Source organism: Tiliqua scincoides, chromosome 2, assembly GCF_035046505.1.
Source record: "Tiliqua scincoides isolate rTilSci1 chromosome 2, rTilSci1.hap2, whole genome shotgun sequence".
NCBI classification, from domain to species: Eukaryota; Metazoa; Chordata; class Lepidosauria; order Squamata; family Scincidae; genus Tiliqua; species Tiliqua scincoides.
In genome coordinates this window covers 8,730,082-8,874,260 of record NC_089822.1, presented here as the reverse complement: position 1 = coordinate 8,874,260, position 144,179 = coordinate 8,730,082, and positions in this window count along the sequence as shown.

The following is a 144,179-nucleotide window of genomic DNA, read 5'->3' as shown; positions in this document are numbered from 1 at the left end:
CTTTCGGCGAGGCCTGAAGACCCTTCTGTTTAAACAAGCCTTCTGAGTTCTCGGCCTTTTAACATCTTTTTAACATCTTTTAATATTTTTACAGGCCTGATTCTTTTATGACTTGCTGCTGCTCTATGCTCTTTTTACCTAGTCATTATTCTGACTGCTGTTTTTTATGATGTGTTAATATGTTTTTATTTGTTTTTAAATTATGTTTTTAATATGTTGTAAGCCACCTTGAGTCCCTTCAGGGAGAAAGGCGGGGTAAAAATAAAGTTATTATTATTATTATTATTATTATTATTATTATTATTATTATTATTATTATTATTATTACATGTGGCTTCATTTTGGGCTCAGACTTGCAGCTGGGAGGGGGGGCTTCTCCAGTGTTTTGGGGGGCTGCATTCATTGGATCAGGACCATTGTGGTGTCGTTGGATTCCTCTCAGCCTGCCCTTTCCGACGGACTAAGGAAGTACACCTACTCACGAGTAAACGTGCGATACGGCTCACTTTCACTTTCCATAAGGCTCCATGCATTTTTTCCTTCCAGTTGTTTGGCCATAACTTTTGAAGGAAAGGAGTGGATTCAATTCTGTTTTTTGCACTCCACTCCACTGGCCATTCCGCATCCGATGGTTTATGACATGACATGATAGCTCCTAACCCCGCGATGTTAGCACATCCTCCCCCAGGGTGCGCCACCCCCAGTGCGTCACCTGGTGCGGCCTGCACCCCCCGCACCCTCCTAGCGACGCCAGTGAGTGGATGGGAGCTCAGTGGCACAGCTGTGGGGCTGCAGCTGCTGCAGAAGTACTGCCTACTCCATTGCCCCCCACGGTCTGTTTCACCCCTCCCTTTCTGCGAAGGGGTCCCAAAGAAACTTTGTACCCCCTGATAGTATTCCTCTTGGAGGCCCTGCTGCAATGCCCCATCCTGCTGCTTTTGTTTTCAATCGCAAACTTCTTTGCTCTTTTGTCCTGATATTTATTGACTAATCTGAGCAGTGACTTGTAAAACTGCTGGTAGGCAGAACCCCCCATAGCCAATTATTTCTGCCCTTTTCATGCTAAAGGTCTCCGAAGAAAACATGCAAAAGAGCAAACCGGAAAGCTTGGTTGAATTACCCTCTTTTCAAATCCTCTGTTTGCCAGGAGTCGCACCCGTATAGATTGATTCACACATTGTGTTTATTTTTTCTTTTAATCACGTCAGAGGGAGTTAAAACAGGTTGAAATAAAAATGCAAGCTTGCATCACTATTCATTGAATAAAAGGGAGGTAAATTTTCAAAAGACTGAGTAACATTTATTATGTCTCTTTTTTCTGAACCATAATACTGCTCATCAAGAAGTGTTGCATTAATATTATAATGTATTTGAGGCTTTCTATTTTGTTCCTCATTATCTCAGTGTTCCTTTTTTCTTACTCTCCATACATCGGAGATTTTCAGTGTTTTTCTTCTCAGGGCACATTGACCTCTATGGTCTTCTCTGTAGTTGTCACCTCTTCTGATGTCACTTCCAGCTTCCAGGAGACTCTTCCAGAGTTCTGTGGCTCTGTTTCTAGGGCAGTAGTTATGAATTATCTGTCCCTCTTCCTCCACTTGCTCCCATTAGTACAGACAACCTGCAATCCTAAACACTCTTACTAGGAAGTAAGCCCCATGTAATGACTGGAACTTACTTCTGAGTAGATGTGCATAGGATTGTGCTGACAGTTACCTTAAAAGCAGAGCCACAGAACCCAAACTCCTGCAGCACACCTGCGGACCATTCACAGCACACCAACGTGCCTTGACACATCAAATGAAAATGGCTGTTCTAGATCAGTTGATTCATTACTGGTCTCCTTTGTTCTTCTCAATAGCAACTTCATTATGTCCCATGGTCCCAAACTATGGGTAATCAGATTGGGGAGCCACAGTGGGGGCTTGGCTGTTTAAACTCAGCCCAACCATGGTCCTGAACTCCAGGCCCCCCAATACAGCTGCTATTTGCCTTAGGAAAAAAAAATCTCATTGTCACCAACAGGCCAATGGAAAATAGCAGGATCAGGACCATGTGAAATGAGATGGTGATCAGGGCAAGGTTAAAGGCCCCTATCTCTCTGGTGCCATCCTAATCCTCAAGGGGCCACAAACCCACTGTTTTTGACTATTGTCCTTAATACAGTAGTTATTAGGCCTTGTGACCACCAGGTGGCAACAAATGTGAAATAGTCAGGACCATTTCCTTGTGCAAACCACACTTCACTTGTATGAGGAATGCATGTGCACCAATTCTGTATGCAGCAAAGCAGGCACAAGCGTCCACCACATGTGAAAAACTGTTGGTGACATTTGTGCAGGGCTTGTTAAACAACAAGAGCACTGGATTGACTCCTGGGTTGAAAAATCATTTTCTTTGCTTGTTCTTTGCTGAGAAATTCAGTAAACTTCAGTATGAGAGCTTCTTGTCCTTGGTCAGTGAGAGCACCAGGTGTCTGGTATTAAAGAAGCGTTGATGGTCTAATGGAGAGCAAGGACTGCAAGGGTCAGCTATGACAGGAGGGACAGGAGCATTACAGAGAATCCCTTCACAAGCGGCATAGCTTGAATTTGTCAACAAATTCTCTCTGGCTGTGTTGTGTCTGTCTTCCTTTCAGGCTTACTTCTGGGAAAGAGTTTCAAAAAGAGTTAGCAAAAGCAGCCCTTGCACACTGCAATATTCCCAACCAGTGCCTAACAATGGAGGGGTGATTATGGTCAAGGAAACACGATTGATATTTATATTTTTAAGTAGTGGCTGCCAAAGACCTACTTGAAACAGCTGTATTTCCTCTGAATAATGTGCTTCATGGCCCCCTCTCTGTCTGTGAGTGCCATTTTATTCAGAAGGTTCACTTGGAGGTTCAGTATCAGGAGGCTATTCACTTGATCTCAGCTGCCTTACCCTGCAGCCCCATCAAAGCAACTCTCTCAAACTCACCGAAATGATTCAGTACCCTTGGTCCTAGGTACGGCAAAGAGCCGCTAACACCCCTCTATCTGCTTTTGCAGCTGGGCCAGAAAGGCTATATACAGTGGGGAGGGGCTGGAGGCAAATGTAAGCCTCTTACTCCGCAATGAGTCTCCTTGGACCTGCACCAGCAATTTTCCCTCTGCAGCAAAGTTCTTCCATTGTGGTCTGAACCTCAGGCACCCTTTCTTCCCTACTACTCATCCTAATTTTCCTTCCTGTGTCTCCTTCCCTACACCCCAAAACCTTCACTTAGTTAGCCCCAGGTCCTTCTAGGAAACCCACTTAATCTTCTCCCCCCCCCATCCTTTTCTCCTTTCATCCTGCCTTCTTTGCCCTTTCCCTATGCCTTGCCCTTCTTTTCTCCTTCCATCCCAGCACCATTCCATGCCTGCTTCTGCCTTTAAAGAATTTCCTTTCTCCTCCCGTCTTCTCCTCTCTATTTTCTCTGCTCTCTAGCAACTACTTACATTTAGGACCTACCTGTGACTGAATGACTAACAGCTCAGTCTTATTAAAAAAAAAAAAAAAGCACCAACAATTCAGCCTTGTCAATGGAGTGCACACTGCATCTTAGAATGTGGCACAGTCATGGAGGTCTCCCTTCTGTTCCCTTACCCTGGGCAAAGATTCTACTTCCCCAATGGGTCTCCTCAGTTCTGTGCCAGCCATTTTGCTGGCAGAGAACCAAAGTTACTGAGAGGGGAGGGAAGGGGGGAGGGAAGGAGCATAGGATCCTGGCGCATGTGAGTGCCACTGGAGTGGCACTGTGCCACTGTGAGTGCCCTCCCACTCCCATTTTGCCTCACCTTCTTCCACCAACTCACTGCATCCAGCAGAGAGTGGCCTCTTCACTGGCCACAGGGGTGTCACTAGGATGTGCGTCACCCGGTGCGGGAGGCCTGCACGTCACCCCATGCAGTGGGCGGGGCAACACCCCAGGTGGTGGGCATGATGATGTACCATCGCCCCGCCCACCACTGGTTTTGGGGCTGTACCTTTTGTTAGAACACAGATATTTCAATGTGGTTCCTTTCATAGCATTCTGCATGATTGATATATACTCGCAACATGATGGTATTATTCCTCCAAGTTCCGATTTTAGTGATTTTGAAAACTTGTAGCGTCTCACACACACACACACACACACACACACACCCTGTGTCAACTTACTAACAACTTATTGCGGCAGTTCTCAAATTTTTAGCACCGGGACCCACTTTTTAGAATGACAATCTGTCCAGGACCCATTGGAAGTGATGTCATGGCCAGAAGTGATATCATCAAGCAAATTAAAATAAATAATTATAAAGCAGCAACTGTTACCCTGCACATGCCCGATCTCGGAAGCTAAGCAGGGTCAGGCCTGGTTAGTACTTGGATGGGAGACCACCTGGGAATACTGGGTGCTGTAGGCTTATACCATAGTCTTTCGAGACTGAAGGTTGCCAACCAAATAATTAAATTAAAAGAAAAGAAATAATTAAATAAGGGGGAGCCAGTCCTGATCCACCATGTGAATCTACTCTGAAGTCCTATTGTGGTCAATGGGGCTTACTCTCAGGAAAGTGTGGGTAGGATTGCAGCCTGTGAGCCCAATCCTATGCATGTCTACTCTGGAGTAAGTCCCACAGTGATCAATGGGGCTTACTCTGTAGTCTGCCTGCAGTAAATCCCCCCCCCCCCCAAAAAAAAGAATCAGTGAGATTTCCAGCCCTCCCAGTGCCCAGTTTAAAGTTCTTCTATTTCAGGCATATCAATACAAAGACCCTCCTGGCTTTACAAGTGCAAAATAGAAAAACATTTCCCTTACCAGTTCAAACCAGTTTTTGTGTCCTTTTTAGTGGGGGGGGGGGAGGAGGCTGCCTTCTGGAGCTGCCTTCTGGAGCAGCTCCATCGGATGGGACCGTTCTGGTGTCCTCACATTCCCCTTTGCCTGGCCTGACCACCAGCCAAGGTTTGTCTGCCTACTCGCGAGTAAACACGACCATGTGGCTGCTTTGCTTTCCGTAAGGCTCAATAGGGTAGCTGGGAGGCAGGGACCTCCTTCTCATGTGTTTTTGGGGGCTGCATTCATTGGATTAGAACCATTCTGATGTCCTTTGAGTCCTATCAGCCTGCCCTTTCCGACGGACTAAGGCAGGTTCGCCTACTCGCGAGTAAACATGGCCACTTGGCTTTATTTCCTGCTCAATAGACGCAGCTGGGAGGGAGGCAGGGACCTCCTTCTCCCTTTTGTGTTTTTGGGGGCTGCATTCATTGGATTGGGACCATTCTGGTGTTGGATTCCTCTCAGCCTGCCCTTTCTGACAGACTATGGCAAGTACGCCTACTCGTGAGTAAATGCGCGATACGGCTCACTTTCACTTTCCATAGGGCTCCATGCATTTTTTCCTTCTGGTTTTTTGGACTTAACTTTTGAAGGAAAGGAATGGTTTCAATTCTGCTTTTTGCACTGCACTCCCCTGGACATTCCGCATCTGACAGTTTATGGCAAGACATGGCAGCTCCTAACCCCGCGATGTTAGCGCGTCCTCCCCCCAGGGCGCGTCACCCCCCCAGCGCGTCACCTGGTGCGACCCACACCCCCCGGACTCCCCTAGCGATGCCACTGACTGACCATGCACACTTCCTGCAAATCCACCTGCAGCCTCTTAGTTCTGCTGGCAAATAGGGTAGAATTGGGCCATTAGGGCCATTTAATAGTTTTATTTTGATTTCCCTTCTGTATCTTTGGCAAAAATTATACTCACAATAAAAATGTGTTCACCTTTCATCCTCACCTCCCTCTTCATTCCTCACGGAACCACCAAGCTGCACCATTGGCCACTATGCAGGATCACAGTACACATAGTTAGACACCATGCAACCTTAGATTTTCATACTCAGCTGTTCAGAGTCACAAGGCAGTCAATGATGGGGTGGATCACCCCTGGATGGGCCTTTTGGGGATCATCTACCCAGTACATGCCTGGGTAGATCTGCCCTCTGACACCATCCCTGATTTTGACCCTTAATTTCCTGCCACTGAAATACGATGGGTGTTTTCTACTCACTTTCTCCACACTGTTGTAATTTAATACAACTTAATGCAAGAGTTCATTGCCTTGATGGAGGAGACCAAGGAGAGCCGAGACCAGCTAGTTCTGTATTTTGGACATTCCACCAAGCTCTCCGTTCCCCCCTTGCAACAAGGCAACTATATCCACAGATCGCCCCCACCCATGCAGTTTCTTGTCACTGTTGCCTGGTGCTCCCCCCACTTCACTTCTCCCCTTGCAGCTTTTTTGAGATCATTTACATCAGAAGAAAGCACCCTTATATGTCTGTTGAAAACCATTTCAGCAATAGCAGAACGTTGATACTGCAGGTGAACATTTTGGTAATGGGGCAAATGAAAACAAATGGGCTGTAAATAGACAGACATTTTTTTCTAAGTGAGCCATCGGCAGTCTTCTCAGTCATGCAGAAATGCTGTTTCCCTTTAGCCTAATGGAAAAGACTGTTCTCCTTTAAATTAGGATATCCCTTAATTTTAGAGAAAGGAGCTGAAGCAGGGACTCCCATGCCATTGTCTCCTGCAAATTGATGGGGAGTGGGGCTGAACAGAATATTTGGCTCCCTGCAATTATTCTCAGCCTGTGCATGGGGCTTATTTAAAATAGATTTTATAAAGCAAACCGCAGACACCTCATTTATCATTGGGCCCCTTTTGGTTTTTTCAATGGCAGTGACAGCTTCACCCTGGGCTACACTGCCCCTGAGGTTGCAGGTGAAGACCAGCTGGGGACCAAGAGGCACTGTTTTCATATTAGCCCAAGACGATGAAACATAAGCCTGAAACGCCATGTCTCCAGGCAAGGACCACTTGGGATTCAACAGCAAGAGCTATATCGCTTGCCAAGCACAAACGTCGCAACAAACAAGACCAACTGGCAATCCGACCGCCGTGCCATTAAACTAGGTCAAAGCTGAAGCTAGTTATGAAATAAGATCTTCAAGGATGCAACCTAAGACAATTTAAGAGCCCTTCAGGGCGGAAAACAAATCATATATCCACATACATGGAAAAAAAACATATAGGATTTTTGCTTATCTTAGGTGTTCTACATACGCACACCTCTGGAGGGTTGTACAGATGCACGCCAGCTGACCGCGCATCCCTGGATTAATAGCTACAGCAACAAATCCCACAGGCAATATGGTAAATTACTGGAAATGCTTGTTTTCTAGATGTAAATCGTGGAGGGGGGCCGGGGAATCAATCTCGAGTGTCAAACATGGTTGCAACAATTGAAAGTTGTAGACTCCTAAATCCATTGCGTGTTCTTACCCTACCTTAAAAAAAAATTGAAGCTTAGGGATGATTCATACAGTAGGTTAGGAACCCTTGTGCAGACGGTTCTGGAATTATCTTTCCCTACCCAGAGGTTGAAGAAAGGGACAAGTGTGAGCACTTGAAAGATACATACAAAGTTGCCTTGCACCACGTCAGACCAGAGAGACTGGCATCAGCTCTCTGGGTTCCAAGGCAGAGGGTTTTTTTAATTTCTTTTTTTTTTTTTTTTTTCATTTCATGACCCTTCAGCTGGAGATGCCAGGGATTGAACCAAGGCCATAAGAACATAAGAAGAGCCCCGCTGGATCAGGCCAAAGGCCCATCTAGTCCAACTTCCTGTATCTCACAGCGGCCCACCAAATGCCCCAGGGAGCACACCAGATAACAAGAGACCTGCAAGGCCTCCTGGGAATTGTAGTTAAGAACATAAGAACAGCCCCACTGGATCAGGCCACAGGCCCATCTAGTCCAGCTTCCTGTATCTCACAGCGGCCCACCAAATGCCCCAGGGAGCACACCAGATAACAAGAGACCTGCAAGGCCTCCTGGGAATTGTAGTTTAAGAACATAAGAACTGCCCTGCTGGATCAGGCCATAGGCCCATTAGTCCAGCTTCCTGGAACTCACAGCGGCCCACCAAATGCCCCAGGGAGCACACCAGATAACAAGAGACCTGCAAGGCATTCTGGGAATTGTAGTTAAGAACATAAGAACAGTCCCACTGGATCAGGCCAAAGGCCCATCTAGTCCAACTTCCTGTATCTCACAGTGGCCCACCAAATGCTTCAGGGAACACACTAGACAACAGACACAACGTGCATACTGGTTCCCTCTCCGGCATCTGGCAATCAGAGGCAGCCTGTCTCTACCTTGCACATACCTACCATGACTTGGAACCCGTGATGAATTTTTCCTCCAGAAATTAGTCCAATCCCCTCTTAAAGGCATCTAGGCAAGATGCCATCGCTACTTTCTGTAGCAAGGAGTTCCACAGGCCCTTTACTCTTCAGCTGGCACAGCCTTTAGCCCCTTTGCGGTGCCCCTTCCCTTAGCCACTCCCCTTCCCTGGAGGAGCCACCAGCAGGCACTGGATGCAGTGGCAGCTATTTCAGCACTGCTGTTCCTCTGGGCGCCAGGCAGCTCAGGATTGGGCTGTGAGTGAAGAAACCATCTTCCAGCTCATTATCCTACAACGGTTAAGTGCAACCTGAGCCAGTCAGCAGTATTCCTACCAGGAGCATAAAATTAGAGCTTGGAGTACCCCAGAATTTGCCTGTCACTGGTCTTAAGTGCAACACCATGTACACAGTAAACATCTCATTTGGTTTGACTCCTAGTGGCCAGGATATGGGACCACTGTGATTAATCCAGTATGCTATTTTATATTTCATGGAAGTGGCTGGTTTTAATTTTTTAAGAATACGTGGTTACCTGCTCCAAGCCATTTGGACAGGGCATGCTGGAAATATGACTACGGGCGGAATCCTGAGAATGAGTTGGACCAGCGCAAGTCCCTTATGCCAGCCCAGGAGCTTTGCAAACATACCGTAAAGCACATTTGCGCCTCCTTGGGAGTAAGCTGTGTCGGCGCACAGGGGTGCACCGACACACGGAGGCTGAATCCAGTCTCTGTGGCGACTTACTCCATGAGCCTTGCATCAGCCTAGCTGGGCTGACACAAGCCTCTGGGGTGGGCAGGAGGGAGGCGTTCCTGGGTGGGGGGAAGGCAGGCAGTGGGCGGCCCCAGGGGCGGACAGGTGGGGAGTGGATCCTGACCCAACCCCTGTTCCCGGGGAGATAGGAGCAACTTCAAGTTGCTCCAGTCTCCTCAGACTTGTGCGACTTCAGGAGGTGGAGCAAGTTCGAGGAGACCCATTGGGGCAAGGGCGCCTTACCCAGAGGTAAAGGGAAAAGTTTCCCTCTGCCTCTGGCTGAGCTGTCTTGGGCCCTATTCTGCACTGGATACAGCACAAGCCTCTTGGCTTGCCTGTTCCAGCACAGGGTAGGATTGCAGGCTAAATCTAATTAAACAGCGCAGAAAGAAACAAGAGAAGAGGCAGCTAGCAACTTATTTCCATCATCACTTCTTAGCACCCCTAAGGCATTGTTTTTAAAAGTCTTAACATTGCACTGCCTTCCCATTCACTCACTTCTGACTGGTTTTCATGATGCTTGAAAGGCATTTTTTTCTGTTCTCTCCATTTCTTAAGCTTGTTTTGAAAAAGGTTTCCTCCAAGCTATTCACTGTTAACCATTTAAAAAATAATAATAATAATAATAATTACTGGACAATTGATTTGTGTTGAAAACAGGAATGTTATTTTCTCTGAAGTGCACACAGGCATCTGTGCATGCGCACAGAGAGAGAGAGAGAGAGAGAGAGAGAGAGAGAGAGAGAGTGGCAGCACAGCATAAAGCAACGTAATGAATTGATAGCATGACCAGAGGCAAAATTGCAATGATTAGAATTAACCATTTGTGCTTAAAGAAACAAAGGCAAATAATGAATTAAGTTCATAGCGGAAAACAAGCACAACACAAACATACATACGCACAAAGCCCCAATTTATTTCGACCCAGAAAAATATCTCATTTATATCACTCGATAAGAAATGTGCTTGGGGTAGATCAGGCACTCAGCACAAGAGCCCAAGAGGAAGTCACAATCATAGCCAATGAAGCTGAAATGGGACTTTCCATTGTTAGGAGATTTGGGACTCGTAGCAGAGCAAGGGCTTGATTGGGACGGCCAATTTTGAGACTGATGAGCAAAGCGAGCTAGTCCCAGCCGCAATTGCTGCTGTTTTGGTATTGGAGTTGCAGAGCATTTATCCTCAGAAGCTTCCTTTAAAAAGAAAAATGCCAATAAAACAAACTCAGGCCCGAACAAGACAACATGGCTGACACCAAAAGCAGCATCCCTCCAGAGTCGGCTCTTCTCGTTCCCATCTATAGGTGGCCTCTCTCATTTGACAGGGGCAGTGGTGAAAAGTGAAAATGGTTGAAAAGCAAAACCCAATCATTTTTTAGTTTACAAATGTTGCTTCCAATGCTTTTTTGGCTAGCAAATTCTTCTTTTTTTCATAATCTTGCAAATCCCTGCTGTCACTCAAAGATTTCTGTAAATGGACTCTCATTAACGCATTCAGGAATGGGAAGGACCGCAGTTAAAGTCGGTGTGCAATCTCTCTCTCTCTCTCTCTCTCTCTCTCTCTCTCACACACACACACACACACCAAAACAACATCTACGTGACAGAGGGCAATTTTAGCCTTTAGACCAGCAGAAAGAGGTTGAAAGAGCGAAGCGTTCATTGAATGAATGACTTCCGGGTATAACTGAAATGCGTTGAAGGAGCGGAAAGTTGAAAAAAATGAACTGTCAGAAAGCAAAAGGCGTCTGTAATCTGCGGAATTGAAGTGGTTAACATTTTAGTTTTCAGGAGGTGAATTCAGGAGGTGGATCTACTTTCCAAGACCTTTAACTTCTGGAGTTGAGGCCTAATCTACACATGCAATAGAAGGAGGTAGTAGAACCCTGAGCTAGTAGACTAGACTCTATCACTTCAGAGCACAAAGTGAGCAATGGATGCCATTTCTTTTCTTTTTTTAAACTCCCAAACTGTACCAAGTTTTGTGTAAGTAGAAAGCTAGCATATCATGTGCTACAGTTCTAACACAGATCATGCCCTACTACTGTACTAGTTTTCTGACATCAGAACTCTTGGGAAACATTCAAAAATGTGATCTCATTTGCAGTGGCATAGCTAATGATGGTGTAGCCCGGTGCCAAGTTCAAAATGTTGCCCCGGAAGTGATGTCACAACCGGAAGTGACATCGCGCCTGGGCTTTTTAAAAAGTGAAAATTGGGAGGAAACCACCTCCTTGCCCACAGTAGCTCACCACCCACTTGCTCTGCTGCCTCCCCCCAGTCAGTGGCATAGCTAAGGCATATATCTGCTACCTGGGGTCAAAGAAGTTTTTGTAGCCCCCCCCCTACATGACAAAATCAAATTTAATTAAGTAAATAAATAAAATGTTATTGGTTCCATGCTGTACCATAATAACTTCTCATTGGCACTCAGAACAATCAGTCTGATAGGACAGTTTGGAGTTAAGCAAATCCACCTGTTGTTCCACAAGGCAGTTGTGTTTTCATTTTCTGGTTATTTGGTCATAACGTTTGGTAGAATACAGATATTTCAGTGCAGTTTGTTTCATTGCGCTCTGCATTAAATTACCTTTCCAGTGATATATAACATGATGGTATTATTCATATTTATCCAAAATTTTCACAATTTTGGTCACTAGTGTCAAGCTCAGTTTGTTGCCCCCCTAAAGCCTGATGCCCGGTGTGACTGCTACCTCCTGCACCCCCTTAGCTACGCCACTGCTCATTCGCACCTACAGTCTGAAGTCATATATCCATTCTACTGCCTCGGACCCTCTTACCTCATTACCTCCTTTTCTGCTGCATGTGTAGATGGGATCTGATAAATACCAGAAATTGCCTTTCCCTATTTGAGCCCAGCCACCACCATAATTTAACTGGGATGTCCCTGCAACATGTGAACACAATGCACGCAGTGCAGGCATTGGTGGTAAGGAGCAGACCAGTAACTAAAATTGCTCAGACTCCAAAGGGAATACTTAGGTGAAATTCAACTTTGGTGAAACTCAACTCTCTTGCAGCTTTTGGGGAGAGGATGCAAAACTCTAAGAACATAGGCCCATCTAGTCCAGCTTCCTGTATCTCACAGTGGCCCACCAAATGCCCCAGGGAGCACACCAGATAGCAAGAGACCTGCAAGGCTTCCTGGGAATTGTACTTAAGAACATAAGAACAGCCCCACTGGATCAGGCCATAGGCCCATCTAGTCCAGCTTCCTGTATCTCACAGCGGCCCACCCAATGCCCCAGGGAGCACACCAGATAACAAGAGACCTGCAAGGCCTCCTGGGAATTGTAGTTAAGAACATAAGAACAGCCCCACTGGATCAGGCCATAGGCCCATCTAGTCCAGCTTCCTGTATCTCACAGCGGCCCACCCAATGCCCCAGGGAGCACACCAGATAACAAGAGACCTGCATCCTGGTGCCCTCCCTTGCATCTGGCATTCTGGCATAGTCCTTTTCTGAAATCAGGAGGTTGCGCATACACATCATGGCTTGTAACCTGTGATGGACTTTTCTTCCAGGAATTTGTCCAATCCCCTTTTAAAGGCATCTAGGCCAGATGCCATCACCACATCCTGTGGTAAGGAGTTCCACAAACTACACGCTGAGTAAATAACCCTGCCCTTTCAAGAAGTACAATGTCTACTGTCTGGGCATTGTAGCCCATGATGGAGTAACCTATCTATCACCACTTCATGCTGCAGACATTAAGACGCCACAAACATGTAGGTCGGAATCAGGCCTTTGAATGTCCGTGTTGCATGATAGGCTGGTCTAAATAATATTAGCACGCCAACATCATCCAGTCTTCAGGGAAGCTGATGGTATCACATGGAGAAAAGGATTTGGTGGCAAACACAAGTGGGGAATGATCTCTGCATCAATTTAATGTCCAGTTCCTTCCCACCCATGCAATTTACAACCCCACTGGCGGAACGATCATTCTGTGAGCGCATGCTGCTGTAAAGCAGCTGTAAAGCACACCTAGGCAGACCTAGGCACATGCTGCCAGACTGCTGGTGGGAAGGCTGGAGTTTTCCTGTGCCCATCTCCAGATCACTGGCCACCAGCCAGAGCAGATAAGCCAGCGTGGGAGGCAGGAGAAAGTGGGGATGGGCAGAACAAGGGTGGGGAGGGCTAAACTGGTCAGAAAAGGGAAGGAATAGGGCGGGGAGGCTGTAGGAGAGGGTGGATCCAGCGGCAATGCCACATGCCTGATCTTATCCCTTCAGACTTGTGCCAGCTAAAGAGCTCACACAGGCCCCATTGCAAGGTGGGAGGCTTATGGAGGGGAAAGGGATTTAAATCTCCCTTCCGAAGCCTCCTGGTACACCCCCACTGGATACAGCACACACCTTTTCAGTGCAGCTGCACCAGTGAGGAATAGGATGGGCTATTAGTTTGCCTGCTTCTGTACTGTGATAATACGAGCTCTTAGGGCCCACTCCTATCCAACTTTCTAGCACCAGCGCAGCTGCAATGGAGCCCCAAGGTAAGGGAACAAATGTTCTCATGCCCTGATGCGGCCACTGTGACTGCCCCTCCACCGTGGGATACAGCTTACTCCCCATTGGCATGGCGACACTGGCACAGGAAAAATTAGATAGGATTTGGCCCTTAGTCCTTTGAACCAAGAAATCCTTGGTTCCAATTTCACTTTAACCTCGAACTCAGTAAGGCTGTAATCTCCACAGTTCCCTGAGAGTAAGTTCCAACGAACACAGTGGGGACTTGCGTCTGGGCAGACGTACATGGAATTGATCGGCACGTACCGTTAGGAAAGCTCTCAGTTTAATCCCTCTCCCCACCTGCAAAATGGGAATAATAATCCTGACCTGGTTTATAGGGTTGTCATATAAAGGTTACAAGGAGAACACGAAACATGTACCATTATAAAAACATTGATTCTGAAAGCTGCTTCTCTGGTCATGGCAACATCTAACACTGTTGATGTATATAACTGTTTTATGTGCCCTCCGTCCTCTCTGGCTTCTCTCCCTCCTTATGAAACGTGCATTTGCCCTTTGACATATGGCCTTTTGTTTGAAAGCTGTCACCTCCTCATAAACGCTTTCTCGGAAAGTCACTGTTAATTACATGTCAGGGAGTCGCAGGGCACCCAAGTACCAAATGGTGCCGTAGCATCCATTAAAACGCCAGTGCCAAATCATTGCTTTTAGAGGCTCTTTAACCTGTATTGTACTGGGATTTCCCAGGAGCCTGCCCTCTGCCTCAAGCAGGTGCCCCAGAGCAACTTCCTTTGTTACAGTTTTCATTTCCTGCATGGCAGTGCTCATTGAGCAAAATTCCTAACGCTTGCAAATCAGACCTTGCAACTGCTGGAGATTCTTGATGCTGAGAACTGGGTATATTTTCATCTTCATCTCAAAGACGCGTAGGCCCTGCTCATATTGGGTTGGTTCTAGGATTGCCATGTCTCTAAGGCTGCAATCCTAACCACACTTTCCTGAGAGTAAGCCCCACTGAACAAAATAGGACTTACTTCTGAGTAGACCCAGTTAGGCTTGTGCCCTAAGTCACAGACCCACAGAGAGTGGTGCCTGGTGATGTAGGGGTAGGCCTTAGTTGCATATGGCAGGGGGGTCTCATCTGGTGGCCCAGGAGACAGGCTCTGGCTGTACCTGGGACTCAGGTGCCTGTAGTGCTTGATACCTGATACCTGAAATGGGATGGTAGCCTAAATAGCTTTAAAAGGGGATTAGACAAATTCACTGAGGACAAATCAACCAAGCGCTATAAGAACATAAGAACAGCCCCACTGGATCAGGCCATAGGCCCATCTAGTCCAGCTTCCTGTATCTCACAGCGGCCCACCAAATGTCCCAGGGAGCACACCAGATAACAAGACACCTCATCCTGGTGCCCTCCCTTGCATCTGGCATTCTGACATAATCCATTCCTAAAATCAGGAGGTTGCGCATACACATCATGGCTTGTAACTCGTAATGGATATTTCCTCCAGAAACTTGTCCAATCCCCTTTTAAAGGCGTCTAAGCTAGACGCCAGCACCACATCATGTGGCAAGGAGTTCCACAGACCGACCACACACTGAGTAAATAAATATTTCCTTTTGTCTGTCCTAACCCGCCCAACACTCAATTTTAGTGGATGTCCCCTGGTTCTGGTATTATGTGAGAGTGTAAAGAGCATCTCCCTATCCACTCTGTGCATCCCCTGCATAATTTTGTATGTCTCAATCATGTCCCCCCCTCCGGCGTCTCTTTTCTAGGCTATATGAAAAGTCTAGTCTTGATGGCTAAATGCTATATCCATAGCCAGTATGTATTGTATTGGCAACCTTCAGTCTCGAAAGACTATGGTATCACGCTCTGAAAGGTGGTTCTGGCACAGCGTCTAGTGTGGCTGAAAAGGCCAATCCGGGAGTGACAATCCCTTCCACACCGGGAGCAAGTGCAGTCTGTCCCTGGTCTGTCTCCCTGGCTATGGGCCTTCCTTCTTTGCCTCTTAGCCTCAGACTGTTGACAAAGTGTCTCTTCAAACTGGGAAAGGCCATGCTAGTATACCAGTATACCAGCTGCTGAAAAGTAACACTGAAGAGGGCTGTTTGCCTGCATCTCCTGTCAGAAATCAAGTAGTCTTGGCCAAAGCTAGGAAAGAGTCCAGGACGCCATCTACAAATCCACCATCTACAGCGCACCATCTTTCAAATCCTCACCTCCCATAGATGCCAGGAGGAGCCCTGAATGTCCTGCCACCCCCTCTCAAGATGGCAGCACCCAAAACCCTTCTCCCACCTGTCTCAAAGGCTTTCAGTGGTTGAAAGGTTGAAAGGGCTCAGGCCCTTCTTCCTCCCCAAAGAGACAAACCAAAAGGGAATCATCTCTTTGGTGTCACGCCCTTTTGGTGCAACCTGCCCCATGGGCCAGGCCAAGACCAAATAACCCATCCCCAAAAAGATTACAATCCCAGGGGGCCAGGGCTGGTGTTTCTTCTGCTGCCCCTGCTGTTGCTGTTATCCCTCTCTTCCCCCCCTCCCCCCAACTAAAGGCAAGACCCTCTGCTTCTGTTCAGGAGCTAGAAGAGTTAGGTTAGTCTAAAGGAGCAGTTTACCTGTCATAGAGGTAGTTAAACCTTCAGGTTCCTGAACCTGTCTCTTCTCCTTCTCCCCTTCCCCCCCTCTGATGTTCTCTCTGGGGCTCTGGAACTAGCCTCCCCATGGAATGGTCTCTAGGTTCTCCAGACAATCTGTAATTTGTTAAAATGAGGAGTGTCAACCAATTAAACAGTTTCCAGCTTATTATTCATCTGGCCTTTAACCTTGTCAATTGGTTTATTGATCAAATTTAAATATAATTTCATAGTACCAACATCTCAATACGGCTATATTTTGGAAGAATTGAAGATGGTGGCAGAAAACTTACATTTTCATGAACGCAAGCAACCAGTAACGAAAGACAATTTTTAATATTCCCCTTTTCAGCATTTCCTCTTCTATTTTAGAAACACACATAACCACAAGGAAACAGAAATGCCCTTTCACCAATTAAAACTCACCAATTAAAATTGGACCACACTAATTAATCAACTAACGGTTTCATTGATTAATTCTATTTAAATTAAATCTTGCAGCCCTAATTAAAATAAGACTTGTGGGACTTGGGCTGTTAGAGCAAATCCAAGTACCTTACAAGTTCTCAGCTCCTTCGCATATTAAATGAGAAAAAGCTTGCTAAACCTGAGGTGCTAGACAGTGCATATCTAAAGTAAATAAACACAGGCTTTTGAAGACCTCAGTTGTCTAAGGGCGCAATCCAGAGTCGCCCTTGGGCCGACGCAAGTCCCTTGTGCCAGCCCAGGAGTGTGTCTAGGATTGCAGCCTGCTTAAATTGGTGCAGTGTCAAGACACACTCTAATCTCTTAGCTTTCTTTTCATCATGGGTTATTGAAGGTCCAGAGGAGCCTAATTCCACCTCAAAGGGTTTCAAGAGCTGGCTGGTGTATAACACTGAGCATAGCACTTTTTGACTGTTCAAAATGCTTCATATGTATTATTTGGTTGCAACCCTTACGACAACCATCTATGGGTGAGTATTTTTATTCCCATACTGCAGATGGGGAAAACTGAGGCCAAAAGGGAGCAGCTTGCCTAAGACCACCCAGTGAGTTCATAATAGGGGTGATATTGAAACTGGGGAAGTCCTGGTTCCTTGCTCAGACAATTAGCCTCGACACTCGACCAGCTCTCTGATTATATTTGAGTGTTATAAGTGACTATCCCCAACTTGAAATGGAGGTTTTAAAGTTTAGCCATATTGTGCTAACATGGCGACTGTACGGCTTTTCAGATTGCGGTGCCAGTTTGGGGCTTGAGAGGAATCAGGCGCATCATTTGGAAAAATCAATGCTTTTGTATTTTTGAAAATTGCTGACAACCTCAACGGTGCCACAGATCGTTGGGTCCACGCGGGAAACCTAACACAGGCAAGGTGCCTGCGAGGTTCTTCTCCAAAACACCGCTCCTTGTCACAACGAACTAAAGGCAGGATGAGAAACAGTCAACGCAGAGAGCGCATGGCGCAGCTTTTATGATTTAAATGAAGGACAGTGCAAACAACCCTCCGAGAGCCTCACGCTGGGCTGTTGTTTCGCTGGAGTCAGGCTTGATTAGGAGTGCATGTTCCCTCTTTCATGAACACCTGTGTCGAGAGCCGGCAAATAATTAACTTAGCCGTACCATTTCCCTCCAATAATGGTGTAATTTGCCACGCCTCTTCAGACCCAGGACAGCTGGCGCTATTGAAAATCACCTCCGGATTAGGCCTTAACTCCTAGGTCTAACTCTTTGGGGGATTCTTGAGTGTCCATGGCAACAGCCAATAGGCTGTGCATTAGCCCCTCCACTAATGATCAGTAAAGTCTATCTGATTTTATTCCAGTTCTATTCGTAATAAAAGACAGCATGCATAAAATTATATATATATATATTTAATATAATATAACACAAACGCCACCGTTAAAATGAACACCATTGTTATAGTATAACCCTAACACAAACCCTATTCCACCTACTTTTGGTTCACCCTGCATATATATATATGTGTGTATATGTGTGTATATACACACACACACACACACACACACATATATATACACACACACACACACACACACACTATATACAGGGTGAACCAAAAGTAGGTGGAATAGGGTTTGTGTTAAGGTTATACTATAACAATGGTGTTCATTTTAACTGTGGAGTTTGTGTTATATATTAAATTATGTTTAATTGTATTAGTAAATATAACTAAATATAACTGTATATGTAATCTCAAAATAAATGTTATCATTTACTGTCCACCTACTTTTGGTTCACCCTGTATATGTGTGTGTGTGTGTAAAATATACATGCGCTATATGTGTGTGTGTGTGTATATGTATGTGTGTGTGTGTGTATATATATATATATATATACACACACACACACACACACACACGCATATATATATGCATACACACACGCATATATATATGCATACACACACACACACACACACACACACACACACACACACATATATAAAATTTCATGCATGCTATCTTTTATTACAAATATTACAAATGTCTTTTGTTGCGCATACATAAAGCATTGTGCAAAAAGGAATAAGCCTGAAACAAGAGGAAGCCTTTATTGTACATTAAAATCAGACCAGTTCAGAGTTCTTAACTGTTTGCTTTTGGTTTGCGGGGCTTTGTGGAGGAGATTTTTTTGCCTGAATGTATGGAAGAAATTACATTAACAACAAGGATCATCACTACCAATTAATGTGCTTGGTTATAGCTGTATAGTAATTTTAAAGTTAATGATTTTTTTACAGGGAACTCTTGAGTTCCAGAAAGCTGAGAATCTGCCCCTTTCATCCCCATGTCTGTGACTCTACTCCCTTCTTAGATTTCTTCTGAAGAATTAAGGGCTGACTTGGGAACCTAAACTTGACAAGGTGGAAAATCTAACTGAGGGCTTTCCTTTCGTTCATTTTTTTTTTAATTTGAGCCAGCTGGAGAGCAGAAATATATTCTGCAGTGGTCAGTGGGCTACTGGGAGCCCTCCATCAACCAAGAAATCCATGAAAATAGGATGCAAATTTTTTTTTTTAAATCACAAAAGGCCAGCATTTCCCTCCTTGCCAATGTAATTATTTTTTTTCCCCCTGTGGAGCATTAGCTTTATAAAAACAGGCTTTCAGAATGCAAAACTTGTGTGAATGCTGCAGGAGACAGGAGTCAGCAGGAGAGGACAACAGCTCAGACGCTTGGAAAGTTGTACATTAATTTTTAATCATGCGTGTGTCCTAATTGAATCCCGCTCATCTTTTTGAAATCTTACACGATTCCAGTGGCCTCCCATCCATGGGCTGCTTGGGTCCAAAATTCTGCAGCCTAAGATAGGTCCAGGTGATTCAAAGGGCACGTGTTGCATGGCTCAAGCAGTGCTGGGAATCCAGCCAGGTGAGGAAGGTAGTTGCAGTTCTTGGCATATTTTTCACGCACACAACTCACACACACCAAGAAATGACTGCTGGGAAGTGGCTAATATACCTCATGGGGGTGTCTAAGACCTGAAGGTAATTTCTTAACAAGCAATAATTTCAAAGTCTGTAGTTATGATCTCTGCACCTGCTCAGAGGTGATAGTTTATTAAAATGGCAGGGGGGTTCTAGCATTGGATCTAGCAAATCACATACCACTCACTTCATGCAACCATTTGTATCCATAAATGTTATAAGAACAGCCAGGAGACCACCAAGAGATGGACAGCAATGTGAATTTGGAGGGTCTGAACGTCAATCTCCTTTTAGTATCACTATTGGGATTTACGTTGAACACCACTTTGAGATTTCCACCATTTCCTCTCTAATGACATTTAACCCCAGTCTTCTAAACTTTAATCCAGTGACTGTTTCAACATTTTCAGAATTCTCCAAGGCCAACAAAAGAACATTCTCCCTGACCCCAACCCAGGTGATTAGATTTCCCCAGTTTCTTTTCATTATTTTTCCTCGACCTGGGTCTGCCTTGTCTTCTAAATGCACTTGGAGAATTTCTGCTGTTAATTTCTGAATTAATGTGCATGGCGTTTGCCACCATTTCTTCCCATTGATTTTCTTACCTCTGCATTTAATCTACGCACACAAGAGAACATATGCATTGAAGCAACACAAGCTTTACATTCTTTTTTAACATGCAATGGTGCACATGATCACACTGATAAATAAAAATATGGTCCTGTATGGGAAACGGATGTGTATTTCCACGAAAAGCTCACCCACAAGAGCATAGTATTGCAGAGGGGAAGCTTTCCCTACTGCTGCTAATTGCAGGTTTGGAAAGGAATCTGGCTTGGGGTGGTGATGCAAGGTGAAAAGCCTGGTCACCCTCCCCAGTTGGCATGACCCATGCACCCCCAACCTAAATTCCCCATGGCTGTTTTTTGAAATGCATCAGGAGTGTCAGATACAGAATCCCACCATCACATCGAAGTCAATCCTAATACAACAAAGTTGTCTCTGGCCCACTGCAACAAGACAATTCCATACATGTCTACTCTGAAGTAAGTCCCATTGTGTTCCCAGGAAAAAGTATATAAGGGCACAATCCTATCCAACTTTCCAGCACTGACATAGCTGTGCAAATGTGGCACTGGCCCCTTGGCTTGTACCTGTTTATATGGGTGGAATGAGTGAACCCAAACATGGGTACAGAAGCTCCTAGCACCTTTAGCCCCTTTGCTTAGGTCCCATTGCTGCTGATGTCATGTCAACCCTATGGGGCATGGACAGCTGTGGTATCCTTGTATCAGGGTGAGTGTATGTTTTGTCCTTAAGGCATCTCCTCCATGGCTGTGTTATTCAATCATCGTGACTGGTGGGGGGTGTCCAGCATTGGCCACTCATTAGCCCTGTCCCTCCCCCACCCTCTGCTCATTTCACTCTGGTGTCACTTATCTGGCTGCCAGTGTGGAGGCTGATTGGATGAAGTGATTGCTTGGATATTACACCAATGCACATGGATGACGTGCCCATTTCCCAGTGCCGATGCGCTACCAACAAGCTGGACTGATGATTCTGTGGATGCTGGGGGTATTCCTGGGCAGGGCTGTGCCAGCATTGCTTTGCCAGGACTGGTTTGGCACTTGGTCCTTGTTGTGCCATTGTCAGTGCACCATCAATTTGCCATTGCCAGGATGGGCTTAGCATATAATAATGATAATAATAATACAGGTATTTATATACCGCCTTTCTTGCTCTTTATTCAAGACTTTATTCAAGGCGGTTTATATAGGCAGGCTTATTAAATCCCCGTAGGGATTTTTACAATTTAAGAACATAAGAACATAAGAACAGCCCCACTGGATCAGGCCATAGGCCCATCTAGTCCAGCTTCCTGTATCTCACAGCGGCCCACCAAATGCCCCAGGGAGCACACCAGATAACAAGAGACCTCATCCTGGTGCCCTCCCTTAAAGAGTTGAAAGAATGTTCTATCTTACAAGAACCACAACATTCAGGTGTTACTTTCTTGATCTGGTTTCACATTCTGGCCTCTATTCTCCCACGCTCAGAGCAGATGGAATAACTCGGCTCAGCTTCTCAGCTGCTTCAAGGTCGCACAGTGCCGGTGGCCTCGAACTGGCGACCTTCGGATGTTATCTTCAGGCAAATGGAGGCTCTACCCTCTAGACCGGACCTCCTGCCCACACAATATGACGGTCATTGTGTGATGCTCAAATAGGACTGGGCTGAAAGGCAATAGTTGCAAAAAGCAGATGGCACAAAAGCTCAGGGCACCTTTCACAGCCGTAAGCAACATTTAGAAGACAATCCACAGAGTCAAGACCTCAAGTTCACACTGACCAGTACTGACAGCAAATAATTTATGCAAAAGGAGAGAGAGAGAGAGAGAGAGAGAGAGAGAGAGAGAGAGAGAGAGAGAGAGAGAGAGATAGACCTTGGCAGCTTTACAAGAATAATACTTTTTTCTCAAAGAATGCAATATTCAGAGGTCATGTCTGTAGTTTTATTTAGCTGAAATAGGTGAATGTCGCATAGGTGACTTCTTCATTTTGTCTTCCTGTCAGCTTGCTTAAACTGCCTGGTAGAAAGCATTCTCTATCAAAACAATGTCAAGAACATCTCATGGTCAAGGTGCTACTCTGAATTATGGCCAAAGTAACTCCAAGAAAGAAAAGAGGCTTTAATGCCAACGTTTCTCACCAAGAGTGAACTCCTTGAGGCTGGAGAACGTGCCATCGTACAGCGTACGTGCAATTAAACTACATTAAAGTGAGCCAAACGACACAGTCACCTTGGGCATCAGCCTAGGGAAGCAGAATTGAGCTGTGGGCAGTGCCATAGCAAGCAGGGGGCTAATACCATGTCTGAAGGGATGCCATATAAAGCCCAGACAAGATGGTGGTTGTGGGATGGGCAGAAATGGCACCAGTTTGGTCACTTCTGTGCTTGCTTCTTCAGGTTCAGCAGCTTCACAATCTGGCTGGTGTGCCCCCCTCCTCCCCCTGGAGGCTATCAAGCCTTCTAGGAGAGGAGGAAGGGGCACAGTGGTTGAGTCAAGAAGCTGCTGCTGCTATCTCCTCCTCTTCATGCTCAGTGCAGTAGCCTCTTGGCCTGGCTGCCTCCCCCTTCCTCTCCCTCAAAGGCTCCAGAGCCTCCAAAGGGAGGAGGGTGTGGTGGCCATACCAAGAGGCTCTTTGTGTTCAGTGCATCAGCTCCTCGGTCCACCCTTCGATGAACACAAAGGAGGAGGCCACCTTATCCAAGAGAACCCAGAAGTAAGTGTCATAAGAAATGATGATCCAAGGGTTAAGAAGAAAGGGTTAAGCTGTACCTCAGAAATGGACTCTAACATGTTGGATCTCATCTGATCTCAGAAGCTAAGCAGGGTCAGGCCTGGTTAGTACTTGGATGGGAGACCGCTTGAGAATACCAGGTGCTGTAGGCTTATACCATAGTCTTTCGAGACTGAAGGTTGCCAACCAACCATTAAGAAGAAAGAGCAGCCCTTCCCTTTAAGGCAGCTTAGTTTGTTAGGGGGACAAGGGGCAGCTGGGTTACATTTCTTTGCCTTATAAGAACATAAGAACAGCCCCACTGGATCAGGCCATAGGCCCATCTAGTCCAGCTTCCTGTATCTCATAGCGGCCCACCAAATGCCCCAGGGAGCACACCAGATAACAAGAGACCTCATCCTGGTGCCCTCCCTTGCATCTGGCCTTCTGACATAGCCCATTTCTAAAATCAGGAGGTTGCACATGCACATCATGGCTTGTACCCCATAATGGATTTTTCCTCCAGAAACTTGTCCAATCCCCTTTTAAGGGCGTCTAGGCTAGACGCCAGCACCACATCCTGTGGCAAGGAGTTCCACAGACCGACCACACGCTGAGTAAAGAAATATTTTCTTTTGTCTGTCCTAACCCGCCCAACACTCAATTTTAGTGGATGTCCCCTGGTTCTGGTATTATGTGAGAGTGTAAAGAGCATCTCCCTATCCACTCTGTCCATTCCCTGCATAATTTTGTATGTCTCAATCATGTCCCCCCTCAGGCGTCTCTTTTCTAGGCTGAAGAGGCCCAAATGCCGTAGCCTTTCCTCATAAGGAAGGTGCCCCAGCCCCGTAATCATCTTAGTTGCTCTCTTTTGCACCTTTTCCATTTCCACTATGTCTTTTTTGAGATGTGGCGACCAGAACTGGACACAATACTCCAGGTGTGGCCTTACCATCGATTTGTACAACGGCATTATAATACTAGCCGTTTTGTTCTCGATACCCTTCCTAATGATCCCAAGCATAGAATTGGCCTTCTTCACTGCCACCGCACATTGGGTCGACACTTTCATCGACCTGTCCACCACCACCCCAAGATCTCTTTTCGCCTTGCGTTTGATACAAGAATGGGTTTTGTGAGTTAGTTGAGTGCCCTCTGCTTGCTATGGTTAACTATCCGCATTGGTGTCACTAGGGTTTGTGCCACCTGGTGAGGGAGGCCAGGTTGTCACCCCCATGAAGGACCCCCTCCCGTGTAGTGGGCAAGGTAATGCCCTGGTTGATGGGCGTGGTGATGTACCATTGCCTCGTCCCCCTGGTTTTTTGGCTATACCTTTTGATAGAACACAGATATTTCAACGCAGTTTGTTTCACTGCATTCTGCATGAAATTACACATTGATTGATATATAACATGATGGTATTATTCCTTCAAACCATTATTTTAGCCCGCCCCCGTCCCCGGCTGTCACCTTACTAATACCTTATTAGTCCCATGCTATGTCATCTCATTGATCTTTGAACAATCAGTCTCATTGGTCCATTCTGAATTAAGGAAAAGTGCTTTTACTTATGTGCAGTTGTATTTTTTTCTGGTGTTTCGGCCATAGGTTTTAACAGAATGGATACCTTACTCCAGATTTTTTTAGTTGCATCCTGCTGTAAATTACACATCGAATGGTATATAACATGATGGTATTATTCCTACAAACCACAATTTTGGTCACTAGCGGTGTCACTCCCCCTGTGCACATCACCCCATGCGGTCCACAACCCCCACACCTCCTAGCAAACCCACAGACTATCTGTCCTTTGGAAAGTAGTTTGGTCTAGAGGAAGACAGTTCAAGATTAAATGTTATAAGTTACAAGTGGAATTTTTCCCTGTCAAAATTCATCTCATTTGAGCAAAACTTTCCGTTGTTGTTGTTGTATGAGCTTTAACTATTTAATAAAATTTGCCTTGTTCATAAAAATTCCTGATCTAGTCTCTGGATTGGGAAGAGTGCTCTGGGGACACCTGGGTTGCTGGTTTCTTAGTTGGTCTCTTGGTTTATTTTACTGTGACCAGAGGGAGAGGTGTTTGGGGCCAGTCTCTTTCAGTCTTGGCCCAACTTTGTGATGCTGTGTGATGTCACTGTGCCACCACCCTGAGGTACCAAAGTGATACCTAAGTGAGGAAACCAATCAGGGTTTCCCTGTAATTTATGTTGTAAGATGCTCCTTGTTTAATTTACCTTCCCTGGTCAAACATTTGTTTGAATTCTAGTCCAATAAATAGCTTCTGCTGGAAAGAGCTGCAACCTAGCCTTTTCTCTGTGATCATATCCCATGCACAGACTAAACCCTTTTGATTGGAGCTGCCCCCTGGAAGGAAGAAGAAGAAGAGCCATTTATGTGTAACTATCTGGGTTGTTATTATCGGATCACATGTAATTCCCAGATGTGCCCCTGATTTGGATCTTCAGTTCTTCAACTTGTTTATGGGCAGCCCGATCCCCACCAGACTATACAATGCAGTAGCACCAACAGGAGAGGAAACTGAATGCTTTTCACATGCGCTGCCTCTGATGCATCCTCGGCATCACCTGGCAGGACAAAGTTCCAAACAACACAGTCCTGGAACGAGCTGGAATCCCTAGCATGTATGCACTGCTGAAACAGAGACGCCTGCGTTGGCTCAGTCATGTTGTGAGAATGGATGATGGCCGGATCCCAAAGGATCTCCTCTATGGAGAACTCGTGCAAGGAAAGCACCCTACAGGTAGACCACAGCTGCGATACAAGGACATCTGCAAGAGGGATCTGAAGGCCTTAGGGATGGACCTCAGCAAGTGGGAAACCCTGGCCTCTGAGCGGCCCGCTTGGAGGCAGGCTGTGCAGCATGGCCTTTCCCAGTTTGAAGAGACAATTGGCCTGACTGAGGCAAAGAGGCAAAGAAGGAAGGCCCATAGCCAGGGAGACAGACCAGGGACAGACTGCACTTGCTCCCGGTGTGGAAGGGATTGTCACTCCCAAACTGGCCTTTTCAGCCACACTAGACGCTGTTCCAGAACCACCATTCAGAGCGCGATACCATAGTCTTCCGAGACTGAAGGTTGCCAACAACAGCACCAACAAAGCACACATCACATCTTATGGTGGGGGGGACGACAAACCAGGTGTCCCAGGAAATACTGTAAGAAAGTATTTTTTGTTTACTTCCCCATAAGCTGCTGAGCCACCAATGGATCTTTCAAACCTATGCCAGCTATTTAGGAGAGTGAAGGGGCATAGAAAAAGGGGGATAGGATATTGACATGTGTTGACTGCTGTTGAGATCTACCCCTCCCACCCTTGAACTGCCCCTTCCTGCCCCACTGATTCCTATGGACCACACCCAGGTCACCTTACCTGCACCAGTGGCTTAGTTGAGCCACTGGTGCACATGCAGGCTCTCTGGCCACTGGCCCTGGCAGTCCCACAGCACACGACAGCTGTGTGCCTTTTGTGGTGCCGCATTGAGCCCTGAAGAGGATTGGGGCATTAGATGTTCAAGGGGTAAACGAGAGATTTGGAATGAGTTAAAAGAGGCTAACATATCTGACAGGATCAGGAGCTTTTGAGTAATCTCTTTTCACTTCTGGGAGGAAGTTACTGTGTAAAGTGGCTGGACTTCTTACCTCTATAATGGGCCGAGATGTGGCTGAAATTCTCAGAAATTCCATATTTGTGTAAACTGTGAGCCCAATCCTATGCATGTCTATGCAGAAGTAAGTCCCATTACAGTCAATAAGGCTTACTCCCAGGAAAGTGTGGATAGGATTTTAGCCTGTGGCTGCCATCCTAGAACATTTACTATGTTCTACTGAACTGAAAGGGACTGAATGAAAAAACATGCATTTCTTGATGTGAATAAACTCTAACAGCCCAATCCTACCTAAATCCCCCTGCAGAGATATAGGGGTACCAATGCAGCTTCTGCTGAGTCCTGTGGGGGATTTTTTGCTGCTAGAGGCCTCCTTAAGATAAGGGAACATTTCTCTCCTTGCCCCGGAGTATGGCCCAGCAACTGCTATGGGGCAACTTGGACCTGCACCAGCTCAATCACTGGCACAAGTCCACATTGCTCCATATTGGTGGATCAGGCCCAGGAAGGGGCACTAGTCAGGGACAGGATTGGGCCATAAGTCTTGGAAGTCAAATGAAACAAGCCCTTCAACCTCAGAACCCATCTGCATCTATCTATCCCTGTGTCTATCCATTTTTACTCTCTAGGAGAGGCAGATTTGTTAAATCTGGATTTGGGGGATCTGGATTTCTGGAAGAATTGTAGGGTCATTGTTTCAGACTCCATACCGTAATGTCTACCAAACAAATGCAACAGGGAAACGTGCTGGAACAAATCCATTCTTGCATGAGAAGGCACGGTTGTCACTTTGCTGCAAGCCACGATTGCTCCAAAATTTCATAGAGACTACAGGAAGAAAATGCACACTCTTCAGCTGTAGAAATCAGTAATGTGCTAAGGGATTTTGCAACTCTGAAGAAACCTCTGGCAGTGAGTGGTTCAGCTGTGTTGGGGTTGAGCAATCAGAAGGATCCTTTATCTGGTGTGCTCCCTGGGGCATTTGGTGGGCTGCTGTGAGATACAAGAAGCTGGACTAGATGGGCCTATGGCCTGATCCAGTGGGGCTGTTCTTATGTTCTTATGTTAAGGGCCAAAGAGGGAGTGCACCTTACTAGGGCTTGAAGGTCCAGGGGATCCAGCCTAAACTGTAACCTTATTGCCAGGTGGGGAAAAAATGGAGGTTGAATTAGACCATGCTTGGGGATGTCTATGGAAACCTGTTGCCCTGTGTCTATCTATCTCTTGTCCAGATCTTGTGAGATTTGCTGGAGCCAAGTAGAAGCCATGTTAGAGAAAAACAAGCAACATTTTGAAGAGTGAGTGGGTGGCGCAGACTCTTCACGGAAACAAGGAGAATGTGCTTTTGCAGCAGTTAAATTAGGACAGGCAGTTAAACGCCCCCTGCCCTCTGCATCCCCACCCATGACATGCCCCCACTGCAAACTCACCTAGAGTGGCAAAGCCTCTGGAAGCTGTTGCCGCATATGCTGTACCTCTTGTCTGGAAGCACATGACAGTGGTCTGGCTTTTGCGCCGCTATAAAGGGCGCAATGAGAAAAGAGCGCAAAGCCAGTTCTAGCATTTCAAGGTTCCGATAGGATTGGGCTGTAAGACAGTGAGTTCCTTCTCACTTGTGCTGCTGTCAATCAGGACTTCCCCATGCCGTACTTCTGCCTCTGATTTTTTTTTCCTACCTATGTGTATATTTTTTTTTTCATTGAGCTTCATCTTCTTGTCATGGGCCCCAAGGAGTGATCTTGTCAAGATCATTTTGAATCCTGATCTGGTCTTCCAGAGTGTTAGTGGTCTCCCTCCAAATTTGATAAACATGCCCTCTGCCCCCTCACCCAGGTCCCTTATAAAAATGTTGAACAGCACAAGGCCCAAGACAGAGACTTGTGGCACCCCAGTCTACACTGATTGGTTAACCTAGAGCAGTGGTTCTCACACATTTAGCACTGGGACCCACTTTTTAGAATGAGAATCTGTCAGGACCCACCAGAAGTGAAGTGACATCACCAAGCAGGAAAAATTTTTAACAATCCTAGGCTGCAATCCTACCCACACTTACCCAGGAGCAAGCTTCATTAACTATCATTGATAAAAGCATATACATTACTATATATGTAGTATATAGTAAAAGTACAGGTACAAATAAAAGCTTGTTAAAAAGTACAGGTCTGTAACATTTCCCCAAATGCAGTCACATACCATGGTAGCACCAAATCAAATATATTAAAAATAAAATATTGAAATGAATAGGAACCCACCTGAAATTGGCTCGCGACCCACAGTTTGAGAAACACTGACCTAGAGAGATTTATTAGCACTCGTGGAGAATTTTTGTTTGATCAGCTTTGAATTCATGAAACAGTAGTACCATTGAGTCACAATTTTGCCATTTTATCCACAAGGATATCATGGGAAACCTTGTCAGTTCTTTGCTAAAATCTAGGTACACTGTGTTCACAGCATTGCCTCATCTATTAGACGAGCCATGCCGTCAAGAAAGGAGATGAGATTAGTCTGACATGACTTGTTCTTGACAAACTCACGCTGGCTCCTGGAAATCACCCCATTATTACCTAAGTGCTCACAGACATTCCGTTTAATAATCTGTTCAAGGATCTTCCCAAGTATTGACATCAAGGTGACCAGTATGTACTTTCCCGAATCCTCCTTTTTCTTATTTTTTTGTAAGATAGAAATGACAATTGTGCATTTCCAGTCCTCCAGCCTCACTCACTCCCCCCCCCCACCCGGGAGTTCTCAAAGATAACAAATAGCAGCTCTGAGATCACATCAGTATCCTGGGGTGGAGTTCGTCTGGCGCTGAAAACGTTTTTTTTCTCTTTAAAGTAGCTAGGTATTCCTTTACCATGTCTTTATCTATCTTGATACATGATGCCTTCTACTCCTCCCCCCCCCCCAGTTAGTGCAACCAAAATGAGCATAAGATTCTTTAGGATTCTTTCCATGTAATCAAAGATCTTGAAAAAACAACTGTTTGCACAGAGGGCCCTATATACTCATAGTTCAGGGATATGTGTCAGAGGAGGGAGACTCTCACCTATCCTATTCCAAACCCCAGTCTCCTCTGATTGTGTGCACTCCACCCACTTAAGAACATAAGAAGAGCCCCGCAGGATCAGGCCAAAGGCCCATCTAGTCCAGCTTCCTGTATCTCACAGCAGCCCACCAAATGCCCCAAGGAGCACACCAGATAACAAGAGACCTGCAAGGCTTCCTGGGAATTGTAGTTAAGAACATAAGAACAGCCCCACTGGATCAGGCCATAGGCCCATCTAGTCCAGCTTCCTGTATCTCACAGTGGCCCACCAAATGCCCCAGGGAGCACGCAAGACAACAGGCACAACCTGCGTGGTGCCCTCCCCTGCATCTGGCAATCAGAGGCAGCCTGCCTCTAAAACCAAGAGCTTGCACATACCTACTATGACTTGTAACCCATAATTAACTTCCTTAACTCCTCCAGAACCACTTTCTGAAGGTTTGCACAATCACGGGGAGGCTGAGCTTCCTCTCGACTAGCACTGAGGCAGACGAGAGCTGAGCCTCCCCAGCGATCACACAACTGCTCAGAAACTAGGTGGAGTGCATGTGTAACCACAGGTAATCACATTGCACATGCACTCTACCCAGTTTCTGAGTGGTTGTGCGATCACTGGGGAGGCTCAGTTCTGGTCCGCCTCAGTGCTAGTCTCTCCATATATTGAGATTTAGCTCAGCAGCAAAAGTGCAGCCTCCACTGGGACTGAGCATTCTGAAGCTCAGTGACCCAGAAGTTTGGTGGTGATGTCATACTTCTGGGTCACTGAGCTCCATGCACATTGCCTTCCCGGCTTTGACATGAATTGCCCCTGTCATCTACTCCCCAGCTCTGTGTTCAGTAGGCATTGCACACCTTTACTGAACATGTGGAAGAGGGTCTGTTCTCAGGACAGAGGGCAGATGCAATAAATTGAACGGTCTGTGGTCAACAACATTCACCACTTGTCTGACTGTGCCTTGGTAAGATACACTGCTTATCTTCCATGAGCCTTTTCCTACACTCTGATGGTTCTTGGTCTCCTCGGATGAACAAGGCAATTTCAGGGCAAAATTCAGCTCAGGCTGCATTCCGTGGCGGAGTGATGCTTCTAGGACAAGGCAGGGGCGGCAGCTGACAGCAGGATACCTTGTTGAGCTGCTAAAATATGGATATGGGTTGGTGTTCACCTTACGGCAGTGAACTGTTGAAGACTCTGCAGTTCTGATTATGCCAGGAAAAGAAAGGCGTTGCTAGTGACAAGGAGGATGGTGGATGTGGTGGACACCGTAAGTGTATTGATTTAGTGCAGCTTTTACCTAATGGGCCAGTGGCATAGCTAGGTGGGGTGCAAAGCACTAAGTATTGCAGGGAGCCTTGCTTGGTATGCAAGTTGCCCCTCCCTCTCCCCTTCAGAGCCATTGGGGGAGGAGCAAAACAGAGACATTATATATAGAAAGTGTGAGGCTGAGGGTGAGTCCTGGTTGACTGAGGGAGCTGTGCTCACACAAGTCCTAAAGCATAGGACTTTAGGCTCAACATCTACCTGTTTCAAGACCTTTCCAATCTCCTGAACTCCTGGCTGGCTCTACCTATTTACCAAATTCTTAGGTGAGAGGGAATGAAGGGGTAGGAGAGAGGGGTTGGTGGATGTCTGGAGCATGGTAAGAGTGCTAATTGCTGCAAGCACTGAAACAAGGATGTGGCAATAGTGAGGTTCAGGTTGGCAGAGGCACCAACATGTGGTTAGGGGTCCTTTGTTTGTCCAAGCAGACCTATTTAAGTTGGATGGCAAGATGTTCTAGAATCCATGCCATGCCCATGGGGTACAGAAAAGGCAGCACCTACAGCCGCCTTTGGAAAATGCCATCCTTCGTGTGACTTTTCATGTGGAGGAGGGGGAAGGAAGGAGAAAAAGGAAAAAAATGCTTTTTAATCTTGTCTGGGCTTCATGCTCCAAAAGAGAATCCAAATCCTGGAGAAAAGAGACATGTCTGGTACACCAGCATCAAAAAGGGAGTTCTGCAATAATGCTACACAGTAGACTTCAGGTTATGTGGTGGCCAAAATGCTAGACTTGGTTTAGAAGGAGATTCAAATTCCCACTTAGCCATAGAAGTCACTGTGTAATCTTAAGCCAGTGACTACCTCTCAGGACAGCCTACCTCACAGGGTTGTTGCAAGGATAACATAAGAGGCCTGGACAGGATTACAGAATGTCCTGGAGCTCTACACTTAACCCTGCATGCAAGCACTGAAACTGGGGAGGTGTATGGCCACAGAGTATGCCAGTGCAGAGAGATGTGGCTAACCAGCACCCTTCACCCCCTCTGCCCAGGTGCACTCTATCTGTTTGCATAATGCTTGCACAGAGCTACAGCTTCAAGGAATCAAGGAGAGGGTTATCATGTTCCCACATTGGGCACTTGGTCTTGTTCATGCTGATCATGCACCCACAGAATCTCATGTATTGTTATTACAGGATACTATGCGTGCAATAAAACAGCATAAACATAAGCAATCACATTTAAATCTCAAAGCCATTAGTATCTAAAATGTCCACTTAGAGATACTGGTCTGGCTAGTTGCCAAAAGACTAGCAGCATCTAGGAGCATTCAAGCATCTTGGTGCTACCACAGAAAAAGACCTGCAGAATTATGCCCAGCCTTAATTCAGATGACAGAGGAGAGCACCGAATCAGGTTTACCCATCTGATAAAGTCAGTTCTTGCCTTCTGAATGCTCAGGCCACAATGAGCTTATTAGCCTTTCAGATACTATAGTGTTTTGTTTTTTTCTCCATTTTTGTTCCACAGGAAAAAGTATCTGCAATGCTATTAAAACTCTTAATGTAATAACCTTTGAGCCTGAGTATCCTGTCTAGTAGTGTGGAGTGGACTGTTAATATTTCCTTGGCGCACTTCACTAGAAAATGCTAAGAAAAAGGTGATTTGTGGTTAATTATCTGTCTGGGAGAAATGTAAGTATGTGTATACTCGAGGAATAATGAGCGGAGAATACATCAAGCAGAGCAAAACTAAGCAAGGCGTTTTTAGTTTCTGCAAAACAATCCTGTTTTGGAACTCTTCCCATGCCTCCTGCTATTGGTATATATCCCTCTTGAAAACATCAGGTCGATTGAATATTTTATTTATTTGCTTGACATCCTCGCCTCAGCTCATTTTCCCAGTGAATTGTGGGGAGATGTCATGAGGCTAGCTACAAGAAGCTTCTCCGCCAACCACCATGTTTATTTCAGTCCATTCCTCTATCATCATTTGGCATTTTCAAGGTGCGTTGATTCCACTTTGGCCATCCAAACAAGCTCTCTTCAGACCCTTCCATCTTCAAACCCTTTTCACTGGCCATTGGGAGAGGCAGGAGTGTGCAAGCTAGCCATGCTCTCTCTACTGACATGCTCCCTGGCTACACCCCTGAACATTTACATGTTCAGGGCTTGTCTATGTTTCTCCCTGTGATTGGAATGTCTGGTTGGCCTTTGCAGATAAGGGCTGAATAGATAGAGCAGCCATTTTCAACCAATATGCCGTGGCACACTGGTGTGCCACAAATGGTCCCCAGGTCTGCCGCGGGAATTTGGGAGAGGGTCATTTATCAATAGGACCATTGGGGGATGTGAACCCCCATTGACAGCACAGTGCGCCTTGTCAATTGTCAAAAAGCTTATGGTGTGCCTTGACCATTTTAGTGCCTTGCCAGCGTGCCACAAGATGAAAAAGGTTGAAAATCACTGAGATAGAGGCTCCTGGAAGTACAGCCAAGGTTCACATAGGTGGAGAGGGTCAGCCTATTTATGACCCCACACACCATGGTCTTGTTTTATGAGAGCAGCTGCTACTTAGTGAATAAAGCACAAGCACATGGGCCTACAAGTTATGCTTTTTGACCAGTGGTATAAATATCACTGGTGGTACTTGGCATGGCATGTGGTACTTGGCTCTGTTGATTATTGTACATGTTGTGAAGTGATGTGACTTGCCACAGGGACCACGTGACACTGCCCTACCTGGCGCAGCTCTGTTTCAAGCTGGGTGACAGCAGGAGCAGCAGTGTGCTGGTGGAAGGGTGCTCTTGTGGCAGCCCAGATCCTGGTGTACAAAAGATGCACCATTTTGTCAAGAGAGGTAGGAGAGCTCCAAATGGAGGGAACACCAGATGCTAGCACCACCTGAAGAAGCTTCTCCCTTGGGCGAGGAATGACTGTGAGCTGACCTGCCCCAGTGGTGTAGCTAGAGGGGGTGCAAAGCACTAAGTTTTGCAGGAAGTCTCACTGTGGTGTGCAAGTGCCCCCCCCCTTCAGAGCCATTCCAGGTGGGGGGAGCAAACAGGAGGCCTATGCCCAAAGTGACTCTTTTTTATTTATTTATTTATTTGTTTGTTTGTTTATTTATTTATTTATTTATAATTAACACCCACAGACATACAAACATATAACATACATTTAGGAGTGCTAAATACCATATACTATTACTCATTAATCATACTATATCTCCTAATCTGCTACTCATCTACTTCCGCCTCTTATTAGTTTATCCATTTATTTATATAATATGTGCTTATGCACCGACTCTGTCGTCTCCAGCAGAAGCCAAAGACAAATTCTATGATGACCTGGCCACCACTGTCAAGAAAATCCCTGTAAAAGAGCCATTGTTCATCCTCGGCGATTTCAATGCTAGAGTTGGTGCTGATAACAGTTCATGGCCCACTTGCTTAGGTCAGTTTGGCACTGGGAGGATGAACGAAAATGGCCAACGCCTGCTAGAGTTTTGCTGTCATCACGGTCTCTGTGTCAGCAACATGTTCTTCAACACAAAGCCCCAACATAGAGTCTCTTGGAGACATCCAAGATCAAAGCACTGGCACCAGCTCGACCTGATCCTCACCAGATGCTCCAGCCTTCCCAGCATCAAGATCACACGCAGTTATCATGGTGCTGCCTGCGACACTGACCACTCCCTGGTGTGCAGCAGAGTGAAACTGCAAACAAAGCGACTGTATCACACGAAAAAGGAAGGAAGACCTCGCATTGATACCAGCAAGACCCGGGATCAGAGAAGAGTGGAGGAATTTGCACAAGCGCTTGAGGAATCTCTTCCAGGCCCGGCCGACGCAAACGCATCCAACAGATGGGAACATTTCAAGAATACCGTTTACAACACCGCCTTGTCCATATTCGGCAAGAAGACCAACAAGGCGGCAGGCTGGTTTGAAGCCCACTCTGAGGAGTTGACACCAGTCATTGAGGAAAAGAGGAGAGCTCAAGCAGCATACAAGGCCTGTCCCAGTGAGCGCAACCTGCAGGTCCTCCGAACTGCTCGCAGCAAAGTCCAACAGACTGCCAGGAGATGTGCTAACGACTACTGGCTCCAGCTCTGTTCCGAGATACAGATAGCAGCTGACACGGGCAACATCAAGGGGATGTATGATGGTATCAAGCAGGCCCTAGGTCCAACACAGAGGAAAATTGCCCCTCTGAAGTCTGCCACAGGCGAGGTCATCCAGGATCGGGCGCAGCAGATGGAACGCTGGGTGCAGCACTACTCTGAGCTATATTCCAGAGAAAATGTAGTCACCGAAGAAGCACTGAACAACATTGAGTGCCTGCCTGTGCTGGAAGAGCTTGACAGTGAACCAACCCTAGAAGAACTTCACGTGGCCCTGGACTCCCTTGCCTTTGGCAAGGCACCTGGAAAAGACAGCATCCCTGCTGAAGTCCTAAAATGCTGCAAAGAGATCATCGTCACTGAGCTGCATGAAATCCTCTGTCTCTGCTGGAGAGAAGGTGGAGTACCTCAAGACATGAGGGATGCAAACATCATCACGCTGTACAAGAACAAAGGTGACAGGGGTGACTGCAACAACTACCGCGGCATCTCTCTCCTTAGCGTTGTAGGAAAGCTGTTTGCCCGAGTTGTACTAAAGAGGCTCCAGGTACTTGCAGAGAGCATCTATCCAGAATCGCAGTGTGGATTCCGAGCCAACAGGTCCACCACTGATATGGTATTCTCCCTTAGACAACTGCAGGAGAAATGCAGGGAACAACGACAGCCACTTTTTATAGCCTTCATAGATCTCACAAAGGCTTTCGACCTGGTCAGCAGAGACGGCCTCTTCCAGATTCTCCCCAAGATTGGATGTCCACCCAGGCTCCTCAGCATCATCAAGGACATCCACAAGGACATGAAGGGCACTGTTGTCTTCGATGGCTCCACATCAGACCCTTTTGACATCCGAAGCGGAGTGAAGCAGGGCTGTGTTCTTGCACCAACCTTGTTTGGGATTTTCTTCGCTGTCCTGCTGAAGCAGGCCTTTGGAACTGCAACAGAAGGCATCTATCTCCGGACCAGATCAGACGGAAAGCTCTTCAACCTCTCCAGACTGAGAGCAAAATCCAAAGTCCAGCTGAAATGTCTGCGTGACTTCCTCTTTGCCGACGATGCAGCTGTCACTACCCACTCTGCCAAAGATCTCCAGCAGCTCATGGATCGTTTTAGCAAGGCCTGCCAAGATTTTGGACTGACAATCAGCCTGAAGAAAACACAGGTCATGGTTCAGGATGTGGACTCACCTCCCTGCATTACAATCTCTGAGCATGAACTGGAGGTTGTCCATGACTTTGTGTACCTTGGCTCAACGATCTCCGACACTCATTCTCTCGATACCGAGCTAAACAAGCGCATCGGTAAAGCAGCTACCACGTTTTCCAGACTCACAAAGAGAGTCTGGTCCAACAAGAAGCTGACGGAACATACCAAGATCCAGGTCTACAGAGCTTGCGTCCTGAGTACACTTCTGTACTGCAGCGAGTCATGGACTCTTCGCTCACAACAGGAGAGGAAACTGAGCGCTTTCCACATGCGCTGCCTCCGACGCATCCTCGGCATCACCTGGCAGGACAAAGTTCCAAACAACACAGTCCTGGAACGTGCTGGAATCCCTAGCATGTATTCACTGCTGAAACAGAGACGCCTGCGTTGGCTTGGTCATGTCGTGAGAATGGATGATGGCCGGATCCCAAAGGATCTCCTCTATGGAGAACTCGTGCAAGGAAAGCGCCCTACAGGTAGACCACAGCTGCGATACAAGGACATCTGCAAGAGGGATCTGAAGGCCTTAGGGATGGACCTCAACAAGTGGGAAACCCTGGCCTCTGAGCGGCCCGCTTGGAGGCAGGCTGTGCAGCATGGCCTTTCCCAGTTTGAAGAGACACTTTGCCAACAGTCTGAGGCTAAGAGGCAAAGAAGGAAGGCCCATAGCCAGGGAGACAGACCAGGGACAGACTGCACTTGCTCCCGGTGTGGAAGGGATTGTCACTCCCGGATTGGCCTTTTCAGCCACACTAGACGCTGTGCCAGAACCACCTTTCAGAGCGCGATACCATAGTCTTTCGAGACTGAAGGTTGCCAATACAATATATAATATATACTAAATTTTCCTTACTGCCCTGTACTATATTTTCTAAATTTTCACTTTCTATCAAACATAAACTGACTTCAAATACTCATTAATATTAAAACAAAATAATCTAATTACCAAAGTATAACAATGTATAAAACAATTCTTCCATCTACCTCTAACTCTTCTACTCATTTATATTTTTCTTATATCAAATCTAATAGATTTTTCCTAATTCCCTATAGTATCTTTTCTAAATATTCCCTTTTTATCTTCTCAACTAGTTCAATTACTCATTAATATCAAATAATAATAATCTAATTTCCAAATTATAATAAAACCAACAATCTCTTATAATATGTTCTTTACCATTCTCCAATCTGATTACAGTTTTTTTCTTTAACATAATAACCACCTATAAAACAATTCATCCACACGCTAACATTTCCAGCTATTTTTTTCTTGGTTGGCAACCTTCAGTCTCGAAAGACTAATTCATTCTAATTCATATATATCAATTTCATATACATTTATTTTTTAAGTAAATTTAAACCAGTTATTAACTAAATAAAATCTTCCTATTTTCTTTAACCCTCAGGTTAAGTTTCTTTTTCTTTCTTTCTTTCCATTTTTTCTCCTCTCTCATTTTCTCCATTTTTTCGTCACCCAGAGTGGCTCTGAAGGGGTGGGAAAAGGCTGCTTGCATGCTGTGGTGAGGCTGCCTGCCAAACTTGGTGCTGTGCACCCCATCTAGCTACACCACTGAGCTGCCCATTGCCACATACAGCAGGTGTTGCGAGAGGCTGTGGCGCACCCAAAAACTAGCAGTTACAAATGTGGTGCTCAGTTTAAAAAAAAAAAAAGTTAGTTGGTTTATTTAAAAGATTTATATCCTGCCTCTCCCCTTGCAAGCCAAAGGTTGACAGTGCCTGTCTTAAAATAGCATCTTATTTCACCCTGAGTCTTCAAGAGGGAACGTTTTATGAAGGCTGTAGGCCCAGCAAACTCCATCCTGCATCTCAATTCAATCCCCATTCTCTCCGTCTCAGATACGGCGTGCTTTTATCCAGCAGGCCCCTAGACTAGATTTTTCAAAGGCCTGACGAGTAGGATGGGAGTCTGGAGGATAAAGAGAAAAGGATTTGTGCTGCAGATTATTTTTTATTCCTGTTAAATGACAATTCACTGAAGCTTGATAATCTTTCTCTTCTCAACTAATAACATTTTTATCTTTCTTGCATCAAGTATATGCTAAACCCTTTCCTCCTCCTCTTCCTCCTCCTCCTCCCAAGCTACCTCTTTACCTTGCCTTGTGCCACAAAGGAGTGCAAAGTCTGCCATTGTGTCCAGCGATTCTAATCAGCCCTTCGAAAGGATGCCGCAGCAGGAGAGTTGGAGGACAAATGAAAATTGAGGCTCCGTCTTAGCGGGAAATAATTCATCCTGTTCCCAAAAAGAAATCTGCAGCAAAGGCAGGAAGAGGACATTTGCTGGAAGGAGAGGAGAGAGACTCACAGGACAGCAACACTTCCGTTTCAAAGACTTCAAAAAGGGACAGTGCAAACCCCGCTCTCTTTTCCCTACTCTCTCTTTTCCTACACTCAGTGAATACAAAACCTGGTCAGATCAGTTTCAACTCTGTGCATTTGGAAGAAGTTACTCATTTTGGGTCAAAGTGGTAATACAGTACTTATCTCTCGATACAGTCTGCTGCATGGAGGACAGCACAAGTGCACCTACCCTCTCCATCAGAGCGAACTGTCCTCACATCAACTCTCTGATGGGGACAGAATGTGTGAACACAGCCCGTGTGTGTCAAATTCAGCTGGCATGGGACAAAGTAATGCAGTTGATGCCCTTCGCCAAATCTGAAAATGAACCACACAACCGCAGCCCAGTGCATTTTACGCACATAGATGGCAATTTAGCATGTTCTGTCTCCATGTGGACATGGGGGCACAGTGTTCATAGTGCTGGTGGTATGCCAGGGGGGTGGAGCGAGCAGGTGAACCCATGGCCCTTTCCACATGGTGGGTCTGAATGGGATTTAAATATCATCCAATCGAGCAGTTTATTGAGTCATGGCCAAAACCTGCAGGTGGAATTCCACCATGAATCCCCTTTTCCTCAACCCAACATCCATCTTACTCTTTCAATTTCACCTCCATACAGGATTGTCATGGATGGCATCAACTTTTGTTACTAGATTCCAGGTCCCAGAGAAAGGTTCTCATAGCTGCATGTGTTGCCAGTTACACTTGAATAAAGGTTTCGGAGTCATAAGGCAGTGAAAGGTCCTACTTGCACATGTGTGTTTCCATTTCTGACAGGAGCGACGTTCTAGACCAGGGGTGTCCAAACCTTTTGGCAGGAGGGCCACATCATCTCTCTGACACTGGGTTGAGGGCTAGGGGGAAAAAAAGAATTAATTTACATTTCAATTTTACATAAATTTACACAAATGAATATATTAGAGATGGAACTTATATGAATGAATGAAGGACTTGCAATAGCTCAAGGCCTATAAAAAGCCTTGCAAAAAGCAAGGCTGGCCTTTCCTTCGCTGCCGCTGCTGCATCACAAATGTGAAACAGCAAGCAGTGGAGGGAGCCCTCGGCCCACAGCTCACATGACAGACAAACAGTTGCCCTCACGCTGAGAGCAGTTGCATCGGGCCAGCACAAGATTCAGCAAGTTTCCAGAGGGCCAGAGTCTTATTCGAAGCTCCCGGCAGGCCGGTTTGGGAGTCCTCGAGGGCCGCAAGTGGCCCCGTGGCCAGGGTTTGGGCACTCGTGTTCCAGACGATGAAATTAAAATGCCACCTTCAAGCCCATGAATACAGATGGCTTGGCGAATGGTCCTAAGACATGAGCACAAAGGGCAGAATGAGGGAGGTGAGAGTTGTGATTAGGAAAGGGAAAGGAAAGCAGAGATGAAGGGGGAGCCTCCGGGAGGGATTGTGCCTGTAATTATGGAGGCAGGGAGGAGAGAGGGAGCCGAGAGTGGAAAGACAAATAAGAGCTGCAAATACCCTGTGCTGTTCTTTGGATGCTTCTCTCCTTCCTTGGTCCAGAGAATGAACATTTTCTCATTTGTTTCCTGACTTGCAATCTTATTTCCTGAGCCCCCAAGTCTCTTGTCATTCCTCACACTTCCTCCATGCCACTGATTTCAATTTCCATCCCTTATAATAAAACAATATGCAGTACGCGGGGAGCTCATGGGCCATTAAACTTCCGCTAATCTGGCCCTCATGACTTACTTACCTGCGAGTCCCTTATTAAGACTAGATTTGTTATCTGGAAGAAGGTTTCAAATCAGACAGGAGATTGCTGGTGCCTGCAGACATAAGAAACACCAGCAGTGAATGAATCTATTTTCTTTTCACCCATTAGCTTCCTTCTCCTCTTAATGCCCCCCCCATATAACTTACTGCACTGCTGTTTCTCTAAAGAGAAAACATAAGAACATAAGAACAGCCCCACTGGATCAGGCCAAAGGCCCATCTAGTCCAGCTACCTGTATCTCACAGCGGCCCACCAAATGCCCCAGGGAGCACACCAGATAACAAGAGGCCTGCAAGGCTTCCTGGGAATTGAAGTTAAGAACATAAGAACAGCCCCACTGGATCAGGCCAGAGGCCCATCTAGTCCAGCTTCCTGTATCTCACAGTGGCCCACCAAATGCCCCAGGGAGCACACCAGATAACAAGAGACCTCATCCTGGTGCCCTCCCTTGCATCTGACATAGCCCATTTCTAAAATCAGGAGGTTGCACATACACATCATGGCTTGTAACCCGTAATGGATTTTTCCTCCAGAAACTTGTCCAATCCCCTTTTCAAGGCCAGATGCCGTCACCACATCCTGCAGCAAGGAGTTCCACAGACCGACTACACGCTGAGTAAAGAAATATTTTCTTTTGTCTGTTCTAACTCTCCCAACACTCAGTTGTAGTGAATGTCCCCTGGTTCTGGTGTTATGTGAGAGTGTAAAGAGCATCTCTCTATCCACTTTATCCTTCCCCTGCATAATTTTGTATGTCTCAATCATGTCCCCCCTCAGGCGTCTCTTTTCTAGTCTGAAGAGGCCCAAACGCCGTAACCTTTCCTCATATGGAAGGTGCCCCAGCCCAGCAATCATCTTAGTCGCTCTCTTTTGCACCTTTTCCACTATGTCCTTTTTGAGATGTGGTGACCAAAACTGGACACAATACTCCAGGTGTGGCCTTACCATCGAATTGTACAACGGCATTATAATATGGCTCATTGCTGAGAAAAGACAACTGAAATCCTTATCTGCACTGTGTTTCATTTGGGCTATGCAAAGAAGGTTGGCACCAACATCAGCATGATAGGCAGAAATTCAACTGGTAAATCTCTCCCTCGCTATACCTCCAGCCATTTAATTATTTTGTCTGCAAACTCCTTTGTGAACGTTTTGTCGAAAAGTGAGCTTTTTGTCAAATATAATATTCTTAATAATAATATTCTAGGAAGAGCTGAACAACCTGAACGTATCACATAGCTGTTGGAAGAGGAAGCAGAATCCAGACTGGGGAAGTTGGGAATTTGTTGTATCATCTGATGGTACAAATACAGTATGATACACTGTGGTTTCCTTTTTTTTTTTTTTTTTCCTTTTTGTTTCTGTTCTGTATGATGCATGGGGAACATCTGCTTTTGATCAGCTGGCTGTTTTAAATGGATACATGAAATATCCCTCATGTATATAATCTCCCTCTATAATCTCTCTCCCTATGATGATATTATATAATATCCCTCATGAAATATAGATCAGTACTGCTGACCTACAGCAGTATTACATGCTCTGGAACTTTCTGCATAAAGACTATACATATATAAATTTGAAGCACAAAAGCCCTGCCTCAACCACTGATGCTGTACCTCCTGCTTAGTCCAGGTAGGATGGATACCTGTTCATGGGTGTTACAAACATCTGTCAATAAGAACCTAGGAACTGCCTTACTAAATCAGATCAAGGTCTATATAACTCAAAGTTCTCTGACCAACAAAGCCCAACCAAACACAAGCTACAAGCAGAACGTGATGCAATGCTTGAATTATAGGGGCCAAATCCCCTTTTGTGCCAGCTCCTTTACTTACTCTTTTTAGAAGATGGGGCTGATTTGGCTAAAATTCAAGATAGTCTAGGAGCGGAGCTAGGCACCTTCCTACTTTTTCCTCCATCATTCGACCACCAGCATGAAGGTGGTAGTTCAATATGCCACCCCCTTGTGGTCAGTCTCCATTGTCTGGAATTTTGGACATACTGCCCCTGAACATGGAGTTTCATGTCGGCAATCAATGACAGACCAACCCTGCATGAATTTGTTTCATCCTTCCAGGCCAGTGACCTCACATCTTTGGACAGATAGGTCCATAAGCTCCATCTGTGTCGTTTGAAGCAATACACTCCAAATCATGTCCCACAGGCCTGGCATTTTGAAAAAGGTGTGTTAATATAGTGGGTCCATACAAATAAAGGAAGGCACAGAGAAAACAGCTCAACACATATTTTTTTTTTTTCATCTTCAGAGCAGAACCTGGCAATGAAACACAAGACAACACCCCTGGCTTTATACCCCTTAGCTCTGCCCAGATTCCTCATGATTGGTGCTGCTGATACACTAAACTAGAGGGCCAATCAGATGGTAGGATTTCGATCCTCCACCCAATTGGCTCAGCCACAGAGTTGTTGGCAACCTTCAGTCTCGAAAGACTATGGTATCGCGCTCTGAATGGTGGTTCTGGAACAGCGTCTAAGTGTGGCTGAAAAGGCCGATTCGGGAGTGACAATCCCTTCAAGACTTTTGATTTTGATAATTTGCATACATAACAGGTGTCCCTGTGTGGCATGGTGCTTTCAATTCTGAAAGCAGCGTCTGAAACTCTGGAGGATTCGAACCAGCTGGCATAGACAGCAGTGAGATAAACAGACCAATGGCCTGACTCCATACACAGCAGCTTTGCATAGGTACACCTTTAATTGTTGTCAATAGCCCTATCCCCACATCAATTTGTCTGTAAGAATTGAGGGATCTTTGAGGATGTATGTTCAATGCCAGGCACTACAGAAGGGACCTGAAATCCTATGGGGAAAGCAGTGAATGGGTACATAATTGAAGTAGCCTTCCTTTAGAGCAGGGGTGCTCAATAGGTGGATCGTGATCTACCAGTAGATCGCGAGGCAAAATGAGTAGATCGCGGAGTGCCGACCCCCCCCCTTCAGGTGCCTCTGGGAGGAAACGCCGGGAGTAAGGCCCATTGTACTCAATGGGGCTTACTCCCAGGTAAGTGTGGCTAGGATTGCAGCCTCACAGCCTAATCCTAGGCATGTCTACTCAGGAGTAAGTCCTGTTATACTCAGTGGGGCTCAAGGTACACCAACATATATTGTACACATAAATGTTATATGTTATGATGGCGCGAACATTGTAAAAAAAAAACTCTGGTAGATCTCCGGGCCTTGCTGGGTTTCAAAGTAGCTCTCGAGCCAAAAAAGTGTGAGCACCCCTGCTTTAGAGCCTGAGTCAAAGCATAAATGGGAAAACATCCATTTTCAAGAAGACTAGTGGGGTGCTCCGAGGTCCTTTGTACGCTTGTTACAGATGTAATTTTTAATTATATGGGAAGACCAACAAAGAACCATGCAGAAAAAAATGTGCTGATGGAACAATATTATTTGATGAGTCACCTTTATTCAAGAGCCTTGAATTCAATGGTTTGGAGGGGGAGATGGAACAAAAGAGGTGAACAAGCAGAATGATGAACTTTTGCTGTTGACAAATGGAAAGCCACACATGCTGAAAGGAGCAGTTTGAGCTGCTATTGTTGGCTTCTAAATTAACCACCCAGGCACTCAGCAAGGTGGACTTCCACAGGACTTGTCAGCAGCTCAGTGGGAATTTCTGCTCAAGGTGCCATGGCATTTTGCAACAGAATGGGTCCATGGCTGAGTTGCATTTAAACAAGGAAGAGACAATCATATCGGGAAGGAAGGTTTGTACTACTGCCATGCAAAGTGTACTATAGCCACCATGATCAGCTAACGTCAGCTGATTTAAAGAGAACACAGTGTTAAATTCAAAAGGGGAGAGAAACAGATTTCCACATAAGGGAAGTGAGTTTCAGCCGGGCACCACAACGAACATTCTTTTCCTAGAGCACAAGTAACCTCCGGAACTCACTGACACCAAAGTCATTGCACAGTAAACTTTCAGGGGATCTTACGAAGAAGTCAGCATAATTATGCCAGGCATTTCAGCTGCCTGATGGAAAGTGGCAGTGTATAACTATAACTCTCTCAGGCTGCAATTCTATGAGACTTTCCTGAGAGTAAGCCCCATTGAATGCAGTGGAACTTAATTCTGAGCAGACAAGCATAGGACTGTGCTGTTAGTCTTTCTGTCTTCCCTGAAGTCTTTCAATTAATCTCTTAGTTCTCATCCTCAGCTGAAGTTCACCCTAAGACTACATACTGCAGTTGCTTATTACTGATCCCTTGTTAGCCTTTACACTCTCTCTCTCTCTCTCTCTCTCTCTCTCTCTCTCTCTCTCTCTGTTCCTCACGTCTTTTCCTCCTCCCCTGTTACCCTCCTCTACCACCTAAATTTAGGTCACAAAATACTAAGGATAGGGTTCTCTACACAAGAACAAAGACTGGGAGCCCAATCCTAAACGTGTCTACTTAGGAGTAAGTCTCATTATAGTCTATGGGGCTTACTCCCAGGTAAGTACCGGTAGGACTGCAGACTGGGACACATAATTTCTAATGAAATCCTATGCTTTGAAAACAACAAAGCCCAGACTCATTTGCTAACAGAACCCTGCTATCATTTAGGGGAGATAAAAGGCGACTTAGGGGACTTAGGAGACTTAGGACTTAGTCTTAGGACTTAGGAGACTATCATTTAGGGGAGATAAAAGGGGAGATAAAAGGAGACTTAAAGATGGCAGAGAAATTAAATGAGTTCTTTGCATCTGTCTTCACGGCAGAAGACCTCGGGCAGATACCGCTGCCCAAACGGCCCCTCCTGACCGAGGAGTTAAGTCAGATAGAGGTTAAAAGACAAGATGTTTCAGACCTCATTGATAAATTAAAGAACAATAAGTCACCGGGCCCTGATGGCATCCACCCAAGAGTTATTAAGGAATTGAAGAATGAAGTTGCTGATCTCTTGACTAAGATATGCAACTTGTCCCTCAAAACGGCCACGGTGCCAGAAGATTGGAGGATAGCAAATGTCACGCCTATCTTTAAAAAGGGAAAGAGGGGGGACCCGGGAAACTATAGGCCGGTCAGCCTAACATCTATACCAGGTAAAATGGTGGAATGCCTCATCAAAGATAGGATCTCAAAACACATAGATGAACAGGCCTTGCTGAGGGAGAATCAGCATGGCTTCTGTAAGGGTAAGTCTTGCCTCACGAACTTTATAGAATTCTTTGAAAAGGTCAACAGGCATGTGGATGCGGGAGAACCCGTGGACATTATATATCTGGACTTTCAGAAGGCGTTTGACACGGTCCCTCACCAAAGGCTACTGAAAAAAACTCCACAGTCAAGGACAGGTCCTCTCATGGATTGAGAACTGGTTGAAGGCCAGGAAACAGAGAGTGGGTGTTAATGGGCAATTTTCACAATGAAGAGAAGTGAAAAGTGGTGTGCCCCAAGGATCTGTCCTGGGACCGGTGCTTTTCAACCTCTTCATAAATGACCTGGAGACAGGGTTGAGCAGTGAGGTTGCAAAGTTTGCGGATGACACCAAACTTTTCCAAGTGGTGAAGACCAGAAGTGATTGTGAGGGCTCCAGAAGGATCTCTCCAGACTGGCAGAATGGGCAACAAAATGGCAGATGCGCTTCAATGTCAGTAAGTGTAAAGTCATGCACATTGGAGCAAAAAAATCAAAACTTTAGATATAGGCTGATGGGTTCTGAGCTGTCTGTGACAGATCAGGAGAGAGATCTTGGGGTGGTGGTGGACAGGCTGATGAAAGTGTCGACCCAATGTGCGGCGGCAGTGAAGAAGGCCAATTCTATGCTTGGGATCATTAGGAAAGGTATTGAGAACAAAACGGCTAATATTATAATGCCATTGTACAAATCTATGGTAAGGCCACACCTGGAGTATTGTGTCCAGTTCTGGTCGCCACATCTCAAAAAAGACATAGTGGAAATGGAAAAGGTGCAAAAGAGAGCGACTAAGATGATTACGGGGCTGGGGCACCTTCCTTATGAGGAAAGGCTATGGCGTTTGGGCCTCTTCAGCCTAGAAAAGAGATGCCTGAGGGGGGACATGATTGAGACATACAAAATTATGCAGGGGATGGACAGAGTGGATAGGGAGATGCTCTTCACATAACACCAGAACCAGGGGACATTGACTACAATTGAGTGTTGGGAGAGTTAGAACAGACAAAAGAAAATATTTCTTTACTCAGAGTGTGGTTGGTCTGTGGAACTCTTTGCCACAGGATGTGGTGATGGCGACTGGCCTAGACGCCTTTAAAAGGGGATTGGACAAGTTTCTGGAGGAAAAGTCCATTATGGGGTACAAGCCATGATGTGTATGCACAACCTCCTGATTTTAGAAATGGGTTATGTCAGAATGCCAGATGCAAGGGAGGGCACCAGGATGCAGGTCTCTTGTTATCCGGTGTGCTCCTTGGGGCATTTGGTGGGCTGCTGTGAGATACAGGAAGCTGGACTAGATGGGCCTATGGCCTGATCCAGTGGGGCTGTTCTTATGTTCTTAGGGGTAGACTATACTGAGATTATCCCAAGTGTATTTTCCAACAGCCTAGCTAATTTCTCCAACATTTTAGAAGTTTCTACAAGTTTCCATCCTCCAAGGTCACCTGCCCATCTACTCTTCCCATATCAGCATAGACATGACTGAATACCACCTTCTGGCTGCAAAGGGGAACAAATACTTCCCACCCAAGCTGATTGGGGCCAGATCCCACCCAAGGAACGATGTCGCTGTTGCTCATCCACTCTGGCTAAGAAAGGCGGGTAGAACAAAATGAGAGGTGTCCCAGAAGCCTTTGGGCCACCCTCTCATTTGCTCATTGGTGCAGCTGCACAAAAGGGGCAATTGGTGAGTAAATCAATACAACATGGAGAGGTTCAGGTAGAGACTTCAAGCAATGTGAAATCTGGGAATGGGGAATACTAGGGCAATGATTCTTGGCATGAAAATTGGGATGTGATATGCATGTCCAGGGTGACCAGATCCAATGGAGGACAGAGTGCCTACACCTTCGTATAGAATTAGCCACTGTGTAGAAGAGGGAATTTTGGCAGGTGCAGCTCAACATGGAAGAATTTAAAAAGCTACACCTGTCAAAATTCCCTTTTCTATGCAATGGTTAAAGGTATGGGCAACCTGTTGTCCATTAGATCTGGACACCCTGCATGCTGCATGTCCCCATTTTCATCTGTGAAAAGTTGGAAAAAGTTGAATGTGTGAGGACAACAGTAGAGGTCATCAAATAACTTTTCTGTAAGGTTATGGTTGTAAGTGGATGGTGAACAAGTCACTAGAAAAGCTTAGGGCAGAAAAACTCAAGGGCAGAAAAAAGACTGTCTCTGGTTTCTAGTCTGTTTCAAGAACTGTTCAGACTCCAGAGCGTATTATACAGGCCCAACCATTCACACAAACGTCTGCAGCAAAACTGATACTATTCTCCATTTCTCTCACAGGGCCACCTTGATCTGAGGCCTTCTACTGTTGCCTCTTAAAGATAACTGGAGTCCATCTCTTGGCCTAGATGGGCCAGACCATAATGTAAATCAAGCAGAGAGCTGACACAAGACAAAGAGGTACTTACAGAACAACAAAACTTGAAAATGGTTGTCTTAAGTGCCCGATTATGGCAGTGTGCAGAAAAGTTACAGTGAGTCTCACTTGCAGCAAATGTATAAAACAGTTTTCTAATTGCTGCTGTCCTTAATTTGAAATAAATGATCTGGAATCAAGGGCGGGAAGCTCCTTGGTTATGGAGGAAGCAGCAGCGGTGTTTATAACTGATATCAAATTCCAAAATTTAACACACATCAAGAGCCCAGTGGAGGTTGCCAAGTTACATCATCCTTTCTGAACCTTGTGCACTCGAAAGCAATGAAATTATAAACAGCAGTGATTAAGGACTTTATGACACTGACTTTGCTGGTATAACAAACAAACAAACAAACCAACCCATTACTCTTATCAAGCATAATTAAACACATGTTTTTGTGACTGCATCCTTAACTCTGACCCAGGGATTATACTAATTAATTTTATCTTGATTTCCATCTCTGTAGGTTTTCTTTAAGGAATGATGTCAAATGAGAAATGCCCAGTTAGCTGTTGGTAGCTGCAGTCGTCTTGCTCATTAGATAAATGGTTGTTATTCAACAGGCAATTACCCATGACATTTCACAAGTGGGACATGAGGACATTTGGAGGACTCTCTGCTTCAATTCCTGTACTCTTGGTCAACTCTGTCCCTCACTTCTCCATACTATCATCACCTTGTGCTCTAAGATTTCCTCAATGCTCCAATGCATTGTCTGGGAGAGAGGAAAGGTTCCCCCCTACTTGGTTGATGGACAGCCTATTGAGTCACAGCTTCCTTCCATTTCTGGTGGTGCACTAAGCCAAGCAAGGTCATCTACCCAGGAGGCTTCTGTCCAACCTGAGAACGAGCTTCAGTAAAGGAACACTGTCTGCAGTGGTGTCACTAGGGCTTGAGTCACCTGCTGCAGGAGGCGGGTTGGTCCAACATCACCCCCATGTTGAACCAACTCCCAAGCAGTGGGTGGGGCAATGCCCCAAGTGGTGGGTGTGGTGTTGCCCCATTGCCCCTCCCACCCCTGCTGGTTTTTTGGCTATAACTTTAGATAGCATAAAGATATTTAAACATGGTTTGTTTCATTGCAATCTGCATGAAATTATGCATTGAATGAACATGATGGTATTATTTGAAAACAACAAATTTTAAAAATTTTGGCCAGGACCCTATGTGCATCACCCGGTGCAGCCCACACCCCCAGTGATGTCACTACTGCCTTATCACGGACTGTGCATTTGTGAAAAGGCATTGAGAACCCTTCAACTTACAAGCTATATAGTGGTGGTTGGTCAGGCATGTAGGATCTTGAATTCAAACCTGTAGTTCTTCCACATGGCCAGGAATTCTAATACCGTTTCCAGCAAAGCGACGGACTTAAGTCACCCCTTGTTAACTCCTCTCTGACCCAGAAAAAGCTGCCATGCGGAGCTGGTAGTGTACAAATAGTGGGCAAAGGAAGATAAATACCCATTAGTGGCAAGCATGTCACATTCATTTGTTTCCCTCTAAAATTAGTCTAAATGATCAATCAAGGTTATGCATAATGAGCAGAAGCAACAGCAAAATTAGAAAACATGGCAGTGAGAGTGAGAGTAACAAAGGTGCAATGCAAGGCAGGTTTTGCTAAGCGAATGTGTATTAGTTCTGGGCATTAATTTGCCAACCTCCTTTACCAATACTCAGGAGAATCCTAAGGCAACACCTGTGTTTAAAGGTGACAGCGTTGCTGCATTGAGATTGCCAGCTTAGCGTCACCGTGAAGTGTGATCAAACTTTCCGCCATCTTCCTTCAGATATCCCCATCTGCAGGAGACTAACCTGTCCTTCCCAGCCTGATTTTACAGGAGGAAGCCATCCATCCCCCTCTGGGGGATAAGCAATTAGTTTCTGGGCCTGGTTTCAGGTGTTGCTTGTGACCTTTGAAAGCTTTCAATGATTTGGTTCATGGTTTCCTTAGAAACTGACTCCACGCCGTACACTGGCAGTTGCAAACTTCTGCAGAGGTGATGAACGGTGTTAACTTGCAAGATTATCATGGGAGGGAGCAACCCTAGATGAGAGATCTGTTTGTTTTTATTTGGATTTCAAGGCATGCCACCCAAAGGCACTCACTAGTGGTGGAGGCAGCTAGTTAACAACAATCAAAACATGCCTATGCACAAGTCAAAGAGGTATTGCTACTTGATGCCCATTTCCCTGAGTGAGGATGGTCAGAGAAAAAGAAGGGCAGTACCTCTAAATGCCCTGATGTAGAAGGGGCAAGTTCAGCAAATGCAACTTCTCTCACCCCTGCTTGACAAGCTCCACCAAAATTCCCCCCTCTACACCACTTTTGAAAGGCTTAAGAATCCAGTTTTCCTTTGCACCTGGCCGTACTCCACCTGTCCTACCGGATCCTATTGGGGTGCAATCCTATTGAGGCCTTGCATGCCGGAACAAGCATCCTGGCCAGCAGCACCAGGTGTTTAATGGCAGCGTGAAAGCCGCACCGCTGTCTCTTGGACAGATGGGCTGTGGGGGGAATCAGTGGGGAGGGGAAGAGTTTACGTCTGTATTTAAAAACACTTCTATCCTGGTTTTCTAATTTGAAAGCATCTACAGTGACTTACAGAAAAACAAAAATTCACCAGGGCAGCCTAACAGAGGGATCTGGGGGGGGGGGGCAAATCACAACACAAGACAGAATCAGGCTGTCCAAGTTTAAACATCCTTAGAGCAGATAGCTGTTTATTCCCTTTTCTCCTCCACTCTGGACTTCATCTGTAGTTCACCAAGCCCCGGCTGATGATAAGCTTGGAACTCACATAAACCACTGACATAAGCGAAAGGGAACCAGATCCATTAGATAAATCTGCCGGGGGCAGACCGCTTCTGTCTTCTCTTTCCAATTAGAGTTAATGGGACTTATACACATGCATCAAATGACATTATGTGCCACAGGTCCATAAGGAGGAAACAATTTAATACTTTTTTCTCCTTCCCACTTGCCTTTTATTTTTTTCCCCCCTAACACAAGCTCATGATGTGTCACCCCCTTTTCCCCTCTGAGTCAGAAACTCTCCAAATTTCCAAAATTCGGGGCTCATTACAGTCACTCTACTATTTATTTAACTTACTTTGTTTTTAAAATTCATACCTTACCTTTCAGCTGTACAAAAGCTCCAAGGGCAGCCTATGTAAAAATTGATCCAATTATAAGGGACAACCAGGACTGGCTGAACACTCTCACCAGTGAACTTTCAGCTTTTTGGGGGGGATGCGACCATTGAGCCTCTTCTCCTATTCACTACAGCTAAAGTTTTGTGGGGGCTACAGCAAGAGTCCTCCCCCCAGACAGTGCCCATGAGAGTGGGGTGCAGGAGGTAAATTATACCTGGCCCCAGGGTCAAAAATGGGCCCAGGAGCCAAAGGAGGAGGCCCGAGAATTTTCTGGGATCTTACATTTTCCAAACCCACCAGGGCCCATGGGGGGAGGGGTGTAGGGGGTACATCGTGCCTGGACACAGGGTCAAAAAGGGTACCTAGGAGCAAAAGGAGAGGAGCCAGAAATTTCCTGGGATCTCAGAAAATGTTTGCATGTATTGTGTGAATATGATCATTCACATTTTGTATATGCCTACATATTTTATGTTGTTGTTGTTTGAAATTATTATTCAATGAAGTAGGGAAGGGACCCAAAAGAAACCATGTAGTATCATTCTCAGAGGCAGATCCTTTAATTCACGAGCCAGGACACCACCAGATGTCATCCTGGGTCTACCACTTCTGCGCTACAAATCACAAAACCCCCGCCTTACTCTTTGTGTGCTGCCCTGAAACCCAGAAGCCTAGGACTTCTGGTTTCATGGCAGTGTGCAAGGAGCACAGTGCTTGAGTGAGCACGAAGCATATTATCGTGGCTGGCATTGGTGGCAGGTTGGAAGAAGACAAAGGTGGCAGACTCAAAGGTACCTGGAGTTTTCTGCCCTCCTCAGATCCCTTGCACTCTGTCACTGGTATATCTCACATCAGGTGGCCCCGTGGATAGCCGGACAGTGCTTTAACTGAAGGTGCCAGTGGCTGAATCTAGTCTATACACACGTGTTCTACCTCGGAGCTATGAGTTCTCATAATTTTCTTATGGAAAGCCCTTAACCTTCATATGATAACATGATGCTGCCTCCGTGGCATAATTAGAGGGAGTGCAGAACACTAAAGTTTGCAGGGACCCTCCCCACAGCATGCAAGCAGTCCCTCCCCTTTGGAGCCATTCCAGAAGACGAAGCAAAACGGAGGTGAATGCTCCCACAGCCTGGAGTGGCTTCAAAGGGGAGGGGATTCTTGCATGCTGCGGTGAGGTTCCCTGCAAAACTTGGTGCTTTGCACCCCCTCTAACTATGCCACTGTGACAAGGACATCTGCAAGAGGGATCTGAAGGCCATAGGAATTGACCTCAACAGGTGGGAAACCCTGGCCTCTGAGTGGCCCGCTTGGAGGCAGGCTGTGCAGCCTGGCCTTTCCCAGTTTGAAGAGACACTTGGCCAACAGTCTGAGGCTAAGAGGCAAAGAAGGAAGGCCCATAGCCAGGGAGACAGACCAGGGACAGACTGCACTTGCTCCCAGTGTGGAAGGGATTGTCACTCCCGAATCGGCCTTTTCAGCCACACTAGACGCTGTTCCAGAACCACCATTCAGAGCGCGATACCATAATCTTCCGAGACTGAAGGTTGCCAACAATGATGATGCCTTATACAAGCTGGTTTCTTTAGCCCAGTCTACCCTTGCCATGTTTTCCTTCTGCTGTGTGGCTGAAGATGTACCACTACCTTATATTCCCTGGACAATGGTCCATCTTGTCTAGAATTTTCTATTCTGACTGGCAGTAGCTCTGCATGGTTGTAGGAAGAGGTTATTTCCAGCCCTCTGCCTGAGTTTTTTTAAGTGAAGAAATAGAGGGCTGAATCTGGGATCTTCTTCATGCAAACACTTATTCTGCCAGCTAGCTACATGCCCTGCCTATAGCTCCTCATGGTTAGAAGTGTGCCCTTCTGAGCCCTGCTATCGTATCTCTTGCTGATACCAGAGTGCAACATCTCTGCAACACCAGAGTGGCCAGATATAATGGAGGACAGAGCTCCTATACCTTTAACTATTGCAAAGAAGAGGGAATTTTGGCAGGTGCAGCTTTTTAAACCCTTCCAAGTTGAGCTGCACCTGCCAAAATTCCTTCTTCTATACAAGGGTTAAAGGTATAGGCACGCTGTCCTCCATTGTATAGTCACCCTGTGCAACACCAACATTTGCAACACTGCACTGGTGATCCCGCCTACTTTGGGCCTTGAAGAGTAGCCTGCAGGATCCAGATGGGCATCTTAAAATCACACACACAAATACAGTTTGGTCATGACTGTTGCTGCTGCCTGAGGGTGTTGAGAGCTGGTACAAAGTTGATGTGGACAATGCTAAGCCCAGACCTGCAACCACAAAACACTGGTATTAATCCATCCCCTATGGCAACTGCTTGCAGAGGCTTTCAACCATACGGGGCAACAGGGGTAGGCCAGGTTGGGCACTGGCTGAAGACCCACAGCTGACCCCTGATGCCCCAAAGTCAGAACAGTCCTGTTTTAGCGCTTGACCTTTGCAACTCTCTAAGAACATAAGAACAGCCCCACTGGATCAGGCCATAGGCCCATCTAGTCCAGCTTCCTGTATCTCACAGCGGCCCACCAAATGCCCCAGGGAGCACACCAGATAACAAGAGACCTCATCCTGGTGCCCTCCCTTGCATCTTGCATTCTGACATAACCCATTTCTACAATCAGGAGGTTGCGCATACACATCATGGCTTGTAACCCGTAATGGATTTTTCCTCCAGAAACTTGTCCAATCCCTTTTTAAAGGCGTCCAGGCCAGATGCCGTCACCACATCCTGTGGCAAGGAGTTTCACAGACCAACCACACACTGTGTGCTGTGTAAAGAAATATTTTCTCTTGTCTGTTCTAACTCTCTAGATGAATTGGAGATGGAGTTGCAAAAATCTAAACTGCAACTTTAAATTTTGTTTGACTTCTGGGGGAGGGAGGGGGGAAAGTTCCAGCTTGGGCACTTCCTCTGGCCAGAAGCCATTGCAGTCTACTGCGAAGAACAGCTGCCAGCCAACCAGGCTGCCAGATTACCACTGCTTTGCTTTTGCCCCAGACCATGTAAATTGGGGGGGGGGGAGAGAGAGAGATGGCAGCAACAATCTGGTGGGAGGCAAGCAAGCAAATTGGCCAATTGGCCCTCTCTACCACTGCCCTACTGTCACTTCAGACCAGATGAGCAGGAGGGAAGCAAATGTTGGGGGGGATGGGTGAGTGGCAGCCTCATACTTTGCAAGCACATAGGGGACCCCAAAATGGCCATTGATGAATGGCCCAGAACAGGCTAGCACCACTTCTGCTTTTAATCAAAATAGACCATCATAAGAAGATGACTCCAAACAGATTACCAATTAGCTTTCCTGCTTACAGTAACTGCCATTTGCAGACAACAGTGGGACTGAACAGTCACTAAACAGACACAGTTCCCTTAATGTAATAGTGTAATTTAAGTTCCGATCAAATCAAATCTAACACATAAATGCAGCATCTTGCACTCTGACCGGTCAAGAAGGTGTGGTTTTTGTGAGCCAAAAATGCAAAGCAACCAGTCAAATGGATTACACAAAACTGCATTTAGTAAGTGACAACCAGCCATTACTGCCAAGCTAATCATTCATCCATCCATCTTGCTTTGCCTTGACTTGGTCGCTTTCGGAGGCTGCATATTGAGCCAGCCTAGATTTATTTCCTGGTTTTAATGACTGCACCAGTCATCTTTCATGGACCTCTCCAAAAGACCAAAAGCCAGCATAGGTAGAATGAATCAACCTAATTCGGTGTGTTTCCAGATGACTTTAGAAGCAGAGAGAGAGCGCATGAATACAGGCATTAGCATCTGTGTGTAAGCAGGTACCCAGCTTTGGCCAAGCAACAAGACAGAGCACAGCTGGGGGTCCAGTTCTGACAGAGCAAAGAGGCCAGAGGTAGAAGAGTCTTACTCTCAAATGCAGCCTTAGCCTATATATCACTTGAGGATGAAGACTAAAGAATTAGACTATATAAGAAAAACAGTGGCTTTTATGGAGAGATGCTTTGGAGCAGGGGTAGCCCACTCATGAGGCCAGATGAAGCAGCCACTTTACGTGGCAGGTTAGACGGGGTGGCAGATTGGCAGAGGTGCCCTTTGAGCATCTCTACGCCTGCCCACCAGAGCCACTGGTCACCATCTCCTCCCAGATGCTCACTCATTCTCTTGGCTGGCCAGCTGACAGAGGGGACAAGCAACCAGCCACCGGAGAAAGAGCCAGGTGGAAAGACCTCTCTCTTGGCCCAGTTCTCCCCTTCCGGCACGGCTACCAACCCATGCCAACTCACATGCTCAGTCATCCGGCTGAAAGCCTTAGTGAGCGACAAAGCAGCCAAGAAAGAGCTCTCTCAGCCCAGCTCTCTCCCTCAGGCCACCACCCTGCCAATTTCTTCTTCAGTCCCAGTCACTCAGCCAAGAGAGAGCAAATCGTAGAATCATACAGTTGGAAGGGACCCACAAGGTCATCTAGTCCAACCCCTGCCTGTAATCCTCCTAGGGCATCTCTAGCAAGTGACCCTCTACTTGAAGATCTCCAGTCAGGGAGTATCCACCACACCCCTTCAGCCATCAACCGCCCTGACCATCAGGAATTTCAGCACCAGCTCTGGCAAGGCTGCTGAATAGGAGACTTTCAAGCAGTCAAAGGTGGCAGGGTAGGTAATGCCCTGCTCCCTTTCACTTAAACAGGCCTGCTTGAAATCCTCTCCAATGAAGGTTTCAAAAAGAGTGACGTCTTCAGAGCCAGTCACCTTGAACCAGGAAATGATACACCTATGACTCCTTAGAGCATCAGTTCTGTGCCAAAGCATTGTAACTAACGAATGCACAGGGAAGCATTTGGAATCTGAGAATGAGAGGTATGGCTGCAATGGGAGGCTGCTGTTTCAGGCTGACCTTGAGCTCACTGAGATGATACAGGCTAGGAAGCAAGGACCTTTCTCCAATCCAGCACATCCTTACCTAAGAACATAAGAACAGCCCCACTGGAACAGGCCATAGGCCCATCTAGTCCAACTTCCTGCATCTCACAGCGGCCCACCAAATGCCCCAGGGAGCACCCCAGATAACAAGAGACCTCATCCTGGTGCCCTCCCTTGCATCTGGCATTCTGACATAACCCATTTCTAAAATCAGGAGGTTGCGCATACACATCATGGCTTGTACCCCATAATGGATTTTTCCTCCAGAAACTTGTCCAATCCCCTTTTAAAGGCGTCTAGGCTAGACGCCAGCACCACATCCTGTGGCAAGGAGTTCCACAGACCGGCCACACGCTGAGTAAAGTAATATTTTCTTTTGTCTGTCCTAACCCGCCCAACACTCAATTTTAGTGGATGTCCCCTGGTTCTGGTATTATGTGAGAGTGTACCTTGACCAGCTGCCTTAGGTGGAGCTTGCAGTGTCTGGCTGGGGAAAGAACAACCTTGATGGGCTTGAGGATCAGAGGAAATTCTGCAGCAATATCATACAGAAGTAAAAGGAAAGGAGGATTAAAACAGTGAAGAAAACAGGGTCTCAAAATAAACAGCTTCTGTTTTTTGTTCATAACTTTCCCTGACAAATATGGGTTTCATGGGGATTTTGGACAGGAAGATGGCATCAAAGCAGGCATCATACAGGCACATAAAAGTACGATTTGAAAAGAAATAATTTAAATAAATAAAGCATGATGCTGTAGGTGTGGCAGGAGTGTTGGCACCTCTACTGTTTCCCCACCATGTTTAATGTTGGGGAGCTTCTAGTGCGCGTGTGAACAGAGCAACAAGTTAACAGATCTTGGGTTAAGATAGGCCCTTTGGAGAACAGTCTTGAAAAGAATCCACCCAGATCTCAGACATTTGTATCACAGGCTGGAGCTCAGCTTGGAAGGTTGAGCACTGGAGCTTCTAACTCTGGCAGCTCCAAGTTGACCACTCCTTGGACCTCTGGAGAGCTGCTGCCAGCACTGAGCTGGATGGACCAAAGGTCTGACTCAGCTTTCTATGTTCATAGTGGGAGTCCAACAACCTTCTGAAACCACCAAGAGGCAGCCTGGCCTTGGCGACACTCGGTCAGTCCTTGACTGGCTTGGCCCAAGCCAATAAGTTCTTTATGGCAAACGTCCGATGCGAGTGCTTCCTCATCATTTCTCATTGCCATGTAATGTCCTCCATTGTTCCCCAAATAGCTCTTCAGTTGAGAATGTGAAACAGGGGGGAAAAGAAATCCCATTTGCTTTCAGATTTTCTTTAAAAATAACTAATTCGTTATCATTTGCATTACTCACGCCATTCCAAAAACCACTTTTCTCTCGTCTTCTATTTCTCATGCATGAAATCTGAATTAGTGCGACACCCCTGGCATATTTGCTGCCTCTGCCAGTAATTTACATTAACTGGAAGGACACTGGTGCACATGACATTGAGCTGATTCTCATGGGTCCGCTGTCAGCATGTGGTGTCCCTGAGCAGCTGCCAGGGTCAGGACCTGACAAGACCCCGTTGGCTTCTCCTCTTTTTTCATGCCCATGGGGATTGCTTCTCCTTTACCTGTCCCAAAGGGATGGAGTTTGGGGGGTTCACTGAAACAAAAGTGGCATATGCAGCAATCAAACGTGCTACAATCAAATCAATAATGCAATAATCAATGCATTACAAATGCAAGATCAATCCGCAGATCATCCAGCTGTAGGCAAAAATGCAAGATTCATTGGAAAACTGCATCAAATCGATAAGACAACAAGGGCTTTGACTTTGAGGTCCAATGACCCTGAATCCTTAATGTCCATAATGGGGATGACCATTTAAAGAGAACCTTGAGAACCCAGGTTCTCAAGACACGCTCAATCAGTTGTTTTCAGGAACAGGGCCACCAAAGTCCTTCGAGCACCAAAGCGTTCCAGAGGTGAATGTTTGCTGCCGTGGGGTAGCACTAGTTCAGATATGAAGTAGGCAGGGATGGGAAAACCCTGCATGGCTTGACTTGAGTTGAGTCTAGAGTCACCACCCCCCGCGACTTGACTCGAAAACGAGTCATAACAGAGAACTTTATGAGTCACTGAGTCAGCCTTTCACAACTCTAAAGGACTCGAGTTGTCCCGCCCCCCCTTTAAAAAGCCCACCTTGGGAAAAACAGGGCTGCTGTGGGGTGTGTGTGTGTGCCAGAGTTCTCTTTACTCACTCCCCTGCTATCCCTGCCCATATGTAAACAGGATGGGAGGGGATGGGAGAGACTTCAAAAGAGCAGGGATGGAAGCAGCAAGAGGGAGGAGGGTTACAAGCAGCTGCTGCAAGGTTTACCAGGACAACTCGATCCTTGCAGCTCTCCTCAGAAGTAGTCCCACTGTAGCCGGTCATTCAATGAGGCTTGTACCCTCAAGTAACAACAGAGCCATGAGGACAAAATTGTGATCGCTATGAACTGCCTCCCCCCTTCCCTGCCTCCTCCCCCTCCCTGGGCTTCGGCAGCCAATCATAAGGAAAGAACCTCATCCTATGCCCAATGATCACCTTTTCCTTCCTTCCTTCCCACCTCCCCCTCTTGCTCACATTAACCCTTTCCTGCCTCCTGGGTGGAACCTCCCTGCTGCTCGCCTGGACTGAATGCTGGCCCCATGAGGTTTTTCACACCACAAAAAAAGTAAGCACCCACGCACAGGCAGACTCAAATCAGCATGCGTGGGGACAAGCACCTAGTCAGGGGACGTCACCCGATGAGGGAGGACAGCGTGTCACCCCCATGATGGACCTCCTCCCAGGGCAGCACCTGGTGAGGTGGGCGTGGTGATCGACCATTGCCTCACCCCACTGGTTTTTTGGCTATAAACTTTTGATAGAATAGAGATATTTCAACACAGCATGTTTCGTTGCATTCTGCACGAAAGTATGCATCAAATGATTTATAACAGGGTGGTATTATTCAAAAATGCCAAGATTATAAAAATTTTGACCAATTGTGGTGTCAGCCCCCGTGCACATCAACCTATGTGCTCCCCCGTGGTGGCGCCACTGTCTCTACTGGTTTGGTTTGTTACATATCTTGTGCACGAGCTAATAAAGTTACTTCAGGACTTGCTGGCCTTGATCTGGTTTACCCAGCGGTTGGACAATGAGCTCAAGGCAGCCCCCTTGAAGACTGTACAGGGTGAGGGCTCAAGTAACACTGTTTAGGGGACAAATTCATTCCTTCTTTACCACTGATCAGCTGAAGCAAAAAAAAGACATTTGCTGATGCTGTGGCTGGAACAATCGACATATTTTTTTTCAGTGGAGGCTTCTTAAAAACTCATTTGGCTCTGGCCTTTGGCCAGCATCCACTTCCTCAGCCAGCTGTAATGGCATTTTTCAGTATTCAGCCACTGGAACACTCTCATTGGTTTTGCTGCCTCAATTTTGAGTTTCCACTGGCAATTTCAGGTCGACTCTAGATAATCTTTCCAAGCCCGGGACACCAGCTTCATCACCGATAGTCAGTGGGGAATTACAGGCGCTTCTTCTGTGTGGAGATTATGCCTAGACAAACGACACTGAGCACAGAGAAGCCATAATCTCAGAGGAGCATCTCTCCTTGGATGTTTCGAGATTAGAAACTCTTGTGCAAAATATTCCATGTCCTATAGTGAACACCTTCACTTTTTTTTTTCAAGCTGAGTGCCTGCATGCATGAAAGCTTTTAAGGAATAGCAGGCTAGTTTTTGTGGTCTGCATTACACAAGGAAGACACAGCGTATGGCCAGGGATGGCCACTGTATTCTCCAAATAATGGCTGGTGACAGAAGTGTCTTCTGCCACTCAGCGCCATCCCTAGCATACCAGGATAACTTCTCTGGAGACCACACAAGTTAAAGGGGCAGCCCCTTGCGCCCGCTGGAGCCAGATGGAATGGCCTGAGAGAAGCCTCCTCTGGTAGAAGAGAAGCCAAAGGGCAGTTGGTCACACTTCAGCCAATGATGGGGACATGGCGTTCTTGATTCTCCCACATGGAGTGGCTGCTGGAGACACTTCTGGAATGGGCCTTTGCAGTGTTGTTCCTGACTTCTTATCCAACCCCAGGTCTCCTGTCCCTTATTCTTCTTATGCAGGGGATGGATAGAATGAATAGAGGGATGTTCTTTTCCCTCTTGCACAACACCAGAGCCAAGGGACATCCACGAAAATTGAATGTTGGGAGAGTTAGGACAGACAAAAGAAAATATTTCTTTACTCAGCGTGTGGTTGGTCTGTGGAACTCCTTGCCACAGGATGTGGTGATGGCATCTGGCCTAGATGCCTTTAAAAGGGGATTGGACCAATTTCTGGTGGAAAAGTCCATAATAGGTTATGAACCATGAGAGGGTTCCTCTACAAGTTCCTTTTGTGAAAAAGAGTTGAATTCAGCTGGTGCACTTTCTTGGCAACCTACACCTGCCAAAATGTCCCCTTCTGTACACCGTTAAGAGCTGCTTATGCCTCCATTTTGCTCCCACTGCCTGGAATGACTCAGGGGGGAGGGGCCACTTGCACGCTGCACTGAGGCTCCCTGCAAAGCTTAGTGCTCTGCACCCTCTCTAGCTACACCACTGCAATGCATTACCCGGGCAGATCTGATAATATGGATTTTTTTTTTCCTTGAGAATGATTGTGTCTTGCACCAAGGGGATCCTGTTCCAAGAGAGACGGCTGGGCTACACGGACTTCAGGTCTGTCCCATGCCCACAGTGTTCAGTGTGGTTTAGCCAATACCCAGTGGCTCTTAATTGATATTGGGCATTGTATGAGCCTCTTTAACCACTTGTTATCATTAGCCAATGTGTCACACCCTTGCCAGCCAGGACTCTAGGGGAAGAACACTGTCTGTCCATTATTCCCTTGTTATCGCATTCCCGAGTAATGTAGAGAAGTTCAGTAATATGCCCAGACCACACTGTTACGGGCGCAAATTGTTTTATGTAAAAGCTAGTTCGAAATCAGAGCATGTATTATTCATGTATACAACAAAGTCATTTTTTGTGTAATGACCTTTGGTGAAACAAACGAACTTTTCCTGGTGATGAATAAAACTATTAGCTGCTTTTCCACTAAAACAAGTTCTTCAAGTGACTTGCAGCATTTTTTTAAAAAAAAATTATGAAAACCTTATGAAATATAAACCAGCATCTCAGCAGTGGAGAAAACATTTCATAGCAGAAAAAAAACACTCTTTGTTTTATTTTTGCTTGGCCACAGGACTAGAACATTTTTTAAGGAGGGGCTGCAATTCAGCAGTAGAGAATTTGCTTGATATGTGGAATCTCCAGCATCTTCAGAAAGGGTAGGGAAAAATTCCTGTCTGAACCTCTGGGCAGCTGCCATCCAATCAATGTCAATAGTACTGATCTGGATGGACCAAGGATCTGATTCAGTATGAGGCAGCTTCCTAAAATAAGAAAGTGGCTTAACTCATCTAGCTAGGCAGGAAATTCCAGAGTGTTGGTGCCACTATGGAAAAGGCCCTGATCCATGTCCAGTGGCATAGCAAGAGGGGGTGCAAAGCACTAAATTTTGCAGGGAGCCTCACTGCAGCATGCAAGCAGCTCCTACCGCTCCTCTTCAGAGCCATTCCAGGTGGTGGGTGCAAAGTGGAGGTATTCTCCTCTGTTCTGCTCCCCCCCCAAGGGGATGGGGAGGGGCCACTTGCACACTGCGGTGAGGCTCCCTGCAAAACTTAATGCTTTGCACCCCCTCTAGCTACACCACTGGACATGTCAATCTCACATCCAAGGATGTGATGTAATGGATTGGGTAGACAGGACCCACTCACATATGTAATGTAGACATATGTAGACATTTTCCACCACCCACTAGTGTTGCTGCTCCCATTTGTGCACAAGATGCACATGCTCAGTATGGCTGGATGCCATGGTGCCACTAGGGTGTCAATAAGTTAAAATGTTGATGGAGAGAGAGATGGCTGGAGCTGAGAAGGGGGAAAACCCATTCCACCCCATTTCTAGAATTGGACCATACATGAACCTTGCAATTAACCATCTCACTCATTGCCTACCATGATGAAAGCCTATTTTATTTTTGGTTACTTAGAACTTCCCAGAGGTCCTGTGCAGGTTCGGTACTGGCCTACGAAGGTGCCTTTGATTGTTTGAAACATCATTTTCCTCGATCTATGTGTAGATGTGTTTTTGCCCTGTCTGCAGAAGCTATTCTGCCTCAAGGTCATCTGCCTTTACCATTGGGCAGCAAAGTTAGGTAAAGGGGTGAAATGGAGAAGCTAGGTGGGTCCCGTCCTCCATCAGGCAATGTAATGACATAATCAAGGCAAGGCTTTTTAATCCCAAGCACATAACAAGTTGGGTGCATCCTACCTAGTTCGGCCACAACCTAATCTCCAGTAAGTGTATACAGCAAGGATTCCTTGGACAAAATTAGTCACTAGTGCTAGTAGGGACCCTTTCTGGCTATAGGTGATCCAGGAATTAATTTCACTTTTATTGCTATTTCCACTCCAAGCCAGCTTGCAAACTTCTCTGAATTTAATGTCAGAAAGCATTGTGTGTGAGAGGTGGGGGGGGTGGCATTACTCCTTTGTTTTTGAGTAGTATCTCAGCTCCATCTGCTGGACATTAATGGTTACTGCATCCATTTGATCAAACCTCTTCTTTGTGCTTTCCAGCCAAGCTCAAGCATTTTCCAAAATCCTGCTTGTACTTTTACTACCCACCTTTCTTTCCCCCATTTTGTTTAAATCCTTTTCTTTTGGACTTTGAGTAGACTAGTTACATTTTGATCTTTTGTCTGCCTAGCCCATGTTCATGGTAATTCAGGGGACTATCATATTTCTTCACCCTGAAGATGCTACTGCGGGTTTGATTTCTAATAAGAACCCCTCAGTTTCAGCATTCTCCTGGAAGAGAGGGGTTTCACAGACAGGCCCCCCCTCTGCTGGTTGCTGTAGCTGGGATGGTGGGCAGCAGATAAAAACTACGAAGATTTTTGCTGTTAGCTGCTGGTCCATTAGAGGGAACGCAGGGAGTAGGAAGGAGTGTGTGGACTAACCACTAGGTGCTGCTCCCCTTGGATAGCTTGCCTTCTTCCTGGGTCCTCTCCCCTGGCAGCTGTATTCTCAGAGCATTTGGACCCATTAGCTCAATAATCCTTGCAACAACCCTATAAGACAGGCTAGCATCATGTTCTCCATCTCACCCCCCCCCCCCATGTGTATGTGTATGTTCATTTCTGAAAGTCTTCTGATCTCATTATTCTCTGTGCTCTTACTGGATTTTGTTGTTGTTTTAAATGCCCCTAAATTCTGCTACAGAGCCTAGCCACAGTTGCAGGCTTTTCTTATCAAAGGCAGCTCTGAATCTTGCTGACATGCTCTCCCACGATTCCTCACCTCAATCTATGAGGAAGCTTTTTCTCTTGTTAGTGAATTTCTTTGTCGCAGTAAAGAGTCAGAGGTGCTCAGGGGTTATGACACTCTCCCAGTACTTGCGCCTTGCCCTTTATCCACAGTGGTACAGAAAAGTGCTTCATTCCTATCATTCTCTCCTGAAAGCACATCAGGGATCACATTACAGATGTAATAGGACTCCAGAATAACGTTCACAGGTAAGACCTGGAAAATATTGAAGATGGCCACAGGCTCCGCTCGAGCTACAAATTAAAAGCAAAAGGGCAGAAAGTCCAATGGAGTAGATATCTTTAAGTCACAATGAGGAAGTAAAGCATCTAAACACATGGAACTTCCTTATGCTGTCAGAGAATTGGTCTACCTTGCTTCATACCATCATCTTAAGAACATAGGAAAAGTCATGAGAACATAAGAACATGCCCCGCTGGATCAGGCCATAGGCCCATCTAGTCCAGCTTCCTGTATCTCACAGTGGCCCACCAAATGCCCCAGGAAGCACACCAGATAACAAGAGACCTGCATCCTGGTGCCTTCCCTTGCATCTGACATAACCCATTTCTAAAATCAGGAGGTTGCACCCTCCTGATTTTAGAGCCCCGCTGGATCAGAACAAAGGCCAATCTAGTCCAGCTTCCTGTATCTCACAGTGGACCACCAAATGCCTCAAGGAGCACACAAGATTGCAAGAGACCTGCATCCACGTGCCCACTCTTGCATCTGGCATTCTAGGGTAGCCTACTTCTAAAATCAGGAAGTTGCACATAGACCCAGAATGGCTTGTAACCTGCGATGGACCTTTCCTACAGAAATTTGTCCAATCCCCTTTTAGTCCAGATGCCATCACCACATTCTGCAGCAAGGAGTTCCACAGACACTCAGCTGCACTTGCAGAGTGAAGAGTTAGATCAGAGTTTTTTCAGGATGGTCTTCTCTTAGAGAAGCCTAACTTGTATCCATAGCTTCCTGAGATGACCTTCTCTGAGTCCAAAATCATCAAAAATGGCATATGTGTAGACTGGGGAAATGGCCTCTTCTGTTATGGCACCCAGCTTTTGAATTCCCTCCACATAAAGATTTGTCTGGTGCCGAGTTCAATATATTTCCATTGCAAATTAAAAACCATTTTTTTCCCCAGGCCTGTTGGTTTTGTTGATTTTAGTTCTACCTCATGGTGACACTGAATTTTGTCTCACCTAAGTAAGAAGCAGAAAGCAAAATTTAAATGCCAAAAATGGGTTCTCCACCCACAGCTGTGTCAGAGACTTTTGTACTTTCTCTCCCTCTTCTCGTTCTGCTTTTCCTGCTTTTTCCTTTCTCCTTCCCACTTTCCACCTCCTCTGTGGGCAAACTTATGGGGAACAAACAGGGGAGGGAATACAGCTATAAAGAGAACAATGGTGAGTTTTGCAGAGTTTAAATTTGTTGTTCTTGTCTTATTGATCTTATTGTCATGGTGTTTTGCTCTCCTTGCAAGCTCTGCGAGAATGCTCTGGACTGAAGAGCAAGGAAATAACTGCTGGAATAAATAAATAAAATGGTAGGTCACAAGCCACAATGCCTATTGGAAATTTGCCAACAATTTTCAAGCCCCCGACTGTCAAGCGCCCTTTCCCGACAATGATCAGAGACAGTCAGGTGTTATCGTTTTCAAGGCAACATCACTGCATATGTTGCCCCCTCAACAGTTCCCTACTGCCTCAGGCCACCGCGTAAGTTCATGGCTGAGGAAGCCAGGCTCATGGATCAGAGACTTAGGGCCAAACCTATCCAACTTTCCAGCACCAGTGCAGTCAGAGTGCAGCCCCAAGGTAAGGGAACAAATGTTCCCATACCTTGATGCCTTTGTGACTGCCTCCTCACCACAGCATGCAGTGCGCACCCCATTGGCACAACTGCACCGGCACTGGAAAATTGGATAGGACTGGGCCCTTAAACGCCATCGCTGATGTCAAAAATGAACCATCCAACAGTGTCAAATACTAAATATCAGGGCGTGTAAACTCTCAAATAATGGGAATGTCAAATTCGGAACTATTCAATATCATCGGGTGCCAAGCAATCAGAGGCTGTTTAGCAAACAGGCAGACCTTCAGAGAATATACCTGACTGAAGATTGTGGGGCAGAATTCACAGAGAGGGATTTTTCTGAGACCAAATTACTTCCAGCCCTTGTTGCGTTAATGATTTCCAACGGCTCCTGCGCTCCCTTTGAAAAATGAATCACCTGCTTGCCCAGTTAGATTCGACGTATCTTGGAATCTCTTTGTAAAACTTCACAAGACATAAAACTCTTCCTTTCATGGAGCTTTGATAGACTGATCCTTGGGAAGGATAATGGACCAGATGGCTAAGGTGTCAATGACATGTAGCAGACAAAAGAGGGGGGGATGAGCGGACGTGTCGCGAGGATTAAATCTGCCAAGCACTTTAGCAGCAAGCTGCGAGCTAGAGCAGCACACATTATTATTTCTCTTTCTTTTCTCTTCTCGTCTCTTCTCTTTCTTTCTTTTTTCCAATGCACCATTTTTTTCAGGTGGAAAGGTCTTTCTCAGCTTGGATCCTGGAGGAGTTCTTCCCTGACACTGCCAACCATTTGGGCGCATGTTAATATGTATAGTTTTATATATTAAAAAGGACATCATATTTGCATATGGGTTGCAATATGCAATACCTGAGAGTTCTCGGGTTTGTTTGGGGAGCTTAATTTCTCCATCTATAGCATCACAAGTGGATTCTTCCAGCAAGTTAAGTCCTACGGGGATTCATTATATTATAGGGCAATGAAGGGATCCACTTGCCTGTTTAGAATACACAGAAATGCATTAAAGAAAGCTTCTTAAAATGTACTTCAATACAAAAGGACAACCATCAATAAATATACTGTAATAGAAAGTTATAGCATTGGATGTATGGGTCAGAAAGCCTGAAATGTCAAGATCCACCCTGATCCTTTAATAATGTATAGATGTGTTTGTTTGTTTTTTTGTATTCCTTCCTGAAATTGTTTCCTAATTTGTAGGGCTATAACAGCAAACGTCTCCTTTCAAAAATACAGCATGGGTAATGTATCACTTGTCAGACCCCAGACACCTTTGGGTTCAGCCATTTCTTTCTTATTTCAGTAAATAAAGGACAATCTTCGAGGGTTTCAGTTTGATTTAGTCACTGTGGACAATTTTCATTTCACGAGCTATTTTAGGGCAACATGACACATGACATTAAATGAAACAAATCAATGCATGCGACTCGTTTCGATTTGCCTTTGGAAACGGTTGATGGATCAGGCCCCCTGCAGACCAAAACCACAGTAGAGATGTAAATCAACCCTACCTCCCCAAAAAACAGCCCTGCTATTATTGATGCCAGCTTCTTCTTTTTTTCCTAGACAAATAGCAGCTGCAGGGGGCCTCAGTCGAAAAGCAGGATTCAGCATTCCCTCTACTGCTGGCAGGGGAAGAAGGAAGATGAAAGGACCAGAGAAGAAATGGGTGGGGCTCCAGTGGCTTCATTTGCATTGACGCAGTTCAAGGAATAAGTTGTGTTTTTGCCTGTAACTTGGCTGCCCCAATTCCACCTGAGACCAGGATCTTACCACAATGATGTCATAGGATTTGTGTCACCCAGTACGGGAAGCAAGCATGAAACCCCCATGATGGACTTCTTCCTATGCAGTAGGTGGGGCAACATCCTGGGCATGGTGATGCACCCATCACATGCCCTCGCTTGCCATTGCTAGCCAAAGTTGTGCTGTGTCTCCCCTGTGTGATACAGACCACACAAACTAGTTGCCTGCTTCATCGGTCTTCTATAAAACATGATGATATTATTCGAAAATACCAATATTTAAAAAATTTTGGCCAGTGGTGGTGTCACCTCCCCACGAACAACACCCAGTGCAGCCCACACTCACTGCACCCTCCTAGTGACGCCACTGTCTTACCAGAATACAGAAAGTCTTCTCAGCTCTTGGAGATTTGGCTGCCCTTTCGCAGGAGACTCAAGGTGCAGAATCCTCTGCAACAGCTTTGGGGCCTGCACACCACAGGCATTGACTTCTCCCTGGTGCCATCGTGGAGCTGACCTGGGGAACAAGGACAGGAAGGCCCCAAGATGAGCTCTGCAGGGCAAATCCTGCACAAAGACTCCAGGAGCTTCACATGTCCAGTATATTCAAGAATGGGCAACATCGTTGGAGCCAGAGGGAGACACCTGTTGCAACTGAAAGAAATTCTGCAAGACCTTGAGATTTTGAAAATTGGGAAAATGTGCAGAATCATCTCTCTTGCCTTTTTTCTCCACAGCGGTGGCGTAGCTGGAGGGGGGCAGAGCACTCAGTCCAGTGGGGAGGCTCAGCGAGGTGGGCAAGCAGACCCTCCTTCGGAGCCATTCCCGGCGGGGGGAGCAAAACGTCTCTCTGTTGCTCCTGACGGTTCTTCAGAGTGCTACGAAGCTTGTATAGCTCATAGATGCTATACAAGCTAAACCTACCAGTTGAGTGAATTCTTCCCAGACCACAAGCGCCTTCTTACTCTGGCTGCCGCAATGCCAAAGCAGTCCACCTTCATGCTCAGTCTATAGTGGGTCTATGACTGCCTGTTTACCATCTAGGCTCCCTAGGTACATGGTATATAAAGGTGATGTGAATCCATCCCTTGCATCCTCCTTTAGCCTGTCCCAGACACACTCAGAAGGAGTTAACATCTCCAATAAAGTGTTCTGTTGAAGCTCATGTACCAGATGGTCATGTCAAACAGGAGGCATAATTGCATCTCCCACAAACAGAAATAAAAAAATAAATCACACAGTTTTTCAATCCTTTTTTCAGGCTCTCGGTGACTTGGCAACATTCAGCTGTCTTTGAACACTGCTTGCAGCAGAAAAGAAATAAAAGGATTATATGTGACAAAGTTATCATCTGAGTTTCTTTTCAGCCTTGGGAAGTGAGGTGTCCCGAGGCAAAGTTGCACATTCTCTTGACATGAGAACATCTGCGGGGTTCTCTCTGTGTGTATATGGGGGAACGCAACCATCAGAAGCTACCAGCTCCTTGTGTCAAAGGTGTTACAAAAGTGGGGCCTGACCTGGTGATGACATTGCTTGATGCTTCTGTCATCAAGAGATGAGCAAGCTGGCATGCACCAGCCTTCAAACACTAGCCTAGGGCAGGTTTAGTGGTATCCGTACTCGGAGAAGAAATGCAAGCGTGGTAGAAATTGTATCGAGAATAACACATACCTTTTTCTACTGCCCATTACATGATGCTTCAAGCATGAAATATCTGAGCCCATTGTTAGCTAGGATGCAGGGGTGGGAGGATTCAATCATGCTCCAGTTTCTCCTTTCCATAATAGCCAGGCAGAACTCTGGGACTCTGGGCAGTATGTGAGGATACTGTGGGTCCAAGCTAGTGATGTTTATGTTTGTGATGTCGATGTATATTTGTGTCTTGTTTTGTTTCTTTCTCTGTATTTTATGCCAATAAAGGTCTTAGTAAACTGAACTACTGAACACTTGTCTTCCAATGGCACCTGTTCCCACAATCAATTGCAAACGGTCAAGCATCTGGTTATCAAGGTGTGGTTTGACGGCTGCAATATCAAGTGATCTCCACCACAGTTCTAACATCGAGGATAGAACTTTTGATCACCTCAAACACAGTGATCCTCAGTGAGACCAGTTCACACATTCAATGGTCAATTATCAAGTGTAGAGAAACCAAAAGTTGCAAATGCATTTGGTGAATCAACCAAACATAAAAAAATAAACTCTAACACAAATTAGCTAGAAGCTTCATCTGTCATTTATGAGGTAACAGAAACACTGCCTTATTCACCAGAAGCTAGGGGAAATGTTTTATTTCACATTTTTTTTCCAAGCCATGCAGTGAAAGAGAGACTTCAGTAGCTTTTCCTCCAGATATCTTTTGACTGCGATCTATAAATAGTCTTGGGAGAGCTCTGTTGTGGAATCAGTTCCTTGTGATCTCAATAAATATGTATTAGGGAATTCTAACACAGGTAAGCTCTTTCTTTTATCAAGGCTCCAGCATGATTCATACTATTCTATATTGGTTTCGTTTTCTTAATTTGCTCTTTTCTGCACATCCAGCCAGCGTTGGCACAGGATACAATTGTCTGCCCCAGTTTCTGTCCTGACATCAAAAGGGAAACCAAGAAAAGCTATTGAGAGCAAGGGGCAGGGAGCGGGCTGGAGGGCTGAATCTCGGTGGCAAAAGCGCTTGCTGGATCTATACCAAATTTTTCAACCTGTTCCACTCCCTTTGTCTCCTTAAACATACACCAGAAAAATAGCTAGTGTGGGTCCAAGTAGACCCATAGGCGATCAGGCCTCTGCATGTGACCTTCTGGGAAGTAAGTAAAAAAATTCTTTACTTATATCTGATCCCCCCCATAGCATGCAGCATCCATTTGATCAATGGAGACTGTCATGTCACGTATTTTAAAAGTCAATTTCTCCACCTCCCCCATATCCTAAGTGGGGTGAATTGCTACTTTAGGTGTGGCAATGCACCCACTGGCTACAGTGGGGTGCAAGACTGCTATTTTCAGTATATTCATCCTCCATAATGCTGAGCTGTGACCTAAGATTCAGAGCTAGTTCACACATGCATGTACAATGCATCCTTTGAGCTCTCATGATTTGATTATTGAGCCCTTGATGACTTATAGCTGAATATGTGAACTATCTCCATGGAGAAGCAGAATTTGAAAAGTAGTATGTCAGTGTTCCTGGAATACTTGACCTGTGGAGTACACACACACACACACACACACACACACACACACACACACACAAACCATTTCTTGATGCTGCAGCCAGTGTGATCAAATCCATACTCAGCTATGAAGCTCACCTTAGACCAGTCACTCTCAGCCACACCTACTTTTCAGGGTCATTGTGAAGATCAAAGAGGATAATACATGCATGCTGTTCCTGAGCTCCTAATAGTAACAATGAGGTAGAAATATAATATAAGTGAATGTGTGAACTTGTTCTCAATGATGGGCACTGAGTTGATTCCTACCAGATTTTGCTATGCACCACTTACAATCCACAAGGTTCCCATCTGACTCCATCTCAGGTCCACATTTGGTATAGAACCTGTAAGAAACTGGAAGGTCATCCTAGCTCGGGCCAAGTCATATCAGATGTTCCAGGCTCCATCATGGCCAACAATGTTTTGCTTTGGCTCCACCACTGACCCATCAGTCTCTCACCAGCCTGTAGTTCTATCTGTATTTTGTCTGTAGCCAATTGGAGATTGTCACCTATTAGGAGAATGGTGAAATAAACTGATGTCCAGAGACCTTGATGGCGAGAGAATGATTAATCTATGAAGTTTAAAAAACACATTTGCCCTTTCGTGATTGAGCCCTCACGGACATGGTGCATTCTTTGCCCTTTGCATTTCTGAAGTCACCAGCAGTTGTCTCTTTCAAAGATAAGGCTCAGGGTAGAACGAAAAAAACAACACTCAATATGTCTCCTGTCTACCCGCAGCGAAGAACTGTGGAACTTGTAAGATAAAGGTCAGATCTTATGACACACAAATGCGTGTGAAATAACTATCAGCCTATTTCATTTCAGCGCACATATCATCATCAACAAGCTTCCAGTCTGACCTAGAATGTTAAAATGTCAATGGCAGGAACTCAGGAGTATTCTTAAAACTGAGGACTCATCTGTGAGCAGTCTGCAGCCTGTCCATGAAGTGTCTGGCTATTTAATGCTGAAGTAGAGCTATGTGCCCTCTAGTGGAGTCTGGAAAGAACAATCTCTATGAACCCTACTATGGCGGCTGCTTATAGTGGCCGGAACCTTCTAGCTTGGCAAGTGACAGTCTGCAGTTTGGAGGACAGACTGAGCGAGGGCCATACTGCAACTCATGGCAGTTGCATGGTTTGGCCAGGGCTAAAGGGCGCAATCCAAACACACCCTTGGGCTGATGCAAGTCCCTTGCGCCAGCCCAGGAGGGTCGCAAACATGCTGTAAAGCACGTTTGCGCCTCCTCGAGAGGAAGCCAGCCCGGTGCTCTGAGAAGCACCGGCCTGCAGAGGTTGACATAAGCCTCTGTGCCAGCTTACTCTTGGACACTTGCGTCGGCCCAGCAAAGGTAGGTGGGGGATAGCGGGAAGGATGCGGGAGGGAGGCTTTCCTGGGCATGGGGTGGGTAGCTGGTGAGTGGCCCCAGGGGCGGGTGGGGAGTGGGCAGCGGGGCTGTGATCCGGCAGTTATGCCGGATCCCAACCCCTGTTCCCAGGGAGAATGGAGCAGCTTCAAGCCACTCCACTCTCCTCAGACTTGCGCCACATCAGGAGGTGGCGCAAGTCTGAGGAGACCCATAGGGGTCAGTGGCCCTTACCCAGGGGTAAGGAGAAAAGTTTCCCTTGCCTCTGGCTGAGCCGCTTATGGTCACAATCCTGTACTGGATACAGCGCAAGCCTCTTGGTTTTCCTGTTCCAGCGCAGGATAGGATTGTGCCCAAAGTTGTATATTTTAAGAGCAAGCAGGAATGCTTACAACACTGGTTAGAACTGCAGTGGGGGTAGAGCAGTGGCATCTCTAGGGGGATGTGGGCCACACTGGGTGACGCACACAGGGTTGACACCCTACTTGCCAAAATTTTTAAAATCTGAATATATTTGAATAATACCTTCATGTTATATATCAATTGATACGTAATTTCATGCAGTATGCAATGGAACAAACTGAGTTGAAATAGCTCTGCTATACTAAAAGTTATAGCCAAAAAAACAGTGGGGATGGAGCATTGGTACAGCACCACGCCACTGCCTGGGGTGTTGCCCTGCCCTCTGCATAGGAGGCGATCAGTCATGGAGTGACACATTGGTCTCCCTCACTGGGTGATGCAAACCCTAGTGACGCCCCTGAGGTAGAGGGATTTCCTGACTGTCCTTCACAGCAAAGTGGCTGCAATTATGACTGTGTGATTGCAGCAGAGACAAAGCAGTATCTCTCCACCCCCCCCCCCCATTGCAGCTTCATAAACCCCCTCTCCAACCCCACATGCATTTAAAAAGTTTAAGGCCTAAACACACAGCCCTTGTAACATGTAGTTTGATTCCAAGGGACAGAGCAAACAGCTGGAAGCTGAATCCACCTTTCGATGCAGTGCCTCTGCCCAGGATCTGATCTGGGGAGTGGATCTGCTACCCTTTACAGAAGTGCAAACTCCTTACCTCTCACTTGATGCTCTAATGGTGTATTTGTACATAGACCAGATTACACAAAAGTGACATAAGGAAAACAGTATACCAGCAATTTGCGACAGGTATACCGCAGCACATTGGCTTGTCATGAATATTTTCAATATTTTTTTTGAAAGGGAATGTTTATGCCTATGGAACTCGGTCCAACAAGGTATGATGGTGGCTACTCACTTAGGTGGCCTTTAGAAAGGATTAGACAAACTCACAGAGGTTGAATCCGTCCATGATGGCTCAGTGGACCTTCCGTGGAAAGATGCAGTATTTGCACCAGATGCTGGAGGCAAACAAGAGGGGGTCCTTGTTACTTTCACATCCTACTTGTAAACTTCCTGGAAGCATCTACGAGATGACTTTTGCAGGACATAGGCTGCTGGATGAGATTAACTTTGCCATGATCCAGCACGGATCCTTCTTAAATATAGTGGAGTGTCCTATCTTAGATCACTGCCCCACAAAATCCTGTGCATACTTTTAAAAAGAAAAAAAAGTCTCGCCTTTTCTGAATAATGGAGGACCTGTACTAGGCAACTTAGGAAATGAAATCCTGACAATGTGCTTTCTGAGAAATGTGCAACGGTTCCCATTTGTCACAAAGGATCTACACACCATGTGTCGAAAGGGGGGAACTCTGTCAAACTCCAGATGAAGTTTATATTTGAATTTTTTATTGTTTTTATCCAGCACAAGTGAATTAGGAACATCAGGAAAGAGACTGCCTTTTTTGTGTGCACTTAACAAATTTAATCTATTATTTAAGTTTACTCCACTTTTAAAACATTTTAAAGGGCTTTTTGAACTGGTTTAAAGTTGGGAATCAAAGTTACTTCAATGTGAAGTTGTTCAGGTCTAATGCATTTGGGGGGGCTTTGTGAGTAATTCCTGGAGATCCTTTTATTTATCTAAAGATTTTAGTGCTTCTCTTTCCCTCAACAGGTGGTCCAAAGCAGCTTACAACATCAAACGAAAACCATCATGATAAAAACCACAAAACAGTGAAAACAAACAAACCAGAAAGATCGTGGGGGGGGGGGGGGACACAGAGACCTAAAACAGTCATTTATGGCCCAATCCTTCTGGGCCTCTGAGCTGCCAGAACATGTGTCCTGGTCAGTAGCATAGCTTGAGGGGGTGCAAAGCACTATGTTTTGCAGGGTGCTCAACCACACCGTGCAAGTGGCCCCTCCCCTTTGGAGCCATTCCAGGCCGCTAGAGCAAAACAGAGGCATAGTGTTTTGCATCCCCTCTAGCTATGCTACTGGTCCCAGTGGCACAGTGCACCTTAAGGCCATCACAAATGGCAAAGTGTGACTGAGCACAGTCTGACCACTACCACAAGTTGAGAGCAGCAACACTGATGTGATGGCAGCCAGTGCAGAAGCTCTAGTGGAGGTAAGTTGACATGGAGGGGTGAGCGATGGGCAGGAGGTAGGTAGAACAGGGAAGGGAGGAACAGGGAGGGATACCAGGGCAGGGAATGGGTGTGTTGAGGCCAGGAAGGGGTTGCCACTGGTGGAAGCATCACCACTAATATCCTCTCCTTCCCGGTCTCAAATCTAAACTGGGTCCACTCATCATTGTAGCTGGCTCTGGTCTGAGCAGACCCATTGAGGCAGCAGAGTCTTGTTCCAAAGCAAGGGAGCAAATGTTACCTTGCCTTGACGAGGCCTCTGGAACCCAAAAACTCCCCTAAGAGGTGAAACACGTGCCCCAGTGGCATAGCTGCATTGGCGGGGACGGAGAATTGCATTGGATCAGGCTGTTCGTCAGAGAATGCCTGTTGAAACAACCATGTCCTTAACCTCTTCCAAAACACAACGAAAGGCGGAGTCAACCTTGTCTATCATGGCAAGGGGGTTCAACATGGTAAGTGGCACCGTATCATGACCAACCAAATCTTGAAAGGCAATGAGCCAGAGCATCCCCAGGAGCTCTTGAGGGTGGGCAGAATCATTCAGAGAAAGACAGCCCTTTCAGTGCCTTGATCCTACAGAGGAACATGTGCCTTGAACCATGCTCAGAAATGAACTGAAGGTGATTGTACCTTTATTTTTTGAAGTGTACATTCTGCCTTTCCTAGCGGCTGCAGTTTGCACCAGCTGAAGTTCCTAAACGTGCTTTAAGATCCGGTTTACGTAAAGCACATTGTGATAATCCAGTCACAAGGGAACCAGTGTATGAGCAGCTGTGGCCCAATCCATCTGAGTGGGTGCAGTTGGTTCACCAGCCAGAGAAGGGTGAAAGCTCTCCATGCCACAGCTGTCACCTGAGCAAGACCATGTCTAGGAGCACACCCAATTTGTGAACCTGATTCTTCAAAGGGAGGGTAGCCCCACCCAGAACAGATTGACACACCACCCCAAGATCAGCAAATCTCCTGACCTATTCATTTCTCAAGACTCTGTATGTAGGAGCCAGAACTCCATCCATAAACTAGTTAAGTAGTTGATTAAAATCTTTTTTACCAACTTAGGGCCCAATCCTATCCAATTTTCCAGTGCTGATGCAGCAATGCCATTGGGGTGTGCACTGCATCTTTTGGTGGGGAGGCAGTCACAGAGTCCTCCTCAAGGTATGGGAACATTTGTTCTCTTATCTTGGGGCTGCATTGCGACTGCACCGGTGCTGGAAAGTTGGATAGGATTGGGCCCTTAGGCTGCAATCCTATACACATTTTCCTGGGCGTAAGTCACATTGAACACAATAGGACTTACTTCTGAGCAAACATGCATAGGCTTGTGCTGTCAATCAACTAAAAATCCCCCTCTCCCATCAATCAGGCAATTAATTAAGCCATTCCATTTCTTCCCAACATTGCATATACGCAACAGGGATCAAATGTGTACACTTGTGGGCTGGGCAAAAAAGGGTTACAAAGATGTTGATTGTTGTAATTTAAGTACTTTGAAGAACAGCAGATGGTGGTCACAGTCCTGGAAGAGGCATTCCCCATTCGCTCTCACCCAGGAGGGGCTGCCTATTCTAAGAAGGTGCCTGCTTTAGTATACTAATGCGCCATCTGAACATGAAAAAAGGCTTTTACTTCAGAACCATCATTTCAGTTGTGTAGAAATGTACGCAAATTTAATTGATGTGTTCATCTCTCAAGCCTCATTTGATTAATGGACTACGACTTATTTAATGAATCAGGTAATATCTCTAATAAAAGCCAGTTCCCAGCATTCCATCTCACTCTCCTGTGATCAAGGAACAGAAACGAGGCAAATTCATACAAACTCTGGCAAGTAGCAAGCCCTGCTGAAGTCATCCATCTACCACAGATCACATGTGTGGGGGCTGTTCTTAAGAGTACCCATGTAGATTCCATTCACTCTACATGCAATGCAGCAATGCACATAATCCTGAAACCTCCAACATACATGGAACGCATATAGAAATGTATGTGAAACAGATCTTACATGAAAAGCCTTATTGATTCCAGAAATACTGGCAGTTTTACAATATGTTCCCTTTTGCCCCATGAGATCTTCATTCTCTTTACAGCATTTTAACCCTTTGCAGTATTACTGACAGTATAGATACACATAAACAACCGGTTTTATTGTGCTTTGAATTAAACAAACTGTGAATGATCCGCCGTACAATGAGAACTGGATGATCTGTACACTGGGAATGGGATCGAGGCTGGTGGACCATGAGGCCACCTGATGTGGCTTGCATCGGGGTGGGTGAGCAGGGCATTCAGGGTGCCCTTCACCCCAAATCTACTACAACCTTGGTGGACAAGTTTCTGGAGGAAAAATCCATTACGGGGTACAAGCCATGATGTGTATGCGCAACCTCCTGATTTTAGAAATGGGTTATGTCAGAATGCCGGATGCAAGGGGGGGCACCAGGATGCAGGTCTCTTGTTATCTGGTGTGCTCCCTGGGGCATTTGGTGGGCCGCTGTGAGATACAGGAAGCTGGACTAGATGGGCCTATGGCCTGATCCAGTGGGGCTGTTCTTAGGTTCTTAACTACAATTCCCAGGAAGCCTTGCAGGTCTCTTGTTATCTGGTGTGCTCCCTGGGGCATTTGGTGGGCCGCTGTGAGATACAGGAAGCTGGACTAGATGGGCCTATGGCCTGATCCAGTGGGGCTGTTCTTATGTTCTTAACCTCTCTCCAGCCCACCGCAGACATGAGCCACATTGAAAGCAATGCCTTGAGATCATCTGCTTTGCTCGCACCTCCCCTTGTTCCTTCTTAACAAGTTCGGACCTCAAAGGAAGAGCCCACCGCTGCCCGCACGAAGAAAATGCATGGTTAGTGATGAGCTATTTCATTGCCCCTTCTGCTCATTCATTCCTTGCATGGTCTGTCTAAACTTAAGGGACAACCCAAGGAAGAAGTGGGGGGAAGCAGTCACTTATTCAGCTCCTTCCTTTTCTCCTTTAAGTAAAACCAAAAGTGCCAGGCACTAAAAGTGCAAGTGCAAGTTGCACTGCCCTTTTATCACAAGGCCCATGCAGAAAGGAACCGAAGTACTTGCTGCTTTTGGTCCCCTCGGTTGGGGGGGGGGAGAAAACATCAGACACTGGCTTTGCTTTACCAGTTATAATGTTCCACAGAAACCAAGGAACACAACTGAAAAACAAAATTATTATAAGGTCAGATTTGGCTTGCCAAATTAGCCCAAGGATCAAGCTGGTCCAGCATTCAGCCTCCAGACAAGGTCAGCCAGCTAGAAGCACACAGGTTCACAGCAGACTGTAGCAACCATGCCCTGATCTTGACCCCCACCCTGCATCCAGAAGGAGTGAGACACTGCTTCTGATCAGAGTGGCGGTTTTGCACATTGCTGGTGCAATACCACTTCTTCTCAGAAGGGAGGGAAGAGCTTAGGCCTGAGCACCATCTAGCTGTGGCCACAGGTGCTATCTAGGGGGCCCAAAGTTCATGCCCCTGCACCTCCTCTTAAAAGGTTCCCAGGCTTGGAAAAGAAAAACCTTGGAGGGAATCTCTAGAAAGTTGCTACCAGTCACAGTGGACAACACTCAGCTAAACAGACCATTGGACTCTTCCATTATATGACCACTGTTTACTTCTTACCCCAGTGATGGCCAACCTAGCTTAATTCAAATGTGTCAACTGCATGTGTGACCTGCCCTTCCGCAAAGAGGTTCAGATTGGCACTCCAGTGCTGGTAAGAGATGGCAATAGGAGTGTAAGCTTGACTCTACTCCACTGCCATGTCCCATGGGTACACCTGCTTATGGCACAATCCCAGGTGTCCCATTGCAGAAGTGCCATCCATGTGCTAGCCAAAGATAGGTCTCTGATTCCAACCATATGCTGTCTTTCCTGGTGGTGTTGAAAACCTTCCAGCCTGCACATTAGAAAGGGCATGGGCTGTCACTGACTATGATGGCCCCCATGTCACATCCCACCTCCCTCTGCATAATCTTTGACACAAATATTCCATTTTTATATCTTACTGCTTCTCCAAGGAGCTCAAGACGGGCTTCCCCCATTTTTATCCTCACGACAGTCCTGCAAGGTAGATGAAGCTCAAAGACAGTAACTGGCCCAAATCTATGATCTAGTGAGCTTCATGGTGGGGTGGCGAATTGAGTCCAAGTCACCCAGGTCCTAGTCTGGGGTAATAGTCAACACAGTCGCATAGCCAGAGGAAGGTAGTGTGGTAAGTACAGCAGGAACCACAATGCGTTGTGTAAGTGGCACCTTCCACTCGCTGTTGGTGCCATTCAGGGCATTGTCTCCACATTGCCGTCTATGCCTAGAATGGCTCTGATGGCAAGTGGAGGGGCTGCTTACCCAACGCATTGTGGTACCTGCTGTATTTACCATGCTGCTCCCCTCTGGCTATGCTACTGCACTGACTATTATCCCAAACTGACTCTGCCTAATATAATGTATCCCATGACATCATTACATTGTAACAGTGGTTCTCACTCCTTTAGCACCGGGACCCACTTTTTAGAATGAGAATCTGTCAGGACCCACTGGAAGTGATGTCATGACCAGAAGTGACATCATCAAGCAGGAAATTTTTTTTAACAATCCTAGGCTGCAATCCTACCCACACTTACCCAGGAGTTACTATCATTGTTAAAAAAAACATCTTCATAGTAGCCTGTTAAAAGTACAGATCTGTGATATTTCCCCAAATGCAGTCGCATACCTTGGTAGCATTAAAAATAAAATATTAAAATGAATGACGACCCACCAGAAGTTGGCTCACAACCCACCTAGTAGATCCCAACCCACAGTTTGAGAAACACTGCACTGTATCCATTACACTGTTTCCATACCTGTCTCTATAAGAGGCAGCCAAGCATATGGGACAAGGATAGTGAATACACAGCCTAAGGACATCAGATTGAGTTCAACTATATTTTACAGAAGGAGGAGAAACCCAAGCGTAGCTCTGCTGCTTTCTATGGTAGTCCTGTGCCCATTGTAACTTGTTGCTCCGTGCTTGGAGAAATTAGATATAGCCTTATTCCCTGAGCCAAGTGCCATCTTCAGATGCATGCTCTTTTCCCCCTTATATAATTGCAGTGGAAAAAAATATGTGAATGATGGATTTCAAGTCACAAGAGAACTCAAAGACGGGACCTTTTGAAATGTAAATAATGTAGGATGAACTCTGTGCTGTAATCCCTGCTAGTGCAATCGCTAAGTCTGCTGGACTCATGTTTCATTAGCTATTGGATTCTGAATGATGGTAAGCTGGTATAAAAAATTCATTTCTAACGATGGAATGCATTACATTTTTTAAATGGCAGTCACTGGAACAATAAAAAAAAAAGAAAGAAATGCAATTTACATAAAACTTACACTGCGGCAACTATTCGCATTTCATCTTTGAATGCCTGCATTTTAGAGAATATGAACATCATCAAATGTAAGCATGGAGAAGCATTTCAAATCTCTCTAGACACAAGTACCACCTATCTTGGTGCCTGAGTAGCCAGGCAGGAAAAATATTCCCCACTTGTGTTTATGTCTCTTGTATTTAATTATCCCTTCATAACTGGGCAAAGAGGCACCTTCCAAAGTGGTGTCCTCTTCTATTTAGCGGGGTGGGGGGGAAAAGCAACTGTCCCTCTTCATCCCAGCATGTTACTGTTACTTTTTCTTTTTCCTTTTTTTTTTTTTTAGGATTGTGAGCCTACATAAACTGCTTTGTGAACTACTCCTGCTAAAAAGGTATATAAATGTTCTTAAATATGATGATGATGATGATGCAATAATCGTGCCCAAGAAGATCACACAGACTGACTACAAAGGAAGGCATGACAAAGTTGTGACAATAATTCATGAGAACATGTGTAAAATATATAAACGGACTGCAAGTAACAACTGGTGGAACCACAAAATTGAAAAAGTAGTAGAGAACGAAGGAGTCAAAGTGCTCTGGGATTTTAGAATACAAACCGACAAACATCTGCCACACAACACACCAGACATAACTATCATTGACAAGGAGGATAAGAAAGTCGGGATAGTAGACATTGTAATGCCTGACAGAAGAATAGAAGATAAAGAACCAGAGAAAATCACCAAGTATAAAGACCTGCAAATAGAAATTGAATGACTGTGGCACAAGAAAGCAAGAGTCATCCCAATTGTCACGGGGCCTTGGGTGCTATCCCAAAACAGCTGGAAAAGCACTTGAACACCATCGGGATGAGCACAAACACCATCAGTCAAAAGGCCGCCTTACAAGGAACAGCATACGTACTGCTAGGATATTTGTAACGCAACAATACAAAAACAAAAAATAGCTGCCTATGCTAGGTCCTTGGAAGGACTCGATAGGTGGATACAAACAAAATCCAGTCAAAAACAACTGTGTGAAATTAGATATGATGATAAGAATAAGAATAATACAGGTATTTATATACCGCCTTTCTTGGTCGTCAGATTTCTCCTCAGACTTTATTCAAGGCGGTTTACATGGGAAGGCTGTTCTAAATCCCCGTAGGAATTTTTGCAATTGAAGAAAGGTTCTATCTTTCAAGAACCACAACATTTCAGATGGAACTTTCTAATCTGGTATTACATTCTGGCCTCCAGTTTCCTCCCACACAAGCTTGACAAGCAGCTCCTTCATGAAGGGCAGCCAAGACGCTTCTTCACTCACACCCAAGGGCAGGTGGAATAATTCGGCTCGGCTTGTCAGCTGCTTCAAGGTCTCACCATTCACGGTGCCGGTGGCCTCGAACTGGCGACCTGCGGATGTTGTCTTCAGGCAAACGGAGGCTCTACCCTCTAGACCAGACCTCCTGCCCTATGATGGCCAGACCTATGATGATGATATATACACCTTTGGTACATCTCATCTAGTGCAGGTTTTATTTTAGTCAACATGTAGACACTGAAGGGACTGTCTATCACACTAGAGTGACGAAGAGATGGAGCTCTGAGTAGGGCTATACATAAGAAGCCTGTGTGGTTAGGAGCAAGACTAAGAGCCCAGTCCTGAGCTCCTGTGCCAGCACGCACCATTGCAAATGTGCAGTAAAGCACATTTGCTAGGATTAGCACCGGCCATGCACTGGAGCTGCCCCAGCACTGGGCCCAGTGGCAGTGGAGAGGTGAGTGGGAGTGTGGGGCGAAGCAGGAAGGAGGTGTTCCAAGGTGGAAGGAGGTGGGGGAGGGTGGAGGGAAGACGTGGCAGGAGGAGGGAGGAGTGCGGAACAGGTGGAGCTCAGCTCCACCAGATCTCGTGCCCCATGTCAGGCCATTCAGCATGATGGGGCTCTCTGACTCTGTGCCAGATCCTGAGCCATTGTGGAGCTACTTATGCTACCCGGGAGAAGGGGACAAAAGTCCACTTCCCCCAAGGAGCCACTGCAGACTGCCCAGTTGGAATCAGGATGCCGCAGTAGCCATATTGGCGCTGTGGCAGCCCCGCACTCTGGGCAGCTCAGGATTGGGCTGTTAGGCAGTCAGTCCACATCACTCTTTCAAGTTTGTCACTGAAACAGGAGGAAAGAACCCAGGAGTGTGATCCAAAAGCTTTCTTTCTCTGTTCAAAGTGCCAGCAGTTCCCTGCATTTCCATCTATATTACACATTTAAGAAGGAAATAAGCAGCCAAACCAGCTCTCCAGGGAGGGCAAAAGAAACTGAAAAACGTTTGACTGTCAGAAGGCTGGCAGGTGTGGGGAGGCGCCAGCTGCTGAAAATGTGCCCGATGGTTGCACTTTCTGCTCATCTGCCGAGATCCCTCTGCGGCGCATCTTGAAAAGCAGAGAGATGAGATGAGGAATGGAGACACCTGATGCATAGGTGGATTTTTAATTTGCATGGCCATGAGAAATTGCCTTTGTTCTCAGGGATGCCTCTAACACAAACAAGCGCGGGTAGGTTTCAGCTCACAGCTTTTGGAGAACCAGACCCTGGGCTTCCTTCATTTCCCTCACATGTGGCCGTTCCTTCAGGAAGTTCAGAGAGGCTTTAGGATGGCTCCCGGGTAGTTTTCCAACCAGGCTGCTTAGAAAGCCAGATCTGCTTAGCTTCCGTAGCAAGGCCATGGGCCAAACAGCAAATTATGTGGGAGATCCACAATAGGGGCACAATCCCATCCTGCGCTGGAACAGGCAAGCCAGGAGACTTGCGCTGTATCGAGCGCAGGACAGAGGCCATAAGCGGCTTAGCCAGACGCAAGGGGAAACTTTTCCCCTCACCCCTGGTAAGGGCTGCTGGTCCCAATGGTTCTCCTCAGACCACGTTGAAATATCTCTGTTCTATCAAAAGTTATAGCCAGAAAATCAGTAGGGGTGGGGCAATGGTGCATCACCATTGCTCAGGGCATTGCTACACCCACTGCATGAAGGGAAGTCCATCAGCGGGTCCTCCTGAACCAGGTGACGCAAACCCTAGTGACACCGCTGCTTCCACATTCCACAAACCAGCCCCAGAGGCAATAACAGGAACCACTGTGACTACAGCCAGAAGCCTTTAGCTGTGTGTGAGTGTGAGCAACCAGGGCTGCAGGTTGGAACATCTTGCTGGCCTTACATCCTCTGGCTTTGACCTGCTTAAGCTAGCCATTGGTCCCCTCCAGGCAGGAACAACTATAGGAGACTTCTGGTTGAGCCCTACCACCACTGCCACTACCATGGTCCTCATTCTGCTAGGATCTTGGGGGGTCCCTCTCTTCTGGAAGAGAGAAACCACGCCAGAACTTTGAAGTTCAATCCCAAAACATGTCCCCCCATGGCAGGGAAGGTGTAAAAAAACAAAATTGGCAGGGGAGCAGATTAAGGTTGGTGGGAATTCAAGAACGGTCATGTTAGGGTGCAATGACTTTTCCTTCTATATTTGTTGGCATCCTTCAGTCTCGGAAGACTATGGTGTCACACTCTGAATGGTGGTTCTGGAACAGAGTGTCCTCTCCAGTGCGCAAAGCCTGGGCAAAGTAGGTATGGAGGATAGGCTATTACCCATGCAGCAAATCCCCCCTCTCCACGTCACTGAAATGGTCCAATGGAAAGGCAGAAGCCAATACGGTTGGTTCCAGCAGCCTCGCAGGAGTTGCCAGAACGTGACTGTGTTCAGCCATGAACTGCCTCAGGGACTCCAGCTCCGGATTTTGCCTCGAGGTTGACTCCTGAAGCCTTTTCCTTAACTGGATGTAGCCACAAGGCAGTGGAGGTTTGGGATCAGAGTTTTTCTTCTCTCAGATGAGCTGCCTTCCCAGGCTGACGAGTCCCATCTACCTTCTATATACTACAGAAATATTTATTAGTGTGCTCTCCTTAGCTAAAGTACCATGACTTTAATTTCTCTTTTTGCTTCATTACATGACAATACCTGTGTAGCTGCTATCAAGCCTGCCTCCCCTTAGCCGTTCTACATAACATTTTTAGTTCTGTTTTACCTGATTTTGACATGACTCAGCATCACTTCACTCAAATGACATTGCAGTTAACTGATCAGCATGGAAGTACCCTGAAGTGCATCACATTTTTATTCCTTTATTTACTGTTGGCGTTCCTGCTTTACCTGCATCTGCTGTTATAAAATGCTCAGGTTAGAGAAACTGCAGAGAAAAAACAATTTCTTCCAATTTTTTTTCCCACATTTGCTTATGAATGAAATCAATCCTGTTGGAGCAAAAAGCACAGCTAGATGATCCATACATTTGCCCAAGTATTGCCTGACAGATACATGTGAAATCCTGAAATTTGGGATAAAGTAGGGTTGTGTTAGTTGGTTACGACTTTCAATCAATCAGTAAATGCAGCTGGTCTTGTCTAGGACACTCCAGGCACCCTACCCAGGAGGAGTCAGTTATCCTGCCCAAGCCCCACTTTGGACAAAACCATCCTGGCTCCAAACCCAGGATTGCCCTTGTGGCACATACAGCTACCCACCCCTGTGAAGGGGTCAACGAAGCTGAATTGTTCGGCCACACCTGGAGCCGAACGAAGCTGGTCAACGAAGCTGAATGGTAAGGCCACACCTGGAGTATTGTGTCCAGTTCTGGTCGCCGCATCTCAAAAAAGACATAGTGGAAATGGAAAAGGTGCAAAAGAGAGCGACTAAGATGATTACGGGGCTGGGGCACCTTCCTTATGAGGAAAGGCTACGGCGTTTGGGCCTCTTCAGCCTAGAAAAGAGACGCCTGAGGGGGGACATGATTGAGACATACAAAATTATGCAGGGGATGGACAGAGTGGATAGGGAGATGCTCTTTACACTCTCACATAATACCAGAACCAGGGGACATCCACTAAAATTGAGTGTTGGGCGGGTTAGGACAGACAAAAGAAAATATTTCTTTACTCAGCATGTGGTCGGTGTGTGGAACTCCTTGCCACAGGATGTGGTGCTGGCGTCTAGCCTAGACGCCTTTAAAGGGGGATTGGACAAGTTTCTGGAGGAAAAATCCATTATGGGGTACAAGCCATGATGTGTATGTGCAACCTCCTGATTTTAGAAATGGGCTATGTCAGAATGCCAGATGCCAGGGAGGGCACCAGGATGAGGTCTCTTGTTATCTGGTGTGCTCCCTGGGGCATTTGGTGGGCTGCTGTGAGATACAGGAAGCTGGACTAGATGGGCCTATGGCCTGATCCAGTGGGGCTGTTCTTATGTTCTTATGTAAGGAAAACTGGGCTTCTGAGATGTGAGACTGAGCATCAGAGAAGTGATGCCAGCTTCATTTTTTTTATTTTTTAAGTTGCTTTTTTTTCTTGAATGAATCTTTGCTATGAAGTCAGAGAGAAAATGTATAAACAAAGTGACAGGTTAAAGTAGATGTGACACAAGAGAACTTTTATGAACAGAAACTCACATTTTTCTAAACTATGAATAGCGTTAACATCCCATTCTGGGGGGGGAGGGCTCTGATTAGGACTGCAGCACAATAGAGGGGAGGGTGAATTAATGCTTTCTCCTGTGCCTTTTTCTAAGTTAAAACCATTCCATGTCCCCATCCCAATATCCAAAGCTGGTCCTTGGTGGGAAACATACAACTATCTGTAAGGTACTTCTATTCTTTGTCCCGTATAAACAGAGGTGCAAATAGCAGGGGAGGGACAGATTTTGCACAGCACATTGGCACAGGGGGGAAAGAGTCTTTAAAAAATTGCACCAGCCCTGTGGTTATGATCCAAACTGAGCCCTGTGCTTCTATAAGCACAGGGCTTCTATAGCCATCTTAAATGACAGATCATCTCTCACATCATATCTAGTCTCACCCCGATCTTGAGCTCCCCACTTGCAGCTTTTCAGTTGTCATCCCTGCACTGCTCAACATGGGCACATGCGAGCCAAAGCTCAAGAAGTGCCTGGAAACAGTCACCACCAACAGGTTGCTCTTCTACCTGGCAGGAATGCCTGGACAGACAGGGGGCCTTCATCCTCTGAAGATGGCTTGAGCGAGACCAACTAGAGCCTGACTTTCCAGGGACTTCTTCATCCAGGCCTGCGCATGAAGTCGTGTGGGGCTGGATCACTTCAGACTACAGCTAAGGCCACCACTTTGGGATGCTCCTCTACAGGGCTGGTCCAAGACCTCCTCATGCCTGAGGCAACCTTGGGATGGGCTGTCCTGTCCACCTTGGGATGGGCTGAACCTGATGATGCACTTGCCTCTTCTTCTCTCTCCCACTCTCCGGTGTTCCAAGTTCAGCACTCTCCTCCCTTCCACATTTCCACTATCCTTCCTTTCCTTTCCAGTCCAAGGAGTGGAAGGAGAAGGAGAAGCAGGGAGGCAAATAAGGGAACAATGAGCACACACCCCCACCACCACCATCAATCTGACGATTGGTAAGGGCTTCAATTGTCTTCATGGATGGGCCAGTTCTGCTCTTCTATCTGAAACACAGACTTGCAAGTAAATAAACCAAAACAGAATATCAGGGAGAGGTATAGAGCACTCACAGGTAAGAGAATGTTCGTGAATTTGGGTTGACTTGAAAATGATTTCTTGATTTGGGGGAAATGCTTTGGCGTCTTGTTTTCAAGGCAGTCTGACATGCAGGGGCTCACCATCCTGAGCAACGATCTCAGTTCCAGGCCTTGCAACTCCTGACAATCTAGACAGAGCTGTCTCTTTTCCCCCCGAGCATTCCCAACTTCTCCCACAGGTTCACCTCAAAGCCTGCTGTCTCTAATTCTGTTTTTAAATGCAATTATGCTTCCTTTGGGCTTCAGCTTTCAAATTGTCTCCTTTCCCCGGTACCTTCAAAGAGGCCTTGCTCTACGGGATGCGTGCCAGTTCTCAAGCATGAACCTGCAATTTCTGTCGAGTTTACCCTTAATTCCACTTTCTCTCATGCTCCACCAGCAGATCCCAAGTAATTACAAGAGAGTTCATGCAGCTAATGAGGCTCTGTGTGTACCCTCTTCCTTGGAAGAGCCGCATCCTGTCAGGAGCGGGGAGAGAAGCAAATTGAACTCTGCGCACAAAGCCGGCACAGACCAGATTGCATCAACAGCAGATGTCGGGACAGCTAAATAAGTAGCCGAGCTGCGAATGAAAGGCAAAAGGATGGAATAAAAACCTCCTTCCCTCCCTGCTGGCCTTGCAGAGATGAAAACAGCAGAGGTTTCCAACATGTCTCATACCCAAGGACGACTACCAGAGAAGTTCTCCACCACAGCACCATCACAGACTGCTAACTGTTCTTGTCTACCTGCCCTGCAGTCCCCTGAAGAGGATGGACTCCAATACCCATGGCCCTCTTTTCAAACTCTAAAATGAATATTTAATCTCATGGTGGATCTCCCACTATACTGATTCTCTGGCCACGCTCTCCGGCAGAATCGCAATTGCGACAGCCAGAAAGCACACTATGCCAGCAGAACGCGTGTTCCGCCAGCATAGCGCGCAGTTAGGATTGGGCCCCAGTGGCATAGCTATAGGGGATGCCAAGCACTAAGATCTGCAGGGAGCCTCACTGCAGCATGCAAGCAGTCCCTCCCCTTCAGAGCCATCCTGGGCGGTATACGCCTCCGTTTTGTATCCACCGCCCAGAAAGACTCCTAGGGGGAGGGGCCGCTTGCACACCACGATGAGGCACCCTGCAAAACTTGCTGCCTTACACCCCCTCTAGCTATGCCACTGTTGGGCCCTTCCTCTACCTCCTATATAAGAACCAATTTTGTTCCTCCCTGATGCACCACCATCCATCTTTAAACACTGAGTAAATATCATTAATATTGCTTTGTTAAGCTAAGAACAAGAAAATCATTTGTCTGTTAAATTAAACCACAGTCATCAATGTGTTTAAAATGTGTCTCTTTCTGTGACAAAAAAAGGAATTTAGTTATCCTTCGAACTTGCCAAGTAAGTGTCCAGATGCAGCAAGATAAGCAGAAAAGGGGAAAAAAAATACCCATATATTTCACTACTCAGTCTGTAAGGAAGGAAGTCTTAAATGTATAGCTTGGCCTTTAGAAAATTTTATTTGTTGGCCAAGTTCACTTCTGCTTGGCAATGGCCAGAGGGGAACAACAGAAAATGGGGCTCTTCTTGCTTCCAGAGTGTTCAGCTTGTACCAGTGAATTGATACCAGTGTATTGCTATGCACTTGTATATTTCTTAATCCAGTGCATAATTAGTCTGTGGAACTCCTTGCCACAGGATGTGGTGATGGCATCTGGCCTGGATGCCTTTAAAAGGGGATTGGACAAATTTCTGGAGGAAAAGTCTATCCCAGGTTACAAGCTGTGTCGGGTACGTGCAACCTCCTGATTTTAGAAGCAGGCTACCTCAGAATGCCAAGTGCGAGGAAGGGCACCAGGATGCAGGTCTCTTGTTGTGCTGTGTGCTCCCTGAAGCATCTGGTGGGCCCCTGTGAGATACAAGAAGCTGGACTAGATGGGCCTTTGACCTAATCCAGCAGGGCTCATCTTATGTTTTTACGTTATATTTGTTCCCGTGGATTACTAATACAAACAAAACTGTGAATATACTGGGAGGGGTCAGTCAGTGCATCCAAGCTGTATAGTCTACACATGACTACAGACAGGAGAACTCACCCCCCAACCACCCTCCTCCACACACTGTTCCAGTTTTCATAGCTGTGTGGGAAGAGTTCACCCAAACCACCCTCTCCTAAACAACTTATATGCCACTTTTCACCCCTGCTAACTGCGTAAGAAGCACTTTTTCAAGTGGGTGCTCCTCTTTTATTTAGCAGGGGGAGAGTAACTGGCCCACCTCACCCCAGCACTGTCTGTTCTAGTGGCTGTCTGCTGGTATTCCTTTGCATCTTTTTAGATTGTGAGCCCTTTTGGGACAGGGAGCCATTAGATATTTGATTTTCTCTGTAAACCGCTTGTGAACTTTTTGTTGAAAAGCAGTATATAAATACTGTTGTTGTTGTTGTTGTTGTTTACTGAAGTGCTTCGATTGCATGCCCCGTGCAGTTATGGAAAGGGCAATCATGGGAGCAGGAAGGAGACATGAGCATACCCTTTATTAATCATAGAATCATAGGGTGGGAAGGGGTCTTCAAGTCCATCTAGTAAGTCACATAACTAGGGTTTGTGTTTCCCAGTGCCAGAGGTCAGTGTGTCACCCAGAGGACCACCCAGAACCAGGGGACATCCACTAAAATTGAGTGTTGGGAGAGTTAGAACAGACAAAAGAAAATATTTCTTTACTCAGCGTGTGGTTGGTCTGTGGAACTCTTTGCCACAGGATGTGGTGATGGCGACTGGCCTGGTCGCCTTTAAAAGAGGTTTGGTCAAGTTTCTGGAGGAAAAATCCATTACGGGGTACAAGCCATGATGTGCGTGTGCAACCTCCTGATTTTAGAAATGGGCTATGTCAGAATGCCAGTGCAAGGGAGGGCACCAGGATGAGGTCTCTTGTTATCTGGTGTGCTCCCTGGGGCATTTGTTGGGCTGCTGTGAGATACAGGAAGCTGGACTAGATGGGCCTATGGCCTGTTCCAGTGGGGCTGTTCTGATGTTCTTAAACTACAATTCCCAAGAGGCCTTGCAGGTCTTCTTGTTACCTGGTATGCTCCCTGGGGCATTTGGTGGGCCGCTGTGAGATACAGGAAGCTGGACTAGATGGGCCTATGGCCTGTTCCAGTGGGGCTGTTCTGATGTTCTTAAACTACAATTCCCAAGAGGCCTTGCAGGTCTTCTTGTTATCTGGTGTGCTCCCTGGGGCATTTGTTGGGCTGCTGTGAGATACAGGAAGCTGAACTAGATGGGCCTATGGCCTGTTCCAGTGGGGCTGTTCTGATGTTCTTAAACTACAATTCCCAAGAGGCCTTGCAGGTCTTCTTGTTACCTGGTGTGCTCCCTGGGGCATTTGGTGGGCCGCTGTGAGATAGAGAAAGCTGGACTAGATGGGCCTATGGCCTGATCCAGTGGGGCTGTTCTGATGTTCTTATATACCCAAATGACAGACCTCCTCCCATGCAGTGGGTAGAGCAGCACCCCAGATGGTGGGCATGGTGATGCACCATTGGTTGCCCCCACTGGTTGTTTGGCTATGATACAGACATTTCAACATGCCCTCACTGCTGCCTTCTCTGCCTGCTGTGCTACCCCACCTGTCTGTCCGAGCCGTTCCGTGGGCAGGCAAAGCCCCGCGTGGCGCTCTACGGCGCACGAAAAACCCTCTGAGGCTTCTAGCGTGAGCTTAAAGAGTACTCCCTGTTTCATCAGGAAACGGGAAGAACACTTTAAAATCGTGCCAGAAGCCTCAGAAGGCTTTTCACACGTTGCGGAGCATTGGGCAAGGCTCTGTCATGCTTGGGTGAGCATCCCCGGGGGGCAGAGTTAGGTGGGGTGGCATGTCGTGGACCTACACCCTGGGGCACCATGGGGACCAGGTCCGTTACTGGTTAAAGTGAACTCCATTTAGTGAGGCCCAACTGTTGCTCACATGGAAGTGAAAGGACTTTGAGTGATAAAGCATAGGGAGATGGTGCAGCCCTTTGCTTCTCCTCTTCCCAGACTATCTCCATCCAGCTGGTGCTCATTCTCAGGGAGGCTTGAATAATGCTCTTGGCCGACAGCTGACAAAGACTGCACAGTCTCTGTCCCAGCCCCCCCTGTCTACACCGCATGGCATTTAGTGAACTGTAAAGCACTGGAGGGGGGCACATCTCTGATGATGTGAAAAGAAAATGTGAAAATCCAAGCTGCCCTGAACGGCCTGCAAAACTGAATCTTCTGGAGGGCCCATGTACAAGCACATGCCCAAGACTTCCCCATCAATCACAGATGCTTGTCTATAAGTGCAGCCCACGGCTGTGACATGAGTAACGCTTGAAGCTTTCCATTTAGCCTGAGCAGTGCTAATTAACTTTGTGGCTTCCTTTGCGGCACTGGAACCACTCAACTGTCACCAGTTGAGCGAGGACAGCAAATACAAAGACAGGAGAGCTCCTCCAAACCCATTATCTCTCACCTTAAGTCCAAGTACAAGAAGGGTGCAATCCAGCCACATTTAATTGTGCCCAAGTTACATGTGGAGAGATCCAGTCTGGTTGCACATGGGCAGATGACACAACTTCATGAGACCATCTAGCTCAGATGAGATCTAGCTCAGCACTCAGATGAGTGATCTCAGATGAGAGATCTAGCTCAGCACCATCTCTTCTGATTGGCATAAATTCACAAAGGTTCCAGCTGGGTTCAAAGAGAGAACGGGGACATGTCAGGAGGCAAGGAAGGGGATAGCATCTGGAGCAAGTTGTCCACAATGGATGCCACCCCTCCCACCTCTGACATACCCCCTCTCCCATATCGCCCCATTTCACCCTCTTCCCCACCCCATTCTAGCCCCACCACCAACGCACCATTGTCATTAGATACTCCTCTGCCCATCATTGTGCACTGAGATTCTACAGCCTCCCTTGCAGTGCTCCAGAAGCATATTGCTATGCACATTTCCAGATCAGGGGGTGGCTAGAGTGGCTAGATGGATGTTCTTTTCCCTCTCTCACAACACCAGAACCAGGGGACATCCACTAAAATTGACTGGCGGGAGAGTTAGACAGACAAAAGAAAATATTTATTGACCCAGTGTGTAATTAGTCGGTGGAACTCCTTGCCACAGGATGCGGTCATGGCATGTGGCCTGGATGCCTTTGAAAAGGTATTGGGTAAATTTCTGGAGGAAAAGCCCATTACAGGTTTCAAGCCATGATGGGTATGTGCAACCTCCTGATTTTAGAAGTGGCTATCTCAGAAGGCCAGGTGCAAGGGAGGCCACCGGGATGCAGGTCTCTTGTGGTGTTGTGTGCTCTCTGAGGCATCTGCTGGACCATTGTGAGATACAGGAAGCTGGACTAGATGGGCCTTTGGTCTGATCCAGCAGGGCTCTTCTTATGTTCTTATCACTATTGGAAAGCATGTTCCGGTGCTGGAACACTAGTTCTGGCAGCAGCATCACACATTAGGATTGGGTCCAATGTCTCAGCCAAAGGTTGTTGGGAGTCTAACAGAGGGGACTCCTTAGAAGAGTGAGATTCCCAAGTGGTGAATAATAAACTTCCACCATTATAATAAATAATGTCTCACAGCTGTGAGTCTATCATTGCAGGCTGTGAGTCTATCATTGGGCTAGATTGTGGCCAGGCTCTTTGTCCGGTTGCAGATCTCAGCATCTGAGTTTACCAAGAACTGTCCTTCTGTCTCCCGTCGCTATTCTTCTTCTTACGTTCCACATACATATGCATTTCTTCCTCCTGGGACTGTGGGCCAATCTTCAGGCCATTTTAATTTTATTTTCTTTTAAAGGGCATGGCAATGAATATACACTTGTGCTTTGAGTGTGCTGAATGATAAAAGGAGAGAGGAGGAGGCCTGAAATCTCTCTTGGAGATCACGTGGAAGTCAGGATCAGTCAAGGTTGCTATACTCTCTCTCCAGAGGTAAGAAACAGCGGTGTTTCTTGATGTTGCATAGATGGATGCATGTCAGACAAAAGTGGAAAAAGGAAATAAAAAGCTTTTATACAGGAGAAGGAATGGTTGATGGAAGGATATTCTTGAATGCTGGCCCAGATTGTGAGAGTCGTCACTGGATACTTAGGGGCCAAACTCTTTTTCTTGCTCAAAAAGCAGCTGAGGGGGTTTCTGCTTTGGACCTAGGACACTACACTTGGGGAGGTCAACTCCAGTGGTGTAGCTACAGGGGTTCAAAGCACTAAATCTTGCAGGGAGCCTCAACGCAGCCTGCAAGCAGCCCCTTTCCTTTAGAGCCATTCTGGGTGGGGGGACAAAACGGAGGCAAATGTGAAAGGGGAGGGGCCATTTGCATGGTGCATTGAGGCTCCCAGCAAAATTTAGTGCTTTGCACCCCCTCTAGCTATGCCACTGGTCAACTCTTTCCACCTGCATCACAACCCACATCCAAATTGCCCCTGCCTGCTAAAGCACAAGATTCTGTCCTCAAGTTTTCAACTCCATGAGATTTAAGATGGGTAACTGGTATAGAGAGAAATGCATCTCAGCCCCAATCCTCATAGAGTGGCTGCTTTTTGAGAATGAAAAAGACTCTAGAGTTCCCATCATGAAACTCCCATGCCGTGCCTTGTTTGACCCCAGGTGCTTCTTTAATGAGACCACTCGTACAAAACCCTAGCATGTATGCACATCCCTAGCATGTAGCACTGCTGAAACAGAGATGCCTGTGTTGGCTCGGTCATGTCGTAAGAATGGATGATGGCCGGATCCCAAAGGATCTCCTCTATGGAGAACTCGTGCAAGGAAAGCGCCCTACAGGTAGACCACAGCTGTGATACAAGGACGTCTGCAAGAGGGATCTGAAGGCCTTAGGAATGGACCTCAACAAGTGGGAAACCCTGGCTTGGAGGCAGGCTGTGCAGCATGGCCTTTCCCAGTTTGAAGAGACACTTGGCCAACAGTCTGAGGCAAAGAGGCAAAGAAGGAAGGCCCATAGCCAGGGAGACAGACCAGGGACAGACTGCACTTGCTCCCAGTGTGGAAGGGATTGTCACTCCCGAATTGGCCTTTTCAGCCACACTAGACGCTGTTCCAGAACCACCTCTCAGAGCGTGATACCATAGTCTTTCGAGACTGAAGGTTGCCAGCAACTAACGTACAAAACCATCAGTGTGCTCAGGACTCTTCGACATAGAAGAGAACAGGCCTCTGCCCCGAGGAGCTTACAGTCTAATAGCATAGTGGAGACCACAGAGGAAGGGAAGGGAAATGGAGGCAAACAGGGAAGGATATGGATTTATTTCAGTTTCATGCACTTGGGCCTAGTTACAGTGGGACGTGAGGAGTGAGGGGTGATGCCTCAGCTGGATGGAAAAGGTGAGTTTGAAGGAAGTAAGAAAGGTGTTATCACCGAGTGTTCCTGGCATCAGGGGCATCAAGAACAACAGCTGACATTAAATGCTATTTTTCAGTATTTTCAAATGCTGTTAGCTTCCTTGAGCTGACAAGGCGTGAGCTCTCCCAGGCAGGAGAGGAAAGGCAGGTTATAAATATTTTAAATGACAAACTTTTACTCCGTAAAATAGTGAAGTGGAACTGGGGTCAGGGGCAGGAGGCAGAGTGAACACAACCAGCTGTTTTGCAGGAGGTCCAGATACCTGCCAGACAGGGAAACGAAACAGCTTGTGCAGCCATATCCTGAATGAAATGAAGGAGCGCACGCTTGAAGGACAAGGTCAGGCTGAGGCAGATGAATGCTTACCACCGATTATAACAATAGGGCTTATTGTTTCGCTGTGAACGTTTACTTGTACTTGTTGAAGAGCGAAGAGCATCAAACCGTGCAGCTGGGAACAAGAGGCAATTGACTCCAATTTCTTGCCCAAGGCAGAACCATAACAAATGCTCCAACGTGACGGGCGGTTCCAGCGTGGCTTGGATCGAGTCGAGTCACGAGTCTCTGCCCCCAGGACTCAACTCAAAAACGAGTCCTAATGGGTTGACTTTCCATGTCACCCAGAGCATTTTGGCAACTTGAAAACTGGCAGTTTGTGTCATGAGTCCCTTTAAAAAGCCAGCAGTGGCTCCATGGAAAAAAATGCAGCTGCTGCCGGGGTGCGCATATGTGTTGGAGTTCTCTTTAATCACTCCCCTGACGTCCCCATCCCGTCTGTAAACTAGGCGGAGGGGGTGTGACGAACGGCGTGAGAGCAGGGACAGAAGTGGCAAGACGGGGGAGGGTCACAGGCAGCAGCGGGGTCATGACCCAATCCATCACCCAGTATGACCCAATCCTTTGCAGCTCTACTCAGAAGTAGTCCCATTTGCACCGGTCATTCAATGAGGCTTCCTCCTTCCAAGTAACAGCAGAGCCATGAGGTTGGAAAGCATGATTGCTATGAACCACCTCCCACTCTGGTCCCCCTTCCCTCCGTTTTCCCCCTCCCTGGGCTTCTCCAGTCAATTCTAAGGCAGGAACCCCTTTGGGATTCTGCGTTCCCTCATTCAAAGTAAAAATTCAGACCATCCATCCTTCATCCGATGATTATCAGTTCCTTCAGAGATGGAAAAGAGAGACTTCTCCTGCCTCCCCCCCCATTTGATACAAAAGCAACAATGCTTCCTTACCTCATGGCTGGAACTTCCTCACCTGGTCTAAATGATGGCCCCCAAGAGGCCTTTCACACCATGAAAAAGTAAACATGCACACCCAGACACAGACTTGAGTTTGCATGCATGGGAACCGAGTGTCGAGTCAGTGGCCTCAGACTTGAGTCAGTGCTGGAGTCATTGACACGAGTCGGCAAAAAAAAACATGTTTTTGCGACTTGGACTTGAGTGACCTGACCCAAATTCCCTTCCCTGCTACCTATCAACCTTAAGGACTTTATCCTTTTTTTTTTTTTTTTTTGCTCCAATGTGGAGCACTCAGACCACCTCACAGATGACCACAGTAGCCTCAATACAACAACAAAACAATGTCCCAAAAGAAACACAATAAAACATAGCAAAGAAGATCCACATCCAGAACCAGACAAAAATCCCAATTGAAGGACTACAAAGACCTTCAACGTGTGGCATTTGGTGGGCCACTGTGAGATACAGGAAGGTGGACTAGATGGGCCTATGGCCTGATCCAGTGGGGCTGTTCTTATGTTCTTAACCAAAACCAGAATATCAACAAGGAGGAGGCCTACCAGACCTTCCAGAGCAGTGCAGTTCAAAGCTGTGGCATGGGAGGAGAACAGACCCAGTCTCACATCTTCACCAAATAGGCCTCAGAAACTTGTAGGACCTCGCCTGGCACTATCAGGAAGTCAAAGGGCCATCCTCCTGGCCTTAAGATGCTTCCTCACAATGAAACTGAGTGGCTCTGCTGATCTCTACAAAATTTGTTTTCTACCCCTGAGCTACGGTCTCTTGGTCATTTAGTTGAGTCTGCAAATTATACACTGGGGTGTAGTCACAGATGCACAGGATACTGATAACACTGGTGGGTTTTGGTGTCTTTTCAAAATTGAACTAATCTATGAAAAACAACCTGGAAGACTGGAATGATATACAGTATAACCGTGATCTTCCAGCTGCAACTGCGGCAAAGATTTATGACCAGTTGAAAACTATTTCAAAATAAATCTTTTGCTACAGTTGCCGCTGACATTTTGACTACAGCAAAATTTAAAGCCCATTTGAAGGTTCCTTCAAAAGGCAAAATATCTGGGTATAAAGTTTAAAGGGAAAACCAAAAAAGTTCAATAAGGATAGCATCACTGATGGAGGCCAGGGTTCTTCATGTGACTGTACCAGTGATGTTCAACCTTTTTCATCTCATGGCACACGGACAAGGCACTAAAATTTTCAAGGTACACCATCAGTTTTTTTACAATCGCCAAGACACACCGCACTGCCGGTGGGGGGCTCATATATTCCAATGACCCTACTAATAAATGACCCTCCCCTAAACTCCCACACTCCTGTGGACCAATTGCAGCATACCAATGTGCTGTGGCACACTGATGTAATTAGTCTGTGGAACTCTTTGCCACAGGAAGTAGTGATGGCATCTTGCCTAGATGTCTTTAAGAGGGGGTTGGACAAATTTCTGGAGGAAAAGTTCATTATGGTTTACAAATCATAGTAGGTATGTGCAAGGTCTTGATTTTAGAGGCAGGCTGCCTCTGACTGACAGATGCAAGGGAGGACACAAGGACGCAGGTTGTGTCTATTGTCTTGTGTGCTCCCGGAGGCATTTGGTGGACTACTGTGAGATACAGGAAACTGGACTAGATGGGCCTTTGGCCTGATTCAGCAGGGCTATTCTTATGTTTTTATGTTCTTAAAATAACTGGACTAAACTATCACCATGTTTCATCTAGAGCAAAAACAGATATTAATTCCATGGTTTCCTCCTTAGGAGAAACATTTGCAAAAGAAAATGAGATACACAAATTTCCCAACAACAGGGGCAACAGGAATAGAAGTTTGTCACTATTTCTAAGACTTGCAGAAGAGGTGTATTAGGTTACAAATTGATCCCATCAGTTCAATAAAGATATAAATGGCTGTTGTGTCACCCATGCCAACCTTGGGCTTGAAAATGAAGAAGACAAATCTGTGAACATACCGCTAGGGCCAAAAGGCCCATGGGAATTTCAAGGTCTGCAGGCCTGGAGTGTTTCTCCAAGTAAACAACTTCAAAGCAGCACCCCAACAGTCTGGCATGCTGTGTAAACCCTATTTTCAAGTGACATATTGAAATAATAAAAACTGCTGTTTGCTCTCTTCAAAATGGCTGCGAGGCACAACAAAACCGCATGAATATGTATCGCCAAATCAAACAGTGCTTTGTTTCCTAAATACCAAAAGAAATGGAGTTGACATGAAGTGTAGCCAACATTCCATCTTCTAGAATGTGAACATCAGGTTAGTTCAAAGCTTTTTAAAAAAAAAATCTCATAAATAAGATTGACGTCTCCTTCCATCTTTGGCTGGTGTGATGCTTCTGTCCCTTGAACCATATCCCACTTACCTCTTTGCCTGGCCAAACACATGAAATGCAACAGTAACGCCCTCAACTGGTACCATGGTACCACCTCCACTGGCTTCATATTTCCCAACGCCCTAACAGGTAGACCACAGCTGCGATACAAGGACATCTGCAAGAGGGATCTGAAGGCCTTAGGGATGGACCTCAACAAGTGGGAAACCCTGGCCTCTGAGCGGACCGCTTGGAGGCAGGCTGTGCAGCATGGCCTTTCCCAGTTTGAAGAGACACTTTGCCAGCAGTCTGAGGCAAAGAGGCAAAGAAGGAAGGCCCATAGCCAGGGAGACAGACCAGGGACAGACTGCACTTGCTCCTGGTGTGGAAGGGATTGTCACTCCCGGATTGGCCTTTTCAGCCACACTAGACGCTGTGCCAGAACCACCTTTCAGAGCGCGATACCATAGTCTTTCCAGACTGAAGGTTGCCAATACAAATAAGGTCAACATATGTATGTGGTCATGAGTGTATGCCAAGAAAGCATGTGACCCCCATCCAGACTGGTGTTGACATTGACCAGGCTGGTGCCTAGGGAGCATCAGGTCCACAAGCCACTGGTAAAAAGCAAAGCTGTCTTTTTGGAATAATTCTTCCCCCACTTGTTCAGGCTCCAGGAACCCACCAGGAAAAGTCCACAAGTGGCTGTACCTCACCCTGACATCCAATGCAGACCTGCAAAATGGTGCCACAATCCTGGGAGCTTCCTGTCCTTAAGACAAAGAGGTCAGAAAAGAGAGTGCCTTTGGCCATGGCTTCCCCACACTAACCCCATTGGCAACTCCATCTGCTAACCAAGGCACAGGTCTCATGAGCAATCATGAGTAAGCAAAAAGCACGTGAATCCTCCCATTACTGCCAGGAGGAGGGGGTTTACTGTCCTTTGAAGGACAAACTCTCAGGGGGAAACTCTCACCCCTTTTGGCAAGCAAGTGTGGCCAACAGCAGGAATAAACACAGAAGACGAAGTTCCAGGACTACACCCCTGCAACCAGGTGGGAAAGGAAAGTTCGTGCTGGAAAATATGTCCAGGTAATCCCCAGCAGCCACTAAGGGGTTCCCCATGCCTGCAACAGCAAAATCACTGGCGCAAGTCCAAGCAGCCTTGAGTTGGAGAAGTAGGGAGAGGATATAGCAGGAGCCGTCCCAGCCGATCCTGCCTCCCTCCCAGGCCTGATCCACCCTAACCCACCCTGTTACACCCCTCCCTGCTCACATTCCACCCTCCCCCTGCACCTCTGCAACCTGGTGCAGGACTTACCTGCTCTGGTGTGCATGGGACCTTCATGGGAGAGGCTTGCAGAGAAATGACTTTGTCGCTCACTATAGATTTTGAAGTCTGCCCTTCACTGGTGGCACCACAAGCACCTGTGTTGTTGCAACATGCTTTATGGTGCATTCGTGACAATGCGCATGCTCATTCCACCGCTACTAGCCCAGTTATGATCAGGCTGTGAGTTTTCAAAGCTCAGCTCGGTCCCGAAGACAAGGAAGTGGCACAAGATTGCTTCTCTAGAATCATCTGACTCCCAGAATCAGGAAGATTTCCTGGTTCAGAAAATGCACATTCTGGCTCCCTCAAGCCAGCAGTCCCAGTGGCACATGACAGGGATTTGGTACCTTATTTGTACTCAAGCAGCTTTGGTTAAGCAGCTCCTGCCTCTCCATCTCACCTAGATTTTGTCAGGTCTTCAGTTTCACCCCAGGTGCCACCATTTTTCTTGGTCACCCTGCTTAACTGACCTGACCAAAAGATGACTATAACATTATTAATGTAACATCTACTCAGTGAATAAGTGGAACAATGGAATTCAATTTTCCCTCTAATTATCATATGTCCTGTGAGTGTTTAATGTGAAATAGAAAACCTGTGCATTTCTTCTATTCCGTTCCCCCCGCCCGCATTTTTGCGCCTGGATCAAATTCAGCAGTGCGCACACCAAATAGTGGGTTTGCAATGGGCAAATTATGGTTTTCAAACTTTACTGTCATTCATTTTCTTCTAATTTCAGATCGGTTTTTCTTCTTCCAGAAAGATGAACTCCTTGGCAAAAAAAAAAAAAACCAAAAAAAAAAAAACACCGCATTTGGAGTTAGTAATAAAATGTAGCTGGATCAGCAAGCAAGGATGCAAATGGGAACAGCAGGCAAAATTTCAGGTTGGACAGCTGCTTATCCTAATGTGACTTCACATCCCAGAATGAGCACAGCATGTGCTGTTGAATGTAGCAAACTATATAAAGCCATATTCCTTGTCGCCACTAGGTGGCAATGTAGGCAAAACGCACACACTGAAACATGAACAAAATTTTTAAGTATGGTTGCCACCCAGTTTTGTCTAAAGCAGTGGTTCTCAAACCTTTAGCACCAGGACCCACTTTTTAGTGTCAGGACCCACTGGAAGTGATGTCATGACCGGAAATGACATCATCAAGCAGGAAAATTTTTAACAATCCTAGGCTGCAATCCTGCCCACACTTACCCAGGAGTAAGTTCCATTGACTATCATTGTTAAAAGCATATACACACTAGCCTGTCAAAGTACAGTATTAAAAGTAAAAGTACTGTAAAAAGTAAAAGTACTGTAAAAGTACAGTACAGCAAAATGGCTAGTATTATAATGCCGTTGTACAAATCTATGGTAAGGTCACACCTGGAGTATTGTGTCCAGTTCTGGTCGCCGCATCTCAAAAAAGACATAGTGGAAATGGAAAAGGTGCAAAAGAGAGCGACTAAGATGATTACGGGGCTGGGGCACCTTCCTTATGAGGAAAGGCTACGGCGTTTGGGCCTCTTCAGCCTAGAAAAGAGACGCTTGAGGGGGGACATGATTGAGACATACAAAATTATGCAGGGAATGGACAGAGTGGATAGGGAGATGCTCTTTACACTCTCACATAATACCAGAACCAGGGGACATCCACTAAAATGGAGTGTTGGGCGGGTTAGGACAGACAAAAGAAAATATTTCTTTACTCAGCGTGTGGTCGGTCTGTGGATCTCCTTGCCACAGGATGTGGTGCTGGCGTCTAGCCTAGATGCCTTTAAAAGGGGATTGGACAAGTTTCTGGAGGAAAAATCCATTATGGGGTACAAGCCATGATGTGTATGTGCAACCTCCTGATTTTAGAAATCGGTTATGTCAGAGTGCCAGATGCAAGGGAGGGCACCAGGATGAGGTCTCTTGTTATCTGGTGTGCTCCCTGGGGCATTTGGTGGGCCGCTGTGAGATACAGGAAGCTGGACTAGATGGGCCTATGGCCTGATCCAGTGGGGCTGTTCTTATGTTCTTATGTACAGATCTGTCACATTTCCCCAAATGCAGTCACATATCATGGTAGCATCAAGTCTAATATAATATTGAAGTCTAATAAAGTCTAATAAAATATTCTAATAAATTCTAATAATGAATGGGGACCCATCTGAAATTGGCTCATGATCCACCTAGTGAGTCCTGCCCTGCAGTTTGAGAACACTGGTCTAAAGCAACAACGCAAGGCAAACCAGGTCACTCCTACTTGAGGAAAGCATCCCAGGGATTTTTACCATTACAAAAAACAGTGAAGATTAGCTTAGTGAAATTTCACCATGGGTAAGGCGTCACACATATCAACCCACAGAAAATGTTAATGCCATTTGCTCGGTGAACTGTACTGTGCATATAATTTAGCTCTCATCAGTACTGGATGTCCAAGATCAGTGAAGAACATTCTATGCAGTGGCATAGCTAGACAGGGTGCAAAGCAACATCTCCATTTTGCTCTTGTGGCCCAGAATGGCTCTGGAGGGGAGGGGCCACTTGCACACTACTTGCACACTGCCATGTGACTACCTGCAAAACTTAGTGCTTTGCACCCCCTCTAGCTGCAAGAGACCTGCATCCTGGTGCCCTCCCTTGCATCTGACATCAGAATGCCAGATGCAAGGGAAGGCACCAGGATGCAGGTCTCTTGTTGTCTTGTGTGCTCCCTCTGGCATGTGGTGGGCCACTGTGAGATACAGGAAGCTGGACTAGATAGGCCTATGGCCTCATCCAGCGGGGCTCTTCTTATGTTCTTATGTTCTAGTTACGCCACTGATTCTATGTAATAAGCAACGTTAATAAGGTCTGGGACTATTGTGGTTGTCAGTTTTATCCAAGATGAAATTTTGAGATGAATTCAGATGTTTCTGCTCAGAATAAATATGTGAAGAATTTTTTAAGAACACAAATATCATTTCATCAATTCCTTGGAGGAGAGTTTCCATGTAGCCTCTTTTTAATATGTCACTGAAATCAATCTGTCCTCTATTGCGCTACAACATGAAGTGTCAAAACTACAGCTGAAATGTATGTACTGACCTCATTGTGTGATCATTATTGTGTTGAAGAGCACCTCTTGGTTTTCTCAACATTCCCGGTAACATTCACATGGTTTTGATGGGGGTTTTTTTTTCTTCCTCTATAGAACACTTTCCTTCCTATTTGCTTTCACTTCCCCTTCATCCAAGTGGCTGGGACAATCCCCGTGAACTTGCTAATGACTGCAGAATGCTGTGTACAAAGGAATGATGTCACGGATATTCTCATAAACAGAAGCACACGGGGAATCACGCCCAATTGGGATTAGTTGACAGTGTGTGGACAGTGGAGACAAAAGGAACACGGCATCCAGAAGAAGCCAGTAGTCAAGGGAACACTGAATAGCATCAAAGCAATCTGAATGTATGTCAAGATCAGAATCTTTTTTGCTCTCTGTTATTTGTTCAACTGCATTGAACGTGCTCATTTTGAGGCAAACACCAACATCAGAGAATATTCCGTACAACCCTAACCATGAAGCCAGTTGGCATAAAGCACTTCGCATTATTTCTAGTTATTATTGTTTATAACATTTCTAAGCTGTTCTTCCCCTAAGAAACACAGAGCAGTGTGCAATTTTGAAAGCAAAGATGACACATACACATTGCGTTTTGAAGAGACAAAGAGCCAGGCAGCCCAATCCTAACTAAATTCCCCTGTGCCACTGCAACACACTAGCATCCCTGCTCCCACCCATCTCGGGCTTGATTCACCCACTCTGCCCCCTTGCCACCCTCCCCCCATCCCTGTGTGGCTCTTACCTGGTTGGGCAGGCATCTTTCTCTCTGCCGGCATGCGCAGGAAGGCTCTGGCCTTCCTGATGTTGCATGCAGCTTTTACGCCATCTCACTTTTGTGATACGTGCACTTTTGTGACAGTGCGAAGGCCTGGCGCTCTTAGGTAGGATTGGGGCCCTATTTTTTTCAGTGTTCCATTGCAGTGCCACCTGGCCATGGTGAATTAACCCAGAATGCCGCCCAGGGCTACCAGTGGCCTCTCCCAGTAGCCTGCAACTGCTGCCGCTGCGCTACCAAAAAAATTGCTCCTTGCACAGCTTCCTCAAACAAGGAAATGCAGAAGTTCCAGTTTTATTTAGCAGGACCACACAAATGAAAGCGCTCCTTCATTTGCATGGTCCCTACAAATAGAAGCTCCACATTTCTGAGTCTGAAGAGACCACACAAGGAACATGGTTCGGAAGTGGATAATTTGTTTTCCACTCACTTTTAGCAGGAAGCAGAAAGAAGATCAATGTGACTTGCATCCACAGCAAAGTGGAAGGAGGCAGACTTGGGATGAAAGGCATTCTAAATCCACTGCCCTCTCACCCACCCACCCATCTATTCCCCCCCCCCACAACCTGCATCACCTGGGCGGGCCACTCCTGCACCCAGCCCTGAGGACACACTGCCCACCTCTCCTTTCACCCCAACAAATTGCACTTCAGCTCCCTCCAAATCTGCTTCTTTGAAACAGACCAAGATTTGGAGATGCAAAAGAAGAGGGGAACTAATGTGATTAATTTCACTTGATTTGGGAGAGGCTTGCAGAAAAATTACTTTGTCGCTCACTATAGATTTTGCTCCCGAGCCAAATTTTGGAATCAGAAAATAATGTTGCATCTTAAACTCCCAAATAGTCTTCATCAGCTAATAATTAAAATTCAGGCGAACAAGAGTCAAATTCTCCTTGCAGGCCAGAGTCCCTGGCCCACAGGGGTATTGATTGTGAAGATCAATCATGCATATAAATGGAAGTAAAAAAGAAGGAGCCAGTCATTAAACCCTATGAGATTCCATTGTAAGGGCAAAATAATTGTGCTGTGCTGTCGATATTAGGACAGTCTGGTGATTCGGATCCGGTGCAGAATACTAGCATAATGGCACTTCTGTGTGTATTGAGATCTTGTAAAGCAGTGGCAGGGGTAGTGGAAGGCAGGTAATTTTACCCAGTCCGCGTTCATGCCTTTAGCTACTTCATTCTAAGAAATGCATCCTAAGTCCTTGATGCTTTCAAAGCCCTGTTTTCTTACCAAATGCCAATTCACATGGTCATTACTCATTGCCGTCAGTGGTGACTCACTTGTATGAATGAGCCCTTTGAGGTGTGCTGGCTGCCACCAGTCATGTGCCTTCCACTCTGGCTCCAGCAGGGCCCAGTCAGAACAACAGCCCAACCGCTACCCACAGCATCTCCTCGCCAGAAGATCAGCAGATCCACATCCCACCACTTGGATGATACACTGAACCAGACAGATGTGCCAGCTTGTCAAGGGTGACACCCAAGGCCAGCAGAGATTCATGGCTGGATGGCCAGGCATTTGACCCTATGGTGTCAGAGTGGGGGCATGTGGGGAATAGATAGATTGGAACATGACCGCTTCTGAGAGCCAAAGAGAAACTCTGAGAGGAGTACATTCCATCTCTGGGAGTTTGTGCCTTGAGTCTTCAGGAACAAAGTATCCCACCAGTTCTAGCCTTTAAGTAGAGAAGCCCAGAGTGACATAGCTTCAGGATTCCAGCCACCCTGCTGAAGCACTTGGCTTGTAGCATTCTGCTTCTTCTGATTGCCCTCTGCTGATTCCCTCCCTTCACTCAGTCCCCAGGCACAGCTAACATGGTCAGCTGATGAGAAGAGGCCCCAGAGTGCTGATTGCTGCAATAGAAACCTGCAAGTGTTTGTCTTCACACCTGACTCCTACCTTGACCTGAGCTGGAACCTCAGCTACAAACCCCACCCCAAAAATCAACCATCAGGTCATGGGCAGAGGTTTCAGCTCACATCACCTCCAACCCCTCACATTTCAATGAAGTCAGTTCACACATTCCCCTGCCAATCATTGGAGCCTTTTCAGGTGTTGCATGAGCATGGACTCCGTGCCTGACCTCCATACATTCAAGTTAGGATATGACATGAACATATCTTACATGAAAGATGTATACATGAAAAAAGACCTATACATGAAAAACTATGGGCCAAAGGCCTTCTCCGTGGTACTGAGAAGCCTGAAAGTCGGGGGGTTCTTTGGGACCGTAGAGTAAACACATAGAAGTCAGTCACACACATGGAGTTTATACAATAACTGGAAAGAGCTCAAGCAATGAAGCAATAGGCATGAAGACCAACATACATTCTCAGATGTAGTGGCATAGCTAGACGGGGTGCAAAGCACTGAGTTTTGCAGGGAGCCTCACTGTGGCATGCAAATGGCCCCTCCCCTTCAGAGCCATTCCAGGCGGTGGGAACCAAACGGAGGCATACGCAAAACATGCATCCCTGTGCGTACGCAAAACATGCATAAAGTTCCTGCAAAATTTAGTGCTTTGCACCCCCTCCAGCTACACCACTGTCCAGATGTAGGGTTTGCCGTGTCACATGGTTGCACTTACTATTTTACTTTTTAAAAACAAGCCAGCAACCCATCCTTATCCACCTTCAGTCTTTGAGATGCATCTGGCTAAGACACAGAAAGCAATCTGGCCGAGTATTTCAGAAATGGTTCACACACATTTTCAGGTTCAGAAACAAAACTGAAAGGGAGTCACCTGCCCGGCTAACAAAGAGGAACTGAATGAAGATGGACACCTGCATGAGCCAATTAGAGAAATAACCAACCAGAAGAGACTTTCAACAAAAAGACAGTATGGTCAAGTAGCTTCACTTCCTTTGCAGGTGGTGGGATTTTTCCATGTGCCCAGTCTCTATGGGTTCCCAATACATGAAAAGTCCTCCTCTGTGATAGCGCTGCAGAACTAAGTAAGAACATAAGAACATAAGAACAGCCCCACTGGATCAGGCCATAGGCCCATCTAGTCCAGCTTCCTGTATCTCACAGCGGCCCACCAAATGCCCCAGGGAGCACACCACATAACAAGAGACCTCATCCTGGTGCCCTCCCTTGCATCTGGCATTCTGACATAACCCATTTCTAAAATCAGGAGATTGCACATACACATCATGGCTTGTACCCCATAATGGATTTTTCCTCCAGAAACTTGTCCAATCCCCTTTTAAAGGCATCTAGGCTAGACGCCAGCACCACATCCTGTGGCAAGGAGTTCCACAGACTGACCACATGCTGAGTAAAGAAATATTTTCTTTTGTCTGTCCTAACCCGCCCAACACACAATTTTAGTGGATGTCCCCTGGTTCTGGTATTATGTGAGTGTAAAGAGCATCTCCCTATCCACTCTGTCCATCCCCTGCATAATTTTGTATGTCTCAATCATGTCCCCCCTCAGGCGCCTCTTTTCTAGGCTGAAGAGGCCCAAACGCCGTAGCCTTTCCTCATAAGGAAGGTGCCCCAGCCCTGTAATCATCTTAGTCGCTCTCTTTTGCACCTTTTCCATTTCCACTATGTCTTTTTTGAGATGCGGCGACCAGAACTGGACACAATACTCCAGGTGTGGCCTTACCATAGATTTGTACAACGGCATTATAATACTAGCCTTTTTTTTCTCAATACTCTTCCTAATGATCCCAAGCATAGAATTGGCCTTCTTCACTGGGACAGTGTCCCAGGACTCCCATGTAGTTTGCTCCATATTGTCTTTCGCTGTCTTCTTAACACCTGTTTGTTTAGGCAACTGTTGAACTTTACAGTTGATCCTTTTTCTTGGTATACGTTGATGCATCTCCTACTTTGTCTGGTTCTATTATGGCTGTTTTAATTGTTTTCCAATTATGTTAAGCCCAATTGTTAGCCGTTTAGCTTTGTTAGCTTTTTATAAGCAGAAAGATGGGATACAAATTCCCCTATAAAGAAAAATGACTATTAAACAGCCTAATTCTAACCAACTTTCCATCAATGCAGCTGCAATACAGTCCCAAGGTAAGAAAACAAATATTGCCTTAACTTGAGGAGGCCTCCGTGACTGCCCACCAACACCATCATGCACTGTGCACCCCATTGGCATTGGGGTCAGTTGCGGAGCTACCATTAGGTCCAATGGGGCAAATACCCCAGGCAGGAGCCTCTAGATCCCCACGGAAGCCTCTCTGAGGCTCCCGACGGGATTGGAAACTGTGCTTCTGGTTTTCTGGAAGCACAGTTTATCACGTCAGGGAACATCAAGAGGCTTCCCCTACGCAGCCCTGGGCCGTGTAAGGCTCGGTAAGCCTCAGGTGATTAGGGGGGCATATTTTCATGGGGGGGGCAGCGACAGCCTATGGGGGGTGCCAACATGGACCTTTGCCCTGGGCACGGGGAGGGGGAGGTCCGCCACTGATTGGGGTGCTGGGATGTTAGTTGGAGGGATGCCCATATATCTGTCTCTTGGACTTGAGATCACCAAACAATGCTGTACATCTCTTTCTATATGGACAAGCATATGGAAACATGCTCCATGCCTGTGGAAATGAATGGTCCCCCAATGCCAACGCAGTGCGGATAGTCAGGCTGCCTTGCTACACCTCCATGAGTATGTCATGCACAGTCTTGTCACAGTGCTGCACTTGATAACAGTTTATCGATTAAATTATTATATTTTAAAACTTATTTGTACTCCATTCTTTAGCCAAGATTGATTCCCAAAGCAGCTTCGAATAGCTAGCCCATCAAAGGTGCAATGTAAGTAGGAATATGTGTAGGGGGGAAGTATCTTCTAGCCCTTGGCTGTTGATGATACAACTTGAATTCTGGGATGTTCCCTCCAGGAAAGACCCAGAAACCTTGCAGAGAAACTCAGGGCTGGTGATGTCAAAAATGTCAGTGCACAAAAGCAACCTTTCTACTGATCTAGAAAGCCTCCCTGCCTCTGGCACTCAATGCCTCAAACTCAGGATCCAAAGAGCTAGTTTAGGTGTGTACAGAGTGTGATAGTGACATGGAAACACCTTGACTTTTTGTATCTGAACATCAATACACTATCCAGCTTCCCCATCACAATAGCTTTTGAAACTGTACTTGGTTGCAAGAACAGTTTGCCCTGTTTGTGACGTCAAATCCTAATCAAAGTCACTTTGGAGAATTTGCTGTGCAGTCCATTAGATTCTGGTGTGTGCAGTGGCATAGCTAGAGGGGGTGCAAAGTTCTGCAGGGAGCCTCACCACAGCGTGCAAGTGGCCCCTCCCCTTGGGAGCCATTTGCCTCCCTGCCTGCCTGCATTTGCCTCCGTTTTGCTCCTCCCACCTGGAATGGCTCTGAAGGGGAGGGGCCGCTTGCACACTGTGGTGAGGTTCACTGCAAAACATAGCACATTGCACCCCCTCTAGCTATGCTACTGGGTGTATGGCCACAATCTAACACAGATTTAGTGCGCAATCCTAACCGGCAGTTATGCCAGCATAGGAGGCCCTAGATGGTCACAAACGTGCCGTAAAGCATGTTTGCGCCTCCGTGGGCGGGAGCTGTGTCGGCGCATTTAGATGCGCCGATGTGTGGAGGCAGGCAGAAGCCTCCGCGGTGCCTCCTGCACCGCTGCTTGTGTCAGTGCACTTGTGCCGACACAAGCAGCAAAGGAAGGCGTGGGGGCAGGAAGGGGGCGGGGAGGGGCAGGGAGGGGACGTTTCTGGGCAGGGGGAGGGCGGGCGATGGGCAGCCCCTGAGGCAGGCACATGGGGAGCCGGGGGTAGGGTTGGGACCCAAAGGTTATGCCAGATCCCAACCCCCGTCCCTGGAGAGAACAGAGAGGCTTCCAGCTGCTCCGCTTTCCTCGGACTTGCGCCACCTTCAGAGGTGGGGCAGGTCCAAAGGAGACCCATTGGGGCACGCAGCCCTTATCCAGGGGTGAGGAGAAGAGCTTCCCCTTGCCCCTGGCTGAGCCGCTGCAGCCAACGAACCTATGTTGAATGCAGCGCAAGCCTCCTGGCTTGCCTGCTCCAGCGCAGGTTTGGATTGCACCCTTAGCTGTGTTCACATCCACTGAAATAAGTAGGTTTAAGCACACCTAACCCCTGTAATGTTGTGACCAATGCACTCTGCATACTGATTACTCTGATACAAACTCACAATGGCTTTATTTTTCCATTGTTTCAAGTCAATCAGGAGTAAGTGCTGAATAAACCAGAAGAGTCTGGCCAGCCATACACAGGCTCCTTTTGGCTTGTCATTATTGCCTTCCTACTAAATCACGCTTTCGGAATGTTTATGCGACGAAGTGCCACAGGATATTAACATTTGCAATAATTATTTTATGGTCCTAGGAGGTTCATCTGCCCAGACTAGAACTAATGATGAGTAATGGGAGACTAGTAACTCTGGTAATTACTTCCACAGCCAAGAGGGCTCAATTAACCCCCATGGTATCCCCAGACCCAGGTGGCTTATCCAGCGGCAGGCTTCTATGGAAGATTTAATAGGGCCCCTGGGGAAAACCATCTGTGTTGATAGCTCCAAGTTCTGCACCAGATCACAGCTTACAACACCACAATCATGACATGCTGGATCAGAAGACAACTAAACAGCCCTCTACCCAATCATGAATTGTGAGCTTAGAAAATTAACAGCATCCCCCCGCTTCCTCTGTGGACTTCAGAAAGGCCTGGAAGGGGCTTCCCCAGGCCTCAGAATGCCTTATATGGTTAAAAAATTACTTCCGCTTTCCCTTAGGAAACCAGAAGTGGTATTTTTTCACCTCTCCAGGCCATTCTGAAGCCCACAGAGGCAGCCGCGCACTGCCTCAGTGGGCTTCAGAAAGCTCTCCGGCTCTCCGGAGAGGACCAGAGTCAGTTCCTGTCCCATTCAGAGGGAGAAGGGGACCAAAAATCACAGATGTGATTACCTGCGATTTTTTGTATCTGCAGGGGATCCGAGAACAGATTCCCCCATGGATACCAAGGCCCCACCTGTATATTTAGCGGGTTGCTCCATCTGAGGATTGGTAGACTGGGACGCTACACCAAGACCAGCATTCATTTAAGACACTTACAGGCAGACCTTGACTCTCATCCACTTGACTTTCATCACTTTGCTCTTTCAACCACTTTCAATTATGACTGCATTTCAAATTTCATCCACATGCTTTCCACTTTCAACTGATTTCATCCAAACTTTCATGACATTCGTCAATGTTCTTATGTTTATTTTTCTTTTATTTCTATTTAGGTTTCACATGCATTTGTATGTGTTCAATAATTGGTTATTTAGGTTTTTTACTGCCTGAAATGAATTTGTAAGCTAAATAACGCTATGCTTTGACATTCATCCATTTTTGACTTTCATTCATGCTCTGGTCCCTAACCAGATGAAAGTGCAAGGTACTGCTGTATGAGTCTTTTACACTGAATCCAAAGCAATGTACAGAACATCACAAACAAATGAAAACAAAACAATTAACAGATTAAGGGCATAACAGTGGGCACAATCCTATGCAGGCCTACTCAGAAGTAAGTCCTATTGAGTTCAATGGAACTTACACCCAGGACTTACTCCTGAGAGTAAGCCCCATTGAACAAAATAGGACTTACTTCTGAGTAGACCTGGTTAGGCTTGTGCCCTTAGGGCGTAATCCTAACTATATGTTAGATCAGCGCAAGTTCCTTGTGCCAGCCCAGGACGGTTGCAAATGCGCCATAAAGCACGTTTGCACCACCTCGAGAGTCAGCTGGAGCGGCACAGAGGTGCACTTCAGCCGCCATGCCAATCCGGGGAGGGAGGGTTGCGTCGGCTGAGCTTGGCCCACACAGGGGTCTGGGGAGGAAACGAAGAGGAGGCAGGAGGGAGGCGTTGTGGGGCAGGGGAGGGTGGGTGGAGGGCATTCCAGGGGGTGGGCGGGGAGCAGGAGACAGAGCTGGGACCTGGCAGTTATGCCGGATCCCAACCCCATTCCCCAAGCAGCTCAGAACAGCTCGAAGCTGCTCTGTTCTCCTCGGACTTGTGCCACCTCCTGAGGAGGCGCAAGTCCAAGGAGACCCACTGGAGCTGTGGTGGCTTACCCAGGGGTAAGGGGAAGAGTTTCCCCTTGCCTCCAGCTGAGCCACTTCTGGTCCCAATCTTGCACTGGATACAGCGCAGGCCTCCTGGCCTGTCTGCTCGAGCATAAGATAGGATTGCGCTGTAAAACAGAGATAAAACGGAACAAGCTGCAAAACATTGTTTAAGCAGCATTAAAATCCCCCAAATCTTTTCAGGGGTTAAACAGCAGACCAGTCCGTTTAAAACCTTGGTAAAAAGGAAGGTTTTTAACATACTGTCCAACAGTGAAGGTCTCTTATAGATCTGCTTCAGCATGTTTTTTCCAGAGATGAAGAGATGCCACCACTATCCAGTCATTATCTGCTTTGCCTCACCTCCTGAGTCAGGACCACACAGGAGAGCAACTCAGAAGAAAATAGCTAAAGGTCAGGCAGCTTCGTGTGGGAGAATCTGCCTGAGCTGCCATCTCAAGCTCTTCGGGGCTTTGGGCTTTAGGAAAGGATTGGAACAGGAACCGCACACAATGAGAATTACAATGAGAAGGCAGCATCTCTTCATAATAACATAAGAACATAAGAACAGCCCCACTGGATCAGGCCATAGGCCCATCTAGTCCAGCTTCCTGTATCTCACAGCGGCCCACCAAATGCGTCAGGGAGCACACCACATAACAAGAGACCTGCATCCTGGTGCCCTCCCTTGCATCTGGCATTCTGACATAACCCATTTCTAAAATCAGGAGGTTGCGCATACACATCATGGCTTGTACCCCGTAATGGATTTTTCCTCCAGAAACTTGTCCAATCCCCTTTTAAAGGCGTCCAGGTCAGTCGCCATCACCACATCCTGTGGCAAAGAGTTCCACAGACGAACCACACACTGAGTAAAGAAATATTTTCTTTTGTCTGTTCTAACTCTCCCAACACTCAATTTTAGTGGATGTCCCCTGGTTCTGGTGTTATGTGAGAGTGTAAAGAGAATCTCCCTATCCACTCTGTCCATCCCCTGCATAATTTTGTATGTCTCAATCATGTCCCCCCTCAGGCGTCTCTTTTCTAGGCTGAAGAGGCCCAAACGCCGTAGCCTTTCCTCATATGGAAGGTGCCCCAGCCCCGTAATCATCTTCCAGAGCTTCCTTTTTCCAAATCAAACAAAACAATAGACATGCAACAGCCCCCTGCCCTGCCTTACAAGTGAGATCACACAAGGTCTAACTAGGCACCTGACAGGTAGCAAGGGTGATCAGAGCTGCAGAACCATGGAGAACTCCAAGCAAGTATCCTACTCCAACACTGCAAGGTAGACTGTGTCCTTAGACCCTGCCAGGTTCAGATTACCCCTTCCAGACTATGCCACCCAGCCTGGAGAGTGGCGAGTCTTAAAGGGGCAGTCCTCTGACCAGGGCTCTGGTGCTCCTCTAGTCTACCACTCCTCACCTGGCCCACCACTGGCACTGGCATTTTGGTTCAGAAACCCAAGGCTCTTGATATGAAGGGGAGTGGTTCCTTGTTGCGATACAAGGACATCTGCAAGAGGGATCTGAAGGCCTTAGGAGTGGACCTCAACAAGTGGGAAACCCTGGCCTCTGAGCAGCCCGCTTGGAGGCAGGCTGTGCAACATGGCCTTTCCCAGTTTGAAGAGACACTTGGCCAACAGTCTGAGGCTAAGAGGCAAAGAAGGAAGGCCCATAGCCAGGGAAACAGGCCAGGGACAGACTGCACTTGCTCCCAATGTGGAAGGGATTGTCACTCCCGAATCGGCCTTTTCAGCCACACTAGACGCTGTTCCAGAACCACCTTTCAGAGCGCGATACCATAGTCTTTCGAGACTGAAGGTTGCCAACTATGGTTCCTTGTGGGCCTTGGTTTCAGGCTTTGGTTCTTCGGTCTGCTGGTGCTGGGGTTGCTCATTCCAATCTGACTGAAGTCCCTCATTACGGTTAGACCCCAAGCTACTTGCTCAAGATAGGGCTTGTTGCACTCTTCATGTATCCAACATGGATCATAAGAACTTAAGAAGAGCCCTGCTGGATCAGGATCCTGCCAAAGGCCCATCTAGTCCAGCTTCCTGTGTCTCACAGTGGCCCACCAAATGCTTCAGGGAGCACACAGCACAACAAGACACAACCTGCATCCTGGTGCCCTCCCCTACATCTGGCATTCTGAGGTAGCCTACTTCTAAAATCCGGAGCTTACACATACCTATCATGACTTGTAACCCGTGACGGACTTTTCCTCCAGAAATTTGTCCAGTCCCCTCTTAAAGGCATCTAGGCAAGATGCCATCACTACTTCCTGTGGCAAGGAATTCCACAGACTAATTACCCACTGGGATCAGTGAAGACTCTGCATCCAACCAACCCATTGCCAGTGGGAAGAGGAAAGTTGTATCTGCTTCACAATTCAAGCATACCCTTGAACTTCAGACCTTCCCTCCAAGTGTTCTGTACATCCCACACCAAGGGGACATGTCCCATAGCCTAACCAGGGCCTATAGGAGTGGTGTGCATGGGGTACATTGTATCTGGGCCTGAGGTCAAAAAGGGAGCCAGGTGCCAAAGGAAGGGAGCTGGAAATTTCCCAGGATCTCAGAAAATGTTTGCATATATTGTATGGAGGCTAGCACCAGGATGCAGGTCTCTTGTTATCTGGTGTGCTCCCTGGGGCATTTGGTGGACCACTGTGAGATACAGGAAGCTGGACTAGATGGGCCTATGGCCTGATCCAGCGGGGCTCTTCTTATGTTCTTATATTCACATTTTGGGTAAGCCCATATAGTTTTAAATGTCATAATTCACAGAAATTATGATCCAATGATTGTATGAAATTATGATCCAACAGAGAAGGGAAGGGTCCAAAAGAAACTTTGTACCCCCTTTGTATTCCCCTCTGTGTGCTTACTGTCCTCTTTTGGGTGCTTTCTCTGAATCCATTTTCTTCAATATTAAAAATCCCCAAACCTGCCTGATTCAAGTGCAGCTCGTCTGTTATAACCATATTAATGTCACATTAAAGAGAACTATACTGCGTGACTGATAAATATTTCAATGGGGCTCTTAAGGTATCCTTAACGTCCCCAATTTTTTCTGGAAACAGACTATCTTTTCCCAAAAGGGAAAGGGAAATTGTCCTTATGGTTGGTGCATTATCTCTGCTTCGGCTTTGTAAAAGTTGTGGTAGGGAGGAAAATGAAAAGAGATGCGAAAAACACAAAGCCAATAATTTCACTGCAGAGGACCTGATACCTCCAATTATATCATCAGCTAAGAAATCTATAGTTAAGCGTTTAAATTCTTAACCTCCCTCTAAGAACAGCTTTTGTGCATTGTTCAAGACGTTGGGAGAACGTACAGAACGAGTCACAACGTTACCAGGAGGGCACGTGCAATCAAAGTCGATTTCTCCTCCAAAGCAATGATTAGTGGCAATCTTAGGACATCTTCGATGCATTAAAGAGACATCCATTAATACATCAAAGAGTGAAATGGAATCAAGCCTGACAGCCAGGGAGGGAGTGTTATGGCTGCTATTCTAGCACTTTCTGTCAATGGCAGAGAAATTGCATTCACATGTATTATTTAAAAAAGATACGACAATTCTTCAAGGTATCAAAGGCTCCAGTCTTAAGCACACTTACTGGGAATTAAGCCTCAATAATTTTTTTCTGAAATCAACATCAAGACTGGGTTGATATCTCTTAAAAGCCCAACCAAGATATGGGCGGACCCGTGGATATTATATATCTGGACTTTCAGAAGGTGTTTGACATGGTCCCTTACCAAAGGCTGCTGAGGAAACGCCACAGTCAGGGAATTAGAGGGCAGATCCTCTCATAGATTAGGAACTGGTTGAGGACTAGGAAACAGAGCGTGGGTGTCAATGGGCTGGGCTGGGGCACCTTCCTTATGAGGAAAGGCTACGGCATTTGGGCCTCTTCAGCCTAGAAAAGAGATGCCTGAGGGGGGCATGATTGAGACATACAAAATTATGCAGGGGATGGACAGAGTGGATAGAGAGGTGCTCTTTACAATCTCACATAACACCAGAACCAGGGGACATCCACTAAAATTGAGTGTTGGGAGAGTTAGGACAGACAAAAGAAAACATTTCTTTACTCGGTATGTGGTTGGTCTGTGGAACTCCTTGCCACAGGATGTGGTGATGGCATCTGGCCTAGATACCTTTAAAAGGGAATTGGACAAATTTCTGGAGGAAAAATCCATTACGGGTTACAAGACATGATGTGTATGTGCAACCTCCTGATTTTAGAAATGGGCTATGTCAGATACAAGGGAGGGCACCAGGATACAGGTCTCTTGTTGTCTTGTGTGCTCCCTGAGGCATTTGGTGGGCCACTGTGAGATACAGGAAGCTGGACTAGATGGGCCTATGGCTTGGTCCAGCAGGGCTGTTCTTATGTTCTTATGTTCTAATGGGCCATTTTCACAGTGGAGAGAAGTGAGAAGCGGTGTGCCTCAAGGATCTGTCCTGGGACGGGGGCTTTTCAACCTGTTCATAAATGACCTGGAGAAAAGGTTAAGCAGTGACGTAGCCAAGTTTGCAGACGACACCAAACTTTTCTGAGTGGTGAAGACCAGAAGGGATTCTGAAGAGCTTCTGAAGGATCTCCGCAAACTGGGAGAGTGGGCAGAAAATGGCAGATGCGTTTCAATGCAAGCAAGTGTAAAGCAATGCACATTGAGGCAACAAAAATCAAAACTTCACATATAGGGTTCTGAGGTGTCTGTGACAGATCAGGAGAGAGATCTTGGGGTGCTGGTGGACAGCTCAATGAAAGTGTCAACCCAAAGCGGTGGTGAAGAAGGCTAATTCAATGCTTGGCATCATTAGAAAAGGTATTGAGATTAAAAAGACCATTATAATGCCATTGTACAACTCAATGGTAAGGCCACACCTGGAGTATTGTGTCCAGTTCTGGTTGCCACTTCTCAAAAAGGATATAATGGAAAAGATGCAGAAGAGAGCAACCAAATTGACTACTGGGCTGGGGCACTTCCCTTATGATGAAAGGTTACAGTGATTGGTTACACCAGAACCAAGGGACATCCAGTAAAATTGAGTGTTGGGAGAGTTAGAACAAACAAAAGAAAATATTTCTTTATCCAGCATGTAATTAGTCTGTGGAATTCCTTGCCACAGATTATGGTGACGGCATCCAACCTAGAAAGGGGACTGGACAAATTTCTGGAGGAAAATTCCATCACGGATTATAAGCCATAATGGATATGTGCAACCTCCTGATTTTAGAGGTAGGCTACCTCAGAATACCAGATGTAGGGGAGGGCATCAGGACGCAGATTTGTCTTGTTGTCTTGTGTGCTCCCTGAAGCACCTGGTGGGCCATTGTGAGACACAGGAAGCTGGACTAGATGGGCCTTTGGCCTGATCCAGCAGGGCTCTTCTGATGTTCTTATGTTCTTACCATATTTTAGTTCTATATGTAAAATATTTCATGTTCAGTGCACCAATACATCTCAAACAATATCCAAATATGTTGACACAAACTCAGATGCACCTGAACACAAAAACCAGTTCATAAATGTGTTTTGCAAAGAACAGGAACTAGAACTGACCTAACTGGAAAATCACTTGGTTGTTGCAGAGTCCAATGCAGTGTTGCTCGGGAGAACTGTTATGTTAGGGGATAATAGGCACTCTGGGGTGATTAATGTAGATCCTCCAGCCACACTGGCACTGAGCAGAGCTCTGCTGGCTACCATCAATGCTGCTCAGTAAACACACCAGAGCTCATCTAGATGGGGAGGCTCACACTCTTATCAGTGGCAAGCTGTGGTCACACTCTTATCAGTGTCAGTGTGGCTGGAGAGGCCACTTTAATTTCCCCTCACAACACAACAGTAATGTAGTGCTGGCTCCATTCAAGTAAGACTGGCAACAGCCCAATCTTAACCCCTGCAGACCGAGTGCAGCATGCTATGGGCCATCTGGGGTCCAGATTGCCCAGGAGTCCCAGATTGCCCAGGAGAAGTAAGCAAAGACATTTTTACTTACCTCTCTGTAGGCTGCCTGGTCCTCAAACCTCAAACCTGTAGTGGGCGTCCTCAAACCTAAACCAGCTCCTTTGCTGGCATAAGTCTGAAGAACCTCTGGGGGCATGTCCAGATTGGGAAGAAGAGATAGGATCAAGCATGTGCTCCAAGGTCCAGCCCCTTCTTTCTTCCAAACCACCTCCACCCTGGCCCGTTCCACACCCCAATCCTCCCCAGTTATGCTCCTGCCACTGACTTACCAGGGATATTCTGCAGTCCGTTGTCACCTGCATGTAGCCTCCAGGACTTTGGGCTGGCAGCAGTGGCCCACAGAATGACTGCTGTGTTGAGCCCAACCCTATCTGTGTCTACTATTTCTAAATGGAAAGTAAATCCCATTGTAATCAATGGGGCAGGAAAATGTGGGTAGGATTGGAGCTTCAGTGGCTGGGGCCTTACACTAGTGGATCATGAGATCTGCCAGCATAAGGGCTGGATAGAATTGGGCCATAAGTTGATCAATTCAAAAGATGACAAAATCCAGAAAAGGTTGCCATGATTTTCAGAACAGGATTCACAATTGCTACAGTCACATGGTGATATGTTGTTTTCAACAGTAAGTTGACTATTGGGTCAGTGCCACTTCTTTCTTAACCTTGCCGCTACCTTTGTATAAGCTCGATAACCATTTAAGAAGTTCCTTCCTTTGCTGTGTGGCTATTGGCTGCTGAAAGTGCCTTAGGGCAAAGATTTTATTTGGGGCTATAAAGCACAATGCACTCTTCCAGGACTGAATAAGCAGCATGCACAAAGCTGTAAAGGGCTGCTCAACAAACCGTGAGGTCAGTTGTTTTAAAAAGATGAGGCAGAATTATGGACTGAGACATGAGTGTGAGTGTAACTCTATTGAAACCTATGGCACAACTCCTGTTCCTATCTCTGATGGTGAGGTTTCATGGGTTCATAAAATTTTAGAGCCTGGAGGTGATGTTTTAAAAACCATTGAACCTAATTTCTGCCACAACGCTGGTTTGTTTATTCACCAGCCCCCCTAAAACGAGTGAGCAGAAATCTCATAAGGCTTCCTAGGTCTGCTTCGGTTAAGCTCGTAGGATATTAGAAGATCTCCAGCCCCAATGAAATGAAATTGGGGGCATGCTGTCCAAACACCTACCATTTCATACCTATCAAATAAGACATCTCAAGAAAATAATCACCTGGCTCCAAGGGTGTAGCTACAGGAGGAGTGGAGCAGTAAGTACCATCAATACTGAAAGCAGGCCCTCTCACTTGCTGTCAGAGCAATTCCGGATAACAACGGCGCGAGTGGGGAATAGGATTGGGCTCTTGGAGACATAAAGAAATGAACTAATGTCTCTGTAATGCTTTTGGTTCATCCTAGACCAATCTGCTCTACAACTTCCATCCATCTTGACCTTCTACACAGTAGCATAGCTAGTGGGAATGCAAAGCACTAAGTTTTGCAGGAAGCCTCATCGCAGTGTGCAAGAGGCCCCTCCCAGTCCCCTTCAGACCCATTCTGGGTGGTGAAAGCAAAATGGAGGCTTAAGCTACAGGAGGGGCAGCGTACACCTTCATTTTGCTCCCACCTTCTGGAATGGCTTTCAAGGGGACCAGAAGGGGCCGCTTGCATGCTGCAGTGAGGTTCCCTGCAAAACTTAGTGCTTTGCACCCCCTCTAGCTATGCCACTGCTTCTAGAAAGTAGACAAGGTGTTCCTGCCCACTCTTGTTGGTTTCAGATTGGCAACAGAGGCCTGGCAGCGTCTCCCCTTCTGGAAGCTGGCACTTGCTGTATACACAGAGGACCGGATTATGCCTAATGTTCTGAACATTCTTCTGATTTTAGTCAGTAGGTTTCCCAATATGTTCAGCATCTCACGCAGGCCTAATCTTTGTGTTGCTCCTCAAGAAGGTCTCCCTGCAGAGAATTAAGAGAACAGCAAGGCTTATTATTAACTCACAGAACTTTTATGCTCGTTTACATAGTCATTTGTAATACTAAGGGAAGAAGGATCTGTGATTAAGCCCCTTAGCTAATAGACCTGCAGTGTTATTTACCCATCATGTGCAACTGAAATGCACCTAATACATGCAGCCCTACAAGAATACAAGTTAATATTAACACTACTTGCTTTTTAGGATTTTCCTGTTTGGATATCACTTATAATTCCATCCCTCATCAGTCAGTGACTTTGCTTGAGGGTACAAAGCACTAAGTTTCTCCAGGAGCCTCACCATGGCATGCAAGCAGCCCCCCTCCCCTTCAAAGTTATGCCACTATTTTGCTACCCCCCCATGGGTCTGAAGGGGAGAGGGAGGGGCCACTTGCACCCCTCAGTGAGGCTCCCTGCAAAACTTAGTGTTTTGCACCCTCTCCAGCTACACCACTGCCTTCAGTTCACTCTTAAGCTCCTGCAACCCCCAAACGTATACCTATGATTTCCACCACATGGAGTCTAGACCACTCAGAAGCAATTTGTGGTGGCCAGTGCTTGCCAGGTCCTGTGTAATTAAGTGCATAGTATAAGTATGATACTCCTTTTATTTTGCAAGCACCCAAACTGTCTTAGCGTTAAAGGCAGGACTGATCTTTGCTTATCAGCTTCTGTTGAAAACATGACACATCAGTCAACACAGTAACAACTAAAGAAGAGATGAAAGAGTTGGCACCACTGAAGTTTGAAAACCAGAAAAGGGATATTGAAGGGTTTGCCACACTTAACTACACGCTTAAAAATGAAAAATGCGATTCATTTTTGCATTGAATAGCAATGCAAAATGATACTCATCTCCAGGAAAGAGATAATTGATCTGCCAATGTTTTTAAGTTCCCAGAATTATTTTAGTGGACAGCTGAGTATTTCAAGGGCTCTCCTTCACTCATGAGAGTTGGCAGTGCAACTTCTAGAAAAGCACCATTAAAATAAAATATTACCAGTACATACTAAGGCTTTCATAGTTGGGCTCCTTTCTGGACCATAATAGTTTTTTTCAGGATAAATGCCGTGATCTAGTTTCTAATTTTTTTCAAGTTTCGTGTTAGCTTTTGATTCTTACTTTTAGCCTTCGTTCTCAGTTTTATTTTTTTAGCTTTTCACTTCTATTGGAGTTTTAGTTTAGTTTTTAGCTTTAAAAATTATCTAGTCTTGAATTCTAGTTTAGACCACGGCATTTATCCCCCCAAAAATTATAGTCTCGTATTACCAGCATGTTTGAGAAAGTAAGCAGAATGGCTGCCCATGCTATATGTTGAAACGCTGTGATTGTGTTTGGACATGTCCTTGGATGTTGTCCTTACCACAGGACAACTCTAGGCTGTTGCCTAGAATTACATGATGAATATTTTATTTCTGTTTATGTCAAGCTATGCAGGAGACACACAATTATACATGTGCACTTGGTGCTCGGTTTTTGCCTGATGAGAAAAGGGCCAGACCAGTATTGTGGCTACTTACAGGGCTGTGGGCAAGAGGCCACAGATCCACAGGCCAGGAAGGCCATACTTTTCACTCAACCATGTAACCAACACCCCCTGTAGCCTCTTTTAAATTTCTACTCTCCATCTTTCTCCTTCAAACTGCTTTTCCCCAAGCCTCCATCATAGGTGTGATTGTTAGCTGCAGAATACCCCTTGCCTACATTAAGTGTGAGCTAATGTGTCAGACCCCATAGACCGACATGGGGCTCAGGATCTGGTGGAGCCAAGCTCCACTGGTTCTGCCATCCTCCTGCCTTACTCCCTCCCCCCTCCATGCCTCCTTCCCACCCTCTCCCCACCTTCCCCCTCTCCAGAACACCTCCTCCCTGCCTCCTCCCACACTCTCACTTCCCTGTCCACCACCCAGTGGTCCAGGTGACCGCCGGGTGGCAGAAGGGCTGCTAGCGTGCCTGTATGGCATGCTAGCAATGATTTTGCCATGCCAGAAACCCTATCAGCTGACAGCAGGGCTTTGCTGCCAGCTGATTGGCTGGCTGGCCTGAGGGGGCGGGACAACTGGGTTAGTCCAGCGCGCAGGCGCTAGACGGAGCTCATTTCCATTCCTGGAAGCGACCGCAGGGAAGGCCAAGCACTAGGCTGACCTCCCCCTGTGGCGGTAGAAGTGCGGGGTGGGTAGGCAGAAGACCTTCTCGGTGTCCAATCTAAGTCAGCAAGGACAGGGGTGAACCAGAACCGCTCTCAAGATGCTTGACCAGCTCGGGGAGGCATGCTGGTTAGCCCCTTGTCTGAACTTGGGGACCTTGCAGGGGTGACCTGAAGGCATAGCAGTTCGGCTGACTTACCCTCTTCGGGCGACGGTGAAAGGCGAGCTTAATAACAATTGAGCTACGCCTGGAGTCAGGTGGACGCCCTATGAGATTGGGGGACGTAGACGGCTAGGGCCATTTCCCCCACTTAGAACCCCGCACTTAGGATGGGTATTGTTTACCCTGTTGCTTTGCCTTGTTGTTCTTGTTGTAATTCAATAAAGTGGCCCATTTTAATCCCATACCTGTTGTCGGCTGATTTATTTGGGGAATGCATGGTAATGCAGGCTCAGCACTGGAGCTGATCCAGCATGGGCTCGCACTGGGTTAGCTCTGGACCTGGGCTGGCGGTAAGGGCTCGCAAACATGCCTTAGGGCAGATTTGCAACAGTGTGCGCCTGGACCCTTGAATTGGACCCTTAGTTAGGCCCCTTTAATGGTTCTTGAGCATTTCTGAAAATATCTGTGTACCCACATCCATTCTTATGCCACAGCACGCCTGTTCAGTCATTCAGATGTCACAGGACTCTTTGATGCTTAAATGCAGACTTGCTCACTGGATTCTACAGCTGACATAACCCTAAACAACTGCCATCAATTAGAAAGGAGGCAGCTTATGTGGTGTGGTGGGAAGCCACATTAGCACTTCTAGTCCCAAAAGAGGGCTACATCTGTCACTGAAAATTATAGGAGGGTAGATTAGCAGTGCTGGCACTAGTAACAGTATCAACTGGGTGTTTTGCTTTGTCAAGGGAGCGAAGACACCAAACGTAGCTCAGGAGGCACGAGAGTAAGTCCCCAGAGAAACGGCGCTTCCCTGGTAGGAAAGAAAACCCTTGGGCCAGCTACAGTGTGAATATTCTAGCACTGCCATCATCACGATCAATGGTGTAGCTTGAGGGGGATGATAAAGTAAGTATTACAGGTGACGCAACACACCTGCGTGTTGCCGTTGCTGTCCCAAATGGCTCTGATGGCAAGGCAGAGGGGCCACTTACACGGTGCAGAGCGCACACCCTTTGTCGTGCAGGTGATGCTCAAATGTGCAGTGTGTTGCTGGAGTGAAAGTTTCTTGGTTGGTACTCACAACACATTTTTTTCCCAAGCAAGAAACCCAAGATTTCTAAGGTGAGGAAAACGTCAGCTGGCAACCATCGATTCTGCGAAGAGAAGCTACTGAATCATAAAATGGATTCAGGCAATGACCTTGACATTCTGAGTCCTCCAGCAAAAGGAAGTCCAGCTGTGATGTTCTATAGGCCCTGCATAGCTCTGCCATTGCATCATGCTCTAGCTCTTCCTGTGACTTTTCCAATGCTGCCATCCTTCTCTTGGGCTGTTCCTCAGTACTTCCTATTCTCATGTTTAAAGAAAGCACCTCACTAGCCCTCCTGATGCTAAAGATAGGGTTCCATATGTGCAGGCGATAAAACAATTTCTGGGTATGTTGAAATTTTCTCATTTCCATTGCTGTGTTGATTTTCTGTTTTCACCATTTAAATTTGTCTCTTTTTAAAATTTTGATTTTTTTTTCATGAAATAAAGCATAATCTTACTGATAACAGGCATCTCCTAGCAGCAGTGGCGTAGATAAGGGGGTGCAGGGGGTAGCAGTTGCACCAGGCATCAAACTTTAGGGGGCAACAAGCTGAGCTTGACACTAGTGACCAAAATTGTGAAAATCTTGGTATGTATGAACGATACCATCATGTTATATATCATTGGAAAGATCATTTTATGCTGAATGCAATGAAACAAACTGCATTGAAATATCTTTATTCTATCAAACGTTATGGCCAATGAACCAGAAAATTAAAACACAACCGCCTTATGGAACAAAAAGTGGATTTGCTTAACTCAAAACTGACTTGTGAAACTGATTGCTCTGAGAGGCAATGACATGTTATTATGATACAGCATGAAACCAAAAAGGTGTTAATATGAGTCAGCTGTCATTTCCATGTATCATAATACAAAGGCACTTTTTCAAGTGGTGCCCCTCTTGTATTTAGCAAGGGGAAAATAACCATCCCTCTTCACTTTTTTAAAAGCCCGAGTGTGATGCCACTTCCTGTTGTGACATCACTTCTGGGGCATCATTTTGAGCTTGGCACTGGGCTACACGATCACTAGCTATGCCACTGCCTAGCAGTAGCCATATGATTTTAAAAAATAACACACACACACACACCCCAAGAAGGCAGCTGTGCTGAAAAGCTGCTGCCAAGAGCTAGAACAGCTCAATAGCATAGCTAGAGGGGGGCAAAATGGTACGTAGTGCAGGCACCACAACACACCATGTAAGAAGCCTGTCAGAGCCATTCTGGGCAGCTACGGAAATATGCAAAAGATGCTGGTTGGTTTGTGCACTGCCATCACTTCCCAGAATTGCTGCGATGGCACATTGAGGCACTTACCACCACCCCCCACAGCTACACTACTGCAGCTGCTAATAAGATTGTGCTGTATTTTCATTTTTTTAGAACTGATAAAAACACACACAAATGGCAATAATTGAGGTTCAAAAACCAGAGGGAGGCTGAATAAGGTTCACAGTGATTTGGGAGGGTTGAGCTTCAATGCTCTATTTAACTATTTGCCTGCCCCCCAGGTGAAAGAGAAACAGAATGAATAATGCCAGATATCTCTGGGAGGCCTATAGCCTTATTGTGAAAGTAAGAGCCTTGTCCTGGGAATATCAGGTTCTCAGCAACTGATACTCTCTGGTATTTTGCCTCAGAACCTAGTGGTTCTAGACAGCCATCCTCACTAACTGCCATTGATAGACCCATCCTCCAGTCCATGAATTTGTCTAATCCTCTGAAAAGCTGTATCACTGCATCCTACAGCAGCAAATTCAGTAAATTAATTGTATGTTGTGTGAAGGGGTCCTCTCTTCTGAATCTCTTAGCAGTCAATTTCATTGGATGACACCAGAATCTAGTGAAATGAAAGAAACAGGGGAAATGAATCTTTCTTCATACTTTGCAGAATTTTATAAACCTTTTATATTCCTCTTAGTCCACCTTTTTTTACTGTAAACGAAAGACCACCCAAACATCTTTAGCCATAGGCAAAGCATTCCAAGAATCAGATCACTCTGGTTGCCCAGATCTGCACCATTATCCATGATATTTGTTCCTGGAAAGGCAACCAAAACTGTCCAGTTGGGGCGGGAGGTGGTGCGCGTTCATTCTATAGTCACTCTGCTTTTTAGGTGCCTTTATCTCTCCATCAACTGCCTGCCTGTTCCAACTATCCAGTCCTGGGTTAAGTTGCGGTCACCCATCCCAAAGTTCATGAGATCTTCCAGTTCAATGGCCTCGTGAACTCCATCAGCATCCTCTCCGAGGGCCTCGGCAATAGAGCATTACAAACTGAGCCACCTCCTCCTCAGTGAACAATTATCTCACTCATTGGCTCAATTCACTTGATAGCTCCATGACAGCTTCCCCCTGCTGTTGCTTTCTTAATGTTTAAAATATGAAATAACTGTGCCCCGTCAGGCTGAAAAATCTGTGTAGGTTTGAGTTGCTGTTTTCAATAAATAATAGGGAGTTTCAATTTACCCTTCATCTGGCACATTGTGTGATGGGTCATGTCGTTTTCCTTCAGGCTTTACAAACTCATTTTTCTTCACCTTGATAATGCCAACAGAAATTGTTTCATCGTCTAGATTCTAGAAAGGAAGTAAAAACGTTCCTAATTTTTCCCTGCATGAATCCTAAATAAACAGAACAGGGGCACAAAAAACATGCAGAGGGGACTCAAACAGATCATCTTCCTTTTTCAAAAATGCATCGCACATGGGTCTGCAAAAAAAGTTGTAAAGAATTTCATTGTGCTTTGCATTAAAGGTAAATATTATCAGTAACTCCAAAATCCAGATGGGGTTATGTGAACACAGAAACAATATGTTTCACACCTTCTGATTCAGGAATCAGATGTGTAAATTGGAGGGTTCTCCTTCTTGAACCAACAGCCAGATGGAGGCCTTCTTTAAAAGGTGATATTTTGTCAATTGGCAGGTTCCACCTGGGCTTGGAGCCCAAAACAGAAATCTCATCAGAGGAGGGAGATTGATACCCCACAGTTAGCCCCAGAAGACACTGGGAACAAACCCCTTTTTTCAGAGTTTTGTTATGTCTTACTTTTCTTTCTTTTAAATATCGGTTGATAGCAGAAGTCCTTATCTTGTTCTTAATTTCCTCTTCTCAGGTACCTGAGTGCAGAGATGATAAATGTATATAAATTTGTGAATAGTGTGGACAAAGCTCTCTCTCTCTCTCTCGCTCTCTCTCTCTCTTCCCCCCTTGAACCTTTTTAAAAAAAGTATACATTGATTATTTTTTTTAGTATCTAGCCAAATACGTTAAATGTGATCATAACAACATAGGTGATTGAAGTCATTCAGGTCTAATCCCCAAACAATTGGGATTGCCTGTGGCCCCCTGATATCTGTATACTCAGTGGCAAACCTGGGTTTGCTGCTATGTGATTACAAAATGACCCTCAAAACCAGAGAACCTGGAATGGTTTCATGAAACTGACTGGGAGTAGACTCAGGACACACTGAAGGAAGTCTTTCCTCTAGGAATACAGAATATTTAGGATTGACATGGTAGTAATAGCAGCTACTAACTCCTTTTTTTTAAGGATTGGACTATGTCATTAAAAAAAAACTATCAGAGGTTATGAGCCAGGATTTCTGAAATGGAGCCTCCACTTTAGGAGAAGGTGTATCTCTGATTATCACTGGAGGCTGCCTCTATCATGCTGTCCTCATTAGCTTTCCAATGGCATCTGTGTGCCTAATGTTAGGGGTGAAGAGCTGGACTACAGTTGCCTTTGGCTTCATCCTACAAAGTAGCTTGTACACCCTGCACTTGTCCTGTGCAATCATTCACTGTTTTCCATAAGGCAAGTTCCATGTCCCTTTAGAGCCATTAGATCTGGAGGATGCTTCATTATACAGACCAACACACATTTTGGTGCCTTAAATGTTAAGCCTATTCTTGGACATATCTCAGGCACTGATTCCAAAAATGGCATCAGTTTTGCTCTATCAGCTCTAGCTTTGGAGATAGAGCATAGCCACCTTATATGCTGGTTCAACCAGTCCTCTGCACATCAACATGCCGTATCTCCAAAACTAGAGCTGATCCAAACCGATCCCATTTTTGGAATCAGTGCCCCAAATATATCTAAGAATAGGTCTAACCTCCAAAGCACCAGAACAATTTTTTGTGTGTTATCCTTGTGTGTTGGCCCAATCCTCTGGGCCAACTCTGCCAGAGCCAGTCCCTGAGAAACAGGGTGTGGTTCTTTTTAGCACTGCCAATTTATTCAGAGGGGGTGGAGCTAAATCTGCCAAACTGTAGGACCGTCCCATAGCTCCAGATTCTTATTGGAGCATCATCCTAGCTTGGTATTCTGGGATACTCTGCATCCTGCCTGAACCCCACCCAGTGGGGTAGCATATGAAAGTGTAGCCCGGTGCCAAGTGGAAAATGATGTCCTAGAAGTGACATCACTTCCAGAAGTGACGCCACACCCAGACTCTTTAAAAAATGAAAAATGGGATAGTGGCATAGTTAAGGCATCTGCTACCCAGGGTCAAAGAAGATTTTGTAGCTCCTCCCCCCAAGACGAAATCACATTTAATTTACTAAGTAAATAGATAAATAAATTGTTCTCTGGTTAATTGGTCATAACTTTTGATAGAATACAGATATTCCAATGCAGTTTGATTCATTCCATTCAGCATTAAACTACCTTTCGCGATATATAACATGATGGTATTATTTGTACAGGTACATACCAAGGTTTTCACAATTTCAGCCACTAGTGTCAAGCTCAGCTTGTTGCCCCCCTAAAGCTTGTTGCCTGGTACAATTGCCACCCCCTGCACCCCCTTAGCTATGCCACTGATCCCACCCCACTGACCCCCAAGCTCCACAGTGAGCCATTCATGGTCTTATTCCCTTGCCTGAATTCCTGTTGAGTTTCCCAGAGGGTCCCAGTCTGAAACAAAATCCTTAAGTCACTTGTGCTACAGAGTCAGGCATACGTATCAGTGCTTCCTCCATGCTCACACATACAAAGACTTCTCAAAGTATAATAAGGAACCTCAGAGAATTGTTTGAGAAGTCCCAAACCTAAACTTCAGTTTTGTCCCTCTCAGCTAAGCTGAAACCATGAAGCCCTTGCCCTGATCGCAAAGGAAAGCTGAATATGGATGTTTCCTAAAGAGTTAGTAAACTGCTTGCTGATCCAAGCAGTGGCAGGTTACAGGCCTTAAATGAGAAAACGAAGAAATCCACAATCAAATTAGACAGAGGGAATTCATAAAATGACTCTAATAGACGAACGCAGTGAAGTTAAACAATGGCACCACTCACAAATGGAATGAATATGAAGGGTCACAGCAGAACTGGACATCATCTCAGCAAACCCTTGGCTGAGGTCAAACAAATGTGTGGAGGGGCATTGAAAGAGGGCTGGAACACCTGCCATTCATGGAAAGGCAAAAAGTTTGGAGCTTTTTAGTTTAGGAAAAAAGACAATTGGAGGGGTAGAAGTTTATTAAATTAGGCGTGTAATGGAGAAACTGAATAGGGAAAAGCTCCTTTCCTTTTCTTATATTACAAGGGAGCTCAGGATATCCGGGATAGACCAAAGGAAGGATTTTTTTTTTTTTTTTTTACATAATTAGTGCCTGGAATTCAGCTGACGGCCACAGATCCACATGGCTTTAAAAGGCGATGGAAGATCTATCACTAGCTATTTGTCCTGATGGCTAACGGAACCTCCAAATGCAGGAGCAATATACCTGTAAATACCAGTCATGGGAGAGCAATCACCAGAGAAGGCCATTGCTTCCTTGCCCTGCTTGTGGGCTCCCTGGAGGAATGAATGATGCTAAATTTGGCAGACCTTTGATTGGTCCAGCAGCAGACCCATTATGGGAGACCAATTATTCCTGCCCCAAATGCCTAGGGGTGCATGCTAAAATAAAATTTCTGAGCCTTGTTGTTTTTTTTTCATGGTTCCTGTTTGGTTCGCTTCAGGCCTGTTCAGGCCCTGTGTTTTTCCTTTAGGGCAGGGGTCTCCAAACATTTTGGCCAGAGGGCCACATGAAATATCTGGCACAGTACTGAGCGCTGGGGAAAAAATTTAAATATAAAATTTAAATAAATAAATTAGAGATGGAACTTAGATAATTGAATAAATAAATGAGTGGGCTCATTTACTCAGCTTCTCCGGCCCTCAGAACACCCTCCAGATGCAATCAGAGCACAGCTCTGGTCACGTTCAGTCAAGTGTTCAGCACTCTTTCAGGGGACAAGAGGCTGGCCACGGGCCGGACAGAGGCTCGCTGCGGGCCACATCTGGCCCCCCGAGCTGGGGTTTGGACACCCCTGCTTTAGGAGATTTGTACCATACCAATCTATTTTAAGCCATCATTCGGTTTTGGTTTTTAATTTTTAAAAATACTGCTATATAGCCTGCCCTCCCATGGTGCTTGTCCTGTAGTGCCTCGTTGCACCTGACAGGAGGAAGGGGCTGGACCCCTGATCCAAGATACAGCAGCCTCTCCTCTCACTCCCTTTTTATGCTGTGAATCAGTAGCAGGGAGAGGGAAGGGGGTATGTTTCTGCCTGCCTGCCTGCCTGCTTTTGTGCCAGGATCAACACCTACTTGGTTGCAGAAATAGTCCATCCCTTTTCTGAAAACGAATCCCAACACATTCACGCATAGAAACAAAGAGGCATGAAGATGCACAAAGGCAGCGCATGCTGGGTTGAACTGGTCATTTTTAAAAATCCAGCCCATTTCCTTCAGAAAGTGGCACCAGGTCCGCTCGACAAATGACAGCACCCCAGTCCACAGTACCTCCCGCCACAGCTTGTGTCAGCCACAGCTAGGCACATCCATGAGCATGAAAGGCGCATGCTTGAACTGTCTTTAAGTTCTGGGATTTATTTTAATGCCAGTAAAACTTTCCATGGAAACATCTTGCTTGGCGGTGGGGGTGGGGGGGTACATCCCATTTGTTTCTCGCTCCGAAACCCCGTAGCCTGCTAATGCTCGGCTGGAGTCATTCCGTCCTGTTAAGCTTGCTCCTTTAGCATTCTGCGAGGCTGGGTTTGATTAAAGCCATTTCATATTCAGTTCACGGAGCTGTTGGTAATACCTTGAAGAATGAGTTGCAATGGATATCTTTCAGACAAAATCTCTTCAGGTCCCCGTTTCATCCTCGCGGTTCAGGCAAGAGAGAGAAAGGGAGGGGGAAACCGAGCAGATTATATCAAAGGCTTCATCAAAGGCCCATTGTCCTGTTGGGCTAGATTAATCTGAATGGTTTTCAAAAGCAAAGCGCTACCTGCTGATATCCTATGGTACCTGTCAGCCACCAGATGTCTGCCTTTTGTTGTCGGTAACTTCTAGAATATCTATAATGTTTTTTTGCACACACACACACACACACACACACACAAAAACCCATCCTGAAAATGGCTGTGATTCCACCGAAGAGACATGACATACACACCGTGCCAATTTATCCCAAATGGCCTCTTCCTTAGACTGAAATGTTGCTTGCATTGGCTGACTCTGTGTCATCCCAGCCAGTCTTTATACTGGCTCTATTCACAAGAAGCAGCCTGCGTTTGCCTTTCAAAGGGAATCTTGGCATTTGCCAAGTCGCCTTTCAGAATCGGAATTACTGGCACTTGTCTGTAGATACTGCAATGTGGCCAACGCTTTTCATAATGAGTACCTTTTTAAAATAACAAGTGAATATAAAAATATATAATTTCAAGTCAGTCATGCGCTTCCAAAAGCAGCCAGAGTACCTGGAACTCAGTGACCACTTTGTAGCAATTACCAGTGGCATAGCTAGAGGGGGGGTGCAAAGCACTAGGTTTTGCAGGGAGCCTCACCATGGTGTGCAAGCAGCCTTTCCCCTTCGGAGCCAGGCATATGCCTGGAATGGCTCCAAAGGGGAGTGACAGGGGCCCCTTCATGCTGCGGTGAGGCTCCCTTCAAAACTTAGTGCTTTGCACCCCCCTCTAGCTACACCACTGAAAATTACTAGTAAAGATCATAAACATCATGCTGTGGTCCAATTCTATCCTCGGCCAGCTTGTGAGGTGCAATGGTGCTGACACAGACTCCATTTCCTCATCCTTCAGGTCAGCCAAGGACCTTGATGAGACAGAGGGGTAAGTAAAAACTCTTACTTAATTTCTCTGCCTCACCATTGTCCCCAATGGGTATACTCAGATCTGTGCCAGCTCCACAAGTCCGAGTGGACCCAAGGGTGCATAGTGAGGCCAACCAGGGGGCACAGGATATCAGTGGTGCCTTTGCCAATGATAACTGCCCTCTGCCCTCCCCTGTGGCCCAAATTGCCACCCTGATCCTCCCCCTCTCTGCCCCAACCATCCTGCTCTTCACCCACATCCCATCCTCTGCACCAACTCACCTTCCCTGCCAGTGGCTGGGTGACCTGGTGGCACACACGCACACAGTCGCCCACCTTTTGGGGTGAAGGAGTGGGCCTTCCACTGATGGGATTTATTTATTACAATATTTATATAACACCTTTCTCAACACCTGCCTCCGGCGCATTCTTGGCATCACCTGGCAGGACAAAGTTCCTAACAACACAGTCCTGGAACGTGCTGGAATCCCTAGCATGTATGCACTTCTGAAACAGAGATGCCTGCGTTAGCTCGGTCATGTCGTGAGAATGGATGATGGCCGGATTCCAAAGGATCTCCTCTATGGAGAACTCGTGCAAGGAAAGCACCCTACAGGTAGACCACAGCTGCGATACAAGGACATCTGCAAGAGGGATCTCAAGGCCTTAGGAGTGGACCTCAACAGGTGGGAAACCCTGGACTCTGAGCAGCCCACTTGGAGGCAGGCTGTGCAGCATGGCCTTTCCCAGTTTGAAGAGACACTTGGCCAACAGACTGAGGCTAAGAGGCAAAGAAGGAAGGCCCATAGCCAGGGAGACAGACCAGGGACAGACTGCACTTGCTCCTGGTGTGGAAGGGATTGTCACTCCTGAATCGACCTTTTCAGCCACACTAGACGCTGTGCCAGAACCACCTTTCCGAGCGCGATACCATAGTCTTTCGAGACTGAAGGTTGCCAATACATTTCTCAACAGACTCAAATCAGTACAATATCTATCTATCTATCTATCTATCTATCTATCTATCTATCTATCTATCTATCTATCTATCATCTTACAAAAGCAGGCTGAACATAAATTCATTTTTCAATCAGATTTTTGAAAGTATTAAATGAAAAAAATCTCACAGAAACTTTCAGTTCTCCAGATGTTTTCCTTCATAGTGCAATCATCGGCCTGGCTGCTGATTCTTCCACTTTCCAAGGTCTCACAGGGAGCTGCAAGCAAGCTTCAGACCAGCTTCTCAAGGATATGATCCATTTTTTTGCCAGCTGACTCCTCCACACTCCACTCCTCTGCATAGACAAATGGGCAAATCTTGCTCATATTTTCAAGGTATGAGAGAGTCCAATTATCAAGCTGGGAGAGCCCAATTATAACAGGGGCCGCTTAAATTGCTTCCGAGGGTTGCATTCAGCCCCCAGGGAGCCTTATGTTTGACACCCCTGACTCAGAGCATGTCCACCATTTGCCATTTCATAGAAGCATAGAGTTAGAAGGGACCTAAGAGATAATCTAGTCCAACCTCCTGGATGAAGCAGGATATCCTCCTAGGTGGATAACAGGTGCATCTCTAACAGGTGCTTGTTGAGCCTCTGCTTAAAGACCTCCAGTGAGGGAGGGTCCACCACCTTCCTTGTAGTCTGTAGTCTGTAGTCTTTGGTAGTCTGTTCCACTACCAAACTGCCCTTACCATCAGGAATTTTTTCCTGATGTCCAATCAGAAGCTCTTCTCTTGGAGTTTGTACCCATTGATTCTAGTTCTACTTTCAGAGGCAGTTGAGAACAAATTTGTCACTTCTTCCCTATTTCTTGTTGGCAACCTTCAGTCTCGAAAGACTCTGGTATCGCACTCTGAAAGGTGGTTCTGGAACAGCGTCTAGTGTGGCTGAAAAGGCCAATTCGGGAGTGACAATCCCTTCCACACTGGGAGCAAGTGCAGTCTGTCCCTGGTCTGTCTCCCTGGCTATGGGCCTTCCTTCTTTGCCTCTTTGCCTCAGACTGTTGGCCAAGTATCTCTTCAAACTGGGAAAGGCCATGCTGCACAGCCTGCCTCCAAGCGGGCCGCTCAGAGGCCAGGGTTTCCCACCTGTTGAGGTCCACTCCTAAGGCCTTCAGATCCCTCTTGCAGATGTCCTTGTATCGCAGCTGTGGTCTACCTGTAGAGCGCTTTCCTTGCACGAGTTCTCCATAGAGGAGATCCTTTGGGATCCGGCCATCGTCCATTCTCACAACATAACTGAGCCAACGCAGGCGTCTCTGTTTCAGCAGTGCATACATGCTAGGGATTCCAGCTCGTTCCAGGACTGTGTTGTTTGGAACTTTGTCCTGCCAGGTGATGCCGAGAATGCGTTGGAGGCAGCGCATGTGGAAAGCGTTCAGTTTCCTCTCCTGTTGTGAGCGAAGAGTCCATGAGTCACTGCACTGTTGTGAGCGAAGAGTCCATGACTCGTTCCCTTTTAAGGATTTCCCTGTTAAGGAATGTCTTTGATTTATCCACTGTTAGTGAACTGATCTGAATTGTACAGGTTCATCTGTGAGCCATGGATGGGTACACAGAGTCCTGCCTTGTGGCCCAAGATCAGAACAGCTGTGCTTTGAGTTCCTTCCAACTTCACCGTTCTTTGCCAATGGAAAGGAAACTGGGAAACAGTGCTGAACGTACCCCTTTTTAAATCTTCAGGTTAGGTTAACTACTATGCTGACCCTGGCAGCAGGTTTGAAATCTCTTCCATCAGCCCATGTGCAGCTTCTAATCTTTAGACAAATGGACGGTGTCAACTTTAAGATTGTCAATTTGCCATTTTAAAAAGGTACATAATGCTCCCTGGGAAGGGGTAAGAAATACCTTGGAAAAGTCTGCCCTCAAGGTCATTTTTTTTAAATCCCTTTGTTTTGGCTGGCTGTAGCCTTCTGCAAATTCCTTTGCAGCCTTACATGAATTTGATAGCACCCGAGTCTCTTTTCATCAATGCCTTCACAGCTACTGTATTATTTTCCCCATGTCCTTGGTCTTCTGAAGCTGTTTCAAGTCTGACTTTTCAGATCTGGGGGGAAAAAAACAACTGTAGCATGAGTTAATACTATCCTGTATCTAGCTGCGGTTACACATTAGGGTAGGGCCACAGGTAACAAAGTCACAGACACCAAGAACTACAAGACAGTCCATTATTTGGAATATTTGATCATTATATGAAATGTAAGGCTTGCCTTGCGGAATAGGAGCAATGTATATTTAGCATCCCCAGTGAGGCCAACCTGGTGTTCCTGGGAAGTTCACAAGCAGGCCATGAAGGTATCAACCCTCCCCTGCTTGTCCACAGCAGGTAGGATTGTATCCCAAGGATTTAGTCATGAATAAGCACAACTGAAATCAATCAGACAAGTCAGTAGTGACTTAGAAGCTCTGGCGACAATCCTAACCCATTTTCCAGCACTGACATAAGGGTAATGCAACTCCGAAGTAAGAGAACAAACATTGCCCTACCTTGAGGAGGGTTTCATGACTACCCCCCAGCTGCAGGATGCAGCACATGCCCCAATGGCACAGCTATGCCAGTACTAGAAAGTTGGTTAGGATTGTGCCCTCTGTGATGAAACAGCTATGCCATTTCCTCTTTGTGCAGGTTTTACCTATTCCCTGCTATAAAGTCCTGGACATGTGTCCTTGGGGGTGGGGGGGTGGGGGTTCCCTCACCCTTGCCCCTGGCTAGAGAGCAACTCAGAGGTGATTGCTGAAATCTATAACCCAGGAAAGGACAGATCAGATATCAGAGTTACTAGCCAATCAGACCTGATTCCAGCAAGAAGTATCATGGACAGAAAAAGCTCTCCCTGTGTACTTTCGACCAGACTGGCAGGGGGAACCCACTCTCTTGGGATCAGAGTTAAAGACTGTTGGGAGGAACCCAGCAGGTCAGGTACATAGACAGAAATAAGTTTACTAGCTAGAAGAACCATCAGATTATCTTTTCTTTTGCCTGGCTATTCTTCCTGGCTTTAACTCACTTGCTTTAACTTTTTGCCCTATGGGCACACAAAGGCGGCCTACAACAATTAGCTCCAACAAATACAAAATTAAAAATTAACAATTAAAAACAATAATTAAAACAATTTACAAATAATTACAACTCTAAAACAAACCCCATGGATTCTCATATAAAAAAGCAAGAAAGGCAGCCAGCCTGTCAACAATTAAAAGCCTTTTAAAATAAAAAGGTCTTCCGTCCACGTCAAAATATTAACAAAGAGGGAGCAGTTCTTAATTCTAAGGGGAGAGTATTCCAAAGTTCGGGGGCCACCACAGAGAAGGCCCTCTTCCTGGCCGCCGCCCCTCTCACATCTCTTGGTGGCGGCACAGTCAAAAGGGCCCCCCCCAGATGATCTAAGAGCACGGGCAGGATTGTAGGGAAGGAGGCGGTCCCTCAAATACCCCGGACCCGAGCCGTAAAGGGCTTTAAAAGTCAAAACCAGCACCTTGAATTGGGCCCTAATTAGCAACGTGATTAGTCTGTGGAACTCCTTGCAACAGGAAGAGGTCATGGCATCTAGCCTGGATGCCTTTAAAAGGGTATTGGACAAATTTCTGGAGGAAAAGACCATCACAGGTTACAAGGCGTGATGGGTATGTGCAAGCTCCTGATTTTAGAAGTAGGCTACCTCAGAATGCCAGATACAAGGGAGAGCACCAGGATGTAGGTCTCCTGTAGCCTTGTGTAGTCCCTGAGGCATCCGGTGGGCCAATGTGAGACCCAGGAAGCTGGACTAGATGGGCCTTTGGCCTGATCCAGCAGGGCTTTTCTGATGTTCTTCAAGCTTTTCCCGGTTAAGCTGCATGTTCAAACTGATTGCAAGAGTGGGGGGGGGAGTGTTTGGCACTAAGCCTCACTGCTCTGGACCAAGGAGTGTTCATTGGTAGTGCCCTTCTTTCGTGATAGGTCCAATTCCACCTAAAACCCCAGAGTTCCAAAATTGTAAGAGAGGGCAAAAAAAAAAATGGTAAATAGATCAATACAATCATCTCCAGTGTCAGATTTTTCCTACATTTCAAGGACAGAACAATAGGCAGTTATCCTAGAAGTGATACAGAACTATCAGGATTGGAAAGGCAGTCTGGTGTGCTTATTACTGTCAAGCACTCAGGAAATTGAATGTCTTGTAGCAAGACAGATGACTCCCAGTCAAGGGTTAAGATAAAATTGCCATAGGTGCTGCATGCTGTAAAAGTTCTCATCCTTCCTTAATGCAAGTTCAGTTTAGGAGTGATTATTACAGACATTTAAATGGCTGTCCTACAACCAGTGATACAGTGTAAATGTGAGGTCAATTTTCCATGAATAACAGGAGAGATAGTTAAGCTCCTTCAGCTACTGCCCAAATGCCTCCACTCTGAAATATTTTAAATGGTAGTGGGGAAAGAGGAGAGGATTGTGATGGCTACACTTCAGGGATGATGTGGTCAGAGTAAACTGTTCAGTTGATCTGTGGTTCCTTTCCCCACTCTGCTATGGAGCTTTCCCAAATGAAAGGAACTCTTTTTAACAGTATTTTAAAAAAAATATTAGCAAATGAGATTAAGGAATTGGCAAAGAAGAGATAAGAAAAGTTACGATACCATTGCCTGAGGCCAGGGATGGGCTGGGTGTGGACAAGCAGGTGGACTCAATCCAGACAAGATGACAATGGTACTCTTCATCCATCAACTCCCTGACAGGGTTCTGAAAAGGGTTGTGCTCCCATTAAAGGTTCCAGTGCAGAGCTTGGGAGTGCTGTTAGACCAGCATTTCTCAATGTTTGTCCCTCACTGTACCACTTTGCATGGTTCACCTATTGGAAGTACCACCGAAGGTAATTGGCAATGATGTCATCTCCAATTACTTCCAGGTCTGGAGACCAGACACAATGCAACAAACACTGGTAAGAGGTGCAAGGTGGAGGGAGGGTGCATGCAAAAAGTGCACACTGGAGCTCTGCCTGCTGAGCCAATTCTCCTGCTGCTGCTGCTGCTTGTCACACTGCATTGCTGGTCTTGCTGCCAGGTGGATGGGTCTGGGGGTTCCATGAGTGGTACTCGTGATGGTACCGAGTAACTGTACCGGTGGTACTCATGGAACCCCCAGACACCACCTCAAGTGCCACTGGTTGAGAAACACTGCCTTAGACCAATCTTGTTCCTGACTAATACCTAATAACTTCCTGATAGCAAGAATTGTTTGACAGTGGAACAGTTTGCCTCAGACGGTGGTAGACTCTCCATCGTTGGAGAGCTTCAAGCAGAGGATGGAGAGTCCTCTAACAGGGATGCTGTAGTTATAGTTGCTCTGGCGGGGGTTTGGACTTGATCTAGTAGGTCCCTTCTAATTCTATGATTTTCTGTGGTTGACTCCAGTGAATAACACTACAATGTGGGATGGAGGAATGTTATATTGCCCTGACTTCTTTCGTGCTGGGATCCTCCCAGCAAACACACTTGGTCCAGTTGGTCCAATTTACCAATATCCACCCTCACCTTCAGCTCAGTTTGTGGCATACTGAGTCATTCCTTTCAACATTTCAACAGTCACACCTATCCTGTTGTGGTCTTTGACAATATTGCTACCTTTTGTCAGTGTTTAAGTCATGTGCTTTTGCAAATGTTACTATATCTGCCCTGAGCACCAAGGAACAATAAATAAATGCAATAATAAATAGTTTGCATAAATGAAAACAAGGCTGCTCTCTCCGCTCATGTCATCTGGGGTAAAGCCCTGTGGCTCCTTAGGGAGGCCTGCTTCACCCTTTCAAAGCCAAAACATCAAAGCTGAAACACTGGTGACCAAAAGAGCCTAATCAACCTGACCTAGTCAAAAATTCCAGACCACTTTTCAGCGAGGAACTATTTTCAGCAGGCCTGCAATAGATATACCCTCCCTCCACATCCCCCTTGTCTGGCTGAAGCTGCCCACTCCATGCAAGGATTAGTCTGTGCTTTAGCAAAGTCTAGATTAAACTGAAACAGTCCTGGAACGTGCTGGAATCCCTAGCATTTATGCACTGCTGAAACAGAGACGCCTGCGTTGGCTAGGTCATGTCGTGAGAATGGATGATGGCCGGATCCCAAAGGATCTCCTGTATGGTGAACTCGTGCAAAGAAAGCGCCCTACAGGTAGACCACAGCTGCGATACAAAGACATCTGCAAGAGGGATCTGAAGGCCTTAGGAGTGGACCTCAACAAGTAGGAAACCCTGGCCTCTGAGCAGCCCGTTTGGAGGCAGGCTGTGCAGCATGGCCTTTCCCAGTTTGAAGAGACACTTGGCCCACAGTCTGAGGGAAAGAGGCAAAGAAGGAAGGCCCATAGCCAGGAGACAAACCAGGGACAGACTGCACTTGCTCCCAGTCCCGAATTGGCCTTTTCAGTCACACTAGACGCTGTTCCAGAACCACCATTCAGAGCGCGATACCATAGTCTTTCGAGACTGAAGGTTGCCAACATATTGATTAGACTGAAAAGTCAGGCCACATCAGCAGCTCTGTAGGAGCAAGTGGATCATGGCTGGCCCCGGTGGTGTCACCTGATCCCTGTGGAATTATTGCAGTGATCTCACCTCCTGGATGGCGGGCACTATAGGGGTGACAGTCTAGCATAGCAGGCACTGGAGAAGGAGCTATTTGCTCTGGCAATTTCCACAATGGCAGCAGTAAGTGAGATATCTTGATACTGCTGTTGCTAGTTTGAGACCCCTACCCAATTTTGCTAAGTTTTCATATCAGAGCCAAGAAAACTGAACATTCATTTGATGGGGCAAATGCCCCAGGCGTGGAACCTCATGCGCCTTTAGGACCCTGTGGAAACCTCTCCGAGGCTCTTGACAGGGTCGGAAACTGCGCTTCTGATTTTCCGGAATAACAATTTAAAGCGTTGAGGAATCTCAGAGAGGCTTCCTCGACCTGTCCTGGAGTTGCAAGAGGCTCCGTCGTGCTCCAGGTAAGTGGGAGGGGGAGCGGATTTGCACACAGGAGGGTGGTGACATCCTGTGGAGGGCACCATTGCGGACCTTTGCCCCAAAGCACAGGGCTGGGGAGGTCCGCCACTGAAACCAAGTGACGTGGACAAGTGATAACTACCCTGTAAAAAGTGGCAGCAGGTTCTTTGACAAGCCTGAATGCTGTGCCTAGTTTTCTCCTGCTAATGTCCCAGGTGCTGCAGTGCTGGGGGAGGAATATTATTAGTCATTAGAAGCTGAAAGAAAGTCCCTCGGTGACCTCTTTGTCTCATATCTCACCAAAAAAAAAGAGAGCCACGCTGAATAATTTAATAAGCCACGGCTGCTGCCAAGATTCAGAGGTGCTTTTGGAATGGAATCAGACATGCTCTTCTCCTCCACATGCAGGTTTATGGTTAGTAATTGAATCTAAATATGTACAATTGCTTAATATAGCATGAGGGGCATTTTAAATAGCCAGGAGTCGGGGACGACATTTGGATAGGATCTGCTTGAAGCCTTTGGAGCTGGCAATGGCATTTGGAGGAGGGAATCGCCAAAAGTATTCTTGCAAAACTGGAGCCAAAGATAGGCTGACAGATTCAGTGGGATCCTCACCTTCAGTGCTTGCAAAACAAATTGAAGAATACCGCACCATGCGATTCTTGTTTACTGTAGGGTTCCACATTTAATTGGTGTAACCGGCAATTTGCGGCACAATCATAAAATGCTGTTGAACCAGCACAGCCATCTCCACGCTGGCTCAGAGTGTTGCAAACATGTCATAAGGCAAATTTAAATCTACTTGGGAGCCAGCTGGGCTGGCATAAAGGCCCACGCCAGCCCAGCAGCACCGAATCCCATCCGGCTACCACAGGTAAGCTTGTTTCACGCAGGGGTGTGGGGAAGATGGTGGGAGGGCAATCTGGAAGTGGGGAGGGGCATTTTTGAGTAGGGGAGGGCATAATGCTGGGAGGATTGGGCCCAGGAGGGGGCAGGATTGCATGTCGTATTCTAGCCCACCTCCCAGCCCATGCAGCACGACACTGGGCTTCTTGGTGTGGATCCAAGAAACCACATGGGGTGGTGGGGCATTACTCAGGTAAGGGGAAATACATCCCCTTGCCCCAAGGAGAGAGCTCCAGCCATCTCCTAAGCTGCATTGTGCCCTGGCTGTAACAGCACAGCTTAGGATTGGGCTCTGCCAGTCAGTTCAAGATTTTGTTCCAATCAAACCACCTTTACTGTAGAGCAAAAACTTATTGTCTGGCAAAGCATTGTCCAAACACACTTACCTTATCCTGAGTCAGTCCATTGGGCCACTTTGTTTGGCACTATCCACTCTGACTGAAAGCAGCTTTCCAGGACTGCAGACGGGAATTCTCCCAACTAAACCTGGAGATGCCAAAGATTAAACCCAGATCCTTCTGCATGCTGAGCAGATGCTCTTCCATTGAGCTACAGCCCTCTCCTGCCCAGTGCATCAATATTGGATCCAATCACGTCCGTTATTTTCGTCACCTCCACAGACTGATTTGCAAATGAATCTTGGTGAAGCCCCACTGCAAACAAGGCTACTTAAAAAGATATGGGCCTGTCAGTCTTTCTACCCAATCAGATAACACAGCATTTGTATGCTGCCATTTTGTTCAGACATGTATTCTGAAATACCACTCTCAGAGCTGCATACAAGGGCAGTAGGAAAGATAATGGATGATGTCTTCCATGTCTCCCAAATGGCAAGGACACAATCATTCTTCACGTGGGGTCTTGCAATAGGAGAGGAGCCCAATTTAACCACCGTGTCCATCGTCTGAGGGTGGAGAGCACAGAATGCTGTCCGGAGATGGAAGGATTTTAAATCAGAGAGAGAATTTGGCTGATTGCTTATTTTCCAATAAAGAAAAGATTGGGGGGACCCTCCGCTACTCACTCTGTCTTTGTGCCCCAGTATCTGATCTAGTTGATTCATGAGGGAGTGAATTTTAATTAGTAGGCTAAGGGCAAGGGCATATTTTTGGATCAATCTTGAGTGTTTCTGCAATGGTTAGTGAAAATTGACCTTTCTGGCTAATGAGTGGTAGATCTTATGCATTAGATGGAAAATTATCTACATGGATTAGTTGGGAGACCGGTAGCTCAGAGGGAACCTTTTGTTCCCTTTAAAACACACACATTTCACTCTGAAATGTTTGGGGGTGGACACTCTGAGCAAGGAAGTTAAATACTTAATGTGGCTGGAATATGCCCAAAATTTCTTTCAAGTCCAATATCTGTGATTCATCACAGACTTCATATTTTGGTAGACACATCCTTTCATCAAGCCTCCAAACAGAGGATCCTAAATTTTCCTCTACACTAGAATTTCAAATCCACAAGCAGAGCATAAAAGTGATAGGCTTCCTTATTTGTTGACCTATAGGATCTGATATTCAGAGGGGTACTGTCTCTCAATCAGTAGCTGCCATGGCTAATTCATTGCACTGGGGAACACACACTGGGTGAGATTTCGCTCAGCCAGTGCTCTGGCTAGAAGAGGCGGCTTGAGAGGGCAGAGTCAGAATGGGAGCCCAGGTCTAATCACCCAGCAAAACTTGGCCATGGAGGCCAAAGTTCAACCAGGAGTCAGGTATACCTTCTTGGTTGAGGAGGGCTCTGGAGTGAAGGCAGTGCTCAGGCCCCCTTCAAACACTGGATCTGCCCCTTGGGCGGGAAGGGGAGGGGGAGGGTGGGGAGGGGGCAGGGAGGGGGAGGAATGGGGTTAGGGAGGCTGTGGAAGGTGGTGGGTTTGGCAGTGTTGGTGCACACCAGATTCTACCCCTCTGGTACATAGTCACCCTGCCCCCTTTCTTTCCTCAAACTCATACTAGTGAAATTTTCAGTGCAGCTGCACCAGTCGGGGGAGGGTAGGATCGGGCTGTAAGTCTTTTTTTAATACTATCTAGGCTAGCAAGCAGCCCTTACTGCATCACACCACAATGAATTCCATAAGGGAATTGTGGGCTGTGCCGCGAATGTGCTTCCTTCTGTCCAAATGCCTATTGTGTGAGCCTGTCCTGTGCTACTCTGTTCTGAGCTGTGTCTTTTTATAGATTTCAAAAGAAATAATGTTACTGTGTTGGTAGATGAGAGTCTTGTGGTCCGTTAGAGGCTTAATATGCTCTCAGATGCAAATGTGCCCTTCAGGATTGGACATCAAGGACTGCAAGGATCAGACTGGGAGCCATACAGATCAGGTACTGGTCCCAAATTACCATGGCTATTGTCTAGACCAGTGAATTTTAACCAGTGTGCCAGGGCATGTCAGTGTGCCACAAATGGACGGCGGGTGTGCCACGGCAGTTTGGGGGAGGGTAATTTATTAGTAGGGCCATTGGGGATGTGAGCCTCCTGCCAGCAGCATGGTGTGCCTTGTCTAGTCAAAAAACTGATGGTGTGCTTTGACAATTTTAGCACCTTGTCAGTGTGCCATGAGAAGAAAAAGGTTGAAAATTGCTGCTCTAGACAGAGGAAGGGCTATCAAGTTCAGGTGTTCACACAATTGCCCAGGATCCTCCTGGATCAGGTAGTCAGGTGAGAGCCACAGGCCAGTTCAGTGCCACTGACCTGTGTAAACCTCCTAGACCTGGGGTCTGCAACCTGTGTTTTTAGAGCCGCATGCGGCTCTTTCAGTGGTCTGCTGCGGCTCCCAAGTGGGGGCTGGAAGCGGGGTGTCTTCCCCATGGCTGCCGTCCAGCCAGCCCAGCCCCGAGGGCGCCTCTCTCCAGCGTGATGTGCTGCGGGCACTGGCTGCTGGTGAGTGCGGGTCGGGGCACTGCCCTCGCCCACAGCAGCTCCTTCAGCAGGCAGGGGCAGCAGCGCTCTCCCGCACCTGCTCTTCACGCCCCACTGTGAGCAGGCGCCACGGGACAGGGCCGCTGGTGGCGGGTGCGGGGGACACTTTGTAGGGATCCCTGTGGCTTGGCAGGGATTGCTGGCAGTGCTGGCGCGGCCACGCATGGGCTCAGCGGGGAAGGGCAACATAGGAAGGGGCAGCAGCGCTCTCTCACACCTGCTCTCTGCGCCCCACTGTGAGCAGGTGCCCGCAGGCACCCCACTACGAGCAGGCGTGGGGGGCAGCCGGGCACCTCTTCCCTGCGCCCTTCCTTCCTTCTCCCTGCAGCGGGCAGGGGGCTGAACAGGGCCGCTGGTGGCAGGCACGGGGGGCACTTTGCAGGGCAGGGAGAGCTGGTGGCGCATGGGAAGGGCAGGTGAAAGTGGGTGAAAGTGGCAAAGGGGGTGACAGAGCACCTCTCTGTCACCCCCTTTGCTAAACTAATTACTATGTTAAGAATACAAAGACATTTCCAAGGCAGATAAGCTGCACTCCGAAGCCTCCTCCGACCCCTCTCCGCAACTTGGAGTGCTCAGCCCGAGGTGCGTGTGCGCCTCCCCTGCACCCAGGCTGGGCTCTTCTCACCCTGGCACCGTTCCCCCCCCCCCCCCCGCACAGAGCAGGCAGAGGGATCCTTCGGCTCCATCCCTCTGAGTCTGGCAGGCTTCATGACGCCCTTTGCCTTAATGTTGCCCCTCCCCCCACTGCAGAAGAGATGGGGTGACCGACCCTGGAGCTCCCTGGAGTGCGCCTGCAGGGAGTGCACACTTTCCTGGGAGTAAACCCCATTGAACTGAATGGGACTTACTTCTGAGTAGGCATGATTAGGATTGGGAGCTGACTCCGGAATCAGCCCCTCTGGCCTTCGTGCGATTTCTCTCCTGGTCAGTGCGCCTGAGAATGGAAGTCGGTCCCTCTGAAACCAACAGGGCAGACTTCCCAAAAGAAGTCTGAGGGTGGAGAATGCGATCCTAATACTACACACACTGACTAAGGAGGAAGCCCCATGGAAATCAGAGAGGCGCTTACTTCTGAGTAAGCCTGCATAAGTCTTCCCATTGCTTCGATTCAGCGCAAAACAGCATCTGTCAGTTTTTTTCCTCCCCTGACTCCACTTTGAAGTCAAATGAAATCCCATTGATTTTAACACACTATAGTTTTTTTATACATAGCATAAAGGTAAAAAAAAAAACTATATATGCAGTATTATCTTCATTTTAGATGTCAAGAGGGTTTTGTGGCTCCCGAGGTTTTCTTTTCTCCGGAAAACGGGTCCAAATGGCTCTTTGAATGTTTAAGGTTGCCGACCCCTGTCCTAGACCTTCAGCCTTCCCACAATCTGGGAAACATTGCAGGGAGAGGTCACCAGGACCTATGCTGATCTTTCTTCTGGCTTGCCACCTACCTGCCTGTCTGCCCCACTGTACTTGCCTTCCCTGGGCCCTGAGCACTGGCAATGAAATTGTCTATTTCTACCACTCAGAACAGAATTTTGCCTGTTTTGATAGCTCACAAAGCAGTCACTGTAGGCTACTTTGCCATTGGGCTTGGTGTTAATAGACGCACAGTGCCACATCTCTGAATGGTCCACCTGGCCAACACTCCCTGGCCAGAGGAGGGATGGGATGAAATCAGATTGAGCCCATTCCCTCAACAGGCTCGGGGAAAAAGGAAGACCCATCAGGGTATATATGGCAGCACATTTGCCTGGGTGTTGCCTGCATCATCCTACCTCTTTCAAGACTTGGAGCTCTTGTGCCTTTCCACCAAGGGTCAGCTCGAACCCATGCTGGCGATATTGCTGGTGCAAGTCCTCTCAAGACTGGTGAAGGCAGGAAGGGGGTCAGGATTTGGTGGGCACTGCTGTCACCGAACCCACCTGATCTATCCTCCTTCCTACCCCATCACCACCCTGTCCCATCCCCTCCCCACTTCCCTTCCAACCCTTGCACAGTCTTGCCTGCACCAGTGGGTATCTATAGTCTGTCTTCATGAGGACCTAGCCACATTCAGATGGTGTCATGTTTGCGATAGCTGCAAACCGTGTTATGCCAGGGGTCCATGCATTCACCAACATAATGGGCCCATAGGATTGGGCCCCCAGTCAGTTGGGAATGTGACCTCTGCAAGCCCCACTAAAATGAGAAAAACAGCCCAGGAGCATTGGGGGTCTCTTACCTTGCCCCCTGCCATTTCAGGAGAGCTGGTGCAGGGGAGCGTTCCAGTGGTTTGTCCCCAAAGACTCTTCTTCAACATTCAGGGCATTTTCTTTTTCTTAACACATCGCTGGATTCAGTGTTCTTAAGGCATGACATTGCAAGAAGTTCAGGGATTCACCTCTACAAAACACATTGATATTCATTGAAAGGTGACCTGATGGCTAATTTCAGATCAATTTTGGCTCAGGTCAGATTATACTTTTGGCTGGGCGGCTATGTTTGGCTAGTAAACTGGCAGCTGATGCATCTGATGCATCCATTCCAGCTGTCTGTAATTTCTGGAATAGAACATGTTTTCCCCGGCTTTGGCCAGTACAGTGGGCATTAATTGAATAATTGTTAATTCTCCTCTGAGAGCCATCTGCTGACAACCAGGCCCGTTAATTCTTGGTAGGAAACCTGGGAAGCACTGCCATCTAGTGGCTCAGGTATTGTCTGTGTTTACCGCTTTGTGAAGCCACACAGTCTTGCTCTCTGGAGAACAGCGAGACCCACCCCTATAACTGA